The following is a 144,179-nucleotide window of genomic DNA, read 5'->3' as shown; positions in this document are numbered from 1 at the left end:
CCATGACAGCCCTCACCGCTTTAATGACCCCCATTTGCACGGGAGAAGACAGCTGGCTCGCTCGTAGAAGTAACAGCGCCGGCGACCCGGGCACCTCCGAAATCCGAGACGGCAATGGCAAGCCACGACGAAGCAAACACAACAGTCGTAATGATAATGAAAGATCACGCGACACAGCGGTCAACGCCGGATTTAACAATCCCAAACCCGGTCAACGGAAAAAGCCATTCAAGGCGAATCGAGACGGACCATCCAACCTAGACAGGATATTGGACCGACCCTGCCAGATTCACGGCCACCCCAATAAACTAGCTAATCATAGCAACAGAAGCTGTTGGGTCTTCAAGCAGGCCGGCAAGCTCAACGCCGAACACAAGGGGAGGAGGCCTCCAGGCGATAGGGACGATGGAGAGGATCGACCAATCCCGGAGCAGAAATAGCAGTTCGGCTTCCGCCGCCCACCGCACATACCTGCAGTATTTGTACCGCGCATACATCACTACGCACTCAAGATACCATGGGCATAGGCGGAAGCACAATACGGACAAGCCTGCAAGCATTCCCGTAACATTTTTTATCTACTTTCTTTTTTTCTTTCTTTTTTATCTTTTAAAAACAGTTGACTCAAAGGACAAACATCCAAAACCGACTCTATCGGAGTTCGAATTCGTACACTCACCTCAGGGGCTACTTCCGTCAAGGTTTCCCCCTCACCAAGGACAGGCGGCGCAGACGTGCGACAGGAGGTCCAAAATAACTTTTTGTAGACCGCACTCTTTATTTCGAGCCTGTAATATGCCTTTTTCCTCCGCCTTCGACCCCGGGCATGTCAAATAGTTGGGGTTGTGGTCTTTATATACATAAAGTAATCATTGGCATATCGCTCAGGTCCCAGTAAACATTATCCGAATTAATCATTCGTGTCTTTTCGCCAATGAATATGGCTCCTATGGTTGTTTCATAGATATACCTCGGCATAACCTGCCAGGGGCTTGGTATGGGAACAAATGAGTTGCCAACAAAGTCTGAACAGCTTTACAAGCGTACTTTGGCGTCGCGAGTTTGGCCTTATATGCATCAGCTCCGAATCATGTCTTGGTCAATGGTTGGGTTGCCCGGCTCCTGTGCTTGCTACCTTACGTTCCGCTCTATCGGCTAGGGTAGTAAAGGGAGAACTACTGCGATTGTGCTTCCGGCTCGTCTGGTCAAGCACCTCAGTAGAGAAAGCCGAAAACCGACTGTCATGATGCTGCGAGAGCTAGTCAACCACTCGATGACTTATCGGAATCTGTCGCGATTCCCTCCGTATTACACGAAGGGCCTTTTTTTCAGGTCATACATGTAACGCACAATATTGGAATAAGCCGTACACATACTAGGGGCTATATCGTAGTCCCCCCTATAAAACTCCTATGGCTAAGTGAAAGTGTTAACGCCCTATAGTCTGATTGCCTGGTTCGCCGCTTCAAAATAATGCTCCGGTGCATAACGGTCCTTGCCCTTGGGTGGACTCTTCGCCGCAACTTCGTTGGCCTTCATCTTCCCCTAGAATGTCTTGACTCTGGCAAAAAGGCCATCCGTGCACCCTCAAGGCACGCCGACCGATTCACTGCGTCGATACGTGGCACCGCATCAACGAGCCGCTGCACCAAGCCGAAGTAGCTATTCGGAACAGGCTCAGTCGGCCACAGCCGGATTATGACGTTCTTCATGGCAGCGCCGGATATCCTATGAAGCTCGGCCTATTGAGACATCTGTTCATTCAGCAACAGAGGGCGCTTTGACGCACCAAATTGTGACCAGAAAAGCTTCTTCGTTGCATACCCCTCTCGTGCTTGATAAAACTGCGCCGCATCAGAAGAACTCTTCGACAAGTCTAAAAACTCGCCTGGAGAACTCCACGCTTGGTTAAGCTGAGCATAGTTCGGATCGCCGAACTTAGTCTGCAGAAAATAGGGTTTACCGGCCGCAATCTCCCCAGCTTGCCGGACCTCCTCACGGGCTGCTCGGGATTCAGATCGCGCTTCTCTCGCCTCTCGTAAGGCCTTGTCAAGTTCAACCGTTTTGGCTTCATTTTCCTTCTGAAGAAGTTCACAGCGGCAAGCAACTTTTTTTAATTCGAGCGCCATCGTGGATATCTTCTCCTCGTCTTGGCGCCGAGCAGCTTGTTCGGCTGTTAACTCAGCCGATGCCTTTTCGGCAGCCGCATTACTGAACCGGGCCTGCTCCTTGACCCGGGCCAGCTCCGCCCGAAGAATTTCAATGGCGGCAGCACCATCTGCAGTCATGCATATTCCACTATATAGCTTTCAGCGCCATGCTTATACCACAAAAATGTATGTGAGGGGACTGCCCCGAATACATACCTTGCGACTCGTCAAGACGCATATTGATTAACACAATGTCATCCCCTGCCACATCAAGCTTCCGCTACAGCTCGGCAATATCCGTAGTCTGGGAAGTAGCCAGGGGAGAAGCAGCCTTTGTTCAAGTTAATCAGATTAGTCCTTGAATATTTCTTCTCAATCCTCCGTTCGCCTCCCATGGGAAGCCAACCCTAGTCTCAGGGGCTACTACCTATACACATGTGCATCGTTGCAAATAAAATATAATCGAAAACATTACATCACAAACCTCGAAGCCTTTTAGCAGGCTCATGAAGGTTTCATTCAATCCGCTTTTCGCGGACAGAATCTTCTCAACCACCGTACCCATCAAGGTACGCTGCTCCCCGAGACAGATGCTTGTCGCAGCATATCCCGCAATATATCCGGCGCCGCCGGGTCTCCGAAAACCGTTGTAGGAGCACGGCCATCCTTTGAAGGAACCCGTTCACCCGTCTCCAGAATCATCGTTGGCTTAAAACCGGACGGTCCGGGGCCTTCATTATTGGCCCCCGAATCCCGAACGATTGGGGGTCCACCTTTGGGTACTGCCTCCTTCACCCCCTGTACCGCTTGTTGCTCAAGAACAACCCTCCGAGATGACACTTCGGATTTGTCCGCCTCATTCGGCGAGGAGGTCGGGGGAGGCGTCTCGCTTTCCATCCTCTCGGGGAGGATATCTCCCGAAGAAGAGGATTGCCTAGAAAAACATTGTGCCGGACTGTAAAAATACACAGGCACATTACGTATCTCTTCGGTAACAAGAAAGAAGTGGGACGTTATCAAAGTATCCCGGATTCACTTACGGTTTGGTTGAGGGCTTGTCCTCATGATGGAGCCGTTCACCGGCATCGCCTTCCAATCCCGAGCCGCTCGATGGTGGCATCTTGCCTCTCTTAGGAGACCGCCCCTCCCAACTTTCGGAGGCGGCCCTTTTCCTCCTGAATGGAGGAGGGATACTGGCTTCTCTTTCGCCTTTGTCTTCGGGCGAGGAAATGTCGATTTCTCCAGACTCAGTATCTAATTTACCTCCGGAACGAAGGTCGCCCCAGGTCTTCTCACTCTCCACCTTGCCCTCCCCTGCCGGCGCCTGGTACGATGCCGGTGCCAGCATCCTTGTTAACACGGGGTTCGCCGAGTCTTCGGGAAGAGGGGCCGAACACCTGATCTGTTCCGCTTTCTTTATCCAGCCCTGGAAGAAGATGGTTTGCTCAGTGTCTTACCACAGAATATCTGATTATGAGGTGTTCGGCGGACGAGTACTTACCGGGGAGTCCGGATGGTTACAGTCTAGGCCAGTGTCTTCGGTGGTGTCTGGCCATTGTTTTCGTCTCCCGAAGAATAATTTCCACATCCCTTCGTGCGTAATGCCGAAGAAGTGCTGAAGAGTCCGTGGCCCTTCTGGGTTAAACTCCCACAGGCGGAGAGGCCGTCGCTGGCACCTCAGGGTCCGGCGGACTAGCATTACCTGAATAACATTGACAATATTGATATCCTTTTCAATGAGGCTTCGGATGCGACTTTGCAGAGTCCGCACCTCGTCAACTGATCCCCAGTCCAACCCCTTATTAATCCATGATGCAAGCTGAATTGGGGGGCTGGATCAAAACGCAAGCGCAGCTGCCCACTTGGAACCACGGGGCTCGGTGTTATAGAACCACTCCTGCTGCCATAAGTCAGAAGATTCTTTGAAAGAACCTTTTAGCCAGACAGCATTGGCAAGCTTGCTCACTAAGGCACCACCGCATTCCGCCTGCTCCCCCTCTATCATTTGAGGTTTCACATTGAAGGTCTTGAGCCACAAGACGAAGTGTGGAGGAGTTCGGAGGAAGGCTTCGCACGTGACTATAAACGCCGAGATGAGAAGAACAGAGTTCGGGGCGAAATCGTGAAAATCTAATCCGTAATAGAACATGAGCCCCCGGACGAAGGGATTGAGGGCGAACCCTAATCCTTGGAGGAAGTGGGAAACAAACATGACCCTCTCGCCGAATCTAGGGGTAGGGATAACCTGCCCCTCCGCGGGAAGCCGATGGAGGATTTGTGCGGTCAGATATGTTGCCGCTCGAAGCTTTGCGATATCCTCCTCTGTAACAGAAGAAGCCACCCATCGGCCTTGACGGCTGGATCCAGACATGACTGAGGCTTACAGAGGGTGAAACCTGGGTGTTGGAACTCGAGGTAGTAAGAGTCAAGGAAGAAGCAAGCGTGGAGAGGAAAGGCGGGTCTATGCCCCTTATAAAGGCCGAGAATATCGAACGCCTTCTCCCGGGCCTTAAAAATTGCTTATTCCCAAGGAGTTGTACCCTAAGGACGGTTGGGGTTACCCACATACGTATCGATAAAAGAATCCCTTAATAAGGGGACACGATCTCTGCTTGGATAAGATGTGTCAATGACAACCACGTTTTGGAACGTGGAATGGCAGAACAAAACGGTCCGAAATTATGACCGGGCAGGCGTGATGTCACGTGGTAAAAAGTTGTCAGCGGATTGGGCCCGTGGAATATTATATTCTCTCTGCGGATATGTGTGGTGTGTGTTACAGGTCCAGATACAATCATCACGTCCGAAGACTATTTTGGAGTTCGGAAGGAAGGGAACCCGCCTTGCAATGCCGAAGACAAATCTGCGCGCCGGACTCCTCGTCATTGAAGCCAGGTTCAGGGGCTACTGAGGGAGTCCTGGACTAAGGGGTCCTCGGATGTCCGGCCTGTTAATGGGCCGGACTGATGGGCTGTGAAGATACAAAGACCGAAGACCGCACCCATGTCCGGGTGGGACTCTCCTTGACGTGGAAGGCAAGCTTGGCGACCGAATATGTAGATCCTTTTCCTTTGTAACCGACCTTGTGTAACCCTAGATCCTCCTGGTGCCTATATAAACCGGAGGACTTAGTCTGGAGGGGGAGAGACTCATTACCATAGTCATACAGGCTAGACTTCTAGGGTTTAGCCATTATGATCTCGTGGTAGATCAACTCTTGTAATACTCATATTCATCAAGATCAATCAAGCAGGAAGTAGGGTATTACCTCCATAGAGAGGGCTCGAACCTGGGTAAACATTGTGTCCCCTATCTCCTGTTACCATCGACCTTAGACACACAGTTCGGGACCACCTACCCGAGATCCATTGGTTTTGACACCGACAACGAAGCCGCCAAGAAGAAGGCCTCGGCCGATGCCAAGGTTCCCGCCGCCACCGCGTTTGCCTAGCCAATAGGAGGGTATGACTCGTTCATCCCCTACCTGCTCATTCTTGTGCTGGTCGTATATATGTTGTTCATAGATGCTTTGGTTCTATGTACTGTACGTGCTCACATGCTTAGGTATCGGTATGAGATGCGTAGTGTATATTGGCATGCTTACTATTTACCTGTGGATTAGTCTAATTGGAAAAGTGCTAATATTTCCAACAATCGAAAAACCTTATTTTAGACACTTTTCAACTCATGGCTTCGCTGCTACTCTCAAACCGAAAAGTTTACCAGGACGCATTTTAAGCGTTGGCAGACAAGGACCACCTTGTGGCTCACAGCGATGAACGTGTTCTATATTGGTGGTGTGTCTCCCACTGTAACGATTGCTCCTGAACAGCAGAATGTGTTTAGGGAGGCAACCACCATCTTTGTGGGAGCCGTTCTTGGAGTGATCGGAGACAAGCTGGTAGACGCGTATATCCATATGCGCTTTGCCAAGAATTTGTGGAATGTGCTCGAAGCTAAGTTTGGCACAACCGATGCTGGAAGCGAGTTATATGCTATGGAGCAGTTCCATGATTACATGATGGTTGATAACCGTTCTGTATTGTACCAGGCTCATGAGATACAATACATCGCTAAGGAGCTGGAGCTCCTGAATTGTGAGTTACCGGACAAGTTTGTCGTGGGTTGCATTATTGCAAAACTCCCTCCTGGATGGAGGAACTTTGCTACTTCTCTCAAGCACTTGAGACGTGAATTCTCTGTTGAGGATGTGATTGGTCATCTAAGTGTTGAGCAGAAGTCGAGAGGAAATGACTCACACGTGAAAGGGGCAGAGGGTTTTTCTAGTGCCAATATGGTGCAGAAGAATTCCCACAAGTTCAAGAGAAAGAACTATGTCGAGTAGAATACTACCTTCAAGAACAAGGGTAAGAAGAAAGACAAAAAGATGGATGGCTTCTTTACTTGTGGTTCAGATAAACACTGGGCAAACAAGTGCCCAAACAAGTACAAGAAGCCAGGACGGGACTCCAAGTTTCTCAATGTCACTCTGAGCAACAATGATGGGGCATCTGGGTATGTAATATGTTTACCGTACTTTCAGTTTGTCAGTCCACCAATTGGTGGGTTGACACTAGGGCCAATATTCATGTGTGTGCTAATGTGTCTTTGTTTTCTTTTTACTAGGTCGCACGAGATTGTTTCGTCCTAATGGGGAATGACTCGCATGCTTCTGTTCATGGTGTTGGCATGGTAGATCTAAATTTACTTTGGGAAAGATCGTGCAAGTGAAGAATGTGCAACATGTCCCCGCCATCAAGAAGAATCTCATTAGTGGCTCCCTTCTATGTAATGAAGGGTTTAAGTTCGTATTTGAGTCCAATAAAATAGTCATATCTCGATAGAGACTGTTTGTTGGAAAATGATATGATTGTGGTGGTTTGTTCCACCTTTCCCTGGAGGATTGCTGTAATAAAGTCGCACTAGTACAGCGAGCTGCTAAACAAACAGTTTTTAACCCCTTTCCATGACGGCCTTCGGAACAGTCGCCAAGTGAGTGTGGGCGATAGGGGGATCCTTCCCACATGACCCAGAAACCGTCGGGGATATGCCCTCCTGGCACACACCCTCGGCAAAATGAGGTCGTGTGCGACCGGCGAGCGCTCAAATATGGAAATACGTACAGTACAGCTAAAAAATACAATTATACAGCGAAATTGTTTCCAGTCGCAAGTACATCCCACACAGTCAGTCCCCGCTAAACGTTTCCGTTCGTATGTACATCCCACATAGTCTCTCCAAGGAAAACGTTTCCGTTCACAGGTACATCACACACAATTTGTCCCGTACAATCGTTTGTGATAGTGTTGCCATTGCACACGATATTAATAATTTTATCGTTTGCGTTATTGAATGCATCACAAACGGTGCATGGAAGAAACTGTGTGGCAAAGGCCGTCCATCACACACAATTTTTATGTGGTAAACGTTTGCGCCAGGTGGCCCAACGCAAACAGTTTTCAAGAGGATGTCGTGTGTAATTGTTCATTAATCTATCACGGTATATTCCTAGAAACTATGTGTGTTACTGAATGCATCGCACACGGTGCTTTCTCAATAACCGTGCGCAATAGAAAAACCCAATTAGCAGGCAATATTAAGCACACAATATATTTTATTTTCATAATTGAAATACATCAGAGTACAACATCCTATAGCTTCAGCACTCAGCTACCCCATTACTCAACTACACCAGGACCAAGTTTCACATGCAACATCTATAACCTTTCAAAATTAGCATCATAGACGGTACATAGACAGATGTATCTCATCTGGAAAACTGCTGAAGCAGAAGGCGAATATTGAGCCTTCATTGATGTTGAAGGTCTTTGTAACTTTAGGCCAGTGCCTGTGGATGATTGACCGTCCATCCTTCGTCCTCTTCAGGGACACTTCAATATTGAACCGTGGGTGTTGTATGAATACCTTCCTCGCCTCCTGACCATACAGGTGGTTTGAGAGGTAATCATTAGTGAACTGCTTTGGAAAGGCCTGAAACAAGGATGTGCATAAATACCTTCTTTATATTGGAAATGGGGCAAAGGAATAAAAAAGGCAAGGTGTAATAGTTAGTACCATCCTGTAGTGAACTGATGCCTTCTTCATTGTGCAGACAAAGATCTTGTTGTTTTTTGTCGCTAATTTCTTTATCCTAACAATATTTCTGTTTTTCTTGACTTGATTAATATTCATGGACAACTCATTTCCCCATATGCAAAAAGGGTCGAACAGTGGGTCAAAACCTCTGACAGCAGGACCTACATGTGCAAGACCAAATTGTCAAAAACCTAAATATTAGAATGGTTCATGCAATTGCACAATAATGTGCTATTAGACAACGGACCATGCACGTGCTAACCTCGATTGTAAACCTCGGTGCTTCCCATTGTTTCCCTGCAACACATATAAGGTAGTTAGTCATCAGGTTAAGTAAGGGTTTGCATGCTATCAGTAAAATATGTTGATGAAAAATAAGCACATTGAAGATTCATCAGATTAATTCAAGCCACATGGAAAACCCATTTATCCAAACCAAGCATGATTAAGAACTAGGAAATATAGCAATTGTATATGTTTCTCATGTATTAAGTGCAGCCAAATTTGATTTATTCCTCACATGCACAACAATACAAAATTCTACCAACGACAATTGGACATCGCAGTGTAGAATTGAACCAAGCAGTTAGCTAAACACCACAACAAATGAACCAAACATTAACTGAGCACCACATTGCACAATATAGCATACTCCTAATAGAAGATCAGACAGTTAACCAAACCAAACATGCTTAACAACTTGGAAATATAGCAATTGTATTTGTTTCTCATGTATTTAGTACAGCCAAATTCGATTTATTTCTCACATGGTATACAATAACAGAATGCAGCCATAACAATTGAACATCGCATTGCAGAATTGAACCAAGCAGTAAACTAAACACCACAACAAATGAACCAAACTTTAACTAAGCACCACATTGCACAATATAACATACTCGTAATAGAAGATCAGACAGTTAACCAAACCAAGCATGCTTAACAACTTGGAAATATTGCACCCTGAAGAATTGAACATCACATTTGCAGACTTGAACCATGCAGTTAACTGAACACCACATTGCATGACATATAGAACATATACACTATAGCAGAAGATTGCATGGTAAAAGTAGAGAGCACAATTCACTAGAATCTGTTAAGGAAAGGCAATAGCTAGCAAACGATGGCCTCGAGAAAATGCCACGAACTGTCGTTTAAAGCAGCCAACCGCGTCACGGCGTCGGCGCGCGAGGTGTCAACGGTGGCCTCGACGGCGAGGTGCTCCTCCAAGATCTGGGGGTCGGCACGAATGGCATCCATCGCAACCTCATCCGCGTGTGCGACCGCGATTTGCTTCTCCGCTGCCAAATGCTCCTTGAGATCCTGGCTATACTGCGTGCACCATGGCTTAGGCCGGCGCTTATTTGGTGGAGGGGTCAGTGATTTGGGTGGACGGTGTCGCGCTCGCGCCGGCAGTCGGGGCATGTGGGATGTGGAAGGAGGAGGAGGATGGGGGTCGGATGTGGATTACCTGCCTGGATAGGCGAGGCGGAGCAGCGTGAAGGAGGGTTGCCGGCGAGGAGGCGGCGCTGCAAGCAAGGAGTGAAGGTTTCAACTTGGAAAGGAAGGCGGAAAGGGGGGAAATGTGGCTTTTGGTAAGGGGGAGGGGGCGGGGAGGTAGATATTTCCGCGGAAGCCGAAAATTTGGAATCGCTTCAGCCAAAAAACTGGCGCGCAAAGTGTCATCAAACACGGTCCCTTATTCAGAACCATGTACGATATGTGAACATCACAAACGATTCAGATAGCTTAACCCGTGTGCGAAGAGTTTGAACGTCAAAAATTTAGGTTCGAATTTCCATAGTTACAGTGGTCATCCACGTCATTGCATAATTTGGGTACATAAAGGAGACTACAGCACACCCACACTTCTTAAGCGAGCAAGTTTAGCAATTAAACAGAGCTAGCTTACCTAAACATTACTCTAACTAATTAAAGACCGGGGCTATTAATTAGACAAAACAAAGAGTACTACTACGGCTGGTGCTCGTCGATCTCCGCCGCCGCCTCCATGTGCAGCTCGCTCCCGACGGTCTCATGGGGAAGGGGCTCCATGGCATCAATCGCACCATACTCAGCAAGCATCTCGCCATCTGCGTCCACCATATCTTTGGAATAGGCCGCCACGAGCAGGGTGTGGGCGTCCGCGATCTAGGCTTTGGCGGGCTCCATCTTGGCAAGGTATGCCGCGCAGGAACGGATGGCTGCTCGAACTCTCTCGGCGATTGCCAACTCTTCGACCGTGGGTTGCCGACCGTTGTCGGAGAAGATTCATTTGATTTGTGCGGTGAGCGCCATGAGCTGGGCGTGGACGGCCTCGACATGGTGGTGGGCGGCCTCCATCAGGGCTAAGGCCGCCGCTGCGAAACGGACAGCTGATGTGTCGCTCTCGCCAGTTGCTATCCCCGATGCAGATGCTGCTGCCGCCGCCTGAGAAGCAACAGCGGCCGTTTGGGCTGCCTTGGCCGCCCGGACGTAGATTGCGGTCGCCCTCACGAAGCTTGCTAGCACGCGCCTGGCGGTTGCGGCCGCGCTCTCACCGAAGTGGGCCGCCGAAGTTGCCCTCACGACGCGGGTCCACGTCCCCATCTTTCACCGGCGACGATTGAACAGTGAAATGATATTTGGGGAGTGAGTTAGTGTGCTTGACACGCCGGCTGTGGACTGTAGCCGACACACCTTCTCGTGTAAGCCATAGGCGTACTATATGCCGACGGTGCTCCAAGATATTTTGTGCTGCATCTCACATGGTTGGTGATAATAAACTGTGTGCGATCTACTTGAATTTTTGTCTTGATTTGAATTACGTAATGGGGTCACAGCTGCAAAGGATGGTGTTTGAATTGCTAGAACTTTTATCTGCAGTGAACATGCAACTATAGGTGTGTCGTCAAAAAATGGAATTATTTAGGGTTTGTTTGGAAGTTTTTATACATTAACTTGGTTTTGTAGGCATTTCAGGCGCATAATTCAAATTTGAACTACATGCACATACTCCAGTGCATATAAATTAGTTAAAAATTCAAATCTTTGTCCTTGGGTGCATGCTTAGATCCCATGCAAGAAATGGGAATGAATATCAAACACCCTGCCACCGTCACTCGGCCGCAAACATTGAGATACCTGGTTTTAAATTCTAGTAAATCCAAAACTCGTCTGAAATTCATGAAACTTGGCATGTTCTCATGGAGCGGCATCAACATGCCGTGGTAAATTCTTTTGTCCCATTTGGGGCAGGTTTGGGTATATGCTTCTCACAAACCAGAGCTTCTCACAACAAGCGAGATGGTTTCGGTAGGGAACATGACACCTTTGGGGACGAAACAATATCCGTTGCCTCTTATTGCTTTCAAAAAATTTCGAGTGTCAACATAGAACAACAGGAGTGTTGTGTTCAATTTTGGAATTTTTCGAGGTTCGTTTGGACATTTTTATACATTAACTGGGTTTCCCAGGCATTTTATGTGCATGATTCAAATTTGAACTACATGCACATGCTGCGGTGCATATAAATTGGTTGAAAAATCAAATATGTGTCCTTGGTTGCATGCTTAGGTCCCATGCAAGAAATGGGAATCAATTTCAAACACCCTGCCACCGTCACTCGGCCGCAAACATTGAGATACCTGGTTTTTAAATTCTAGTAAATCCAAAACTCGTCTGAAATTCATGAAACTTGGCATGCTCTCATGGAGCGGCAGCAACATGCCGTGGTAAAACTTTTGTCCCATTTGGGGCAGGTTTGGGTATAAGCTTCTCACAAACCTTAGCTTCTCACAACAAGCGTGATGGTTTCGGTAGGAAACATGCCACCTTTGGGGGCGAAACAATATCCATTGCCTCTTATTGCTTTCAAATTGTTTTGAGTGTCAGCATAGAACAACAGGAGTGTTGTGTTCAATTTTAGAATTTTTCGGGGTTTGTTTGGACATTTTTTTACATTAACTGGGTTTCCCAGGCATTTTATGCGCATAATTCAAATTTGAACTACATGCACATGCTCCAATGCATATAAACTGGTTGAGAAATCAAATATGTGTCCTTGGTTGCATGCTTAGGTCCCATGCAAGAAATTGGAATGAATTTCAAACACCCTGCCCCCGTCACTCGGTCGCAAACATTGAGATACATGGCTTTTAAATTCTAGTAAATCCAGAACTCGTCTGAAATTTATGAGGCATGCTATCATGGAGCGGCATCAACATGCCGTGGTAAAAAATTTGTCCCATTTGGGGCAGGTTTGGGTATAACCTTCTCAAAATCCTTAGCTTCTCACAATAAGCATGATGGTTTCGGTAGGGAACGTGCCACCTTTGGGGACGGAACGATATCCGTTGCCTGTTATTGCTTTCAAATGTTTTCGAGTGTCAACATAGAACAACAGGAGTGTTGTGTTCAACTTTTGAATTTTTCGGGGTTCGTTTGGACATTTTTATACATTAACTGGGTTTCCCAGGCATTTTATGCACATAATTCAAATCTAAACTACATGCACATGCTCCAGTGCATATAAACTGGTTGAAAAATCAAATATGTGTCCATAGTTGCATGCTTAGGTCCCATGCAAGAAATGGGAATGAATTTCAAACACCCTGCCACCATCACTCGGCCGCAAACATTGAGATACATGGCTTTTAAATTCTAGTAAATCCAAAACTCGTCTAAAATTCACGAAACTTGGCATACTATCATGGAGCGGCCTCAACATGCCGTCGTAAATTTTTTGTCCCATTTGGGGCAGGTTTGGGTATAAGCTTCTCACAAACCTTAGCTTCTCACAACAAGAGTGATGGTTCCGGTAGGCAACGTGCCACCTTTGGGGACGAAACGATATCCGTTGCCTCTTATTGCTTTCAAAAAATTTCGAGTGTCAACATAGAACAACAGGAGTGTTGTGTTCAATTTTGGATTTTTGGGGTTCGTTTGGACATTTTTATACATTAACTGGGTTTCCCAGGCATTTTATGCGCATAATTCAAATTTGAGCTACATGCACATTCTCCAGTGCATATAAACTGGTTGAAAAATCAAATATATGTCCTTGGTTGCATGCTTAGGTCCCATGCAAGAAATGGGAATCAATTTCAAACACCCTGCCATCGTCACTCGACCGCAAACATTGAGATACATGTTTTTTAAATTCTAGCAAATCCAAAACTCGTCTGAAATTCATGAAACTTGGCATGCTATCATAGACCAGCATCAACATCCCGTGGTAAATTTTTTGTCCTGTTTGGGGCAGGTTTGAGTATAAGCTTCTCACAAACCTTAGCTTCTCACAACAAGCGTGATGGTTTCGGTAGGGAACGTGCCACCTTCTGGGATGAAATGATATCCGTTGCCTCTTATTGCTTTCAAATTTTTTCGAGTGTCAACATATAACAACAGGAGTGTTGTGTTCAATTTTGGATTTTTTTCAGGGTTCGTTTGGACATTTTTATACAGTAACTGGGTTTCCCAGGCATTTTATGCGCATAATTCAAATTTGAACTACATGCACATTCTCCAGTGCATATAAACTGGTTGAAAAATCAAATATGTGTCCTTGGTTGCATGCTTAGGTCCCATGCAAGAAATGGGAATGAATTTCAAACACCCTGCCACCGTCACTCGGCCGCAAACATTGAGATACATGGTTTTTAAATTCTAGTAAATCCAAAAACTCGTCTGAAATTCATGAAACTTGGCATGTTCTCATGGAGCGGCATCAACATGCCGTGGTAAATTCTTTTTCCCATTTGGGGCAGGTTTGGGTATATGCTTCTCACAAACCAGAGCTTCTCACAACAAGCGAGATGGTTTCGGTAGGGAACGTGACACCTTTGGGGACGAAACGATATCCGTTGCCTCTTATTGCTTTCAAATTTTTTTGAGTGTCAACATAGAACAACAGGAGTGTTGTGTTCAATTTTGGAATTTTTCGGGGTTCGTTTGGACATTTTTATACATTAACTGGGTTTCCCAGGCATTTCATGTGCATAATTCAAATCTGAACTACATGCACATGCTCCAGTGCATATAAAATGGTTGAAAAAACAAATTTGTGTCCTTCAGGGCATGCTTAGGTCCCATGCAAGAAATGGGAATCAATTTCAAACACCAGGGCACTGTTGATTGCCGGCAAAACGTTGAGATACTTTGTTTTTAAATTCTAGTAAATCCAGATCTCGTCTGAAATTCATCGCAAACGTTTTAGTTAGAACACCCTTATGCAAACCGACAGCTTCCCAGGAAGCCAAGGGAAAATGTGCCGAGCAGGATTTCTGCAGCTCTTGATCGCAAACGTTTTAGATAGAACACCTGTATGGAAAGTGAGAGCTATGGTCTTCCCCCTTAAGTCGAGGGAAAACCCGCAGCGCAGGGTTTGTGCATCCCTTGTGCAAATGGTTGTTTTGGATGACCCGTGTGCAACCACATACAAACAATTTGGTGAGATTTGCATCTGTCATATTGGGTATGTTTCCATTTGTCAAACTAGAAAGATTTACATTTGTTGATCTAGTAACGTTGCCATTTGTCAATCCTTGTAACACTGCGATTTGTCAAAATATGCAGCTAGAAATCACTAGCACTATCTAATATTTGCAACTAAAATTCAGTAATTAAGCATAGATTTCATTCATAGATTAAGCAGTCATTCTTAATTTATACAAACAGTTCAACTCGACAGCTGAACCGACCAAACTTCTCCCCAATTGTTGCCAACCACGTACTGAAATAGCTAGTTCAACTATATATACTAGCTAATTTTAAGTGCGTTGTACAGTTCGACCACACATCTATAGTCATAGGAACTGAAGAAAATAGCACCTAAATACTACTACTACCACAGAGGGGCTTTGTGCTACTTCCGGCAGCCTCTCCTCTGCCAAGCACGCTCAGTAAGAGGAAGAGGAGGAGGAGCCTACCGACGAGCTGGACAAATGCAATACGGTGTCTGCCGCTGCTGCACGTTCAGCGACGCTCGCCAGCTCGAACGCCCACTGCCGCTCCAAACGATCCCTCTCGAAGCGGCCCGACTGCTCGTAGATCTCCAGATTCCTCGCCTCTGCGTCGGCGTGTGCTGCAGCCACGGCTGCGATAAGGCTCTTTGCATGCTCGACGAGGCGCTCCTCCTCCTCCCGCAGGAACTCGATGTAGGGCGCAAGGTCGCTGATACACGTGCGGGCCTCCACCTCCGCCTCCCGCCTTCGGGACGCGACGCCGGAGCGGGTGATAATCCCGGCGGTCGACGGTGGGCTGGCGGCCCGGCAGCCGACGATGGGGTGGCGGCCACGACCACCACCTCCCGCCTTCGGGCCGCGGTGGCGGAGCGGGTGATGGCCACGGTGGCCGACAGTGGGGTGGCGGCCACGACGGCCACCTCCCTCCTTCGGGTCGCGGTGGCGGAGCGGGAGATGGCCCTGGCTTTCGATGGTGGTGTGGCGGCAACGGCGGCCGGCAACAGCTGCCGACGGGCAGCGGCGGCGGAGCGTGTCATGGGTGTTCCGCGCACACCCAACAGGGACACCACGCGCACTACACTACGCCGGGGACTGAGCCGCCGCCGCGGTGTAACCTCCTAGCTGGAGCTATCCTCTGATGACGGCGGAGTGGCTGAGTGACGACGAAGGACCGGTGCCATTGGCGATTGTAGGAGAAGCAGACGAGATAAGCTACAGGGAGGGAGGGGAAAATGCGACGCGGGACTCACCGGCCGTGAGGATTTTTATAGCAGGCCGCTAAGCATTGGGATTTTGGGGGATTTCACCGAGTCGAGCGGGAAGCTTGCGCGGGAACCTTCGAGGTTGCGCAGGAACGGGCTCACCGACGATTCATTGGTGCCACCGTTTGGCCAAAAGAACGCCCCCGCGCGCAGCGCAAGCTTGCGCTATAAGCCGTCTGCGGCAGTGGGGTGACAAGACATGCGAGAGGAGGACGAAAGGACACGTACACATACGATTAATAAAAAAACGTTTGCGATTTAATTACCTACTATACCCCCGTCCTGGTTTATAAGTAGGATTTAACTAATAAAATAAGAATGCATGTCGGCAAAGATTATATCGTTGGAGTCGTATTTGAACATAGTTTCCAGCTATACAATTTTTGTAACATGCATTAACACTTTTTTGGTTCAATTTAAGGTTATATACCAGCAAGCGTTTGCCCGCAACACACACGGTTTATTCCATCACAAACAGCTCGGATGGGTCATTTGTATGCCACGTATCGCACACGCAACTCTAATCTGATTCGTGCTTGATGTCTCCGACATCGCTCGCACAGTTCGTCTTATTTGCCACATATCACTGTGCCGGCCTCTGCTCGCGTCCCTCGACAAGCTCTGCTCGCCGTTAGGCGTCGCAGCGCGCTGTGCTCGCCGTTAGGCGCCGCGGCGCGCTCTGTCGCGTCCGTTGGCACGCTCTGCTCGCGTCCGTCGGCGCGCTCGGTTTGTGGACAGCTTTTCCTTACGCGTTCAACTCCTATATGCATATATATATATGGCTGCTCGCCGTTGAGGCGACCGCGGAGCGCTCTGCTCGCATCCCTCTGCTCACGCTCTGCCAGCGGTTGGGCGTGTGCACGATCACGTCGGGGGCCACATATGCATGTGATTGCGCTGCGCGTGTTGCCACGCGATGCAGTTACGTGCAGCACGATGGAGTTACGCGCTGCAAATTAGAACTGCCATCAGGGCCTGCCGATATTCCTGGCCGTCTGGCTTCCCCTTTAATTCCCGCGGCCATTATAACCTTAGTCTCTTCAACCTTTCGATTGCGCCCCACAACACAACAAGCACACCCACGACGACTCATAGAGAGGGGATGTCCAGCGGCTCTCCAATGGAGTTCGGCGAGCATAGAGTGGAGACCCACGCGAGGGAGACGGATCTTTCGGTGGTGTACACCATCGACCCGGCCGTGGTGGACGACTACATCAATAGCGTTGAGCAGTTGCTTGCTCGAGACAAGTACAAGGTGTTCGGCATCGACCTATAGTACACCGCCGGTTGTCTCGGCATAGATCAGAAGGTTGCCGTCACCCAGTTGTGCGTGCACCATCATGTCCTCATCTACCACTACTGCATGGCCACCGAGCCTTGCGACCGTTTCAACAGGTTTGTCAACAGCACCGACTACAAGTTCGCCACTGTGGAAACCATGGACGATGTAAAACCGCTCAGTGTTACAGGCTTGGTCTGCAAGAACCTTGTCGAAATCCATGACCACTACAGGGTCTGGGGCAGCACGAAGAAGGACTCCCTGGTCGAACTCGCCTCGGCCATCATCGACCCCTACTACGAAAAGATGAAGCAGGATGCCCAGAGAACAAGTCCCCTATCCTGGCACAGGGCCTAGATGCGGCAACTGGATGAACCTCACCTCAGGTTCGCGGCCAAGAGCGTGTACACATGCTACAAGATGCACAGGCGGATCATTGACATGAGGAAGTGCTTCGTTACCCAAATCGACGAGCCCGGATCGAGCCACAAGCAGAGCAAGCGTCACAAGAAGTAGATGATGATCAGATCATCGTTTATGCTACTTAATCATGCATGTAATATATAGTTTACTTTATTGGTGTGTGGAAATGTCATGTGTGTAGTAGCGACCTATGTAATTATGCATGTAATAGTTTACTTTGGTGTGTGCAAATGCCATGGTTGTAGTAGCCACCTATGTAAGTGGATGTTTAATTTGGTTATGCAAGCATGTTCTTATAAGTGTGTATGTATGTATGTATGTATGTATGTATGTATGTATGTATGTATGTATGTATGTATGTATGTATGTATGTATGTATGTATGTATGTATGTATATATATATATTGTTGTTCTGTATGCAATCCCATCGCACAACACACATGTCTTATTAGCAGCAATCGTCTGTGTTATTATCGGTCTTCACACACATTTCTGATTACAGACTTGTTTGCCGCGTATCACACACATCTTGTTAAGTTGAACCGTTTCTGTTCTCATGTCTCAACGCAAACAGTTCATCCGAGTGAACCGCATGCCGTATATCGCACATACCTTGATCTGGCTGACCGTTTCTTTTGTGTTGCCTAATCACAAACAGTTCATCCGAGTGAACTGTATGCTGTGTATCGCACACGCCTTCATCTGGCTGCCCATTTCTTTTGTTCCTCCTCATCGCAAACATTTAATTGAACTGAACCGTATGCCCTTCATCGCACACACAACTAAAACCTGAACCGTGTTTGATGCATCCGTCATCGCAAATGTTTTATACATTTCTCACAGTTTTCATACACCACCGTTTGCGATTATTGCATCGCACATAGTTTCTCGAAGGGTGTCTGATCGTAGTGTCACGTTAGCAGCATCCTGCAGTAGTGTCGTGCACCAAATTCATTCTAGTGTGAATGAATCTAAGGTTTGGCATTCACGTCTTCTTCACATTAATTTTGGTTGTATGACGCGGCTAGCCAAAATGGATTTAATCCCGAGTTTCACTTTAGCCAAAGGCTCTAAGTACCATGCGTGTGTGCAAGTAAAGCAACCTCGTGAGCCTCACAAGCCTGCGAAGGAGAGACACCTGGCACCACTAGAGCTCATACATTCAGATCTCTACAAGATAAATGGTGTGTTCACTAAAGATGGAAAGAAATACTTCATGACGCTAATTGATGATTCCACTAGATTCTGCTATGATGTGTATTTGTTAAAACCTATAAGGCAGAAGTTGAGAACCAACTTGAGAAGAAAATAAACGAGTCCAGTCTGATCATGGTGGAGAGTACTTTTCTAATGAGTTTGATTTATTCTGTGCAGAACATGGTATTATTCATGAGAGGACGCCTCCCTATTCACCCCAGTCAAACGGGGTTGCCGAACGAAAAAAACTGTACTCTAACAAATTTGGTCAACGCCATGTTAGATACATCGGGTTTATCGAAGGCATGGTGGGGGAAGACTGTATTGACATCATGTCATGTCCTGAATAAAGTTCCCCCGGAGGATAATGAGACTACTCCCTATGAGCAATGGGAAAAGAAAAGAACTACACTCTCTTACGTGTGCACTTGGGGCTGTTTGGCGAAAGTCATGCGTCGATCCCCAAAAAGCGTAAGCTTGATCCAAATACCATGGACTACATTAATTCGGGCTACTCTAAGAATAGCGTTGGCTATAGATTTCTAGTACTAAAATCTGAGGTACCTGACCAGAAGGTCGGTACAATTATAGAGTCAAAGGATGCTACATATTTTGAGGATATTTTCCCCATGAGAGACAAGTAAAGCACTTCTAGACTGGAATATGATGAGACTCCTGAACCTACCATTCCGATGGAATATTATGAACACAAAAGTGATGAAAGTTCTGATGGCGGCTTGAAGCTACGTCGGTATTTCCCCAAAGAGGAAGGGGTGATGAAGCACAAGAGCGGTAGGTATTTCCCTCAGTGATGAAACCAAGGTTATCGAACCAGTAGGAGAACCAAGCAACACAACATAAACAACACCTACACACAAATAACAAATACTCGCAACCCGACGTGTAAAAGGGGTTGTCAATCTCTTTTGGGTAACGGTGCCCTGAGATAGGCAAACAAACATGGGAGAGTAGTAAATATTGATAGATCGAACGCCAAATAAAATAAATTGTAGCAAGGTATTTTTGTATTTTTTGTTTAATAGATCTAAAAATAAAAGCAAAGGAAAAGTAGATCGCGAAGGCAAATATACTAAAGAAGAGACCCGGGGCCATAGGTTTCACTTGTGGCTTCTCTCGAGAAAAAGAGCAAATGGTCGGTAGACAAATTACTGTTGGGCAATTGATAGAACTTCAAATAATCATGATGATATCCAGGCAATGGTCATTATATAGGCATCACGTCCAAGATTAGTAGACCGACTCCTTCCTGCATCTATGACTATTACTCCACACATCGACCGCTATCCAGCATGCATCTAGTGTATTAAGTTCATGGAGAAACGGAGTAATGCAATAAGAATGATGACATGATGTAGACAAGATCTATTTATGTAGAAATAGACCCCATCGTTTTATCCTTAGTAGCAATGATACATACGTGTTGGTTCCCCTTCTATCACTGGGATCAAGCACCGTAAGATCGAACCCACTACAAAGCACCACTTCCCATTGCAAGATAAATAGATCGAGTTGGCCAAAAAAAACCCGAATATCAGAGAGAAATACGAGGCTATAAGCAATCATGCATATAAGAGATCAAAGAAGACTCAAATAACTTTGATGGATAAAAAAGATAGATCTGATCATAAACTCAAAGTTCATCCGATCCCAACAAACACACAGCAAAAAGAGTTACATCATATGGATCTCCAAGAGACCATTGTATTGATAATCAAAAGAGAGAGAGAGGAAGCCATCTAGCTACTAACTACGAACCCGTAGGTCTACAAAGAACTTCTCACGCATCATCGGAGAGGCACCAATGGAAGTTGTGAACCCCTCCGTGATGATGTCTAGATTGGATCTAGTGGTTCTGGACTCTGCGGCGGCTGGAATTGATTTTTGTCGACTCCCCTAGGGTTTCTGGAATATTGGGGTATTTATAGAGCAAAGAGGTGGTTCAGGGGGCACCCGAGGTGGGCACAACCCACCTGGGTGCGCCTGGGCCCCCAGGCGCGCCCTGGTGGGTTGTGCTCCCGTCGGAGCACCCCCCCCCCCAAGTGCTTCTCCGGCCCACTGGATGTCTTCTGGTCCAAAAAAATCTCCAAAAAGTTTTGCTGCGTTTGGACTCCGTTTGGTAGTGATTTCCTGCAATGTAAAAAAACATGCATAAAACAACAACTGGCACTTGGCACTATGTCAATAGGTTAGTACCAAAAATGATATAAAATGACTATAAAATGATTATAAAACATCCAAGATTGTGGAACAATCAAAAACTATAGATACGTTGGAGACGTATCAAGTTCCACAGAGGATGACGAGGAAGCTCCTGTCAGGAGCAAGAGACAGAGCACTGCAAAGTCTTTTGGTGATGATTTCCTCATGTACCTCATGGATGATGATACTCCCACACTGGTACGCGTCGGTCCTAAACAAACGGTTTTTAACCCTTTCACGACAGCATTTGGAACCGTCGCCAAGTGAGTGTGGGCGATAGGGGGGTCCTTCCCACACGACCCAGAAACCGTCGGGGATATGCCCTCCTGGCACACACGCTCGGCAAAATGAGGTCGTGTGCAACCGGCGAGCGCTCAAATATGGAAATACATACAGTAGAGCTAAAAAATACAATTATACAGGCGAAATTGTTTCCGGTCGCAGGTACATCCCACACAGTCAGTCCCCGCTAAACGTTTCCGTTCGTATGTACATCCCACACAGTCGCTCCAAGGACAACGTATCCGTTCACAGGTACATCACACACAATTTTTCCCGTTAAATCATTTGCGTTATTGAATGTATCACACACGGTCCATAGAAGAAACTGTGTGGCAAAGGTTGTCCATCACACACAGTTTTCATGTGGTAAACGTTTGCGCAAGGTGGCCTAACGCAAACAGTTTTCAAGAGAAAGTCGTGTGTGATTGTTCATTGATCCAAGACGGTTTATTCCTAGAAACTGTGTGCGTTGCCTGAGGTCATCACCCACGGTATTTTTTCAATAACCGTTTGCAATATCAAAACCCAATTAGCAGGCTAATTCGCCATTAACAAGCTAATTGCCCTATTATTAATAATCCATTTATTAATCTAATTGACATTCATATTAAGCACACAATATATTTCATTTCCATATTAAGGACGCAGAATTTCATAAATGAAATACATCAGAGTACAACATGATATAGCTTCAGCACTCAGCTACCCCATTACACAACTGCACCAGCACCAAGTTCCACATGCAACATGTAGAACCTTTCAAAATTAGCATCATAGACGGTATATAGATAGATGCATCTCATCTAGAAAACTGTTGAAGCGGAAGGCGATATTGAGCCTTCATTCATGTTGAAGGTCTTTGCAACTTTAGGCCAGTGCCTATGGATGATTGACCGTCCGTCCTTCGTCCTCTTCAGGAACACTTCAATATTGAACCGTGGGTGTTGTATGAAAACCATCCTCGTCTCCTGACCATAGAGGTGGTTTGAGAGGTAATCATCAGTGAACTGCTTTGGAAAGGCCTGAAAACAAGGATGTGCATAAATATCTTCTCTATATTGAAAATGGGGTAAAGGAATAAAAAAAGACAAGGTATAATAGTTAGTACCATCTTGTAGTGAACTGATGGCTTCTTCATTGTGCAGATAAAGATCTTGTTGTTTTTTGTCTCTAATTTCTTTATCCTAACAATCTTTCTGAGTTTCTTGATTTGATTGATATTCATGGACAACTCATTTCCCCATATGCAAAAAGGGTTGAACAGTGGGTCAAAACCTCTGACAGCAGGACCTACATGTGCAAGACCAAATTGTTAAAAACCAAAATATTAGAATGGTTCCTGCAATTGCACAATAATGTGCTATTAGACAACGGACCATGCACGTGCTAACCTCGATTGTAAACTTCAGTGTTTCCCATTGTTTCCCTGCAACACATATAAGGTAGGTAGTCATCAGGTTAAGTAAGGGTTCGCATGCTATCAGTAAAATATGTTGATGAAAAATAAGCACATTGCAGATTCATCAGATTAATTCGAGTCACACGGAAAACCCATTTATCCAAACGAAGCATGATTAAGAACTAAGAAATATAGCACTTGTATATGTTTCTCATGTATTAAGTGCAGCCAAATTCGATTTGTTCCTCACATGCACAACAATACAAAATTCTACCCACGACAATTGGACATCGCATTGCAGAATTGAACCAAGCAGTTAACTAAACACCACAACAAATGAACCAAACATTAACTGAGCACCACATTGCACAATATAACATACTCCTAATAGAAGATCAGACAGTTAACCAAACAGTTAACTACAGCCAATTGTAGCAATTGTATTTGTTTCTCATGTATTTACTACAGCCAAATTCAATTTATTCCTCACATGGTATAAAATAACAGAATGCACCCACAACTATTGAACATCGCATTGCAGAATTGAACCAAACAGTTAACTAAACACCACAACACAAATGAACCAAACGTTAACTGAGAACCACATTGCACAATGTATAACCAAACCAAGCATTCTTGTCAACTTGAAAATATAGCAATTGTATTCGTTTCTCATGTATTTTGTAAAGATAAATTCGATTTATTTCTCACATGGAAGACAATACAAAATTGCAGCCTGAAGAATTGAACATCACATTTGCAGAATTGAACCAAACAGTTAACTGAAGACGACAACTAATTAATAGAACAGTTAATAAGTGAGCACCACATTACACGACATATAGAACATATACACTAGAGCAACAGATTGCATGGTAAAATTAGATAGCACAATTCAATAGAATTTGTGAAGGAAAGGCAGGAGCAGCACACGCAACGGGTAAACCGAGCATGCTTAACCGGCGTAGCTAGGAAATGGCAACGTGCTCCTCCAAGATCTGGGGGTCGGCACGAATGGCAGCCATCGTGACCTCACCCGCGCGTGCAGCCGCGATTTGCTTCCCCGCTGCCAAATGCTCCTTCAGATCCTGGCTATACTACGTGCACCATGGCTTAGGGCGGCGCTTATTTGGTGGAGGGGTTGGTGATTTGGGTGGAAGGTGTCGCACTCGCGCCGGCGATCGGGGCATGTGGGATGTGGAAGGAGGAGGAGGATGGGGGTCGGGTGTGGATTACCTCCCTGGATAGACGAGGCCGAGCAGCATGAAGGAGGGTCGCCGACGAGGAGGCGGCGCTGCAAGCAAGGAATGAAGGTTTCAACTTGGAAAGGAAGGCGGAAAGAGGGGAAATGTGGCTTTTGGTAAGGGGGAGGGGCGGGAGGTAGATATTTCCGCGGAAGCCGAAAATTTGGAATCACTTCGGCCAAAAAACTGGCGCGCAAAGTGTCATCAGACACGGTCCCTTATTCAGAACTGTGTACGATACGTGGACATCACAAACAATTCAGATAGCTTAACCCGTGTGTGATGAGTTTGAAAGTCAAAAGTTTTGGTTCGAATTTCCATGGTTATAGTGGTCATCCACGTCATTGCATAATTTGGGTACACAAAGGAGACTACAGCACACCCACACTTCTTAATCAAGCAAGTTCAGCAATTAAACAGAGCTAGCTGACCTAAACATTACTCTCACAAATTAAAGAACGGCGCTCTTAATTAAACAAAACAAAGAGTACTACTACGGCTGGTGCTCGTCGATCTCCGCCGCCGCCTCCATGTCCAGCTCGCGCCCGACGGTCTCCTGGGGAAGGGGCTCCATGGCATCCATCGCACCATACTCGGCAAGCATCTCGCCATCCGCATCCTCCATCTCTTTGGAAAAGGCTGCCATGAGCTGGGCGTGGGCGAACGCGATCTTGGCTTGGACGGGCACCGTCGTCGCAAGGTATATGGCGGAGGAACGGGCGGCTGCTCGAATGCTCTCGGCGATTGCCAGCTCTTCGGCCGTGGGTTGCCGACCGTTGTCGGAGAAGCTTCGTTCGATTTGTGCGGTGACCGCCAGGAGCTGGGCGTGGGCGGCCTCCATCAGGGCTAAGGCCGCCGCTGCGGAACGGACAGCTGATGTGCCACTCTCGCCAGTTGCTATCCCCGAGGTAGATGTTGCTGCCGCCACCTGAGAAGCAACAGCGGCCGTTTGGGCTGCCTTTGCTGCCCGGTTGCAAATTGCGGCCGCGCTCATGCACGTTGTTAGCACGCGCATGGCGGCTGCGGCCGCGCTCTCGCCGGAGTGGGCCACCGAAGTTGCCCTCACGTTGCGGGTCCACGTGCCCATCTTTCACCGGCGACGATTGAACAGTGAAATGATATTTGGGGAGCGAGCTAGTGTGCTTGAGACGCCGGCTGTGGACTGTAGCCGACGCACCTTCTCGCGTAAGCCATAGGCGTACTATACACCGACGGTGCTCCAGGATATTTTGTGCTGCATCTCACATGGTTGGTGATAATAAATTGTGTGCGATCTACTTGATTTTTCATCTTGATTTGAATTACATAATGGGGTCACAGCGGCAATGGACGGTGTTTGAATTGCTAGACCATTTAACTGGAGTGAACATGCAACTATATCTGTGTCGTAAAAGAATTGGAATTATTCAGGGTTCGTTTGAATATTTCATACATTAAATTGGTTTTCTAGCCATGTCAGGTGCACAAATCAAAATTAAACTACATGCACATGCTCCGGTGCACCAACATGGGTTGTAAAATCATATATGTGTCCATGGGTTTATGCTTATCTCCCATACAAGAAATGGGGATGAAATTTGAACACCACGGCATCGTGGCTCTCCGGCAAACGTCGACGTACTTGCTTCTTGTAAATCCAAATTTCGTCTGAAATTCATGAAACTTGGCATGCTATCATGGAGCGGCATCAACATGCCGTGGTAAAAATTCTGTCCTATTTGGGGCAGGTTTGGGTATAAGCTTCTCATAAACCAGAGCTTCTCACAACAAGTGTGATGGTTTTGGTAGGGAATGTTTCACCTTTCTGGACGAAACGATATCCGTTGCCTCTTCTCGATTTCAAATATTTTCCTAGTGTCAACATAGAACAACAGGAGTGTTGTGTCAATTTTTGGAATTTTTTGGGGTTCGCTTAGACATTTTTATACATTAACTGAGTTTTCTATGCATTCATGTGCATAATTCAGATTTGAACTACAGGCACATGCTCTAATGCATATAAATTAGTTGAAAATTCAAATCCGCATCCTTGGTTGCCTGCTTAGGTTGCATGCAAGAAATGGGAATGAATGTCAAACACCCTGCCACCGTCACTCAGCCGCAAACATTGAGATACCTAGTTTTAAAATTCTAATAAATCCAAAACTCGTCTAAAATTCATGAAACTTGGCATGCCGTGGTAAATTTTTTGTCCCATTTGGGCAGGTTTGGGTATATGCTTCTCACAAACCAGAGCTTCTCACAACAAGCATGGTGGTTTCGGTAGGGAACGTCCCACCTTTGGGGACGAAACAATTTCCATTGCCTCTTATTGCTTCCAATTTTTTTCTCGTGTCAACATAGAACAACAGGAGTGTTGTGTCAATTTTTGTGATTTTTCGGGGTTCGTTTGGACATTTTTATGCATTAACTGAGTTTTGAATGCATTTATGTGCATAATTCAAATTTAAACTACATGCACATGCTCCAGTGCATATAAATTGGTTGAAAAATCAAAACTGTGTCCTTGGGTGCATGCTTAGGTCCCATGCAAGAAATGGGAATGAATTTCAAACACGAGGGCACTGTTGATTGCCAGCAAAACATTGAGATGCCTGGTTTTTAAATTCTAGTAAATCCAAAACTTGTCTAAAATTCATGAAACTTGGCATGCTATCATGGAGTGGCATCAACATGCCATGGTAAAAATTTTGTCCCATTTTGGGCAGGTTTGGGTATATGCTTCTCACAACATGCATGATGGTTTCGGTAGGGAACGTCCCACCTTTGGGGACGAAACGATATCCATTGCCTCTTATTGCTTCCAAAAAATTTGTCGTGTCAACATAGAACAACAGGAGTGTTGTGTCAATTTTTGTGATTTGTTTCAGGGTTTGTTTGGACATTTTTATGCATTAACTGAGTTTTCAATGCATTTATGTGCATAATTCAAATTTGAACTACATGCACATGCTCCAGTGCATATAAATTGGTTGAAAAATCAAAATTGTGTCCTTGGGTGCATGCTTAGGTCCCATGCAAGAAATGGAATGAATTTCATACACCAGGGCACTGTTGATTGCCGGCAAAACATTGAGATGCCTGGTTTTTAAATTCTAGTAAATCCAAAACTCATCTGAAATTCATGAAACTTGGCATGCTATCATGGAGCGGCATCAACATGCCGTGGTAAATTTTTTGTCCCATTTGGGGCAGGTTTAGGTATATGCTTCTCACAAACCAGAGCTTCTCACAGCAAGCATGATGGTTTCGGTAGGGAATGTCCCACCTTTGGGGATGAAACGATATCCATTGCCTCTTATTGCTTTCAAATTTTTTTTCTAGTGTCAACATAGAACAACAGGAGTGTTGTGTCAATTTTTGTGATTTTTCAGGGTTCGTTTGGTCATTTTTATGCATTAAGTGAGTTTTCAATGCATTTATGTGCATAATTCAAATTTGAACTACATGCAATGCTCCAGTGCATATAAATTGGTTTAAAATCAAATCTGTGTCCTTGGGTGCATGCTTAGGTCACATGCAAGAAATGGAAATGAATTTCAAACACCAGGGCACCGTTGATTGCCAGCAAAAAGTTGAGTACTTTATTTTTAAATTGTAGTAAATCCAAAACTCGTCTGAAATTCATGAAACTTGGCATTCTATCATGGAATGGCACCCGACATGCTGTGGTATTTTTCGTGTCCATTTTGAGAGAAGGCGCAGTCGAATAATGACAGCCAACAAAGGCATTTTGAAAAAATAGCTGCCACTTTAATATCTCAAATGTTTGTATAACTCAAACTGTGTGCGTTCTATTAACCATTCACGTGATGCCACGTGTCCTTGTTTTAATGGTTGTATGAGGTGCCGTGCGGACAGCTGCTTGACCTTGACTGAATGGGAGGCGTGCGAGCGCCGTCCGGTGCGCAGGCTGACCGAGAGGCATGCAAGTTGTCCCCGAATGCGCAGGCTCACCGGGAAGCATGCGAGCTATACGCTGCGCAGGCTCACTGGGAAGCGAGCCCTTTGACTTCCATGGCCGCCCGCCTTGCTCGCATCCTCTCCATTAATGGCGCCCAAGCCGTAGTTTAATTCGGTTTTTAAATATAAAACACTCATCGCAAACGTTTTAGTTAGAACACCCGTATGCAAACCGACAGCTTCCCCAGGAAGCCAAGAGAAATTGTGCCGAGCAGGATTTCTACAGCTCTTCATCGCAAACGTTTTAGATAGAACACCCGTATGCAAAGTGAGAGCAGTGCAGGATTTGTGCATCCCTTCAACGCAGACGGTTGTTTTGGATGACTCATGTGCAACCGCGTACAAACAATTTGGTAAGATTTGTCAATCCTTGTAACACTGCGATTTGTCAAAATATGAAGCTAAAAATCACTAGCATTATCTAATTTTTGCAACTAAAATTAAGTAATTAAGCATAGATTTCATTCATAGATTAAGCAGTCGTTCTTAATTTATACAAACAGTTCAACTCGACAGCTGAACCGACCAAACTTTTCCCCAATTGTTGTCAACCACGTACTGAAATAGCTAGTTCAACTATATATACTAGCTAATTTTAAGTACGTTGTACAGTTCCACCACATCTATAGTCAGATGAACTGAACAAAATAGCCTCTAAATACTACTACTACTACTACTACTACGGAGGGGCTTTGTACTAGTTCCGGCTGCCTCTCCTCTGCCGAGTGCACTCAGTAAGAGGCGGCGGAGGAGGCGCCTACTGAAGAGCCGGGCAACCGCAATACGGTGCCTGCCGCCGTTGCAGCTTCAGCGACGCTCACCTCGAACGCTCTCTGCCGCTCCAGACGACCCCTCTCGAAGCGGTGGTTCTCCTCGTAGATCTCCTGATTACTCGCCTCTGAGGTGGTGTGTGCCGCGGTTACAGCGGCGGTAAGGCTCTTTGCGTGCTCGACGAGGCGCTCCTCCTCCTCCCGCAGGAACTCGGTGTAGCGCGCAAGGTCACTGACGCACGTGCGGGCATCCACCTCTGCCTCCCGCCTTCGGGCAGCAGTGGCGGAGCGAGTGATGACCCCGGCGGTTGACGGTGGGCTGGCGGCCACGGCGGCCGACGACGGGGTGGCAGCCACGACCACCACCTCCCGCCTTCGGGCCGCGGTGGCGGAGCGGGTGAGGGCCATAGTGGCCGGCAGTGGGGTGGCGGCCACGACGGCCACCTCCCGACTTCGGGCCACGGCGGCGGAGCGGGCGATGGCCCAGGTTTTCAACGGTGGTGTGGCGGCAACGGCGGCCGACAACAGCTGCCGACGGGCAGCGGCGGCGAAGCGTGTGGTGGGTGTTCCGCGCACACCCAACAGGGACGCCACTCGCACTACACTATGCTGGGGACTGCGCCGCTGCCGCGGTGTAGCCTCCCAGTTGGTACTATCCTCTGATGATGGCAGAGTGGTTGAGCGACGATGACGGACCGGTGCCATTGGTGATTGTGGAAGAAGCAGACGAGATAAACTACAGGGAGGGAGGGGAAAATGCGACGCAGGACTCGCCGGCCGTGAGGGTTTTTATAGCAGGCCGCGGTAAGCATTGGGATTTTGGGGGATTTCACCGAGTCGGGTAGGAAGATTGCGCGGGAACCTGTGAGGTTGCGCGGGAACAGGCTCACCGACAATTCATTGGCGCCACCGTTTGGCCAAAAGAACGCCCCCGCGCGCTGCACAAGCTTGCACTATAAGCCGTTTGCGGCAGCGGGGCGACAAGACGTGCGAGAGGAGGACGAAAGGCCACGTACACATACGGATAATAAAAAAAGTTTGCGATTTAATTACCTACTATACCATCGTCCTGGTTTATAAGTATGATTTAACTAATAAAATACGAATGCATGTCGCCAAAGACTATATAGTAGGATTTGTATTTGAACATAGTTTCCAATTATATAATTTTTAAAACATGCATTAACATTTTGTTGGTTAAATTTGAGGGCAAAGTATGGAACAGAATATAAAGGAGACTATAGACTAGATGGAGGTGGTAGCACACGGCCGATCTCTACGCAGCGACGCAACTGTCGGCCGGCTTGTAGGCGACCATTTCCTACGTGTTCAACTGCTCTATGCGTGTGGTTGCTTGCGGTTCAGGCGGCCGCGGCGCGCTCCGCTCGCGTCCCACCGTGCGTGCTCTGCTCTCGCGTCCTTCCGGGTGCTCTGCCCTCGTCCTTCCACGCGCGCTGCCAGTTTGTGGCCGGCGCACGATCACGCACGTTCGTGTGCAAGCGGTTGCGCCGGGCGTGGCGCGATGATGCAGTTACCCGCTGCAAAAACTGCCTTGCAGACGCGCCGAGAATCCATGCTGCCCGGCCCCCTTTTATTCCTGCGGCCATTTACCTTCATTTCTCGTCTCACACGACACAATAAGCACACCCACGAGGACACATACAGAGAGGACATCCAGCGGTTCCAATGGGGCCCCCCAGTGGCTCCAATGGCGCTCCCAGCTGTTGGAAATATGCCCTAGAGGCAATAATAAAATGGTTATTATTATTATATTTCCTTGTTCATGATAATTGTCTATTGTTCATGCTATAATTGTGTTATCCGGAAATCGTAATACACGTGTGAACACATAGACCATAACATGTCCCTAGTGAGCCTCTAGTTGACTGGCTCGTTGATCAATAGATGGTTACGGTTTCCTGACCATGGACATTGGATGTCATTGATAACGGGATCACATCATTAGGAGAATGATGTGATGGACAAGACCCAATCCTAAGCATAGCACTAGATCGTGTAGTTCGTTTGCTAAAGCTTTTCTAATGTCAAGTATCATTTCCTTAGACCATGAGATCGTGCAACTCCCGGATACCGTAGGAATGCTTTGGGTGTAGCAAACGTCACAACGTAACTGGGTGGCTATAAATGTGCACTACAGGTATCTCCGAAAGTGTCTGTTGGGTTGGCACGGATCGAGACTGGGATTTGTCACTCCGTATGACAGAGAGGTATCTCTGGGCCCACTCGGTAATGCGTCATCATAATGAGCTCAATGTGACTAAGTAGTTAGTCACGGGATCATGCATTATGGAATGAGTAAAGTTACTTGCCGATAACGAGATTGAACGAGGTATTGGGATACCGACGATCGAATCTCGGGCAAGTAACGTACCGATTGACAAAGGGAATTGTATACGTGATTGCTTGAATCCTCGACATCGTGGTTCATCCGATGAGATCATCGTGGAACATGTGGGAGACAACATGGGTATCCAGATCCCGCTGTTGGTTATTGGCTAGTGAGCGGTTTCGGTCATGCCTGCATGATTCCCGAACCCGTAGGGTCTACACACTTAAGGTTCGATGACGCTAGGGTTATAAGGAAGATTTGTATGTGATTACCGAATGTCGTTCAGAGTCCGGATGAGATCCCGGACGTCACGAGGAGTTCCGGAATGGTCCGGAGGTGAAGATTTATATATGGGAAGTCATCATACGGTCACCGAAAATATTCGGGGGTATACCGGTATTGTACCGGGACCACCGGAGGGGTTCCGGGGGTCCACCGGGAGGGTCCACCTGCCCCGGAGGGCCTTATGGGCTGTAGGTGGAAGGGAACCAGCCCCTAAGTGGGCTGGGCGCCATCCCCCCTAGGGCCCATGCGCCTAGGGTTGGGGGGAACCCTAAAGGGGGTGCCCCCCTTGCTTGGGGGGCAAGCCCCCTCCCCCTTGGCCGCCCCCCCCCCTCTAGATCTCATCTAGAGGGGCCGGCCCCCTTCCCCCTTCTCCCTATAAATAGAGGGGTGGAGGGAGGGCAGCAGCACCACATCCAAGGCGCAGCCCCTCCCTTCCCCAACACCTCTCCTCCTCCGCGTGAGCTTGGCGAAGCCCTGCCGGAGAACTGCCACTCCATCACCACCACGCCGTCGTGCTGCTGTTGGAGCCCTCTTCCTCAACCTCTCCCTCCTCCTTGCTGGATCAAGGTGCGGGAGACGTCACCGGGCTGCACGTGTGTTGAACGCGAAGGTGCCGTTGTTCGGCGCTAGGATCGGAATCTACCGTGATCTGAATCGCTACGAGTACGACTCCCTCATCCGCGTTCTTGCAACGCTTCCGACTCACGATCTTCAAAGGTATGAAGATGCACTCCCCTCTCATTGCTAGTAAACTCCATAGATTGATCTTGGTGATGCGTAGAATTTTTTTTAATTTCTGCAACGATCCCCAACAGTGGAATCATGAGCTAGGTCTATGCGTAGTTTCTATGCACGAGTAGAACACAAGTTGTTGTGGGCGTCGATTTTGTCAATTTACTTGCCGTTACTAGTCTTATCTTGATTCGGCGGCATCGTGGGATGAAGCGGCCCGGACCGACCTTACATGTACGCTTACGTGAGACAGGTTCCACCGACTGACATGCACTAGTTGCATAAGGTGGCTAGCAGGTGTCTGTCTCTCCCACTTTAGTCGGATCGGATTCGATGAAAAGGGTAAATAGAAATTGGCATATCACGTTGTGGTTTTGGCGTAGGTAAGAAACGTTCTTGCTAGAAACCTATAGCAGCCACGTAAAAAATTTGTAACAACAATTAGAGGACGTCTAACTTGTTTTTGCAGCATGTGTCATGTGATGTGATATGGCCAGAAGAATGTGATGAATGATATATATGATGTATGAGATTGATCATGTTCTTGTAATAGGAATCACGACTTGCATGTCGATGAGTATGACAACCGGCAGGAGCCATAGGAGTTGTCTTAATTTATTTATGACCTGCGTGTCAACTGAAACGTCATGTAATTACTTTACTTTATTGCTAACCGTTAGCCATAGTAGTAGAAGTAATAGTTGGCGAGACAACTTCATGAAGACACGATGATGGAGATCATGGTGTCATGCCGGTGACGATGATGATCATGGCGCCCCGAAGATGGAGATCAAAAGGAGCAAAAATGATATTGGCCGTATCATGTCACTATTTGATTGCATGTGATGTTTATCATGTTTTACATCTTATTTGCTTAGAACGACGGTAGCCTAAATAAGATGATCTCTCACTAAAATTTCAAGAATAGTGTTCCCCCTAACTGTGCACCGTTGCTAAAGTCCGTTGTTCCGAAGCACCACGTGATGATCGGGTGTGATAGGTCCTAACGTTCGCATACAACGGGTGTAAGCCAGATTTACACACGCAATACACTTAGGTTGACTTGACGAGCCTAGCATGTACAGACATGGCCTCGGAACACGAAAGACCGAAAGGTCGAACATGAGTCGTATAGAAGATACGATCAACATGAAGATGTTCACCGATGATGACTAGTCCGTCTCACGTGATGATCGGACACGGCCTAGTTGACTCGGATCATGTATCACTTAGATGACTAGAGGGATGTCTGTCTGAGTGGGAGTTCATTAATAATTTGATTAGATGAACTTAATTATCATGAACTTAGTCTAAAAATCTTTACAATATGTCTTGTAGATCAAATGGCCCACGCTAATGTCAACCTCAACTTCAACGCGTTCCTAGAGAAAACCAAGCTGAAAGACGATGGTAGCAACTATACGGACTGGGTTCGGAACTTGAGGATCATCTTCATAGCTGCCAAGAAAGCATATGTCCTTGAAGCACCGCTAGGTGAAGCACCCGTCCCAGCAAACCAAGACGTTATGAACGCCTGGCAAACACGTGTTGATGATTACTCCCTGGTTCAGTGCGGCATGCTTTACAGCTTAGAACCGGGGCTCCAAAAGCGTTTCGAGTAGCACGGAGCATATGAGATGTTCCAAGAGCTGAAAATGGTTTACCAAGCTCATGCCCGGGTCGAGAGATATGAAGTCTCCGACAAGTTCTACAGTTGTAAGATGGAGGAGAATAGTTCTGTCAGCGAGCACATACTCAAAATGTCTGGGTTGCACAACTGCTTATCTCAGCTGGGAGTTAATCTCCCGGATGGTGCGGTCGTTGACAGAATCCTTCAGTCGCTTCCACCTAGCTACAAGAGCTTTGTGATGAACTTCAATATGCAGGGGATGGAGAAAACCATTCCTGAGGTATATTCGATGCTGAAATCAGCGGAGGTGGAGATCAAAAAGGAAAATCAAGTGTTGATGGTGAATAAGACCACTAAGTTCAAGAAAGGCAAGGGTAAGAAGAACTTCAAGAAAGACGGCAAGGGAGTTTCCGCGCCCGATAAGCAACTGCCGGGAAGAAGACAAAGAATGGACCCAAGCCTGAGACTGAGTGCTTTTATTGCAAGGGAAACGGTCACTGGAAGCGGAACTGCCCCAAGTACTTAGCGGATAAGAAGGCCGGCAATACCAAAGGTATATGTGATATACATGTTATTGATGTGTACCTAACCAGCGCTCGTAGTAGCTCCTGGGTATTTGATGCCGGTGCGGTTGCTCATATTTGTAACTCAAAGCAGGAGCTGTGGAATAAGCGGAGACTGGCGAAGGACGAGGTGATGATGCGCGTCGGGAATGGTTCCAAGGTCGATGTGATCGCCGTCGGCACGCTACCTCTACATTTACCTACGGGATTAGTTTTAAACCTCAATAATTGTTATTTAGTGCCAGCTTTGAGCATGAACATTGTATTTGGATCTCGTTTGATGCGAGATGGCTACTCATTTAAATCCGAGAATAATGGTTGTTCTATTTATATGAGAGATATGTTTTATGGTCATGCCCCGCTGGTCAATGGTTTATTCTTAATGAATCTCGAACGTGATGTTACACATATTCATAGTGTGAATGCCAAGAAATGTAAGGTTGATAATGATAGTCCCACATACTTGTGGCACTGCCGACTTGGTCACATTGGTGTCAAACGCATGAAGAAACTCCATGCAGATGGACTTTTGGAGTCTCTTGATTATGAATCATTTGACACATGCGAAACATGCCTCATGGGCAAAATGACCAAGACTCCGTTCTCCGGAACAATGGAGCGAGCAACCAACTTATTGGAAATCATACATACTGATGTGTGCGGTCCAATGAGCGTTGAGGCTCGCGGTGGCTATCGTTATGTTCTCACCCTCACTGATGACTTGAGTAGATATGGGTATGTCTACTTAATGAAACACAAGTCTGAGACCTTTGAAAAGTTCAAGGAATTTCAGAGTGAGGTTGAGAATCAACGTGACAGGAAAATAAAGTTCTTACGATCAGATCGTGCAGGGGAATATTTGAGTCACGAATTTGGCACACACTTAAGGAAATGTGGAATTGTTTCACAACTCACACCGCCTGGAACACCTCGGCGTAATGGTGTGTCCGAACGTCGTAATCGCACTCTATTGGATATGGTGCGATCTATGATGTCTCTTACCGATCTACCGCTATCATTTTGGGGTTATGCTTTAGAGACTGCCGCATTCACTTTAAATAGGGCTCCGTCGAAATCCGTTGAGATGACACCATATGAATTATGGTTTGGAAAGAAACCTAAGCTGTCGTTTCTTAAAGTTTGGGGATGCGATGCTTATGTCAAGAAACTTCAACCTGAAAAGCTCGAACCCAAGTCGAAAAAATGTGTCTTCATAGGATACCATAAGGAAACCATTGGGTATACCTTCTACCTCAGATCCGAAGGCGAGATCTTCGTTGCCAAGAACGGGTCCTTTCTGGAGAAAGAGTTTCTCTCGAAAGAAGTAAGTGGGAGGAAAGTGGAACTTGATGAGATGACCCCTCTCGAACCAGAAAGTAGCGCAGCACAAGAAAATGTTTCTGTGGTGCCTGCACCGACTAGAGAGGAAGTTAATGATGACGATCATGATCAAGTTACCACTGAACTTCGTAGGTCCACAAGGACACGTTCTGCACCAGAGTGGTACGGCAACCCTGTCATGGAAATCATGTTGTTGGACAACAGTGAACCTTCGAACTATGAAGAAGCAATGGCGGGCCCAGATTCCAACAAATGGCTTGAAGCCATGCAATCCGAGATAGGATCCATGTATGAAAACAAAGTATGGACTTTGACAGACTTGCCCGATGATCGGCGAGCGATAGAAAATAAATGGATCTTTAAGAAGAAGACGGACGCGGATGGAAATGTTACCATCTATAAAGCTCGACTTGTCGCTAAGGGTTATCGACAAGTTCAAGGAGTTGGCAATGATGAGACCTTCTCACCCATAGCGAAGCTGAAGTCCGTCCGAATCATGTTAGCAATTGCCGCATTCTACGATTATGAAATATGGCAAATGGACGTCAAAACGGCATTCCTTAACGGCTTCCTTAAGGAAGAATTGTATATGATGCAGCCGGAAGGTTTTGTCGATCCTAAGAATGCTGACAAGGTATGCAAGCTCCAGCGCTCAATCTATGGGCTGGTGCAGGCATCTCGGAGTTGGAACATTCGCTTTGATGAGATGATCAAAGCGTTTGGGTTTACACAGACTTATGGATAAGCCTGTGTTTACAAGAAAGTGAGTGGGAGCTCCATAGCATTTCCCATATTATATGTTGATGACATACTATTGATGGGAAATGATATAGAATTCTTGGAAAGCATAAAGGCCTACTTGAATAAGTGTTTTTCAACGAAGGACCTTGGAGAAGCTGCTTACATATTAGGCATCAAGATCTATAGAGATAGATCGAGACGCCTCATAGGTCTTTCACAAAGCACATACCTTGACAAGATATTGAAGAAGTTCAATATGGATCAGTCCAAGAAGGGGTTCTTGCCTGTATTTCAAGGTGTGAGATTGAGCACGGCTCAATGCCCGACCACGGCAGAAGATAGAGAAAAGATGAGTGTCATCCCCTATGCCTCGGCCATAGGGTCTATTATGTATGCCATGCTGTGTACCAGACCTGATGTAAACCTTGTCGTAAGTTTGGTAGGAAGGTACCAAAGTAATCCCGGCATGGAACACTGGACAGCGGTCAAGAACATCCTGAAGTACCTAAAAAGGACTAAGGATATGTTTCTCGTTTATGGAGGTGACGAAGAGCTCGTCGTAAAGAGTTACGTCGATGCTAGCTTCGACACGGATCTGGATGACTCTAAGTCACAAACCGGATACGTGTATATTTTGAATGGTGGGGCAGTCAGCTGGTGCAGTTGCAAGCAAAGCGTCGTGGCGGGATCTACATGTGAAGCGGGGTACATGGCAGCCTCGGAGGCAGCACATGAAGCAATCTGGATGAAGGAGTTCATTGCCGACCTAGGAGTTATTCCCAATGCATCGGGGCCGATGACTCTCTTCTGAGACAACACTGGAGCTATTGCCCTTGCCAAGGAGCCTAGGTTTCACAAGAAGACCAGGCACATCAAGCGTCGCTTCAACTCCATTCGTGAAAATGTTCAAAATGGAGACATGGATATTTGTAAAGTGCATACGGATTTGAATGTCGCAGATCCATTGACTAAACCTCTTCCACGGGCGAAACATGATCAACACCAGAACTCTATGGGTGTACGATTCATCACAATGTAACTAGATTATTGACTCTAGTTACCGGGCTGCATGTGTGTTGAACGCGGAGGTGTCGTTGTTCGGCGCTAGGATCGGCATCTACCGCGATCTGTCGCTACAAGTACGACTCCCTCATCCGCGTTCTTGCAACGCTTCCGACTCGCGATCTTCAAAGGTATGAAGATGCACTCCCCTCTCGTTGCTAGTAAACTCCATTGATTGATCTTGGTGATGCGTAGAAAAAAAATTAATTTCTGCAACGATCCCCAACACCAGCGGCCACGACAGCGGCGGGTGATAACCCACAAGTATAGGGGATCGCAACAGGCTTCGAGGGTAGAGTATTCAACCCAAATTTATTGATTCGACACAAGGGGAGCCAAAGAATATTCTCAAGTATTAGCAATTGAGTTGTCAATTCAACCACACCTGGATAACTTAATATCTGCAGCAAAGTATTTAGTAGCAAAGTAATATGGAAGTAACGGTAACGGTAGCAAAAAGTAATTTCTGGGTTTTGTAGTGATTATAACAGTGGCAACGGAAAAGTAAATAAGCAAAGAACAATATGTGAAAAGCTCGTAGGCATTGGATCAGTGATGGAGAATTATGCCAGATGCGGCTCATCATGTAACAATCATAACATAGGGTGACACAGAACTAGCTCCAATTCATCAATGTAATGTAGGCATGTATTCCGAATATAGTCATACGTGCTTATGGAAAAGAACTTTCATGACATCTTTTGTCCTACCCTCCCGTGGCAGCGGGGTCCTAATGGAAACTAAGGGATATTAAGGCCTCCTTTTAATAGAGTACCAGACCAAAGCATTAACACATAGTGAATACATGAACTCCTCAAACTATGGTCATCACCGGGAGTGGTCCCGATTATTGTCACTTCGGGGTTGCCGGATCATAACACATAGTAGGTGACTATAGACTTGCAAGATAGGATCAAGAACTCACATATATTCATGGAAACATAATAGGTTCAGATCTGAAATCATGGCACTCGGGCCCTAGTGACAAGCATTAAGCATAGCAAAGTCATAGCAACATCAATCTCAGAACATAGTGGATACTAGGGATCAAACCCTAACAAATCTAACTCGATTACATGATAAATCTCATCCAACCCATCACCGTCCAGCAAGCCTACGATGGAATTACTCACGCACGGCGGTGAGAATCATGAAATTGGTGATGGAGGATGGTTGATGATGACGATGGCGATGGATTCCCCTCTCCAAAGCCCCGAACGGACTCTAGATCAGCCCTCCCGAGAGAGTTTAGGGCTTGGCGGCGGCTCCGTATCGTAAAACGCGATGAATCTTTCTCCCTGATTTTTTCCTCCCCGAACACGAATATATGGAGTTGGAGTTGAGGTCGGTGGAGCTCCAGGGGGCCCACGAGGCAGGGGCACGCCCAGGGGAGGCAGGCACGCCCCCCACCCTCGTGGAAAGGGTGTGGGCCCCTTGGCCTTGATTCTTTTGCCAATATTTTTTATATTTTCCAAAAATAATCTCCGTGAAGTTTCAGGTCATTCCGAGAACTTTTGTTTCTGCACATAAATAACACCATGGCAATTCTGCTGAAAACAGCGTCAGTCCGGGTTAGTTCCATTCAAATCATACAAGTTAGAGTCCAAAACAAGGGCAAAAGTGTTTGGAAAAGTAGATACGATGGAGACGTATCAACTCCCCCAAGCTTAAACCTTTGCTTGTCCTCAAGCAATTCAGTTGATAAACTGAAAGTGATAAAGAAAAACTTTTACAAACTCTGTTTGCTCTTTTTGTTGTAAATATGTAAAGCCAGCATTCTAGTTTTCAGCAAAGATTATGACTAACCATATTCACAATAACATTTAGGTCTCATTTTTACTCATATCAATGGCATAATCAACTAGCGAGCAATAATGATAAATCTCGGATGACAACACTTTCTCAAAACAATCATGATATGATATAACAAGATGGTATCTCGATAGCCCTTTCTGAGACCACAAAACATAAATGCAGAGCACCTTTAAAGATCAAGGACTGATTAAACATTGTAATTCATGGTAAAAGAGATCCAGTCATAGTCATACCCAATATAAATTAACAGTAATGAATGCAAATGACAGCGGTGCTCTCCAGCTGGTGCTTTTTAATAAGAGGGTGATGACTCAACATAAAAGTAAATAGATAGGCCCTTCGCAGAGGGAAGCAGGGATTTGTAGAGGTGCCAGAGCTCGGTTTTGAAATAGAGATAAATAATATTTTGAGCGGCATACTTTCATTGTCAACATAACAACCAAGAGATGGCGATATCTTCCATGCTTCGCACATTATAGGCGGTTCCCAAACAGAATGGTAAAGTTTATACTCCCCCTCCACCAACAAGCATCAATCCATGGCTTGCTCGAAACAACGAGTGCCTCCAACTAACAACAGTCCCGGGGGAGTTTTGTTCGCAATTATTTTGATTTGATTTGCATAAAGCATGGGACTGGGCATCCCAGTGACCAGCCATTTTCTCGTGAGTGAGGAGCGGAGTCCACTCCTCTTGAGAATAACCCGCCTAGCATGGAAGATACAGATAGCCCTAGTTGATACATGAGTTATTCGAGCATACAAAACAGAATTTCATTTGAAGGTTTAGAGTTTGGCACATACAAATTTACTTGGAACGGCAGGTAGATACCGCATATAGGAAGGTATGGTGGACTCATATGGCATAACTTTGGGGTTTAAGGGATTAGATAAACAAGCAGTATTCCCGCTTAGTACAAGTGAAGGCTAGCAAAAGACTGGGAAGCGACCAACTAGAGAGCGACAACAGTCATGAACATGCATTAAAATTAATAAACATTGAGTGCAAGCATGAGTAGGATATAATCCACCATGAACATAAATATCGTGGAGGCTATGTTGATTTTGTTTCAACTACATGTGTGAACATGTGCCAAGTCAAGTCACTCGAATCATTCAAAGGAGGATACCACCCTATCATACCACATCACAACCATTTTAATAGCATATTGGCACGCAAGGTAAACCATTATAAACTCCTAGCTAATTAAGCATGGCATAAGCAACTATGATCTCTAATTGTCATTGCAAACATGTTTATTCATAATAGGCTGAATCAGGAACGATGAACTAATCATATTTACAAAAACAAGAGAGGTCGAGTTCATACCAGCTTCTCTCATCTCAGTCAGTCCATCATATATCGTCATAATTGCCTTTCACTTGCACGACCGAACGATGTGAATAATAATAATAGTGCACGTGCATTGGACTAAGCTGGAATCTGCGAGCATTCAATAAACAGGAGAAGACAAGGTAATATGGGCTCTTGGTTAAATCAAGAATAATGCATATAAGAGCCACTTGAACAATTTCATCATGGTCTTCTCCTATCGACCCCCAAAGAAAAGAAAATAAATAAAACTATTTACACGGGAAAGCTCCCAACAAGCAAAAGAAGAACGGGAAATCTTTTTGGGTTTTCTTTTTTAATTATTACTACTACAGCAAGAAAAGTAAACTAGCTAAAAGCTATAACTAATTTTTTTGTTTTCTTAAGGTTTAACAAACACACAAGAAGAAAGCATAAAAAGAAAATAAACTAGCATGGATAGTACAGTGAAAGAGTATGAGCACCGACAACTAGCATGAGTGTGTGAACATAAATGTATGTCGGTGAGAAATACGTACTCCCCCGAGCTTACGCTTTTGGCCTAAGTTGGTCTATTGCCATGGCTGGGCTGGCAGATATCCATAGTTGTAGCTGGGGTCGTACTGAGATGAAGAAGCCTCTGATTGCCACTGGTTGGCAATCATCTCCGGATCCCACTGGTAATTAGACTGTCGTGGAGGATCAAACTGTGGTTCCGGCTCTGGCTCTGTAGCTGATGTAGGGTTCCGGTAGGCGTGGATGGCCGCCAGCGGAACGAGATACTTGCATGTAGACAAATCAAACAAGGAAGGAGCAGGCAAGATAATAGTCTCAGGGTGATTTTTATCAAATAACAGTTTGTATTTAAGCGCCCTTTCCCTATTCTTAACAATAAAATCATGTGCTACCATACTCTTATAATCTAAATAAACAGTAGGCAGCAATTTTTCTTCTTTCTCATAGTGCCTAATAGGTATGTTATAGTATGCAGCGAGGCGCGAGGCGAAGATGCCTCCCAAGATGGGGTCGTTAGTACGGTTAAGATTTAACCGCTTTGCAACAATGGCGCCCATACTAAATGTGTCATCACGAAACAAGGCATGGAACAAAATAATAATATCAGGGACACTCAGGTTTCCACAGTTTCCGCGACCAATTAAGCATCTACTAGCAAATATAGCAAAGTAACGTAAAACAGGAAAATGTATGCTAGTGATTCGTGTGTCGGAAACCTTCCTCGTTTCCCCTACAGCAATTGTATCAATAAACCCCTCCACATCGTTACTATGTGGTTCCTCAATGATACCCGGAAAAGGTAACTTGCAAACCCCACAGAATTCATGAAGGGTCATCTCCTTATACTCATCATATAAATAAAAATCCACCGTAGGTGGTGACCTCCTAGAATGGAAATGAAAATTTTGCACAAAGGTATTGGTGAGTAATAGATACTGTTCGCGTTGGTTGCGGAGGAAGTCGGTGAGGCCTGCACTCTCAGCCAACTCATAAGAATCATCATAAATCCCGGCTGCTCTCAAGAAATCATCGCAAGGCCATTCACACGGTCGAACCTCCGCGGTGCGAGGCAGATTATACTTGGGCATCTCCGCTTATTCACTTTGCTTATCCTTCGAGCTTCGGCTCGAAGAGCCCCTCAAAAATCTCTTCATCATTTTTTGAAAATTTCTGAAATTTTTAGTAACTTCAAATAAAAGTGAACCAAGCTCAACAAAATTGATAGCAACTACTCCTACAAGTGCCTAGAGCCTATATCATGCATTAGAACTACTTGGAGCCATATAAATTTGACATGCAAGCTCAAGAACATGGTCACCTAGGCAGCAAAAAATTGCAATGAATAAAGCACTAGAACAAAAACTAATTGGACCAATGGAGGAGTCACATACCAAGGAACAATCCCCCAAAGCAGTTTTGTGAGAGGTGCTTTGAGCAAGGAGTTCAAAAATCGCAGCAAAATGAGCTAGAACTCGTGCTTGAGCTGGTTGGTGATTTTTTTGGGAGGAAGAAGAAGTGTGTGGGTGCAGGAATAAGTGGAGGGGAGCCACTGTGGGCCCACGAGGTAGGGGGCGTGCCCAGGGGGTGGGCGCGCCCTGGACCCTCGTGCCCAGGTGCTTGCTCCCCCTGCTGTGTTCTCAGTGCCAAATATTCTCAAATATTCCAGAAAAAATCATATTTAAATTTCAGGGCATTTGGAGAACTTTTGTTTTCGGGGTATTTTTATATTGCACGGATAATTCAGGAAACAGACAGAAAAATACTATTTTTACTTTATTTCAACTAAATAACAGAAAGTAGAGAGAGGGTACAGAAGGTTGTGCTTTCTAACTTCATCCATCTCATGCTCATCAAAAGGAATCTACTAACAAGGTTGATCAGGTCTTGTTAACAAACTCATTCCGAATCGCATGAAACCGGAGAAATTCCGAATAACACTAAGTTACCTCAACGGGGATATGCACATCCCCAATAATAAGAATATCATATCTCTTTTTGACAGTAGGAAGAGGAAATTCAAAACCTCCAAAAATAATCGATGGAATTTTTCCAATAGAATTGATACTGTGGACTTGAGGTTGTTTCCTCGGAAAGTGTACCGTATGCTCATTACCATTAACATGAAAAGTGACATTGCCTTTGTTGCAATCAATAACAGCCCCTGCAGTATTCAAAAAGGGTCTTCCAAGAATAATAGACATACTATCGTCCTCGGGAATATCAAGAATAACAAAGTCCGTTAAAATAGTAACATTTGCAACCACAACAGGCACATCCTCACAAATACCGACAGGTATAGCAGTTGATTTATCATCCATTTGCAAAGATATTTCAGTAGGTGTCAACTTATTCAAATCAAGTCTACGATATAAAGAGAGAGGCATAACACTAACACCGGCTCCAAGATCACATAAAGCAGTTCTAACATAATTTCTCTTAATGGAGCATGGTATAGTTGGTACTCTTGGGTCTCCTAGTTTCTTAGGTATTCCGCCCTTGAAAGTATAATTAGCAAGCATGGTGGAAATTTCAGCTTCCGGTATCTTTCTTTTATTTGTAACAATATCTTTCATATACTTAGCATAAGGATTCATTTTGAGCATATCAGTTAATCGCATACGCAAAAAGATAGGTCTAATCATTTCAGCAAAGCGCTCAAAATCCTCATCATCCTTTTTCTTAGATGGTTTGGGAGGAAAAGGCATGGGTTTCTGAACCCATGGCTCCCTTTCTTTACCGTGCTTCCTAGCAACAAAGTATCTCTTATCATAATGTTGATTCTTTGATTGTGGGTTATCAAGATCAACAGCAGGTTCAATTTCTACATCATTATCGTTGCTAGGTTGAGCATCAACATGAACATCATCATTAACATTATCACTAGGTTCATGTTCATTTCCAGATTATGTTTCAGCATCAGAAATAGAAATATCATTGGGATTCTCAGTGTGTCAACAATAGGTTCACTAGAAGCATGCAAAGTCCTATCGTTTTTCTTTTTCTTCTTTTTAGAAGGACTAGGTGCATCTATATTATTTCTCTGGGAATCTTGCTCAACTCTCTTAGGATGGCCTTCAGGATACAAAGGTTCCTGAGTCATTTTACCAGTTCTAGTAGCCACTCTAACAGCATAGTAATTATTCTTACTATTCAATTCATTGAGAAGATCATTGAGCTTTAAGTACTTGTTCTACTTGAGTGGTAACCATAGAAGCATGTTTACTAATGAGTTTAAGTTCACCTTTAACTCTAGACATATAATCACCCAAGTGTTCAATCATATAAGCATTTTTTTTAATTGTCTACCAAAATAAGCATTAAAATCTTCTTGCTTAACCATAAAGTTATCAAACTCATCCAAACAATGGCTAGCAAACTTAGTAGGGGCGATTTCAGCTTTATCATATCTATAGAGAGAATTTACCTTTACTACCTATGTCGGGTTATCAAGACCATGAGTTTCTTCAATAGGTAATGTATTAAGATCATATATTTCTTCAACAGGCGGTAAATTAAGACCATGTATTTCTTCGATAGGAGGTAAATTCTTAACATCTTCAGCTTTAATACCCTTTTCTTTCATAGATTTCTTTGCCTCTTGCATATCTTCAGGACTGAGAAATAGAACACCCCTTTTCTTCGGAGTTGACTTAGGAGTTGGTTCAGGAAGTGTCCAATTATTTTCATTGGTCAACATATTATTCAATAGAATTTCTGCTTCATCTGGTGTTCTTTCCCTGAAAACAGAACCAGCACAACTATCCAGGTGGTCTCTGGAAGCATCGGTTAGTCCATTATAAAAGATATCAAGTATTTCACTTTTCTTGAGAGGATGACCAGGCAAAGCATTAAGTAATTGGAGAAGCCTCCCCCAAGCTTGTGGGAGACTCTCTTCTTCAATTTGCACAAAATTATATATTTCCCTTAAAGCAGCTTGTTTCTTATGAGCAGGGAAATATTTAGCAGAGAAGTAATAAATCATATCCTGGGGACTACGCACACAACCAGGATCAAGAGAGTTGAACCATATCTTAGCATCACCCTTTAATGAGAACGGAAATATCTTAAGGATATAATAGTAATGAGAATCATTAGTGAACAGGGTGGCTATATCATTTAATTTAGTAAGATGTGCCACAACAGTTTCAGATCCAACAACCATAAAAAGGATCAGATTCAACCAAAGTAATTATATCAGGATCAATAGAGAATTCATAATCCTTATCAGTAACAAAGATAGGTGAAGTAGCATAAGCAGGATCAAATTTCATTCTAGCATTCAGAGTTTTTTGTTTCAGCTTAGCTAATAATTTCTTAAGATCACTTCTATCATTGTAAGCAAGAAAGTCTCTAGCAGTTTCTTCATCCATAACATAGCCCTCAGGCACAACAGGCAATTCATATTTAGGGGGAGAGTCTTCATCCTCACTTTCATCAATATTATCAGTTTCAATAATTTCATTCTCTCTAGCCCTAGCAAGTTGTTCATCAAGAAATTCACCAAGTGGCACAGTAGTATCAAGCATAGAAGTAGTTTCATCATAAGTATCATGCATAGCAGAAGTGGCATCATCAATAACATGTGACATATCAGAATTAATAGCAGAAGCAGGTTTAGGTGTCGCAAGTTTACTCAAAACAGAAGGTCAATCAAGTGCAGAGCTAGATGGCAGTTCCTTACCTTCCCTCATAGTTGAGGGATAAATTTTTGTTTTCACATCTTTCAAGTTCTTCATAGTGACCAGCAGATATAAATCCCAAGTGACTCAAAGAATAGAGCTATGCTCCCCGGCAACGGCGCCAGAAAATAGTCTTGATAACCCACAAATATAGGGGATCGCAACAGTTTTCGAGGGTCGAGTATTCAACCCAAATTTATTGATTCGACACAAGGGGAGCCAAAGAATATTCTCAAGTATTAGCAATTGAGTTGTCAATTCAACTACACCTGGATAACTTAATATCTGCAGCAAAGTATTTAGTAGCAAAGTAATATGGAAGTAACGGTAACGGTAGCAAAAAGTAATATTTTTGGGTTTTGTAGTGATTGTAATAGTAGTAGCGGAAAAGTAAATAAGCAAAGAACAATATGTGAAAAGCTCGTAGGCATTGGATTGGTGATGGAGAATTATGCCGGATGCGGTTCATCATGTAACAATCATAACATAGGGTGACACAGAACTAGCTCCAATTCATCAATGTAATGTAGGCATGTATTCCGAATATAGTCATACGTGCTTATCGAAAAGAACTTGCATGACATCTTTTGTCCTACCCTCCCGTGGCAGCGGGGTCCTAATGGAAACTAAGGGATATTAAGGCCTCCTTTTAATACAGTACCAGACCAAAGCATTAACACATAGTGAATACATGAACTCCTCAAACTATGGTCATCACCAGGAGTGGTCCCGATTATTGTCACTTCGGGGTTGCCGGATCATAACACATAGTAGGTGACTATACACTTGCAAGATAGGATCAAGAACTCACATATATTCATGAAAACATAATAGGTTCAGATCTGAAATCATGGCACTCGGGCCCTAGTGACAAGCATTACGCATAGCAAAGTCATACCAACATCAATCTCAGAACATAGTGGATACTAGGGATCAAACCCTAACAAATCTAACTCGATTACATGATAAATCTCATCCAACCCATCACCGTCCAGCAAGCCTACGATGGACTTACTCACGCACGGTGGTGAGAATCATGAAATTGGTGATGGAGGATGGTTGATGATGACGATGGCGACGGATTCCCTTCTCCGGAGCCCCGAACGGACTGCAGATCAGGCCTCCCGAGAGAGTTTAGGACTTGGCGGCGGCTCCGTATCGTAAAACGCGATGAATCTTTCCCCCTGATTTTTTCCTCCCCGAACACGAATATATGGAGTTGGAGTTGAGGTCGGTAGAGCTCCAGGGGGCCCACGAGGCAGGGGGGCGCGCCCCCCACCCTCGTGGAAAGGGTGTGGGCCCCCTGGCCTTGATTCTTTTGCCAATATTTTTTATATTTTCCAAAAATAATCTCCGTGAAGTTTCAAGTCATTCCGAGAACTTTTGTTTCTGCACATAAATAACACCATGGCAATTCTGCTGAAAACAGCGTCAGTCTGGGTTAGTTCCATTCAAATCATGCAAGTTAGAGTCCAAAACAAGGGCAAAAGTGTTTGGAAAAGTAGATACGACGGAGACGTATCAGCGGGCAGTTCACCACGCATCACCTAGTGGACACCCACGTGAGGGGGAAGGCCCTCTCGGTGGTGTACACGAACGATCCGGTCTCGGTGGAGAGCTCCATCCAAACTATGGAGCAGTTCCTTGCCGAGGACAAGTACCGAGTGGTCGGGTTGCCGTCGCCCAGTTGTGCGTGTGACATGCGTCCTCGTCTACCACTACCACCTTGCCACAAGGCCTTGCGAGCGTTTCTCCAGGTTTATCAAAAGCTCCAACTACAATTTCGCTACGGTGGACACCACCAACGATCTAAAGTCGCTCAAGGTTTTGGACTTGAAATGCCTGAATCTTGTCAACATCCAGCACCACTACAAGGTCTGGGGCAGCGACAAAAACAAACTGAACTCCCTGGTTGACCTCGCCTCGATCATCATCGAACCTACTACGCGAAGATGAAGGAAGAGAGCAATAAGGACAAGAACGCCTGGCATAGTGTGTGGCATGAGAGACTGGATGAACAACATGTCAAGTACGCGGCCATGGACGTGTACACAAGCTACGAGATGTACAGGCGGATCGTTGACATGAGGAACTGTCTTCTTCCTGACCCAGACGAGGGATCGAGCCACATAGCAGTGGCGGGAGCGTCACAAGAAGTAGATGACTAGACGATCGTTTCTCCTATTTTAGAATGCATGCAATTGTTTATTGAGGTGTGTGCGAATGATCTGTATGGTCACTTATGTAATTGGATGTTTATTTCTATATATATATATATACATGTTATTCTACTGTAGACAGAGCAATTCACATGGCTTATTAGCAACAATCGTCTGTGTTATTATTGGTCTTCGCACATATTTTTTATTACGGACCTGTTTGCCGCATATCGCACACATCTTGTTCAGTTGAACCGTTTCCATTGTGTTGCCTAATCACACACAGTTCATCCAGTGAACCGTATGCTGTATATCGCACACGCCTTCATCTGGCTGCCCGTTTATTTTATTCCCCCTCATCCCAAACCATTAATTAAGCTAAACCGTATGCCCTGCATCGCACACGCAACTAAATTCTGAACCGTGTTTGATGCATCCGTCATCGCAAACGTTTTGCACCTTTTTTGACGGGTTTTTACACCACCGTTTGCGATTATGGCATCGCACACAGTTTCGTCGAAGGGTCTCTGATCGTAGTGTCGCGTTTGGACCATCCTACAGTAGTGCCAGTTCCATTTCAGAAGCTTATGCATCTCCGGATGCTGACTACTGGAAGGATGCGGCCCGTAGTGAGATGGATTCCATATTGGCTAATGGGACATGGGAGATCACTGATCGTCCTTATGGTTGCCAACCATTGGGATGTAAGTGGGTGTTCAAGAGGAAGCTTAGGCCCGATGGTACTGTTGAGAAGTACAAGGCTAGGCTTGTGGCCAATGGTTATACCCAAAAATAAGAAGATGATTTCTTCGATACTTACTCACTTGTGGCTAGACTGCAGCCTTTCGAGTGTTACTCGCGCTGGCTGCCTCGCATGGTCTTCTCGTTCATCAGATGGACGTTAAGACCACTTTCCTTAAAAGGAGAGCTAGACGAGGAAATTTACATGCAACAGCCAGATGGCTTTGTAGTAAATGGTTAGGAAAGAAAGGTGTGCAAGCTAGTGAAATCTTTGTATGGCCTGAAACAAGCGCCTAAGCAATGGCATGAGAAGTTTAATAGAACTTTCACATCCGCTGGCTTTGTTGTTAACGAAGCTGACAAATGTGTATACTATCGCTATGGTGGGGCCGAAGGAGTTATACTCTGTTTGTATGTCGATGACATACTGATATTTGGGACCCACCTCAAATTCATTGAGGATGTCAAGTCTTTTCTATCTCATAACTTTGAGATGAAAGACCTGGGCGTGGCTGATGTTATCTTGAACATCAAGCTACTGAGAAATATTGAGGGTGGAATTACACTTTTGCAATCCCACTATGTTGAGAAGATTTTGAGCCATTTTGGATATTCGGACTGCAAACCTTCTAGAACACCATATGATCCTAGCGTGCGGATTCGAAAGTTCAAAGGCACGACTATAGATCAATTGAGATATTCTCAAGTGGTTGGTTCACTCATGTACCTAGATTGTGCTACTCGTCCTGACATCTCATTTGCTATGTGCAAACTGAGCCGGTTTGTTTCCAATCTGGGAGATGTGCATTGGCATTCCGTTGAACGAGTCATGCATTATTTGCAAAGGCACTATGAACTATGGAATTCACTATTCTGGATACCCGACAGTACTTGAGGGGTATAGGGATTCGAATTGTATATCTGATGCTGATGAGATGAAAGCCACAAGTGGATATGTATTCACACTTGGTGGTGCTGCTGTTTCCTAAAAGTCTTGCAAGCAGGCGATCTTAACGAGATCGACTGTGGAAGCAGAACTCGCAGCATTAGGCACATCATGCGTCGAAGCGGAATGGCTTCGAGAGCTTTTGATGGATTTGCCAGTGGTTGATAAACCAGTCCCGGCTGTCCTCATGAATTGTGACAATCAAATTGTGATTGCCAAGGCTAAGAGTTCAAAGGACAACATGAAATCCACAAAGCACATAAGAAGAAGATTAAAATCTGTCAGAAAATCAAGAAACTCCAGAATGATAGCATTGGATTACATCCAAACAACTAAGAATCTGGCAGACCCTTTTACGAAAGGGCTATCATAGATTGTGATAGAAAATGCAACGAGGGAGATGGGTATGAGAGCCACGTAAGTTTCCATGGGGGTAACCCAACATATGTGTTCGGAGATCCCGTGAATTAGGACCTGGGAAAACAATCAAGCGGTCTACTGATGAGAGTATCCTTAATTAACCCACTCCGTTGGAGATGCAATAATACTCTCATATTTTGTAAGGCAGGCTGAGTTTTGTCTTAATGTGTTCCAAAGCTTATGTAAGCAAGATGCTAATCTACAGAGCATTCTTTGGAGGAACACACCTATGTGAGCCCGACTGCAGGTCATAGTCTATGAGATTGGGTAATCTCTAGGAAGCTCGTGAGAAGGTAAGGAGTATGACTAATAAGCCCCACCCGTGGGGTTTAGCCTTCGGCAGTCACGTATCAGCAGACAATAGGCGAAACTTCTGCACACCAAACTGACAATTCAAGGCATAGTCCATTGTTTAATTGTGAAGAAGTCTAATCTTGTTGCTCTAGGTGGAAGTTCAACTTAACAGTCTCCACTGAAAATTCTAATATGTCAAACAGTGTTTGGAACAGTTGACAAATTTATGTGCCTCGAGATCTGGTGGGGGATTGTTTGATTATGGATGGGCTTAGGCCCACATAAGACAATAATCCCTGGTTAATCTCTATGGCCCATTTAGGTGCACGACAAGTGGTGGGAAGTTTAGTACCGCAAGAAAAGTGAGACCTCTTTATAAGGGCTACTCTATCACATGCCATTGGAAGCTTGGGAATAGGAGTTGTACACGCACGCTCCTCCTCGTCCTCCGCCCGCCTCACCTTGCCACGCCTTGCTTCGCCTCGATGGTTAATTAATTGTGGATTAATTAATGAGTCGCTTACGAAAGTGCCACTATCCGAGATGTTGGACCATGGGTTGTTCGCGGACTCGATCTTGGGCCTGAGCCCAGGCCCATCTACATGACGGCCTATATAAGGAGGCGCGGGCCAGTGGAGTGAATCCTAACTCAGTTCACTCACTCTCTCTTGCACAACCCTAGCCGTCATCTACTGTTCCTCTCTCTGTGCTGCTTCCGATGATCCCATCCCGACGACCGCGTGCACGGTTGGTTGGGAGAGCAGGTGTCTCCGGAACTCTGTCGTTCAAGATCCTGCCCGAGAGAACGGAAATAAGGTTTTGGGGGAGCGTCTCGATGCGACTGCTCCCGATCCGTCCCCATCTCCGTTCGCCTCTGCTTCCAGTACTTCCCCTACATCGACCCCATGGCTGACGACGAAGCCGCCAAGAAGAAAGCCTTGGCCGATGCCGAGGCTGCCGCTGCCGCTGCCACATTGGCCTGGCCAACCGGAGAGTATGACTCGTTCATGCCCTACTTGCTCGTTCATGTGCTGGTCGTATATATGATGTTCATAGATGTTTCCGTCCTATGTACTGTATGTGCTCACATGTTTAGGTATCGATATGAGATGTATACAATATTTGTCATGCTTACTATTTACTCGTGGATTAGTCTAATCAGAAAAGTTGGATGGCATGAAGGAAGTTGGGTATAAGATGGAGGCAAGGACGTAGGGTAGAAGGCATCTTTGCGCTTGGGGCAATGACACAACTAGTGAAGTTATACCAAGGCACGTCAATTGCTGGTTGAAAACTATTTCCAAACCCCCTCTTTGTCCCTCGTGAGTCGTTGAGAATTTCTAACAGGGCTCCCTCGCTTAGGAGAGAGTAAAGCCCTACATTTCATAATCAAATTTTGTAATCTACTACTCCGTTCTATAATGCAAGACGTTTTTGCAAGCTAAGTTAGCTTGCAAAAACATCTTACATTATGGGACGGAGGGAGTACATGCAAAACAATAGTGTGAATTTCTTTTACCTTACGAATTTCTACAACTTATGATTGGTGTTTGTTCATGTCACACATGTCAGGCTGCTTGGACCTGATAAAATAGGCTTTGTTTATAAAGGATTATCTCTTTCCTTAGAGAACCCAAACCTACAGGTTAAAGCCATGATTTCATTCCTTCATCACTCAATATGTAAACCTTCAACATTCAAATTCTTGGCCTAAACTTAGATGGCAGTGAACTCGGTTAAAACCTGCCACATAGGTTTCCATATCTTTTTAGCAGTTTGCATTTTTCTAAAATCAACCTTTCAATAAAAGATACCAAAAGAAAGCTTGAATCTTTTAGCTGCCGCAAACATCTGCCTCACGGCCAGGCTTGCTTGATGATGTATATGATCGTGAGCACGGCCAACACAAATAGATCAGACTGAAAACAGTCCATGAGGTGACACGTAGGCTGTAGCTTTTTTTTGAGCGGTGGCTGTAGCTAACAATTGTGTCAACATACTTATCAGATGTCCCTAACTTCTTTTTAAAAAAAGGTTGATACCCCGACCTCTGCATCAGTGCGATGCACACTATTCGTATTAATTATTAAGTGCAGTACAAAACAAATGTACCATGATTGAACCATTACAAGATGTCAAATTCGCCCCAAGAACTATTGTTCCGGAACGTCTTCAAGAAGAGATAAACGTCCCTGCATCATCATCACGTTTGATGTAGACGACGTAGACACGAATTTCATCATGTTTGCGAGACAAGCCAATGAAGACCAGCACAACACGTAGACAATGCCTTTCTTAAAAAGAAGAAGTAGACAACACCTTCAACAAAAATGACACAAGTACGTCACTGCCGAGCCTAACCGATAAAGAACAAAATAAGAGTTTCGCCCCCGTCATGAAGTTGTGTTTCAATCAAAAATGCCCCCGACTAATTAATCATTCACACGGAGTTGGAACTTAGCAGCGAGTCCATAATTAATGGAGATAGACATATAGTGCCACCAAACAGTACTCAATGACTAACTCGGAGTCACGTATATATAGACATATCACTTGTGTAAGCATCAACGCACATGATCATATTAGTATATACATTTTGCAGGCTGCTGCATATGCCAACACATATTATTAACTAACCACCACTTGCTCAGCAAACTAATTAACTAACCTGACATTCAATTCGTGAGTAATTTCTGAAGCTACGAGCTAAATTTTGTTCCCATCTGCCTCCGCATAGCAACGGATCAGCCACTCGGAATCTACACCGATGCTCGCTCATCATATATATATAGACCAGCTTCGGCTACTCGATCGATCATCTATTGTTCATCTCCAGAGTGACTCCAGTTCCAGGAGAGAAGACATATCGGTCGAGTTCGAGTAGCTAGGAGAGACGGTAGAAATGGGTGCGTGGGCATGGTGGCCGGGTCTCCTGTTCGGCGCCGTCCCACTGCTCTGCCTCGCCGCCTGGCACTTCACCGACGCATGGCACTGCGCCGCCTTCGCTCTCAAATACCGCGGCCGTGGCAGCAAGGGCAGCCGGCAGCGCCTCCCGCCGGGACACATGGGCCTCCCCTTCCTCGGCGAGACGCTCTCGCTGCTCTGGTACTTCAAGCTGGTCCGCCGCCCGGACGACTTCATCGGCGCCAAGAAGAGCGCGTACGGCGACGGGGTGGGACTGTACAGGACGCACCTGTTCGGCTCCCCCAGCATCATCGCCTGCTCCCCGGCCGCCAACAAGTTCGTGCTCCAGTCTGCCGACAGCTTCGGCATCCGGTGGCCGGTGCCGGAGCTCGTCGGCATAACGTCCGTGGGGAACGTGGAGGGCGCCAGCCATGCCAGGCTACGCGGGTTCATCCTCGCCGCTATCAACAAGCCCAGTTCGCTCCGCACCATCGCCACCGTTGTGCAGCCGCGCATCATGGCGGCGCTGCAAACGTGGGCAGATAAGGGTACCATTGTCGCCGCCACTGAGATCAAAAAGGTACTCCCGTCACAGAGTACTTAGAACAAGTATAATAAAGTACAATCAGCTGGCAATAAGGATTAAACAATTACATATGTGTTTAGATGAGAGAAAAGAGGAGAGAGAAAGAAAGCAGCATGTAGATTAACAGTTGGCTGCAACATGGATTCCAAGAAACATCAGTGTATGGTGGGTCATGCATTAATAAAGTAGTACTATTTAGCAATTAGATATTATACATGTTGACTATTAGCTTGACTATATGTGATATGACAACTTCATATCAACGGTTGTTGACTATACTATTAACCATGCTCTTAACTGGTAAATCAAGGACAACCTGCCTGAATTTTTTAAGTCACTTCAGCCACGGAATCTTTAAGTCAGTTCCACAAAGTTCAGTCTTTTTTTTCATTTGCTTTTTAGTAGGAGTATTTTTTATTGTTTTTATTGGTTGCAATTGCACTTTTTTGTACAAGTGCAACTTATTCCGAGTGTATTTCGTCCTTCAGTTCATTTTGGCTTGGTTTGCATTGGCTGAACTGTATTGTGATGTGTCTAGTTTATAATAGTGTTATAAAAAAATTACCCCCTCCGTCCAGAAATAATTGTCGGAGAAATGAATGTATTTAGATGTATTTTGGTTCTAGATACATCTCTTTTTATCTATTCCATGACAAGTAATTCCGGACGGAGGGAGTAGTACTAATAGAAAGATAAAAACTATTTTGGCAAACAGTATTACTGCCTCCTTTCCGATTTATGACGCTTACGCGTATCTCTAGGTTAAAAAATAGACCAGCGTAATAGAAGTTGTATAACACAAAAATATATTATTAGAAACTTCAAATCATTTGCTTGTGTAATTTTTAGGCTATACAACTCATATTATGTTGGTCAAATTATAGATCTAGAGATACGCGCAAGCCTTATAAACCGGAATGGAGGTAGTACCATGATCCACCACAATAATGTTAAACCTAACCACAATTAATCAATGTAGGTGACGTTTGCTAACATCTGCAAGATGTTCGTGAGCATGGAACCCTCGCCTATGACAGACAAGATCGACCAATGGTTTGGCGGATTGCTTGATGGCCTGAAGGCATTCCCATTAGATTTACCGGGGACGACATCTCGCGCCGGTCGAAAGGTATTTTGTTATCTCCCTTTTTACGAGTTTTTGAGGTGTATATCTCCCAGTCCAACAACAGAAAGAATTTGTTTCTAAATTAAAGATCATTGTTGTTCATTCTTTATCCAATGAAGGCTGGCTACTTCATATTTTCAAAATTGTGTGTAATTACTATGAGAGCGATACATGAGCATTTCTGCAACTAAAGTTCCGCACGATCTTTGTGCTTTTTTCCCCTTTTATGTGCATGCTCTCATTCCTATAAGAAATATCAAATCTGATTTCGTAACCATATCGCTATTATAGAGAAATCGAGAATAATTGTAGAGGAATTTTATGGCATGCAGTGTCGTCGAAAGTTGAATGCGGTCTTCCGGGAGGTGTTGGAGGCAAGGAAGAAGGTGGACACGGGGTGTGATGATTTGATGAGTGGACTAATGCAGATGGAGGATGAGCAGGGGAAGAAGCTGAGCGACAACGAGGTGGTGGATAACATCGTCTCCCTCGTTATCGCCGGCTATGAGTCCACTACCACTGCCATCATATGGGCTACTTACCACCTTGCAAAATCCCCCATTGTCCTTGCCAAGCTTCGAGAGGAGAATGTAGAAATGAACAAAAGCAAAAGTGGTTCGACATTGGCGAGTTTGATGATCACCTACGACGACATCCCAAAGATGAAGTACACGACGAAGGTGGTCGAGGAGACAATCCGAATGGCCAACATCTCCACAATGGTCTTTCGCGTGGCGAACATGGATGTGGAGTACCACGGCTACACCATACCGAAGGGGTGGCCGGTGCTGGTGTGGTTGAGGTCATTGCACACCGACCCCAATTACTACCAGGACCCCCTTACCTTCAATCCCGACAGATGGGAGGTAAGTTTACAAGCTAGTTCACGTTTCTTGGAACTCAAGTTTATCATCATGCACACTTTCCACCAACTATTGGTGTGCTTCACCTTCTTTCCTTACCTGAGCTCACTTAACCACCAAAAATACTGCTCACTAGGAACCAGCAAAGCCAGGAACATACCAGGTGTTCGGAGGTGGCAGCAGGATCTGCCCAGGCAACATGCTTGCCAGGATGCAGATCACCATCATCCTACATCATCTCTCCATCGGCTATGAGTGAGTAGACACTGGGTTTTTTTTTCAACTAAAGGAATTACGTAGCTATAAGTTAGTGTACAATGATTGATTCTGTTTGTGTTAACTTGTTTATTGATTCTTTTTGTGTTAATTTGTTTCAGATGGGAGTTGCTCAATCCTGATGTAGAAATCAATTACCTTCCACACCCAAGGCCAGCGGATGGTACATCCATGGCCTTCCGTAGACTTAGCACCTAATATCACGATCATTCTAGTCTACCTTAGTGCATCCGTGCATGTTAATTTTGGCAATAATGTATGACCATATCAGATCTGCACCTAGCTTGTCTCTTCAAATGCGACGTTGTTGTTTGACTTTCTCATGTCTGCATTATCTATTTTCTTCTTAAAGAAATTCCTGCTTATATTAGATTTTTTTTGGAAAGGATGGTATTCGGTTTTTTCCAAATTCATGCATGCGGATATTCACTGGCCTATGCATCTATCGATGCACTCAACCATCTTCGGTAAGTACCAATCCATATCAACGTTTGGGGGTACAATATTAGGATCATGAGGAGAAATGACAACCATAATCTATAGTAAGCACACTATGGAAAAAGTTATGTGTTTCATAGTTGGAAGCACATCATTCCTGCCCACAGATGTTGCCGCGATGAGTCTCTAAGCTATATGTTGAAGTGCCGTGATGTATTCACAAGAGTTGGCATGGTTTTTTTTTTTTTTTTTTGCGGGTGAAGAGTTGGCATGTTGAATGCTCAGAATTACTCCCAGGCGGGCAGATGCTATGTACACTGGCTGCAGATATAAATAAGAAGCAAGTGCGAATACCTCGAAGAAAGTCATGGTCTAGACCATACCGGATCCACAATTCCATGAGAACCTCCTTTCACATGTACTCCCTCCGTTCCTAAATATAAGTCTTTTTGAAGATTGTAATATGAACTACATACGAAGTAAAATGACTGAATCTACACTCTAAAGTACGTTTATATTCATCCGTATATAGTTCATATTCAAATCTATAAAAAGATTTATATTTAGGAACGGAGGGAGTAATACTGACTGACTACTCGCTCTCTCCTTACCTCGACATCACTGATTTTGGTATCTTTTGGTGATAAATGTGAACCATTTGTGCAGGGTGGGCAAAGTATTATTTTATGCGCATACTCCTACTACTATGGATTAGACCCGGGTGCTATCCAGTCCTGCATTTCAGTGAAGCTTCAGTTGGGTTCAGTTTTTTTTTTTTTTTTTGAAAAGGAGGATAACCCCCGACCGCTGCATCAGGACGATGCATGCAGCCATATATTATTAATAGAGCAAAATCCAGCATCCGAACACCATCACCCAGAAAAAAAACGCAAAAAACAAACCCCGAGGCCATATACCTCGCGACAGTTGGGTTCAGTTTAATTACCACCCTGGTTAAATCTTATTTTCAGATAGATATTCATAATTTACTTGGGGTTTCATCGGATTTTCATGTCTTTGCAGTTGGGTTTCACTTACATTTTCAAAGGGTTAACGAGGTTCATTTGTGCTTTCATTAATTTATCTTTCATGAGATTAACTAATCTTGGTTTTAAATTCCATTTGGCCGTGGGAGCCGTCGGTTGGGGCTTGTGGTGGTTTATTGATGAGCGTTAGGAAAGACTTGTTTGAGGTGGATTATTCTTGTAATAGTAAATACTTCCTTTGTCCCACAATATAAGACGCTTTTGCAAGCTAGATTCGCTCAAAAAATGTCTTATATTATGAGACGGAGGGAGTATATAACTAGAATGATTATTGTGGACAAGAATACTAGGTTTAAAGTGGAATCTGGTCAATGTTTATGGTGTTGCTCGTGTACAAGATAAGACAGTGTTTCTAGTCAATTTTTATGCTGGTTTACTTGAGAAGATTTACCTGCTCTAGTACATAAAGTTGTTTCAATTATTATAGAGGTGTTGGCAACTTAGATAACTGCCAAGAGAGGAGTAGAAAGCTTTGGAGATGTTTGAAATGGTAAAATTTAAATATCAAAGGCGATATAGAAGAAATAGAAATGCTATTACTGACCAGCTGGAGTTGATTGATAAAGTCAATAATACTTGTGAGTTATCAACCTCTTATTGTGCTTTAAGAATCTCCTTACAACAACAATTGAGTAAGATCTTTAGATAAGAGGATATTAAATGGTATCAGTGATCAAGAGAAAGATAGAGAGAATAAAGGGGGTGACATAAATGTACTCCCTCCGTTCCATAATGTAGTGCATATTGATTTTTTGAAAAGTCAAAGCTCATAAAGTTTGACCAAGTTTGTAGAGAAAAATATTTACATCTAGAATGCCAAACATATGTCCTTAGATTTATCAAATGATGTAGTTCCATATTTTATATATTTAGTATTGTTGAAATAAATAGTTTTCTCTATAAACTTGCTCAAAATTTGCAAACTCTGACTTTTCAAAAAAATTATACGCACTGCATTATGGAACAGAGGGAGTAGATACTTCATGACTAAAGCCTATGGTAGAAATAGCAAAATAAGATTTTTAGACTTGTTCAAGATGAGAGTCTAAATCAAGGTGACAAAAATCATCTTGATTATGCGAAAATTCCTTTCTGATCCAGAGCTCAGAGCCATCCAAGCCATCGAAACTTGTCGAGATCGATGCACTCATTCATATTTATCCATAGCTCATGCATATTTGCACGGAAAATTCAGCCCCTTTCTTCCATAGTTCTAATTGCACTTACACTTACTCTGATGTCGGCCTCAGGAAAATCCCCCTCCGCCACTCAAAATTCTGCACCACGGATCCCTGGGTGTACCGCCATGGCGCACGAAGAATTCGAGTTTCCAACTCCGGTCACTCCCCCACCACTGCATCACAACCACCAACGCGGCCGGATATGGCCGCTCCAGGTTGTCGGCTGTCAACGCCCTCAAAGGGAACCTGTTCATAGATCCACCATTATAGGCACAAAATAACCGCATCATAGATCCATCCTCCGCCGTCGCTCTCCTCGGTCGTTCCTACCCCACTACGAAGAACATGAAAGCGGCCTCTTGTCTAATACCAAATAGACCCACACACGCTATCGACATGGTTCCACTCCTTGCAGCTCGTCATATTCTGAACCACGGCTCCCATGCGAACATACGTCATGTTCTAACATTTTGTTCCACGACCACTTGCACAACCATTTTCAGAGCCAACCGCCCATAACCTATGCCAAAAGGAGCAATCGAGCGATACTCTAAAACGACTACCTGTTTGGATACTTTAACTCAGTTAGAGATTAGAGTTAGATTCTAACCCTGAACTAACACTGAACTAACTCTAACTAAAGAGGTGTTTGGATGGAAGGGTTAGATGGAGCGCGGATACGGCGAGACGCCTTCACGGGCGGTGCGAGAGGGAGGGCGGAAGAGGACGAGAAGCTTCGAGGAAGTGAGGAGGGATCTGCTGCGCGGAGAGCGAGAGAAAAAAAGTGTTTTTAGTGGTCCCGAAAAGAACTAACCCAAATAAGCACCTCTTGGATGGGTTAGTTTTTTTGATGGGTTAGATGCATCTAACCCAAACTAACCCTCCCGTTTAGATCTTTTTGGGTTAGTTGAATCCAAACTAACCCAAACTAACTCTAACCCATGGATTCAAACAGGGCCTATGTGTCCTTACCGTAAAGCACGGTGCAATATCACATTCCAGCAGCACCTCACATTTGCACAACCCTTACCAGGCGCTTTTCCAAGATCCCAAAACCAAAAACAACGGACTTGATTTCGAGTCCATCTGAGCTCAGACCACCAAGTTCTGTAAAGAACTCCTTGGTCCAAGTTAATTCACTCCCCATTTCTTTACCTATTACCTTGCCAAATGTGCTTTCTTGTTACGATAGAAGTAAGCTATCACAACACTTTTCTTTGGATGAAATTAAACTTGCGGTCCTGATGGTCTGCCTAAGAGTATTATCGGTTTTCTTGGGAATCGGTTTTCCGAGTTTTCTTTAATTCCTAAGGGCCAAGGTGTTCTCGAGATCTCTCAATGCTGGCAACCTTCCGCTCGTCATCCCCAAGTGTCAGGAGGTTTTCATCCTAGCGCCACCACTGTAACCGCCCCTTCTGCAGATAGCCGACCATCTGGTTTGAGGAGAAACAATTTGGATGCCATCAACCGTTGCCGAGCAAAGATCACGCACGCATGAGAGCGGCGTTGCAATGGCCGAGCACCAGGCAGCTCGTTATCCCCTTCGTGGGAATGGGCTTTGCGATTGACTCCTGTCAGGCCTTTTCGATGTATACCGGCCTATATACAGGTATGTGAATAGTGTGACCGTACGTTGTTGCTCAGACTCTACTCGCCCAGATTTAATACGACCTGAATTTAACGCCAAAAATTATGAATTTTATATTCGTCTTCACGTCCGGCCATGAGTAATGCTGTGACCTGTACCGCCAGTGCATTTTCCTTCGTTTTATTGCAAAATTCTCGAATTAGTGTGGAATTAGCTGCTGCATTTCGAGCAAACAAACTAACGCACATGACTCTTTTTGAAATGGATGAAACTGTTGTTCATCAGATATGACAGGTGCATCTCAAGTTTCCAATGTGCTAATTATCAAAATTAGAGTAGGCCCCATTAGAGATGTACTTCTTTAGCGACTTAACAAGTCTTATATTAGTTTACAGAGGAAGTAAATGGTAAGAATAATTTTCATTCCGATTCCGCATCGATTTCTAAGGATATGGTATGCACTTGCACAAATCCTCTGGATATGGATATGGATAAGGATTTTTATCAATTGGATATCCGACAGATATGGTAGCGGATATGTCGGTAAAATTCGATGGATGTGAAAAAACTCTCCTTAATCCATCGTCTCAACAGCGTTTCCAACTATTACACGCAAACACACGCTCGTCGTCGTGTGTGTAGTTTTGCAAAGAAAAAAGGTTGCCCCATCAAATCGATTGTGCCTAACGTTGGCCCACCAGCTGTAGCCCAAATCGCTTCGTCCAGGTTCCATGCATGTGCCTCCCACATGGGGCCTATCAGGAAAATACTGTGATATATGGCCTTTCATGTGGTGGTGGAAAATGCAACACGACTGAGGACACACAACCCTATGCTGGTCCGGCAGGTGGATTCAGAGCTGCTGCAGACCGGCCTCTGCAGCGCTTTTCCGATGCACGCACGCTCTATCTACAATTCAATCGAGTGCAGGTTTATAAGGACCCCAGGGACGATGAACAAAAATGTGTGGTGATAAAACCTTGGATGCTAACAAAAGGTACCAGCTCAAAATGGCAAGGGACCGGCGCAAAATGGCTGGGGCCTTTTTTTAGTCCGTTTTTTAAACGCTTAGCTTTGTGCATAGTTTTTTTTTTTTTTGAGGCAAAGCTTTGTGCATAGATTGGCACATCAACCAGATTATTACCTTTTTTTTTTGAGAAATAACCAAACTATTACCTACAGTCAGCAAGTTTTACCAAGTCTGCACAGTAAACAGAGGGCACAGTAAGATTTACTAAATTTCTTTTGTCATAGTTGTTTTTTTAATTCCTCATTCCTCATGAAGATGGCGGAAATTCGCAGCACGAGGGCACAGTAAATTCAGTCGTTGAAACTTATGACTTTTTTTTCTGACACTTACGATTTTCTCGCTCGCTCTTACCAAGTTTCATACATAAATTTTGAAGACATTTTCTATGTCATTTGTAGGCACACAAATCGTGTTTTGATCGGTCGCCCGTACTAAGTTTTAAGAGTTGAAACTTAACATTTATTTAAAAAAATTGTCAAAACGTATTTAAAATGGATCTTATTTGAAAGCCCTCGTCACGAGAAGCACGAATATGAAAACATAAATTAATTTGACTGTTCATTCGAAAGATATAAAGGTTTGAAAATCGAAAGCCAAAAAATAAAAAGCATGCGGGGGGAATCGGTGCCCCCATGGTTGCGTGCCCCAAATCCGCTCGCATGAAGATGGGGCAAATGACTCAATCAACAAGACATTGTTTAGTTTTTTGCAGGTAGCATATACTCCATCTGTAAACTAATATAAGAGCGTTTAGATCACTACTTTAGTATTCTAAACGCTCTTATATTAGTTTACGGAGGGAGTATTCCGTAAATGGTTATGTTTAAGTCTAAAATTTCATATGCATGTACATGCACATCAGAAGTCAGAATTTGTGTCACTTTGCTTGTGTTAATTGCATTTCAACATGTATGCATGTAGTCATGTAGATCTAGGTGGTTCTGTAGGACGGCAGGTAACATTTGTAAACAGCATACACATACGAGGCATTCCGTTTGTTGAAGAGAGAGCCAATATATCAGTTCAGTTGATTGCTTCAAATAACCATATCCAACTGACTAGTCTGCTCCATTGATGAACTTGTCCTAGCTGAATAACAATACAGGTTGCCTCGTTTCGTTCTTTTCTGAGACTTCATCTCACAGTTGACGGTTTACATACTAATTTTTTGCCCCCCCCCCCCCGGCTCCCGTGTGGTCCCCAGCGGGCGACCCGGGGGCAACTAGGGTTTCCCCCCGCCGCCGCCACCCCTTCCTACATCCCCTTCCCTCGCCGCCACCTGAGGGACGCCTGGCAAGCCCCGGCGGCTGCCGATGAAGGTGGCGGCGAGGCCTCTCGTCGCTTCATTCCTGCGCGAAGGACCCTGGACACCGGGGCAGCGGCCCCGGACGGCGAGGCGGCGCAGCCTCTGCGACAGGCGGCGTGCGCGAGATGTGACGGCCGGAGTCGTCGGCTGCTCGGGCGGCGCGGATCCGGCGGGTGGTGGTCGTGGCGCGGTCTCTCCGCTCCAGATCTGAAGGTCGAGCTCCTCCTCCTCCTCTGCTCACTCCTCCCCTCCGGCTGTGTCCGATCTGCAGCTTTTGCTGCCAGTTCCGGTGCTGGCGGGGTGCCGGTGGCATATCTCGAGTCCGGGGGAAACCCTTGGTCTGATCTCCGACCACGGCGGTGAGGGCGCGTGCGCGCATCGCCTTTCTTCCTTTGAGGCACCGCGGAGGTCTCCCGTATCCATCCCCGTCCCAGATCCCGGGCGAAAGCCCAAAACTCGTCTCGGGTTGGGCGGTGGCGGCGTCCTGCACGTCGTTCCCTCCTTGGAGGCGCCGCCTTGGGTTTGTCTGGTTCTACGGGTGAGTGGTGCCGAGATAGGAGAGTGCTCGTCGGCTGCGAGTCCAAGTAGAGGCTTCCCAAGCTTTGACCTTGGGTCCTTGCATCTTGTTTCTTCGACAATCCTCCCAGTGGTTTTCCTTCTGCTCTCGGTGACCCCGGGCAGGTGCCAGTGCAGCCAGTGGTGTGCCTTCGACGTGGTGAGGACGGTGTGATATGCCTGCTCTGGGTTTCGACCGGCACCTGCTCTTGCTCTCGGGTGAGCGCCCAACGACCCGACGGTGCGGCGCCTTCGAGCCTAAGCGAGAGGATTGGGGTCCTCTTCGGCGTTGGAAGACAGGTTTCGTGATCCCAACCACATGAATCGGCTGCGCGCAGTTCTTGCAGGCCTTTGGCTGATTCTTGACGCTACTCTGCTCCCTGCCTCTTGGTGCCGATGTGCTACGGGCTTCGACATTACTTGCAGATCTCTCATGTGTATATCAATGTGTGCAGTAGTGTGCGTTGCGTTGTAAACTGCTCTGTCAGCTCCCTTGTATCTTTCGGTCGCTCTTGCTTGGTGGCCTTGTGTAATCCTGGCCGGTTGATGGCTTTGTTAATTCAAAGTCGGGCTCCCCTTGAGCCTTCGTTCTAAAAAAAAATCCAAGCATGTATGAAGAATAGCCGGAAAACTAGTGAAAATTAGCTCGTTGGGAGTGCTAGATAGTTTGATCCGATTTGACGAGCACCATTCCAATCTCTTCGCAAGACTGATATGAAGGCTTCTGTGTTACCTTGTTTACTCTTCTTGTTGGTTTGGGTTACAAATCATTTATATGAAGGCTTCTGTGTTACCTTCCCAGTGGATTCTCCTAAGACTGTGTTCCGTTGAGAGGGATTGGAAGGGGGTTTGGCAGGGATTGAAGTAGATTTAATCCCCACAAGTCAAAACCTCTCCAAATCCCCTCCAATCCCCTTGTGGAGGGGTGTAACCGAACAAGGCCTAAATGGAGATCCGAGAGCTCACCTGGAAAGAGAGTGCTATGAGATTTGGAACACATTGCCAGGAGCCCCCCTAGTGCTTCTTAGGCCAGATCTTGGCTGAATGCATGCTCTTACAGCGGTGGCATTTGTCTTGACGGAGATGCTTTTGATTCTGGTTTGCTCTATCGGCACCATGACAATGAATGAGATCTAGATAACGCTAGCTTCGCGCTCAGGCTTGACTCCAAAAAGAATGCGGACGCTGGTGAGAAGGTGGCCATTCTACCGTGTCCTTAGTTATGTGTGTTTGAGCCTGTGGTGATGTTAAGATAGTGTCTTGAATCTTGTTGTTATAGGTGCTTTTGTTGCTTGTATTACTTCGTAAGACTTGGTTGTTCAAGCTAAACAACTATCACCACCGGCCCCCTGAGCGGTAGTGTATAGAGGGCTTTATTTATTTATTTTAAGAATCGCGTATAGAATTTGTTTTTTTTTCATGAGAATCGTGTATAGAATTTGTGGAAGGGCTGAAAGAGCAACAAACATAGTGGGCCGTCGAGCTGAGGGCCAAATCGCTGAACAAACAACCTATCGCACGTGCCGACTCGATCGCCCATAATCCTGGGGACTCGCAATTGATGAACCGCCAATGCGGCGTATTCGTTTTCAACAGAAACAAACCGACTCGTTCGATCGATCGCCCATGCCACGGCGGCGCACAAACCTAGGTTGATCCATAAATTACTCCTGCCACGACCATCCATCGCCCCATCTACTCGCTCTCACGCCATGGCCGCCGCCGACCGTCTCTCCGCCCTGGCCGACGATCTCCTGCAGCACATCCTGTCCTTCGCGCCGGCCAAGGAGGCCGCGGCCAGCGCCGCGCTCTCGCGCCGGTGGCGCCCGCTGTGGCGCCGCACCAGCGCCCTCAACCTCGACAGCAGGGCCTACCGCCACTCCGACGACTTCTTCCGCCACGGGGAGGCCGCCCTCGGCAGCCGCCTTCGGACGCCGCCCAGGAGGCTCACGCTCTTCCTGGTGGAACGCGCCTACCTCGTCGGCGACACCTGGGGTTACTTGATGGACGAGGACGCGGAGCCGGCGTACGACGCCAGGATCCCCGGCCTCCTTGCTGACCCCGCCGCGGCCGCGCTCGAGGAGCTCCGCATCGCCGCCGAGCATTCCTACCCCTTCATGTACGTCCCGCCACTGTCCTCCCTGCCGTGCGCCGCCACCACACTCCGGGTGCTGGAGCTCCACCACTGCGACCTCCAGCCGCCGGCGCCGTCTACGGAGCCGTCCACGTGCCTCGCTTTCCCGTGCCTCACGGATCTGTCGCTGCGCGGCTGCACTTACCTGCAGGGGTATCTCCAGGCCGTGGTCGACGCCGCGCCGGCGCTAACCATGCTTGCGCTGGTGGACGTCACTAATAAGCCGCCAAAGCTGGCCGGTTCCGGCAAGAGGGATCGCTACGAGGAATCCAAGTCTTTCAACCTGCCCCTGCACCTCCGGTCCCCGACGGTCACCACCTTGGTGCTCGAGACCAATGACTCCCGGGAGGATGAGCTCGAGGAGTCCCGCAACATCGGCATACAGCTTGACATGCCAAGCCTGCGCTCCTTCCGCTACAAGGGGTTCCCCGTCAAGCTCTGGCTCCCACCGCCGGTGCCGGGGCTGGCACGAGTCAACCTCGACACCTGTCTCCGCGAGAGAAGCTTCTATAAGTGCGAGCCCGTGGCTGCCATGCTGGCGAGCTTCTCCAGCACTAGGGCCCTCAAGCTGCACCTCGTCGCCATCGAGGCGATCATCTCCGACCCCGATGAGGACTCTAGCAACCAAAACCCCGGCGAGGCCACCATCCTCCCGACCTTCCCAAACCTCAAGCTCCTCGAGATACACGGGCTCTTCAAGTATCGGAACAACAACACGGCGCTGGCACTGGCCACGCTTCTCCGCGCCTGCCCGGCGTTGTCGGAGCTCCGGCTCAGGCTAAACATGGCGTCAGACTACCACTACAATCGCAAGACCGAGGAACGAGAAGCCGGAGGCCCCTTCGCCCTTTCGGTGGAAAGGTTCAAGAGACTCGGGTCAATGTGCGCCGAACACCGTGATGACGTGGATCTCGGCGCGGTCTCGAACCTCGCGGACCCTTTCACCAACAGCTGCACGTTTGGCTGCCTGAGGACGAGCCTGCGGAAGGTGACGCTGCAGTTTAAGTCCAAGGAGGTCAACTGTTTTCAGGTGCAGTTGGCCAAGTTCCTTGTGGAGAACGCCATGGTGCTTGAGGAGATGCACGTCGAGGATGGGGACCAGTTCTGGCCGGACCACCTCTGGGACAAGCTAACGAGATGGAGGGCCGACGTGTTCCGGAGGAGGAACCTGCCGGACACGGCCGCCGGCTTTAGAGTCTACCAGCTAGCTAATCATGTGGAAGATCCTAGGGTACGTTATTGATACTAGTAAAAGGCACGTGCAATGCACGTGTAGAATCCACGGAATGCAAATTGATATTACCTCTATCTCAAATTAATTGTCTTAAATTTGTGTAGATACGGAGGGAGTATAAAATTAAGTGTGATTATTTTTGTGCTCTCCGTTTCTTGGTGATTACTCTTTCTTCGTTATATGTCTATTCAAAGAAATCGTCTGCAACATCATAGCAATTTTCACTTCCAAAGTTCCAATGATCATGGACTACATCTTAACACTGTACTTCACAAACGATTCAAGAGCCTTCAACTTCCATTCAGCATTGAAAGGCAAGCGTGTGGTGATCAAAAGCTCCTGCGAATAGAGGATCTGGAATCAAGGTTCCAACTGCATTGAAAAATGGGTCTGTCTATGACACATCTAGATGTGCCATAATTATTGCACATCTAAGTGACTCAATCAAACTAGAAATAAAAAGAAAAAAGACAAAAGAAAATGCTTACCCGAATCTTAGCGTAAAATCAATGACATAGAACTTAGACGTGCAATATAGTACTTAGAGCACATCTAGATGTGCTTTAGCAAAACTGTTGAAAAATCACATGATTATTTTTTGCACTTGATCTCACATGATTGTATTATAAGAATGATCTTTTGATGTCGTACAATTGACATCATATTGTATCGCATCAGTCAGATGCAAAAATATCTTTCACTTTTGATGAAGACACTTAATCAACCATTGAAAGATTTGTATTATCTATTAAAGGACTTTGTGCTTCCATCTGAATGAATCTTGTTGGATCCACTTCACCATACTTCCTTATTTTACTGTTATTGATATACCATCTTAAACATAAGAGATTACAGATTAGCATCGCCCTGTTGGATGTGTCTGTCAGGAACGGCTATAAGTACGGCACAAGTGATTATATATCATGGTCACAAATATATGATAGCAAAAAAAGCTATGTCTAGCAGATAGGCACAAGACGTAGTTGTACTCTTCTTCTACTTCCTTTTTGTCAAAGGGCAATCTTGAACTATTATTGTTGGGCGAACTTGTTCACTCATTGTCTAGCACCTAGATAAGAAAAAAAAATTGTGCAGTCATGTATAACGTTTAGTCACTATGTACCTCAGTTTACAGTCAGCCATCATTTTCTGTTTGTCATAAGCAGGTGATGTTATATGAACACGCCCTCCATTTAATCTAAGGGAGCCTAAATAGATGAAACGTAATTATGATGTAAACAAGACATATATGAGCTCCTAAATGGGAAGAAAATGTTATACGACCAGGCTGTGGCGGAGCCAGGAATTATAGATCGGGGGGGCCAAATGACTCAAAATTTTGATAACAGAGGCCAAATTATAGTAATACATGTATTTTTTCCTAAATTATACATTGTTCATCTTAAAATTAGGACTAAAACAGGGATGTCAGGGGGCCACGGCCCCTGCTGGTCCCCCTGTCTCTGCCACTGCGACCAGGTCACATGCTTCCGAACAAATGGCCCTATCCATCGTACGATAGGTGGAAGCATGAAACTTCAAGCGACCAGCGTATCCGGTGGTTCATCGTTACCTTTAATTCCTTTCCAAAAGAAATCGTGCCCCTTCCAAATTGTATTGCCGCCGGTGCTCACAAGTGGATGACCCTCACATGCCTGGTACTGCGAAGAGCAGGAGCCCGCAGAGTAGCTACTCCGACGAGCCGGCGTCGCGAGCACTACATGTAGCCCTCGCTGACCGGTGCGCTCCCCGCCGACAACATCCGCCAGCCATATTTACTTGGAGATCCACGTTTCCACGTGTCGTACAATGGATAAGGGTCGTTCGTTCGGAAGCATGCCACTCGGTCGTATACGATTTTCTTCCTCCTAAATGTCCTCAGATAAAATAACATAAACATAAGACCATGATCATTTCAAAATGCTGAAATCATTTGTGTAACTTCATTATTATTATTTTTGCGGGGTTTTGTGTATAACTAAATGCTAATACATTCATCCCAACAAATTCAATAGGTTATGTTTATGCCTCAAAGAACTGTAATAGGTTTTGGTTTGACAAATACTTGCTACCTCTTGAGCACTGCGTTGGTTTTCCCTTGAAGAGGAAAGGGTGATGCAGCAAAGTAGTGTAAGTATTTCCCTCAGTTTTGAGAACCGAGGTATCAATCCAGTAGGAGGCTACACGCAAATCCCTCGTACCTACACAAACAAATAAGAACCTTGCAACCAACGCGATAAAGGGTTGTCAATCCCTTCACGGCCACTTGCAAAAGTGAGATCTGATAGAGATAATAAGATAAATATTTTTCGTATTTTTGTTGTATAGATTGAAAAGTAAAGATTGAAAAATAAACGGCGACAGAAATAACTAGTTGACGGGAGATTAATATGATGAAAAATTGACCCGGGGGCCATAGGTTTCACTAGTGGCTTCTCTCAAGATAGCATAAGTATTACGGTGGGTGAACAAATTACTGTCGAGCAATTGATAGAAAAGTGCATAGTAAAATGAGAATATCTAGGCATGATCATGTATATAGGCATCACGTCCGCGACAAGTAGACCGAAACGATTCTGCATCTACTACTATTACTCCACACATCGACCGCTATCCAGCATGCATCTAGAGTATTAAGTTCATAAGAACAGAGTAACGCATTAGGCAAGATGACATGATGTAGAGGGATAAACTCAAGCAATATGACATAAACCCCATCTTTTTATCCTCGATGGCAACAATACAATATGTGACGTTTCCCCTTCTGTCACTGGGATCGAGCACCGCATGATTGAACCGAAAGCTAAGCACTTCTCCCATTGCAAGAAAGATCAATCTAGTAGGCCAAACCAAACTGATAATTCGAAGAGACTTGCAAAGATAACCAATCATACATAAAAGAATTCAGGGAAGATTCATATATTGTTCATAGATAATCTTGATCATAAACCCACAATTCATCGGATCTCAACAAACACACCGCAAAAAGAGTTGCATCGAATAGATCTCCAAGAAGATCGAGGAGAACTTTGTATTGAGATACAAAGAGAGAGAAGAAGCCATCTAGCTAATAACTATGGACCCGAAGGTCTGAGGTAAACTACTCACACATCATCGGAGAGGCTATGGTGTTGATGTAGAAGCCCTCCATGATCGATGCCCCCTCCGGCGGAGCGCCGGAAAAGGCCCCAAGATGGGATCTCACGGGTACAGAAGGTTGTGGCGGTGGAAATAGGGTTTCGTGGTGCTCCTGGATGTTTTCGGGGTATATGGATATATATATATAGGAGGAAGAAGTAGGTCGGTGGAGCTGCGAGGGGCCCACGAGGGTGGGGGCGCGCCTCCCTGCCTCGTGGCCTCCCCGCTTCTTTCTTGACGTCCACTCCAAGTTCCCTGGATCACGTTTGTTCCAAAAATAACTCTCCCGAAGGTTTCATTCCGTTTGGATTCCGTTTGATATTCCTTTTCTGCGAAACACTGAAATAGGCAAAAAACAGCAATTTGGACTGGGCCTCCGGTTAGTAGGTTAGTCCCAAAAATAATATAAAAGTGTATAATAAAGCCCATTAAACATCCAAAACAGATAATATAATAGCATGGAACGATAAAAAATTATAGATACGTTGGAGACGTATCAAGCATCCCCAAGCTTAATTCCTGCTCGTCCTCGAGTAGGTAAATGATAAAAACAGAATTTTTGATGTGGAATGCTACCTAGCATATTCTTCAATGTAATTTTCTTTATTGAGGCATGAATGTTCAGATCCGAAAGATTCAAGATAAAAGTTTAATATTGACATAAAAATAATAATACTTCAAGCATACTAACTAAGCAATTATGTCTTCTCAAAATAACATGGCCAAAGTAAGTTCATCCCTACAAAATCATATAGTTTGGTCATGCTCCATCTTCGTCACACAAAATATTCAAATCATGCACAACCCCGGTTCCAGCCAAGCAATTGTTTCATACTTAAGAATTTTCAAACTTTTTCAACTTTCACGCAATATATGAGCGTGAGCCATGGACATAGCACTATGGGTGGAATAGAATATGATGATGGGGATTGTGTGAGAAGACAAAAAAAAGGAGAAAGTCTCACATTGACGCGGCTAATCAACGGGCTAGGGAGATGCCTATCAATTGATGTCAATGCAAGGAGTAGGGAGTGCCATGCAACGGATGCACTAGAGCTATAAATGTATGAAAGCTCAACAAAAGAAACTAAGTGGGTGTGCATCCAACTTGCTTGTTCATGAAGACCTAGGGCATTTGAGGAAGCCCATTGTTGGAATATACAAGCCAAGTTCTATAATGAAAAACTCCCACAAGTATATGAAAGTGACAAAACAAGAGACTCTCTAGCATAAAGATCATGGTGCTACTTTGAAGCACAAGTATGGAAAAAAGGATAGTAGCATTGTCCCTTTTTATTTCTTTTTTCTTTTTTTTGGGCCTCTCTTTTTTTCTCTTTTTTTCTTTTTTTTGGGACAATGCTCTATGAATGATGATCATCACACTTCTATTTATTTACAACTCAATACTAGAACAAAATATGACTCTATATGAATGCCTCCGGCGGTGTACCGGGATGGGCAATGAATCAAGAGTGACATGTATGAATAATATGCATGGTGGCTTTGCCACAAATACGATGTCAACTACATGATCATGCAAGGCAATATGACAATGATGAAACATGTCATAATAAACGGAACGGTGGAAAGTTACATGGCAATATATCTCGGAATGGCTATGGAAATGCCATGATAGGTAGGTAGGTGGCTGTTTTGAGGAAGATATAAGGAGGTTTATGTGTGATAGAGCGTATCATATCACGGGGTTTGGATGCACCGGAGAAGTTTGCACCAACTCTCAAGGTGAGAAAGGGCAATGCACGGTACCGAAGAGGCTAGCAATGATGGAAGGGTAAGAGTGCGTATAATCCATGGACTCAACATTAGTCATAAAGAACTCACATACTTATTGCAAAAATCTACAAGTCATCAAAACCAAGCACTACACGCATGCTCCGAGGGGAAGGGTTGGTAGGAGTTAACCATCGCGCGATCCCGACCTCCACACAAAGGATGACACTCAAAAAACACTTCATGTTTCAAATTTATTACACAATGGTTACCATACGTGCATGCTACGGGACTTGCAAACTTCAACACAAGTATTTCTCAATTTCACAATTACTCAACTAGCACAACTTTAATATCACTATCTCCATATCTCAAAACAATCATCAAGTATCAAACTTCTCATAGTATTCAATGCACTTTATATGAAAGTTTTTATTATATCCATCTTGGATGCCTATTATATTAGGACTAAGATTTTAGCCAAAGAAAATTACCAAGCTGCTCTAAAGGACTCTCAAAATAATATAATTGAAGCATGAGAGATCAATAATTTCTATAAAATAAAACCACCACCGTGTTCTAAAAAGATATAAGTGAAGCACTAGAGCAAAATTATCTAGCTCAAAAGATATAAGTGAAGCGCATAGAGTATTCTAATAAATTCCGATTCATGTGTGTCTCTCCCAAAAGGTGTGTACAGCAAGGATGATTGTGGTAAACTAAAAATCAAAGACTCAAATCATACAAGACGCTCCAAGCAAAACACATATCATGTGGTGAATAAAAATATAGCATCAAGTAAAGTTACCGATGGACGAAGACAAAAGAGGGGATGCCTTCCGGGGCATCCCCAAGCTTAGGCTTTTGGTTGTCCTTGGATTTTACCTTGGGTTGCCTTGGGCATCCCCAAGCTTAGGCTCTTGCCACTCCTTGTTCCATAATCCATCAAATCTTTACCCAAAAACTTGAAAACTTCACAACACAAAACTCAACAGAAAATCTCATGAGCTCCGTTAGCGAAATAAAACAAACCACCACTTTAAGGTACTGTAATGAACTCATTCTTTATTTATATTGGTGTTAAACCTACTGTATTCCAACTTCTCTATGGTTCATAACCTCCGATCCTAGCCATAGATTCATCAAAATAAGCAAACAACAGACGAAAAACAGAATCTGTCAAAAACAGAACAGTCTGTAGTAATCTATATCTAACGCAAACTTCTGTAACTCAGAAAAATCTACCAAAATAGGACGACCTAGATAATTCTTTTATTGATCTACTGCAATTGGAATCAGTATTTTATCACGTTCGGGTGATTTTTAACAATTGTTTTCGTGAGCAGAAAGTTCCTGATTGTTTCAGCAAGATCAAATAATTACTATCCAAGATGATCCTATAGGTTTTACTTGGCACAAACACTAATTAAAACATAAAACCACATCTAACCAGGGGCTAGATCAAATATTTATTACTAAACAGACATAAAAAGCAAGAAAATAAAATAAAATTGGGTTGCCTCCCAACAAGCGCTATCGTTTAACGCCCCTAGCTAGGCATAAAGGTAAGGATAGATCTAAGTATCATCATCTTTAGTATGCAATTCATAGGTGGATCTCATAATAGATTCATAAGGTAATTTAGTTTTCTTTCTAAGAAAGTGTTCCATGCCTTTCCTTAACGGAAATTGGAATCTATATTCCCTTCTTTCATATCAATAATTGCACCAATCGTTCTAAGGAAAGGTCTACCAAGGATAATAGGACATGAAGGATTGCAATCTATATCAAGAACAATGAAATCTACGGGCACATAATTCCTATTTGCAACAATAAGAACATCATTAATTCTTCTCATAGGTTTCTTAATGGTGGAATTTGCAAGGTGCAAGTTTAAAGAACAATCATCAAATTCACGGAAACCTAACACATCACACAAAGTTTTCGGAATCGTGGAAACACTAGCATCCAAATCACACAAAGCATAACATTCATGATCTTTAATTTTAATTTTTATAGTAGGTTCCCACGCATCATAAAGTTTTCTAGGAATAGAAACTTCTAATTCACGCTTTTCTCCATAGGATTGCATTAAAGCATCAACGATATGTTTGGTAAAAGCCTTATTTTGACTATAAGCATGTGGAGAATTTAGCACGAATTGTAACAAGGAAATACAATCTATTAAAGAACAATTATCATAATTAAATTTCTTGAAATCCAAAATAGTGGGTTCATTGCTATGTAAAGTTTTGACCTCGTCAATCCCACTTTTACAAATTTTTGCATCAAGATCTAAAAACTCCGAATCATTGGGACGCCTTTTAACTAAAGTTGACTCATCTCCAGTCCCATCATTATCAAGATTCATATGGCAAAACAAAGATTTAATAGGAGAAACATCAATCACTTTTAGATCTTCATCCTTATTATCATGAAAATTAGAAGAACACGCTTTTACAAAGCAATCTTTTTTAGCACGCATTCTAGCGGTTCTTTCTTTGCACTCATCAATGGAAATTCTCATGGCTTTGAGAGACTCATTGATATCATGCTTAGATGGAATAGATCTAAGTTTCAAAGAATCAACATCATGAGAAATTCTATCCACGCTCCTAGCCAACTCATCAACCTTAAGCAATTTTTCTTCAAGCAAAGCATTAAAATTCTTTTGTGAATTCATAAACTCCTTAACACTAGTCTCAAAATCAGAGGGCAACTTATTAAAATTTCCATAAGAGTTGTGGTAGGAATTACCATAATTATTAGAGGAATTACTAGGAAACAACCTAGGATTAAAGTTTCCTCTATACGCGTTGTTACCAAAATTGTTCCTACCAACAAAATTCACATCCATAGAATCATTATTATTCTCAATCAAAGTAGGCAAAGGCATATCATTAGTATCAGAAGAAACACTCTTATTAGCAAACAATTTCATAAATTCATCCATCTTTCCACTCAAAACATTAATCTCTTTTATCGCATGAACCTTTTTACTAGTAGATCTTTCGGTGTGCCATTGAGAATAATTAACCATAATATTATCTAGGAGTTTAGTAGCTTCTTCTAAAGTGATTTCCATAAAAGTGCCTCCCGCGGCCGGATCTAAAAGATTTCTAGAAGCAAAATTCAATCCAGCATAAAAAAATTGTATAATCATCCATAAATTCAAACCATGTGTAGGGCAATTACGTATCATTAATTTCATTCTCTCCCAAGCTTGTGTAACATGTTCATGATCAAGTTGCTTAAAATTCATAATATCGTTTCTAAGAGAGATGATCTTAGCGGGAGAAAAATACTTAGAGATAAAAGCATCTTTGCACTTATTCCATGAATCAATACTATTTTTAGGCAAAGACGAAAACCAAGTTTTAGCCCGATCTCTAAGCGAAAAAGGAAATAGCTTCAATTTAACAATATCATTGTCCACATCTTTCTTCTTTTGCATATCACACAAATCAACAAAGCTGTTTAGATGGGTAGCGGCATCTTCACTAGGAAGGCCGGCGAATTGATCTTTCATGACAAGATTCAACAAGGCAACATTAATTTCACAAGATTCAGCATCGGTAATAGGAGCAATCGGAGTGCTAAGAAAATCATTGTTGTTGGTATTGGAAAAGTCACACAATTTAGTATATCTTGAGCCATCGTGACGAACGATCCAACACACAAGCACACACAAGAAGAAAGCGAAAGAAAAAAAGAACGGAAAAAGAGGGCGAATAAAACGGCAAGGATGAAGTGGGGGAGAGGAAAACGAGAGGTAAATGGCAAATAATGTAATGCGAGGGATGAGAGTTTGTGATGGGTACTTGGTATGTCTTGACTTGTGCGTAGACTCCCCGGCAACGGCGCCAGAAATCCTTCTTGGTACCTCTTGAGCACTGCGTTGGTTTTCTCTTGAAGAGGAAAGGGTGATGCAGCAAAGTAGCGTAAGTATTTCCCTCAGTTTTGAGAATCAAGGTATCAATCCAGTAGGAGGCTACACGCAAATCCCTCATACCTACACAAACAAATAAGAACCTTGCAAACAACGCGATAAAGGGGTTGTCAATTCCTTCACGGCCACTTGCAAAAGTGAGATCTGATAGAGATAATAAGATAAATATTTTTCGTATTTTTGTTGTATAGATTGAAAAGTAAAGATTGCAAAATAAACGGCGACAGAAATAGCTAGTTGACAGGAGATTAATATGATGGAAAATTGACCCGGGGGCCATAGGTTTTACTAGTGGCTTCTCTCAAGATAGCATAAGTATTACGGTGGGTGAACAAATTACTGTCGAGCAATTGATAGAAAAGTGCATAGTAAAATGAGAATATCTAGGCATGATCATGTATATAGGCATCACGTCCGCGACAAGTAGACCGAAACGATTCTGCATCTACTACTATTACTCCACACATCGACCGCTATCCAGCATGCATCTAGAGTATTAAGTTCATAAGAAGAGAGTAACGCATTAGGCAAGATGACATGATGTAGAGGGATAAACTCAAGCAATATGCACTACAACAGGACCCCTCCTATAGCAATGCTTTTTTCCGTATCTAAGAGTCCATATATGCGTTGCTAGTGCCTTTACCAACGGTTTTGGATGCGTAGCCTTATCCAATGTTGCTAGCTCGTAACACAACACTTATATAGCCATTGGTAAAAGGAACGTTGCAAAAGTGCAACACATAAAACCGACTATTACTACACTTTTATACGTTGGTGCTGAATGTACAAGAATCCAAATCTCATTGCTTGGTAACAAAGAGTTTCCAACACTTCATGTCTTGGTACATATATAATGTGAATATTATTATGATTATATATATTGCCATCAATTAAATTAATGCTCCAAACATAGGAAAAAATAAGAGAAAATACTCAGGAGGGGAAGAAATCATATATTGGATAAAACTTTTGTATTACAGTAGTGGATATTACATGAGGAACATCATCCAAATATGCTGCATAATCTAAATATTTTCTTCACAGCGAAGCGAAACTTTAACTGAAAGAATCCATCAACATCCCTACAACTAAACTAAAACGTAACTGAGGAACATCATCTAGCAACATCAACAATGTCCCTAGTACTTAACAAAACCAAAAGCATCCATCATCATCATCATCATGAACTGGAACTTCATCATCATTGCAGTATACTTGCCACGCACCCATATAATCATCCATATATCTTTTGAATCTACAAAAAAAATAACAAATTGAATTGTTAATACACAATGCATTGACATGATGCAAGTAGTGATGAGGCAAGGTATTAGACGCATACAAAGGTTGAAAGCATACAAACACTAAAAATACTAAGTCGTGTTATCTCTATGTAGCAGCAAAGTCTCTAGAGAATGCCCACTTAGATGTCTTGTTGTTTAGCCTATTAGCTTGAACAAAATAGTTTTAAAAGGAGGTTTGATAGTGGGAGATACACTTGTGTAAATGAGAAAAGTATGGCACCTCCGCCCAGATGTTGGAAGTTACGCGACATTTATCATAATTTGCAAAATAAATATGTATCTATAAACCTTTATTATTTAAACTTTCGAGTGGCTATTTTCTAAAGGTGTTGATTACATTAGCAGTATTTTCTTGAACCATCAATTGCAAATGTCACAATATTTTATCCAGGGTGTAGATTTTCTACAGTGATATATTTACCAAGAAGATATCTGCAAGAAAATCTATTATAAATCTCCAAGCATGGATATCTTAATGGCCATAAAATCTTAATTAATAAATTGTTGAGCTAATCAAAGGAATGAATATTTAAATCACTTATTGTGAAATATATATTGCACTAATACGAAATCAAGCTCAAACTAAATTCTACTCCCTCCGTCCCATCATTTAAGACGTTTTTTGACACTAGAGTAGTGTCCAAAAACGTCTTACATTAATTATGGGAAGGAGGGAGTAGAATATATGTTAGCAGGAAACCTTAAAGTACCTACCGTTTCGTTGAAAGGTATCAAATTCCGTTAGTAATTATGCTGAACTGTCCACCTTCACATTATACACTACATGTAGCAATACAGAAAGGATTAGTAACTGCAGTAGTATTAGTTTACTCAAGGAAGGGCTTCTCCATTATATCGTCACAACAAACAATGAAAAACATAGGGAGGGAGCCTAGCAAGCTGACACTCAGATTCTTTTTATCTTTTGATGGAATGCCTTTTTCAATTAACGTTGTATCTATGATTTCAGGTTGATGCTGATGTGTGCAAATTTCAGGTTAGGCTCATACATTACCAACCAACATTAGAAAGGAAGGAGTCATGCATTGCATTAAATTACAGGGGGGGAAAGAAAGCAAATGACCTTAGAATGTGGTGATGCAAACCATGTTCCAGCAATACACAAAGAAATGCCGACATATGCATCTCCTCAAGCCATGGTACATCATGGCGCTTCTCTGTTTTGGAGCTCATTAGGAACCGGCCAACAGATCTATGCGCAATGTGAGGCATGAATTGAATTTCAACAGAACAATTACTTGTGTATTTGAGAAAACAAATTAGTTTCAAAGCTCAGGAAATTATTTGCAATCAAATCAGGGATATCCATCAAAAAAGTACCATAGAATTGATCAGTATATTACTTGGTAGCATTAGTTAGATCCATCCGCACCTTACTGCCAGCATGCTTGTGAACATCATGTGCGTTTTATGCCTCCAGGACCGCATCCAAGCGACCAAGCCTCATAGCGCTGCATCAACCTGCACTTCTCAAATTAATTCATATATACAATTAGTTGTAGGAAGTGGAGACAGGGCAACGTGCGTCGATGCATCATGAGGATAGAGGCAGCCAAAGCGTTAGGCAATCAAAATCCACCAAAACAGACCTGTAGGCTGCACTTTCTCACTAGAGCCTACATCTCAAATTGCAGGAGCACAACATAAAAATTCTCAAAACGGAAACCAACTGCCTTCTTGCTCATTGGATACCTGCAATAAGTCTGCCCTACTTCATCGAATCTATGGTGGTAGCACTAGGGGTTAATCTTGCAGTTCAATCGAAGCATCAATTAACACTGTAGCAGCACAACAAGATCAAATTGACCACAAGCAGCAGGCACTTGGGCCCAAACAGTGGAAAATCCTAACACCACCAGAACAAAAATGGCTCCTGATGTGCCACCAAACAGAGCAGAGAGGAGTGGAACGACTCACCTGGCTCCATGTCTGCTTCATCCCGAGCAGCAGCAAGGTTGTCCACTGGCCGTTCCTCCCTCCACATCTACATGAGAAGAGAAGATGTTATAGACAGGGGGAGAGAGATGACGAAGCCAGGGGAGGGGTGCACTCACCGGACGAGAGGAGGAGGACATGGCAACCGGTGCCGTCGCCTATGCCCGAAACCCTAGCCATGGGGGGTGGGGGTCGCGGGTGGGCTTTGGTGGCTTCGAGCGTCGGATCTAGCCGGATGGGAGGGCGCCCCGGTGCGAGGAGAGCTCGGGTTGTGCTTCGCGGTGGCGGGATTCGCCGAGCGTCGCCTGAATCAGCCGTCGCCGGTGGCGCAGCGAGGAGCAGCGTGAAGAGAGAGATGGGAGGCGAGAGGGATGGGCGGGTAGGAGATGCTACGGCTACTGCAGCCTCCGGAGCTGCGAGGTGGGTGGAGAGGAGGGGGAGGGCCGGCGGCGAGGTGGGTCGGAGAAGGAAGAGGAGGTGGTGGGTGGCGGTGAGGTGGGAGGGATAAAGGACGAGGTGGGAGAGATAAGGGGAATCGGCAAGATCTGTTTCTCATCCCTCTGTCCTTTCTGTTTTCTTTTCATATATGTACAGGGATAGGGCCGTGAGGTGCAGCTCTACAACGTATTATGCTGCACGGCTTATATGTGTATCTACTATAAATTTTGTAACGTATAGTCAAATTGTTGTAGAATTTGTGTTGCTTTATATAGGGTATCCTTGTAGTGATTACATAAACCCATCTTTTTATCCTCGATGGCAACAATACAATACGTGACGTTTCCCCTTCTGTCACTGGGATCGAGCACCGCATGATTGAACCCAAAACTAAGCACTTCTCCTATTGCAAGAAAGATCAATCTAGTAGGCCAAACCAAACTGATAATTCGAAGAGACTTGCAAAGATAACGAATCATACATAAAAGAATTCAGAGGAGATTCAAATATTGTTCATAGATAATCTTGATCATAAACCCACAATTCATCGGATCTCGACAAACACACTGCAAGAAGAGTTACATCGAATAGATCTCCAAAAAGATCGAGGAGAACTTTGTATTGAGATCCAAAGAGAGAGAAGAAGCCATCTAGCTAATAACTATGGACCCGAAGGTCTGAGGTAAACTACTCACACATCATCGGAGAGGCTATGGTGTTGATGTAGAAGCCCTCCGTGATCGATGCCCCCTCCGGCGGAGCGCCGGAAAAGGCCCCAAGATGGGATCTCACGGGTACAGAAGGTTGTGGCGGTGGAAATAGGGTTTCGTGGTGCTCCTGGATGTTTTCGGGGTATATGGATATATATAGGAGGAAGAAGTAGGTCGGTGAAGCTGCGAGGGGCCCACGAGGGTGGGGGCGCGCCCGGGGGGCAGGCGCGCCTCCCTGCCTCGTGGCCTCCCCGCTTCTTTCTTGACGTCCACTCCAAGTTTCCTGGATCACGTTTGTGCCAAAAATAACTCTTCCGAAGGTTTCATTCCGTTTGATATTCCTTTTCTGCGAAACACTGAAATAGGTAAAAAACAGCAATTTGGACTGGGCCTCCAGTTAGTAGGTTAGTCCCAAAAATAATATAAAAGTGTATAATAAAGCTCATTAAACATCCAAAACAGATAATATAATAGCATGGAACAATAAAAAATTATAGATACATTGAAGACATATCAATACTCAAACGGCTAGTGCACAAGAATAAAAAAACAATGCCTACAAATCACAACCAGTGTCGAATCTTAAGTTGATGCTTTGATTTGTTGAGGCTTGATTCCCATTAGTAAGAAGCATCTCCTATGGCGCAATCCGATGCAGAACATAAGCGAGACCAAGACAGCGAATGACTTCACTTGGACCTCACCCCGTGAAACAAGAGACCATGAAGCCAGTCAGCACGGCGCGTACGCGTAGTCTGGACATGTCAAATGAATGGATCATCGTAGGAAGGCTGGCTCGAAATTTTTGGGATAAAGATGCAGGAGCAGGGTTCTCCAGCGAGACGACCTCCACAACCTACGTGAGAGGGCGACAACGGTTTCAGGGAGAGATTCTAGGATGAAAAATGTATGCTAGTTTCCAGGGTGAGGGCCGAGGAGGAGCACAGGGATGCTTGGGTTCGCCGCCATGGCACATGCGGAAGGAGGGGTGAGCGGGCGGATGCACGCTGGGAGCGGACTCGGCGGAGGATGACGTCGACGTGAGGCCATGAGCAGAAAAGGTGGTGGCATAATGACAACAAATGGACTTACAGAAGGAGGTCAACCGAGAAGAATCGAGAAGGAACCCGACTGTATTTTGAACAACATGAGCCATCGGATACACGCAAATCAACACCAAATTTTTGTTGGATTCTCTTGTATCTAACCACCTTGGATTTGTGGCATCGAGGGCTGATATTGCTTGGAGTTGACGTTGTGGTGAGAATACTGTAGATGATGATGGTAAATTCCATGTTAAAAAACTGTTGTACTATAATAGTAGAGATAGAGACTAAATGAGAAGATGGCACACCCTCGTAGGCTAGGTGGGCCGGGTCGATGATTGAGGCATGTTTATCTCCATATCCAGCTTTTTTTAGAGTTTTCTTACCTGTGTTTTTGTAGAGGATGGTCAACATGAGTCGTATATTGTTTTGTTATTAACTCTGGGTGGTGATGTGGTATGAGTACAATGGACACGTGAGATTTATCGGGGTGTTCGCATGCCTTGACCACATCAGGGCCATCAAACATACAACAAATAGGCTACGCGTCTCGACGATCGCAAACAACACCATGTCCATCTTTGCCCCCATGTGCGGGGCCCAAAAGGCTGCGAGCACACGGGTGGTCCACCACATAAATCGACCAAGAAAAAATTAACGCAAACCCACCGGCCCATCGCATCCTGTTGCGGCTGCTCCCCAGTCTATCCAGTGCCAGGTAGCATCCAGGGATTATCGGTTGTAATTCTCATGATTAAACACATCCGGAGATTCTTAGAGCAATGGCTTTTACGGAGGCTTCTTCTCTTTCATAATCTTTATTTGAGAAACATTCTTCCTCCGAATCAGAGTCAGTTTCTTGTCTGTCTCTGTCCTCGGCTTGTAGCAGTTCGAGCAGTTCTTTGATGATGTGAGCTGGACTGTGGCAGCGCGCTGGTGGCCTTGTCCCCAGCGCACCCCAAATTTGAAGTAAAGCCCTCTCGCTCGGCGATAGTTGTGGAGCGCAGCCACGCGGTCTTCACCTCGACCAGGTTCAGGGCGTCGTTCCACAACTCTAGCCGGCTTCCTGTTTCGGATTTTGCCACGTAGACGACTTGAATGTTTTTTCCTCGGCGCGCTTTGATTCAGACCGTTTCATAATTCGACGTCTTTGCCCTTGGATGCCTGGTACTAGGCCTGATTCATGTTGGCCCCACGTGTTTGTATGCTACACAATTATATTCATTCAGTTTGGAGCAATCTAATTTCATTAGGATCCTTTTTTTTACAGTATTGAAAATTCAAATTACAATGTAGCTCATATGACTGTGCCACATCAGCAGGAGCAATTCATGAAGGTCCGGATGGTGATAAAGGGGGGAAAAGGTAGGCCCGGCTTGGCCCGGTTGGTTTATCCGTGACAGTTTTCGTGACAGTACCTCCGCGTCCGTCATTAAGGGGCTACCATTTTTGGGCCCAAACACATCTTGCTCGTCGGTGACGGTTTCCATGACGGATTTCCAGAACGTCACCAGGAATCCGTCATAGATTAACAGGTTTCTTGTAGGCGCTGCGTCCATTGCCCAGCGGTCTTCTGTTGCAGCTGGTGGAGCTGGTAACAGAGCGCGCGGTGGCGCTGCTGGCACGACAATTGCTGCCCTCGGTCACACAGGAGGTCGTGGCAGCACTTGATCTTATCGTCGGTACTCCCGTCGTGGCATCGCCTCCACTAGTTCTTCCTGCAATGTAGCCAAGGAAAACACATAGTCCAAGGTTTGGGGATGGTGTAAAGCAACACCAGCACATATTTCAGCCCGTATACCATCATGGAGTTGAGTTGTAAAATAAGTTGGATGAAATCCCGAATTATGAGCAAGGATTTGGTGCATCAATTCCTCAAACTGCCCCCTGTACTCAGCTATGGACCCTATCTGTTTTAACATGTTAAACCGACGAAGATGCCCTAATACTGATCACGACTAAAATTTTCAAAGATTTGCAGAGATCCTCCCAAGTGAAGGACCTACTGTCCGACTCATGCAGTTGGAGCCAGCGCGCTGCGGTGCCTGTGAATTGCAGGGTTGCCACTCTAACCCAGAGATCCTTTCGAATGCCATAGACTCGGAAGTATTTTTCGCATATGGTTTTCCAGAATCGTTGGTTCTCGCCATCAAACTGGGAAAAAAAATTCAATTTCGGCAGTGCCCAGTGTGCCTGATGTGAGGACGTGTGTGCTGTGTGCCATGCGGTGATTCCCAGCCAACGATGCGATCTAACTTACCCCAAGATGCACAATTTTCACGCGAAGAGAGAGACACACCCTTGACTGGAGGCGGCTGTAGGGTGGTAACTAGACCACCACATGAGCCAAACCCCAAGAGTTGCAGACTTCGCCGTGGCCACTTGGCCCGTGGTACCCTAGGCCAGCCGTCGGAGAAGGCGGCGTCGGATCCACCAACGCGTCCTCCGCTGCATTGCCCGGAGTCGCAAGAGCAGGCTGAATCGCGATCCGCGCCACTTGAGAGTGGAGTTCGTCGAGCTCGCGTTGCAGGCACGAGACCGTGGGTCGCCAGAGTTCCAGGGACACTTGCATCCCATCCAACTTCGCATCGTTGGCTGCCTGCCCCTCATTGACCGACCGGATCAGATCAACGATCTACGCCTCCATCACCGCCGCCTGCTTCGCCTGCTTAGTTTGATAGCGTGGTTTGGGTAGTTGTTTCCAGGTCGACTGGACCTCTGATACCACTTTTAATAGCCCTAATCTAGGGTAGAGAGGAGAGGGGTTGTTGGCAAAGGCGACCGGGGAGAGGAAAGAGGAGGAGGAGGCCCGTAGGAGAAGAACAACTTCTCTATTCAGTTCAGATATTTCATTCTCAATGCCCACACGACACAGCCATGGGAGAAGTACAGCTTGGCGTAGCCAGGCACACACCCACCGCTACTCTCCCTCTTAGATCCCGCTTGGCAGGGTCTTGAGCTTCAGCTCGCCCCTGGATCTCACTGTCTCGTAGGGCCGGTCCATTGATGACCACTGGCGGCTGTGGGGCCGCCATGTCAGTCGTGACAGCAGCTAACACAAGTTTGTTGCATTAGCATATTTATCATAGATGCTCCTAACTAATTAATCGTTCATGCAGAGTTGGAACTTAGCAGCGAGTGTTCTATATATATAATGGATATAGACAGATAGTGACACCAAACGCTACTAAATGACTAAACCAAGTCACGTATACACACATCACTTGTGTAAGCATCAACGCACGTAATCATATTAGTATATGCATTTTGTACACTGCTGCATATGCCAACTTATATTATTATTAACTGACAACTTCTAACCACCCATGCAATTCGCGAGTAGCTACGAGCTAAATTTTGTTCCCATCTGCCTCCGCACAGCAACGGATCAGCCACTCGGAATCTACACCGACACTCGTTCATCATATATATAGACCGGCTTCCGCTACTGGATGGATCATCTATCGTTCATCTCGAGTGACTCCAGTTCCAGGTGAGAAGACAGATCGATCGAGTTCGAGTAGCCATAGGAGAGACGGTAGCAATGGGTGGAACTGTGGGTGGCTGGGCATGGTGGCTGGGCCTCCTGTTCGGCGCCGTCCCACTGCTCTGCCTCGCCGCCTGGCACTTCACCGACGCATGGCACTGCGCAGCCTTCGCTCTCAAATACCGCGGCCGTGGCAGCAATGGCAGCCGGCGGCGCCTCCCGCCGGGACACATGGGCATCCCCTTCCTCGGCGAGACGCTCTCGCTGCTCTGGTACTTCAAGCTGGCCCGTCGCCCGGACGACTTCATCGGCGCCAAGAAGAGCGCGTACGGCGGCGGGGCGGGGCTGTACAGGACGCACCTATTCGGCGCCCCCAGCATCATTGCCTGCTCGCCGGCCGCCAACAGGTTCGTGCTCCAGTCCGCCGACACCTTCGGTGCCCGGTGGCCGGTGCCGGAGCTCGTCGGTATCAGGGCCGTGGGGAACGTGGAGGGCGCCAGCCACGCCAGGCTCCGCGGGTTCATCCTCGCCGCTATCAACAAGCCGAGCTCGCTCGGGACCATCGCGACAGTTGTGCAGCCGCGCATCATGGCGGCGCTGCGAGAGTGGGCGGATAAGGGTACCATTGTCGCGGCCACGGAGATCAGAAAGGTGCCCTTAATTCTAAATATTCATTCTGCACTTGGTGAATGGTAAATTCACACAAATACTAAAAGATTCAAAAATTATTCAATAATTTCTTTCATGGAAGAAGATGTTTCAGTGTGTGAGGTTCGTGTCAATTGTCAGCTCGTTTGGACATCTAAATAGCTCTCGGCAAAAAAAAAAAGATCCGAATAGTATATGAATAAAAAACTGTTTCACATACTCTAAATTTGTCTTTTTACCCAAGAGCTACTTAAATGTGTCAACCGGTGGAAATTGACAAGGACCTCATGCATTGAAACATCTTCCATGCAATTGATAAAATGATGTCTCTTTGTGAAAAGACATATTAAAAGAAAAATGAAAGAAACACAATAATTGTTGAATTGCCATGTTAAATTTGTTTGTTTGTAACTTCTCTAATATGCCACCATTGAAATTTTGTTAACTGTGCCACAAAACAAATGTACCAAAATTAAACATTTTAAATTTTGTATGCACTTCAACAACATTTGAACTTTGTAAGCTTATGCTTAAAATACAAATTTTATATTAAAAATCATAATAAACTCGCAGAATTATCTTATAATACCTGCATCGTTATGTTGGCCTTAAACTTGTTGCACTCTATTTTGGGGTGCAGTAATTGGAACTGGCCATCCGATTAAATTTTCATTGGTGGGACGCAAATAGTGACTGAAACTTTAAATTATTTATTTATGTGTACTCTAAACACTCATTCAATTTATTTTGGCTTGGTTTACCTTGGCTAAACTGTGTTGTGAACTTGTGTTGTATTTAGTTTATATATGTTGTAGGAGTAGAAAATTAGTAATATTAATCAATGGATGCAGGTGACATTTGCTAACATTTGTAAGATGTTCATAAGCATGGAGCCATCCCCTATGACCGACAAGATCGACCAATGGTTTGGCGGCTTGGTTAATGGCGTGAGGGCATTCCCGTTAAATTTCCCAGGGACTACATCTCATGGCGGTCGAAAGGTATTTTTGTTTGCTCCTTTTTACCACTTTTGGAAGTGTATATTTCTTATTCATCCAAAAAAAGAATGTGCATTTGTAAATGGAAGATCCTCATTGTTCATTGTTTATCCCCTGGAGGCTGGGTAATTCATATTTTCTAAATTGTGTGTAACGTTAGTATGAGAAATGTGCACTCCGTGAGCATTTCTGCAACTAAAGTTCCACACGATCTTGTGTGCAATTTTTGGCCCTTAATGTGCAGTTTGCTCTCGTTCCACTTAGCAAATAAGAAATCCAGTTTCATAATCATATTAGTGTTACAGATAAACTAACAAAATAATTATGGAAAAAATTAATGGCATGCAGTGCCGTCAGAAGTTGAACGCATTCTTCCGGGAGGTGCTGGAGGCAAGGAAGAACGTGGACAACTGTGATGATTTGATGAGTGGGCTGATGCATATTGAGGACGAGCAGGGGAAGAAGCTGAGCGACGAGGAGGTGGTGGATAACATCGTCTCCCTCGTCATGGCAGGCTATGAGTCCACTGCCAGTGCCATCATGTGGGCTACCTATCACCTCGCAAAATCCCCCTCCGCCCTTGCCAAGCTTCGAGACGAGAATATAGCATTGGTCAAAAGCAAAGGTGGTTCGACGTTGGCGAGTTTGACAATCACCCGTGACGACATCCCCAAGATGAAGTACACAACAAAAGTGGTCGAGGAGACAATCCGGATGGCCAACATTTCATCGATGGTCTATCGTGTGGCGAACAAGGACGTGGAGTACCATGGCTACACCATACCGAAGGGGTGGCCGGTGGTCGTGTGGTTGAGGTCATTGCATACCGACCCGAATTACTACCAGGATCCCCTTACCTTCAATCCTGACAGATGGGATGTAAGTATACTAGCTAGTTTATGTCTAGTGCAATTCAAGTTTATCATCTTGGACGCCTTTCCCCATAACTATCAGCTTGCTTCATTTTTTTCGTTACCTGAGCTCACTTAATCACCAAAGCTACTGCTCGACAGGAACCGGCAAAGACAGGAACATACCAGGTGTTCGGAGGCGGCTACAGGATCTGCCCAGGCAACATGCTTGCCAGGCTGCAGGTGACCATCATGCTGCATCATCTCTCCATCGGCTACGAGTGAGTAGAGCACTAGATGTTTTTTTAGCTGAAGTAATTATGCAGCTATAAGTTGGGGTACAAAGATTGATTGGTTTGTGTTAATTTGTTTCAGATGGGAGTTGCTCAATCCCGACGCAAAGATAAATTATCTTCCACAGCCAAGGCCAATGGATGGTGCATCCATGGCTTTCCGTAAGCTTAGCAGCTGATCGTTCGATCAATCACATTCCAGTCTACCTTAGTGCATCTTTTTGTTGAAGGATCGGATTTATTATAAAGATTCACCGGAAATACAAAGCACCTTACCATAATAAAAATTACATTGAGAGTCATGGACCACCGAACGACCATTGTTGCCGTCAGGACGAGTCGCCGACACGCTGCTGTTGCCGCTCCCATATCAAAGCCGGCTAGACCTTGTCGATGATAGAGGAAAGTCTGCATATGTTTGTGTTAATTTTGGCAATAATGTATGATAATATCATATCTACAGCTTGCTTGTGTTTTCCAATGCGAAGATGTTGTTCAACTTGCTCCGGTTATGCATTACTATCTATGTTCCCATTTTAGGGGAAAATCTTGCTTATATAAGACTTTCTTTCGGAAAGTCCGGTGGCCTATACATCTATAGATGTGCTATAAGTTATCTTTAATTGCAAAGTACCAATCCCTGGCAATGTTTGGGTACAATAGCAGGATCATGGGGAGAAAGGGCGGCCCTAATCTAAAGTAAGAGCATCTATAGCCGGACTTCTCAAATTGACCGGGCGGACGCAGGACTAACAAGAGATAAAAGCAAAAAAGTTGACCCAACAGGACCCAGAGTCTCCTTAAATGCCCGGGCTGTCTGGCACTCGTTATATTCATCTCATATATGAGATATGAGGACTACTCAAACGTGTCCGGTCAATTGTCCTGCGCCCACCACATAGAATTAAACCCACTACGGAGCATCTTTTTCTTTATTTATTTTTTCTTTTCTTTCTCTCTTCTTCTCCATCAATCATATGTATGTAACCGGACATAAAAGAAAAAAATGAAGAACATGGCTGCTTGAACAGACAAATAGGAAGTCAAAACGGACATGCTCGGATGCTGACTGGGCGCGTCCTAAAACATTTGAGAGACCAGATTTGCTCAGTCTGGCTGTAGATGCCCTAAGCACACTATGGCAGCCTGCTACATGCCAATTACCCGCCACTGAAGCGGCATCAGCTTTGTCTCCAATGGCAGCGTGTCTCCGGGCGCAAATTCAGGCTGACAAGCTGGGATCTATAGTGATTCCGTACTGGTTCACCTCCCCTAGATTTAACACCGTAGTGATATAGTAAAGTATGATAATCCACTCAGTTACCTCATCAATTGATGCCTCATCGTGATTTTAGTACATGTTTTCTACTTGCAAACCAACTAATTAGCATGTGACTTCATGATATACAAATTGATACGGCAAATCGCTCTTTCCAAACCAACTCCCGAGTCTAGATGATCTCTTTATCATGAACGTCAAGTCGTGCTCGTGGATCTGAGCGAACGTCAATATTAGGAATCAATTTTGAGAAGAGGAAGAGTTAGCAGAGATTAACCCACCGGCGGAGAACGGGCCTGCTGTATGGGTTAGAATCCACAGGGAAAATGGAGTACTACTTTGTTACAAACAGACCAGTCTATGTACTTGTTACGAAGCAACATGGTATGTCATCAACTAGATCAGGATCGCGCCTTGGCGCGAGGGTACCGGTCCCAACATTTGATCAGACAGGTAATGTTAAGTTAATATGAATTCAGGCTTAGTATACGCATTCATACAACATAACAATATAGTGAAGAAGAAACATTCAGTTGTGATAGGAGCGAGACACAAGGGTGATCATCGGCATGAGACTAAGACAGAATCAATTTCAATGCGTTTGTTAACAGAGGGTATTAAAGCGATTGCTCAGAATGGATTAGACTAATAGAGTAAATTTACATTAAAAAACAGGGCAAGACAACATATATACCAAAAGTATGACAAACATGACACATTTTGTCATTACAAAAATATGTCTAAAGTAGTGATCCAATAATCCAGCCCCTGGTATTTATCAGGGGAGTATGTAAACCAATACAGATAATATAAGTGCAGTACAAAGTAAGATGGATCAGGATTACAGCAAGTCATTTATATAGAAATGAATGCATCCCACAAGTTGAAATACCATTATTAATAATTAGAGTAAGTTGGTTACATTACAGGACAGGACAGCCGAACATCACAAAATACTAAAAGCAAGGCGTTTATACAAAGGCTGGTGACAGTTAGATAGCAGTCTTGATAAGTACACAGAGTGAGAACCAATGGTGGAGCTCATCATGGCGAGTGATACCGCTGGAAGCATATGATTGCCAATTCCAACCACTCAGGTATCGCTTCATCGAGAATCTCATCGGAGTCCATGACGACTATAACCATCGCTTGTCCAGAGAAGGGGTTGCGTGGAGCAGATGGATCAAACTTGATAGCAACAAAAGGGAAAGAATCACGGGCGATAAGTTTCGCTTGAGGCACCAACCTTTGGATATTTTCAACCGAGAGCAGTCTCGCACAAAGGTATTCCTCTGGCATCACTGCTGAATGCTCGACCTTGGGTGGCCTGAAGTGCACTTATCCTATCCAAAAAATCATTGGGCCTTCTTTGTGTGGCCTGGGTGGCCTGAAATTAATCACAGAAGGAATAAACCAGTTTGATCGTTCTGTAGCATGGCATGGTATATATTGGAATGACACGGAAGATCTTCGAACAGTATATGCAACACTTACACACATGCATCTTGAATCCTGTTCATCCGTAAAGGATACCATGTTGGATCTGTCATCTTCATCGTATTGAAACTGATGAAAGCATGCCACAAGAATTAGGTAGAGAAATTAAGGGAATCACAAAGTAAACTTGGGTCAGTGTCATCTAAACATGGGCATAATGTGATCTCGTTACAGAATATAACAGCACAGATTTACTAATTATGACATTGGCTAATTCAACAATCCATTGGAAGTTGTTTCAGGCAGAACCACTCTAATCCATCAGAGTACCTATTTTTTAGGTTCCAACAAAGTTCGTAGGGTTACCTAACAGTAATACCATACCGAAATCGCTTGAAAATTAAGAGAGGGAGAAGGAGAGGGGAGGCAAGATATCAGCAATTAGGCCGTTTTCAGAGAGGAAGGGACCCCGTGGATGGGTCCTTGCGGTCGCCGGCCAAGTTCACGCTGTCGCTGCAGTTCACCTCCAGGCCGTCGCCTAAAAGGGGAGGGGATTAGGTGGAGGATGCCTGAGAAGGAAAAGGAGAAGAGGACGATGCAAGGCGCGGGAAGGGGGTTCTCACCTCGCCTCGACGACTTCGTCGGTCGCTGTTGAGGCGTCTTATGGTTCAGCCTGGCGGCTACGGCGACGGTTCGTCCTGCTACTGCCGGTGACCAATGGTGGACGGAGTGCGTGTTTCTCACCGTCTCCAGCGGTGTCGTGGCCAGGAGGTCGTCGTAGATCACCCCCCCTGCGTGCACCGAGAGGGTGCGCCTGGATCTGCCGGTCAGCAGCGGCACCGATGAGCGCACCTTGACCCGCCACTCCCCCTGCGCGCACTCCTCCTGTAGCGACATGAGTGGCGGCAACTGCATCCAACTTGTCTATTTTTTAAAATAAGAAAGCAGAAGGTCATCTGTAAGGAGAGAACACCATATCACCAAAAATCAAATGCTTAAGCTTGAAAAGGCATGCTTACATCCACTATTTAAAACTGATCCTACCAAGAAGAAACATTTAAACAAAGTATAGCAAGCACTGACAAAAATATAGGAGCAGCTATTTCAAATAAATCCGAGTGCTAAAAACTCCATTAAAGAAGTGAAAATCTGGTTAGATACATTATATCTTAGTACAAGTATAGATAATTTGATATCTGATATAAAAGATGCTTTAGTTAACTAAGCTCGAAGGACCGAGACTGTAGTCAGATGATTCCTTACTTGAAGGCTACTGCTGTGAAGGCACCTGCCATGGCAAACCATATAGAAATACCAGGTTTTTGGCAAACACCGACACACACGAGTGATTTGTCTTGGTCTAGAGCTTTGTATCTAGGCTCCCTCTCCCTCTCTCCCTCCCTCTCCCTCCCTCTCCCTCTCTCTCTCTCTCTCTCTCTCTCCTCTTCAAACCCTAGACGGCGCATGTAATTTAAGTGAATACTATCACCAAATGGTAGATATGAAATTTGTAGTTCCCTGCCAAATAAAGAGCTGCAATGGCAGAGATCAAATGGATAACCACATAACTGGTGAGGAGAGCAACGGATCGAATGTCGGCAATGGCATGACAACATTAGTAAGGGAAACCTAAAAATTCCTTAGGATTATTAGAGAAACAACACAAACTGCATCTGTTTACTTCTTCATCCGTAGGCAGTATAGAAGCAGTAATACAGTTAACCAAGTCACATGGTAGCTAGATGACTGTAAGAGAAGCAGCAGCGAAGAGAATGTCATGTAGCTAAATAGAGGAAATACTGAAGAATAATGAGGAAGACACAATATCTAAATAAAGTGGTCGGCATTTTGAAGTATAAGTATATTCAGAGACATATAAATCGACCAGAACCTTGACTTCCAGTCTACAACACACAAAATTCAGAACAACTAAATTGCAGTTCTACTTGCGCAGGGAGACAGAGTGCAGTTAGAATCACATAAAGAGCTCACCTCAGAGACCATCAGTGCCTTACACAAAGTCATGCCACATCCAACACCATCATGTCGTGAAAGGAGAAACCAAGATAATAAGGTCCATTTCGGAAGTTACTCAATCCACCACTCAAGTCCATTATATTTATTTTATGAGTGACGTACCAAAAGGCTCACAAATATGGTGGCAATCTGTATAAAAATATACAAGCCATCAGTAGAAGTAGTTGGCAGTAAACTATAAGCATTATTCTCGGCTAGTATGACTAAAAGCATGATTTATCAATATAAAACAAAAATACATTTGCCGTATATATACAAACAATAATCATGAGGCCGTAGTGATGGCTTACTCCAAAAGAGGGGACACATAGAAACCAAATCAAAAGCTCCACATTTATAATTAATCCAAATGAAAATTATAGTACATGCATGATAACCATGGCAGAAGGGGAAAATCATAAACAAAACTAATTAGTTACTCTGGTAAAATGGTAAAACAACATCGCGTGGAAAGCAGAACTGGTGATAGAGCATTTGTTCTATGGTAGGAACCCCCCAACAACTAAAGGATGATTTGCATGACGTCTGTAGATTGAGAAATTGGTAGGATCGTTTGCATGAACTCCCTCCTTGGTTCAGTGCTAGCTGTATCAGGAACGCTGGTAACACGATAATGCATGTGTTCAAAAGATCAATTTCGACAGCCCAATCGTATACGATTTGGGCATCCCAACTCGCAGCAACCAGTTTGCACAGAAAAAGAGAGGATTAATTAACCGAGGGGAGGGGAGGGGAGGAGAGGGAACCTTGATGCGGCGCTGGCTGTGGTGCACGAGGTGGAGCTCCTAGCCATCGACGCCGCAGGCCCCCATGCCGAGCGCGTACAGCGCCACGTTCCTGCACGGAGCAAGGAGACGGCGTGACAGATGGGATCAACCGGGAGAGCCGTTCCGTCGAGCTAAGGCCCGCACCTCTCGTCGTAGGCGAAGGAGACCTGCGCGGATCAGCAGAGAAGAGTAGGACGCCGGCTCGGAGGAAGCGGGATGCGCGAATGGGCTGGTAAGTTAGTTACCTCGGGGAACTTGTAGGCGAGCGCGACGTCGGGGTCGACGGACACGGCTCGAACTTGTCGCCGTCCAAGCGGGAGTCGAGGAGCGCCGGGATGGGGCGTCGTTGGGGACGGCGGCGTCCGTGGCTCCATGCGCATCCGCATGCCACCCATGACGCTGCCGCGCTGCTCGGCCGCATCCCTAACATCCCCGACCTAGCCGCCGTCAGCGCAGCCGGCGGCGGCGCCGCGGGCGTCCTGGACGAGGAAGAGCGAGTCGGCGAGGGCCGCGCGTAGGGGAAGGGCTTGGCGAGGAGGTGGCGCACGCGGGAGAAGATCTTGGCCGGGCAGCGCGCGGTGATGCGCCTCCTCGTCGTGTCCGCGGCCTGCGCTGGCGGCGGCGGCGGCTGTGGTAGAGAAGGGGAGAGGGGCGCGGCGGGGAGAATGGGCTAGGGTTTTCACCCAATCGGGGGCCCTCCTCACTCCTATGCCAAATGCAACCACCCACACGACGCCACGCACGGTCACACACGCGAATTCCCGCAAATGCCCTCGGCGGGGTGGCGAAATAACTGGCGGTGGCATGATACTCCCTCCGGTCCTTTTTATTCTGCACATTGAATTTGCCGAAAGTCAAACTTTGATAAGTTTGACCAAATTTATATTAGAAATTATTAGCATCTATAATATCTAATAAATATAATATGAAAATATATCCCAAGATGAATCTAATGATATTGGTGTTGTTATGTGAATGTCTATAATTTTTTATATAAACTTGGTCAAAATTGGATGAGATTGACTTCGAACAAACCTAATATGCAGAGTAAAAAGGACCGGAGGGAGTATTTTGACAGCAAAGCACGTACACCTAGGGCTGGGCATATAACCCGAAAACCGATGTCCCGAACCGAACTAACCGGCACCGAAGCCGAATACACCGAAACCGAGTACTACCTCCGTCTAGGTGAATAAGTCATTCGCGTAGTTCTAGGTCGACAATTTAACTATCTTAGTATGTATTATATGTGATAAAAAATATATATTTAGAAACTACATCCGTTTAGAAATCTAGTGATATACTTTTCATGACATATAACACATATTTAATTTCTCAAACCGATGACCTAGAACTACACGAATGACTTATTCACCGAGACGGAGGTAGTACTTCGGTGGTACATTCGGTTTGCATATGTTAAAAACCGAACTAAGTTCGGTGAGTTCGGGTTTATCCCTCGGGTACCCGAGCAGACCCGAAACAGAGTAAACGCAGAGGTCAGGACCTGCGCGCCTGTTGCTAGCTACTCAAGTGCTCTACTCCGAACACTGAACATGGACTCTATTTTCTATTCGCTACTATTTGCCAAGTGCACGAGCCCAACAGCCGCATCAGGAAGAGACAAACCTGACCCAGTGAACCGCCGCAGATATAAATTTTTTGTAAAAAAGAGAAGTATATCGTGGAGTACTACCTTTGCTTAAATTTGTTGCTACTGTGGAGTAGCACGAGCCCCACGGCCGCATGGAGTACTTTATCTACTACCTTCTTCTAGGTGAATAAGTCATTCGCGTAGTTCTAGGTCGACAATTTAACTATCTTAATATGTATTATATGTGATAAAAATATATATTTAGAAACTACATCCATTTAGAAATCTAGTGATATACTTTTCATGACATATAACACATATTTAATTTTTCAAATCGATGACCTAGAACTACACGAATGACTTATTCACCGAGACGGGGGTAGTAGTGAGCCACCACAGCTAATTGTACAGGGTAATAAAGTTTCTCGGAAGAATCAATAAGACGGAGTAGCAAAAGGAGACTAGCCTTTAGTAGCAGGCAGAGCTACACACACTGTACATTCAGAATAAAGTAGCGACTGCTGCTCCTAGTATGGGTAAAAGGTAGCGATCTGGACTACATCTCGGTGCTGTTCGGTGGAACCGACCACCGAACCGAAATTTCGACACACAGAATCTTCGGTTAGCTAATTTTCCATTGACCGATCGGTCTGTATTTTGACGAAACCGAATTCTTAAATAGACCGAGAAACCGACCCGAACGGTTCGGTGGAACCGAATGCCCAGCCCTACGTACACCGGATGCATCTCTAGGCACAGCCGCTGACAAACACAGCCCGCACGCGAGCGACCCCACATGTCAGCGAGGCCCGGTCGAACAAACGGAGTAAGCGGCAGCGCGTGGAGTCAGTTGGAGGCAATAACTATTCATTGCTACAGCGTCGTTTTTTTATCCGGCGGCCAAATCGTCCAGAGGCTCGATCGACGGTTAGATTCGCATCAGTAAAACGAGATGGACGGCCCGAATTGCCTGAGCTCTGAGGAGGCGCGGGAGTGACTGCATCCCTTATTTCTCGATTGGTTTTTTGTTCTCCAAAAACCAAACCAATTGGTTATGGGCATGCGTTTTTAGTGTACGGCAGCAAGAGTAATAGATGATTTGATTCGATCTGATTCTACTAGCCGCCGTAGTCCGCAGTTTGACATAACAAGTATATATCTGATATTTGTGAGATTCTCAAAGCGGCTCGTGTGTAAAATAATGAGTGGTGGCTAAAGTTTAGTCACACCCCATAGTTGAGTAGGTGTGAGACCTTTTTATATAATGAGTTCTGTCCACCACTCTAAGGCCTCATTCGGTTTGGAGAAAACCAAAACGTAGAATTTAGAATAGTACAGGAAGTTGATAGAATGACACTTGCCAACTTAAAAAATTGGCTTGCCTCGGTTCTACGCACAAAATGAGCTTTGAGTGTATGTATAGATTCCTTCAAAAACTTAAGATACCATTAAAATTTGACCAGTTTTATAGAGAAAAATATCATTATTCACAGTATAAAATTAATATTATTAGATACGTCGTGAATTTAATTTTCATATCGTATAATGTTACTATTGTAGATGTTTATAATTTTCATATAAATATGGTCAAACTCTAAGTGGTATCTTAAGGAGAGGATTAGGAGACTACACACGCACTCGCTCGTTTGGCCTGGCCGCACTCGGAATCCCGTCCATTGCCTTGCAGGGGCGCAGTGGAGATGACTCTTTGCAAATTGAAAATTGATGTGGCATGATGCTGAGGTGGACAGTATGCATATTAAGAAAATTGATAGTAATGGAGATCAATATTTTAAGATGAGATGAAGTGGCTTAAAAATTTACACAACAAATGGGTGAACGAAAATAAGCGCACGTCAGCCCGCAGTTGTCCTTGATACGTGCACGAATTTATCGCATGTTTGATCACACCGGTGTGTAGTTTGTTTTTCAGGTTTTTTTTTTTAGACAAACTCGCAAAGCTTTATTATTGACCCGTCACGCTTATAGGGACGAAAGAAAGTTCTTCCGGGTGGCCTAACCAAATATGGCGACCGGTCCCCAGAGTTAAAGCATGCTTTGCTAGTTTGTGTGCCTCGACATTTGAGATTCTAAACTCATGTCTAAATAAATAGGAAATAAAACTGCTAGAATGCTCCTTAATCTCCTGCACCACTGCTCCATAAGCCGAAGATGTTCCTCGCTGGATAGCTTCAACTGCTGACTTGCAGTCAGAGGCGACTTGAATTTTTTGGATATATAGATCGTCTGCAAGGGCTAGAGACTCTCGATTGGCAAGGCTTTCCAATATCTCTGGCTGGTTAATGTTTCTGAACACAACGGCGGATGCACCCAAAAACAGTCTGGCGGCATCTCTGCAGATCGCTCCCACGGCGCCAAAACCTCCCACTCTAGGCACTGCTGCATCCACAATAAGCTTGGAATACCCCTCCCGTGGTGGTAGCCAGGTCGTCGGCTTCGGCTGTGATTCGGCCCGTCCTCTGCTGGGCGCTTTGAAGATAAGTTGTAGGTCACACAGGTAGCTTTTGATATAGTGGGCCGTCCAGCTCATGGCCAAATCGCTGAACAAACAAGCACCGATAGTCCATCCTGGATCCAGAACGAACCGACTCAATCGCCCACGACCGTGCACATACCTAGATCCATAAATCACTCCTGCCACGACCATCCATCCAGCCATCTACACGCACCATGGCCGCCGCCGACCGCCTCTCCGCCCTCTCCGACGAACTCCTGCAGCACATCCTGGCCTTCGCGTCGGCCAAGGAGGCCGCGGCCAGCGCCGCCCTCTCGCGCCGGTGGCGCCCGCTGTGGCGCCGCGCGAGCGCCCTCAACCTCGACAGCAGGCCCTACTCGCGCCAGCACTCCCACGACGACCGCTTCGACGAGTTCTTCCGCGACGGGAAGGCCGCCCTCCGCGGCCGCCTTGGGACGCCGCCCAAGAGGCTCACGCTCCTCCTGATGGAAGACGCCTACCTCGTCGGCGACAGCTGGCACTACTACATGGACGACGACGCGGAGCTGGAGTACGACGCCCGGGTCGCCGGCCTCCTCGCCGACCCCGCCGTGGCCGCGCTCAAGGAGCTCCGCATCGCCTGCGACCGTTGCTACAGCTTCATGTATGTCCCGCCGCTGGCCTCCCTGCCGTGCGCCGCCACCACTCTCCGGGTGCTGGAGATCCACAACTGCAACCTCGAGCCGCCGTCGACGGAGCCATCCGCGCGCCTCGCTTTCCCGTGCCTCGCGGATCTGTCGCTGCGCAGCTGCACTTACCTGCAGGGCTATCTCCAGACCGTGGTCGATGCGGCGCCGGCGCTGAACAGGCTTGCGCTGGTGGACGTCACCAATAAGCCGCCGAAGCCGGCCGGTTCCGGCAAGAGAGATCGCTACGAGGAATTCAAGTCTTTCAACCTCTGCCTCCGCTCCCCGACGGTCACCACCTTGGTGCTTGAGACCAATAATGACTCCCGGGACGAGCTGGACGACTCCCGCAACATCGGCATACAGCTCGACATGCCAACACTTTGCTCCTTCCGCTACAAGGGGTTCCCCGTCAAGTTCTCGCTGATATCGCCGGCGCCGGGGCTGGCACGAGTCGACCTCGACACCTGTCGCCGCGAGAGAAGCTTCTATAAGTGTGAGCCCGCAGCTCCCATGCTCGCGAACTTCTCCAGCACGAGGGCACTTAAGCTGCACCTCATCACCATCGAGGAGATCATCCTCGACCCCAATTACGAATCTGGCGACTATAATGGTGTCCAAAACCCTGGCGAGGCCACCATCCTGCCGACCTTCCCGAACCTCAAGCTCCTCGAGATAGACGGGACGTTCAAATATCAGAATAGCAACACGGCGCTGGCATTGGCCACGCTGCTCCGCGCCTGCCCGACCATGTCTGAGCTCCGGCTCAGGCTACACATGGCGTACGACTGCCACTACGATCGCAAGACAGAGGAACGAGAAGCCGGAGGTCCGTTCGCCCAGTCGGTGGAAAGGTTCAAGATGCTCGCGTCCATGTGCACCGAACACCGCGACGACGTGGAGCTCGCCACGGTCTCGGACCTCCCAGGCCCCTTCGCCAACAGTTGCACGTCGTTTGGCTGCCTGAGGACGAGCCTGCGAAAGGTGACCCTGCAGTTCAAGTCAAAGGAGCTCAACTGCTTCCCGGTGCAGCTGGCCAAGTTCCTCGTGGAGAACGCCATGGTGCTCGAGGAGATGCACGTTGAGGATGGAGACCAGTTTTGGCCAGACCACCTCTGGGACAAGCTAGCGAGATGGAGGGCAGACGCATTCCGGAGGAGGAACCTGCCGGAGACGGCCGCCGGCTTTCGAGTTTACCAGCAAGCTAATCATGTGGAAGATCTTATGGTACATTATTGAAGGCACGTGCCATGCACGTATAGAATCCACGGAATGCAAATTGATATGAAAGTATGATTGTTTCTTATTTATTTTTCCTCTCCTTTTCTTGGTGAGTATTGTTTCTTGGTTACATATCCATTCAAAGAAATCGTGTGCAACATCATAGCAATTTTTCACCTCTGAGGTTTGAGTGACCATGGACTGCTTCTTGACACTATTTCACAAGCGATTCAAAAGCGTTCAACTTCTATTCAGCATTGAAACTTTGAAAGGCAAGCACATGGCGATCAAAAGCTCCTCCGAAGAGGGGATGTAGAATTTAGAACCCAACTGCATTGAAAAATCACATGATTATTCTTCTACTTGATCTCACATGATCGTATTATATGAATGATCTTTTGATGTCGTACAATTGACATCATATTGTATCGCATCGGTCAGATGCAAAAATATCTTTCACTTTTGATGAAGACACTTAATCAACCATTGAAAGATTTGTAATATCTTTGAAAGGACTTTGTGCTTCCATCTGAATGTATCTTGTTGGATCCACTTCACCATACTAACTTATTTTACTGTTATTGATATACCTTCTTAAACATAAGAGATTGCAGATTAGCATCGCCTGCTGGATGCGTCTGTTAGAAGCTGCTATTAGTACGGCACAAGTCGAGCACATAGATATGAAAATATGATTATATATATCATGGTCACAAATATATGATAGCAAAAAAAGCTATGTCTCACAAAATCCCACCTGTGACATTCTGCCAGCCTCCTTTCCTCCTCCTCAAGAGAAGTCTTCTTCCTCCTCCCAAAGGCGCCGCCGCCGATCCGCCCCACCTCCGATGGCCTTTGGGCCATCACTAGTAGAAAAAGAGGCTTCCATACGCCCCCATTAGTCCCCAAAATAATCGAACCGCGACCAAAGGGGCCTTTAGTCGCGGTTCGGGAGGAGACCCACGACCAACTATCTGGGCCCAGCGCGCTCGGTCGACAGCTGGCGGACGGGAGGGGCTTTAGTCCCAGTTGGCCTGGCCAACCGGGACTAAAGGTCCTCAGGCTGGCCCGAAGGCCTTTAGTCGCGGTTGGCCAGACCAACCGCGACTAAAGGAGACTAAAGGTTAGTCCTTTAGTCGCGGTTGGCCAGACCAACCGGGACTAAAGGGCCCATCAAACTCTACCACCCCCCCCCTCGGACCGCCTTTTCAGTTTTAGAAAAACCAAAAGAAAATGATGGAAATGTCAAAAAAATAAAATAAAATAAGTTTCTCATGTGATATGTGGTCTAGTTGTTGGGAAAATTAACAAATATGAATTTCGACTTTATTTGCAAAATCTCTCTGGAATTTCTTAAAATGGGCATAACTTTTGCATACGAACTCGGATGAAAAAGTTTTTTATATGAAAAATCATCTACTCGAAAAGTTACATCCGAATTTAACTAGGGGAACTCCGTTAAACATTTTCAAAATCCTCAAAAACCTAACAGAAAAAAAGATACGGGGCTTTTAAGATCTGGAGAGGCAAAAAAATTCAAAAAATTTCAAATTGTGGTCAAACTGTGGTCAAACAATGGTCAAACTAATTATTCTAGAATATTAGTGTTACTAAATAATTATTTCAGTTTTTTTTTAATTTTGGTCAAATCTGGTCAAACAGTGGTCAAACAATGGTCAAACTAATTATTCCAGAAATATTAGTGTTACTAAATAATTATTGTTTTTTAAAACAATAGTTTCAAACTCAAACAGTGAAATGTGTCACTTCATGCTCAAGCTAAATTCCTGAGGGTTAATAGAATTGACATCCTACTATTGTCAGGAAAACAACAAGTGCAGACTTGGAAACGAGGGAGAATAAAACCCGGAAGTTAAGCGTGCTCAGGCTGGAGTAGTGAGAGGATGGGTGACCGTCCGGGAAGTTAGATGATTTGGAATGATGAGGGGTGATTAGAGATTAGAGGTTAAATTGAGCAGTGATGAGGGGTGGTGATTAGAGATTAGAGGTTAAAATAATTCAGAAATTTGAAAATAAAAAAAAATTAAAAAATTCGCAAAAAAACCAGGTTTAGGGGGGCTAAAACCCTAAACCTGCGGAGGAGGCTTTTAGTCCTTTAGTCGCGGTTCGTAAGAGGCGCGACTAAAGGGGGGTCTTTAGTCGCGCATATTTAGTCCCGGTTGCACAGCCGGGACTAAAGGCCCATTTTCTATCAGTGCATGGAGGTGCGGAGGATCTCGGGCCACCGCTGGCGGGAGGGACCCCGTTCTCGTTTTTGTTAGATTACACGACCTTGTTGGGGTTGTGTGGCGGTGGCGATGTCTCTTAGTAGGAATAATGTCTCCCACGTCCGATCCCCGTCTCGATGATGCGAATAGCGTCGTCGAAGGATGTGTCAAGAGGTGTCTCCGTCGAATCTCGCGGTATTTGGTCGGTGCTGGTCTTCGGTAGACTAGTTTGTGTTCGTCTTCTTTCATGTTATTACATGTTTTATCTTTTCGGTCTACAACTCTCTTCATCGGCGATGGTTGCTGGTCTGGTGTGTTGGTCCTTTGGGGCCTTAGCACGACGACTTTTTGACTGTCTACTACAACAAGGTTTGTCCGGCTCCGATGAGGGAGTGACGATGACGGCTGCGCGCCTTCGGCTCACTCCAGTGCTTGTAGTCGTCATTGTAATTTTATTACCTCTTGTGTTCTCTGTACTGCCATGATTGATAAATAGATTAAAAATTTCTCTCGCAAAAAAAAAGCTATGCCTAGCAGATAGGCAGGAGATGTAAGTTCTACTCTTCTTCTACTTCCTTTTTTTGTCAAAGGGCAATCTTGAACTATTAATGTTGGGCGAACTTGTTCACTCATTGTCTAGCACCTAGATAAGAAAAAATTTGTGCAGTCCTGTATAGCGTTTAGTCACTATGTACTAGTACGGTAGTACCTCATTTTACAGTCAGCCATCATTTTCTGCTTGTCATGAGCACGTATGATGTTATATGAATACATCCTCGATTTTCTAAAGGGAGCCTAAATATATGGAATGTAATTATGATGTAAATAAGACATGTATAAGAGCATCTCCAACCGTCCCCCCAAGACGCCCCCCACGACCGCTTTTTGGGCGCCGGCAGTAAAATATCCTCCCACTCGCGCCCCCAAAGCCTCACTTTTCGTTGGATTTGGACAAAATTGACGCCGGCAGTCCCAGCCCAAACCCAGCCCCCGGGGAGCAGCTGGGTGTGCCGGCGATTCCTTTTTCAACGCACAGGCCCACTGCCAGCCCCTCTCTCCCCCCTCTCCTTTCCTTTCTCTATTTTCTCTCTCCTTTCACCACCTACCCGCAGCGCGCATGGCCGGGGCGGGGCTCCGCTCGCGCCGCCTCCCCCATAGCTCCGGCGGCCCGAAGCCTGCGGGGTCCGGCCGCCTCGCCCACGACTCGCGCCGGCCCCACGCGCCGGCCCCACGCGCCGCTGCGCCCCCGGCCGACTCCGCCTCGCCTAGCCGCCTCGCGGGCTCCCTCATCCGGCCGCCTGCGGCGCTGCGCCCGGTCTCCCGCGCCACCCCGCCGGCCTCTCGAGCTCCCTACTGGGTGGTCGTGCCTCCAGCCGCCCCCCCCCCCCCCCCCCCCCCGCGCCCTTCCGCTGGCCTCCCGAGCCCCTGCCAGGTCGCCGCGCCTTCGGCCGCCTCCCGACGTGCCTGCCGGCTTCGCACGTGCCTTGCTGCCGGGTCGCCGTCCGGCCTCCTCCGCTCTGCCTCGCCTCGAGCTTGCCATCGGCCTTGCTCCGCCCGGCCAGCTCCGCCCCCCTCCCCCTCCTTCTCCTCCTCCTCTCTGTCCTCGTCGGTGGCGGTCACGGAGGGTGCGCGTGCCCACGGGCGCGAGCGGCAGGGCGCGGGCACGGGCGCGAGCAGCAGGGCGCGGGCACGGCCAGGCCACGGGCGCAAGCAGCAAGGCGCGGGTGGCGAGCAGCGGCGGCCGGCGGAGGCGAGGACGCGCTGCTGGAAGGACGGGGCGGCGCGGTGGGGGCAGCAGCGGCCTCGTTTGGGGGTGGACATGGCCGGGAAAATTGTCATTCCCGAGCCAAAATCTTCGCCGGCAGCCCCCCAGGCGGCGAAAAAAATGCCTCCTGGGGGGCTCAACGGCTGAAGATGCTCTAAGCTCCTAAATGGGAAGAAAATCTTATATGACCAGGCCGCATGCTTCCGAACGAACCACCCTATCCATCGTACGACAGGTGGAAGCATGAATCTTCAAGCGACCAGCATATCTGGTGATTCATCATTACCATTAATTCCTTTCCAAAGAAATCAATCCCCTTCCATATTGTACTGCCCAGCGCGCTGCCGGTGCTGGCTTAGTCGTCTCTGCTGCTCCATCATGTTGACCATGTCCAACGAGCTCGCGGGTGGATGACCCTCATACACGAGGCGCAGGAACCAGCGGAGTAGCTACGATGATGAGTCGGCGGCGAGAGCACAGGGAGCCCTCGCTGACCAGTGCGCTCCCCGCCGGCAACATCCGTCCGCCTAGCCTGGACGAGCTCAGATCCGGCAGTGCCTGCGAGAAGCAATTTAATTAACGCCGCCAATCCGTTTCTCACCAACTCCACAAGGTCGCCGGCGAACTTCTCGACGTCGCCAGGACAGCCTGCGCGGGTGATTTGCACCGGAACAAGGAGCACAGGAAGAGCCGGTACGACGAGGCGCTGCAACACATGGGATCGGTAAAGGACTATTACCTCCGTCCTGGTTTATTTGCCCCCTTAATATTTTGTGCCAAACTTTAACAATAGATTTAACTAAGAAAATAATAATGCATGTCACCAAAAACTATATCTTTGGATTCACATTTGAACATAGTTTTCAATGATATTATTTTTTGTTACATGCATTAACATTTTGTTAGTTCAATCTAATGTCAAAATTTAGCATAAAATGCCAAGGCGGCCAATAAATCAGGACGGAGGTAGTAATAGGGAAGAAGAAGCGGGATGCTTGCTTGGAGATTCACGTTTCCACGTGTTGTATGATGGATAGAGCCGTTCGTACGGAAGCATAAATGTCTGAAAATAAAATAACATAAACATAAGACCATGATCATTTGGAGACTTTCAGGATGCTTCCGACCGAACGACCCTATCCATCTGTCGTAGACAATTTATGATCATCGTCTCCTAAATGTCTTCAAATAAAATAACATAAACATAAGATCATTTATGATCATGATCATTTTAGCATGCTTCCGAACGAACTACCCTATCCCTCTACTGGGTCGTATAAGATTTTTTTTCCTCCTAAATGTTTCCAAATAAAATAACATAAACATAAGACCATGATCATTTCAAAATGCTGAAATTATTTGCGTGTAACTTCATTTTTTTAATTTTTGTGGGGTTTTGTGTATAACTAAATGCTAATACATTCATCCCAACAAATTCAATAGATTATATTTATGCCTCAGAGAACCGTAACAGATTTTGGTTTGACAAATACTCAAACAGCTGGTGCGCAAGATAATAACAAACAATACCAACAAATCACAACCATTGTCGAATCTTAAGTTGATGCTTTGATGTGTTGAGGCTTGATTCCCATTAGTAAGAAGCATTTCCTATGGACCAACCGGATGCAGAACATAAGTGAAATCAAGACGGTGAATGACTTCACTTGGACCTCACCCCCGTGACACAAGAGACCGTAAAGCCAGTCAGCGTGCCACATATGCGTACTCCGGACATGTCAGATGAATGGATCATCGTAGAAAGGTTGGCTCAAAATTTTGGGGATAAAGATGCATGAGCAGGGTTCTCCAGCAAGACGACCTCCACAACCTATGTGAGAGGATGACAACGGTTTCAGGGATAGGTTCTGGGATGAAAATGTACGCTAGTTTGTAGGGTGAGGGCTGAGGAGGAGCACGGGGATGCTTGGGTTGAGTTCGCTGTCATGGCACATGCGGAAGGAGGGGTGAGCCGGCGGATGCATGCTGGGAGCGGACTCGGCGTGAGGCCATGGGCAGAAAAGGTGGTGGCACAATGACAACAAATGGTCTTACAGAAGGATGTCAACCGAGAAGAATCGAGAAGGAAAGGAACCCAACTGTATTCTGAACAACACGAGCCATTAGATAGACACAAATCAACGGCTAATTTGCGTTGGGTTCTCTGGTAACTAACCCCCTTGGATTTGGGGCATCAAGGGCTGATATTGCTTGGAGTTGACGTTGTGTGGTGGGAATACTGTAGACGGTGATGGTAAATTCCATGTTAAAAAAACTGTTGTACTGTAATACTCCCTCCGTTTCTAAATATATGTATTTTTAGAGATTTCAATACAGACTACATATTTAAAAATCTCGAAAAAGGCTTATATTTAGAAACAAAGGGAGTAGTAAACATAGAGACTAATTGTTTTAGTCTAAACACACTTTATTGGTTAATCATAGGCCAAATACATTATGATGATGGTAAAGACAGAGACTAAGTGAGATGGCACGTGCGTAGTTCATAGGCTAAGGTGGGCCGGGTCGATGATTGAGGCATATGCATGTTTATCTCCGCACCCTACTTTTTTAGAGTTCTTTTACCTGTGTTTTTTTAGAGGATGGTCAACATGAGTCGTAATATATTGCTTTGTTATTAACTATGGATGGTGATGTGGTATGCGTACAATGGACGCGTGAGGTTTATCGGGTATTCACATGCTGCATCTTGTACTGACTTGCCTTGACCATATCAGGGCTAAAAAATAGACAACTTTTTTTTAGAGAAACAAAAAGACAACAACAAGGTTATGCGTCTCGACGACCACAAACAACACAATGTCCATCTTTGCCCCTATGTGCGGGGCCACAAGGCTATGAGCACATGAGGCGGTCCTCCACATAAATTGACCAAGAAAAAATTAATGCAAACCCACCGGCCCTTCACAACCTGATGCGGCTGCTCCTCGGGCTATCCAGCGCTAGGTAGCACCCAGGGAGCATCATCGGCTATAACTCTCATGAATCAATCCCATCCGGAGATACTTAAAGCAATGGCTTTTAGGGAGGCTTCTTCTCTCGCCTCAAATCTTTATTTGAGAAACATTCAAGTGACGACGGACTGCCTGGTTACGGTGCAGCATATGCGGGGCATATATATTGGTATTAGCTCAGTGATCATAGATGACATCAAGGAGGAGATGAAGGAGTTTGATAATGTCTTTTTATGAGTATGAGAAGAGAGATATGAACTAGGAGGCACATGACTTGGCTAAAGCTTCGGTAACTCCCGATGTGGGGCGCCTACTTAACCCACCTGATTTCCTTTGTATGGAACACTCTCTGTTGTGATTGAATAAAAAAGAGTTACACTCCTAAAAAAAGCACTAGTAGAAAAATGGGCTTTCGTTCGGGCCTGGCCAGCCCATTAGTCCCGGTTCTTATACGAACCGGGATCAATGGGTGCATTCGTCCCGGTTCGTGAGTCCAGGTGGCCGGCCGGGGCCTCGTGGGCTTTGGTCCCGGTTCGTCTGGAACCGTTTGTCCCGGTTCTAGGCACGAACCGGGACCAATGGGCCTCGCTCCTGGCCCGCAACCATTGGTCCCGGTTCCAGCCACGAACCGGGACAATGAGTTGCATATATATATAGTCCATCGCCGGCGAGCAGAGCACTCCACACTGCTTTGTTTTTTGCTGGCCGGCGAGGGGAGGGCATTTGGGTGCTCTAGCTCACCTCCTATGCACATGAGGTGTTCGATGAAATGTCCGAGCCACACTAGTTAATATTTCTTCTCTCGAAACTCGACCTCCGAGCTCCATTTTCTCCGAGATTTTTCTAGGTTTAGCGGTCTGTCACGTCCCGTCCCCGTCTTCACCGCCGTCGATCGCCCGCGCCGATCTCGTCGCCGGCACCACCGTGGTGAGCCTCTTGTTCTTATCTTCTTTCTGAAAGAAAAAAAATTCTTACTTCAGATAGATACTTGTCTAATTTTCTTACTTTTATTATTCCTTGTTATTATATAGTGCGATGGTTCTGATATCCGCCCCCGTCGGCCCTCGTCATGTCTATGATTCGGATGTGGTATATATTATCTTTTTATAACTATTTGGTTCATTTATTGTTTATGACAATTATGCCGACCAACGTGACATAGATTTTATTTATGTAGGAGGTGGTTGAACCTGAAATTCCAACCGACCCTATTGTCGAGAGGTTAAATTTAGTTGAAGAAAAAAACAATTACTTGAAGGAAAAAATTAAAAAAATTGAGGAGGAGAAGATGATATTGGAGTTGCATGTTGCGGATGTATCAGGGTCTTATAGCTGAAAAAAATCAGTAAATGCACGAAAAATATCAAATAAAGTCAGAAAGGGTTGAAAATCATAAACAACTTTTTTGTTACAAACTTTAATAGCAAAATAATTGTCATAAAATAAAATAAATAAGTAATTAGAAACAAAATAATATAAACTATAATAAAATATATAAGTAGAAACAAAATAAAATAAAATAAAATAAACTTTAATAACATAAATGAAATTTATGAAACTAAAATTATCAAAGTATTTTCTGTTCAAAACATTATAAGAAACCTCTACTAAAATTATATAAAATTCATGCAACTAAAATTATCAAAATATTTTCTGTTCAAAATCATTAAAAGCAAATAGAATTTTCATAAAGAACTTTTTTTGTCAGAAACTTTAATAGCAAAAAGAATTATCATAAAATAAAATAAATAAGTAATTAGAAACAAAATAAAATAAAATAAAATAAATAAGTATTTTGTTGTAAGTAGAAACAAAACAAAAAAGCAAAAAAGAAAACAAAAAAACTGGGAAAAAATAAAAAAAATTGCCACCTACTGAGCCACCACAGCCTGAATACGACTAGAAACCCATCAATGGGCCAGGATTCAGGCCCGCAGAAGGCCCAGTAGGCCCATCTGGCGTAGCAGTGACAATTAGGCCCGTAAGTCTGCAATGGAGAGGAGCTCGAGAGGGGTGCGGCAGTGGGGCTTATAAACCACTGCGTGCCCCTCTCAACTAGCGAGGTGGGACTAAACTCCCACCACCACGCCGCTGTGCGTGGCCTTTGGTCCCGGTTGGTGGCACCAACCGGGACTAAAGGTGGGCATTGGTACCGGTTCGTGCCACCAACCGGAACCAATTCCCCCCTTTAGTACCGGTTGGTGCCACCAACCGGGACCAAAGGCCGCCGCTTCCCGCCCTTTGGGCTGCTGAAAAGAGACCTTTGGTCCCGGTTGGTGACACCAACCGGGACTAAAGAGGGGCATTGGTCCCGGTTGCTGCCATGAACCGATACCAATGCTCTCCGTATATAAGTAGGACTTGTAATTTTTCCAGTTTCATCGACCATTTGCCCCCCGACGACGCTGAACTCATCGACGCCGCCAGGCTGCCCGTGCTCGCCGTCGCCGCCCCGCGCCCTTGCTGCCCGTGCTCGCCGACGCCGCCAGGTTGCCAGTGCTCACCGTCGCTGCCCCGCCGCCCACTCCTCGTCGCCGCCGCCCCGCGCCGTTGCCCTGCCCCGACGCGCCGCCCCGGCCCGTGTCCCTGCCCCGACGCGCCGCCCCGACCCACGCGCCCCTGCCCCGACGCTGCCCCACGCCCCCGGCCTGCCCCGACCACACGCCGCCGCCACGTTCGGTCCGGCCGCCGACCTTCCTCTCTGTTTTTCATATATATGATATTTTTTTCAGATTATGTGCATATGTGTGATTATATGTATGTGTGTATATATGATTATATGTCCTTTTTTCAGATTTTTTGTTGATATATATATGATGATTTGTTTTTTGCATTTTTATGAAAATGTATATATATATGTATGTTCTCTGTGTATATATGTTCATATATGCAAAAGTTAGATTTTTAGAAAAGTTTTATCTATATATGTTCTCTGATTTAGTACATTTTAGGTTAGTTTCGTTTTTAGAAAAGTTTTATATATTTAGGAAGAAGGAAGAGAAGGAAGAAGCAAGAAAAAGAAAAAGTTTTATATATGCAAAAGTTACATTTTTAGAAAAGTTTTATATATCTAGCTAGGAAAGGAAGAAGAAGAAGAAGAAAAAGAATGTGAGGAAAAAGGAAAATAAGAAGAGGAAGAAAGGAGAAGAAGAGGAGAAATAAATAGTCTATTTTTTCTTCTTCTCCTCTTTTTTTTCTTCTCTTTTTTCTTCGATCTTCTCCTCTATTCCTTTCTTCTTCTCCTTTTTTTTATTTCTTCTTCGTCTTCTTATTTTTTATCGGGTATGTCGTTGTCGATATACCCCCTCCCAATAACTTCAACACGCGGGGGGGGGGGGGGGGGGAGGGTCGATATACCCCCTCCCCGATAACATTATTTTTCCATGTATGTATGTCGTCGTTGTCAATATAACCACCTCCCGGATAACTTCAACATGAGGGGCGGTCGATATATATACCCCCTCTCGACCGTGATAACTTATACCACGGGAGTACCTCCCCCCCCCCCCCCGGGGCCCTCTCGCTTGACCAAAACTCTCGAGGACACCCAAACCCTAGAAAAAAAATGATGTCGGTCTCCTACCCCCTCCCGCCGCGCCCCTACCCGATCGACAAACTCTCTTGAGGCCACCCAAATTTACCAAGTTAAAAGAGCATTGTCGTCGAGGCCACCCCGAACCCCTTGAAGCGTTGTTGAGGCCACCCCAAACCCTTGAAGCGTTGCCGTGTTGTAAATATTTGAATAATAATTGCCATGTTGTAAATATTTGCAGAAACTATGGATCCGCACCCCCGAGACGAAGCAAAAGAAGCGGTGTTGGGGGAGATAATCGCACATGGAAGTGATGCCGTTCTGCCGTTTCTCAACGACACATGCACCGATGGTCTGGAAAGACAGGATGAAGAAGCAGGCTACGACGATGATCAAACAATGGAGGAGGAAGGACACCGTGATGACGGCTCCGGTGACCGAATGGAGGGGGAAGGACACCGTGATGACGGCTCCGGTGACCGAACGGAGTCCGGCCAGGTATATATATTAATTAATTAAGCATGTGCTGACTATATAGCTAATTGATGCATTAATTGTTTTTGGTATGTACACATATTAACTCTCTTCTTTTTCTTCTTTTCTAGCCCTCCGGATCGAGCAACACTTCGGTAACGAAACGAGGCCCGAAGAGAAAGTTGCGCACGGATGAAAGGTACACGATCATCGAACTTGATCGCGCTGGCCAACCGATTGAACCCCTCCGGACCAAGCAAAAATTTAATGCTCAGTGCGGGGTTCTAGTTAGGGACATGATCCCGATCAGCACCGAGCAATGGTTGAAGCCTAAGGACATAGACTCTCAGGTGTCTTATGTCAGCGATAGGCAGAAAGCTGATCTTTGGACCGCGCTGCAGGAAAATTTCACCTTCCCGCCAGAGGAAGATCCGGAGAATCCAGTTAAAAAGCCAATGATCAAGGCTTATGCTCTTAGGAAGATGGCTGAGCTATTCAGGAGGTGGAAGAATGAGCTGAAATCATCGTTTGTCGACCAAGACAAGACTCCAGAATTCATCGGCCGATTTGAGAAGATCAAAGATCAGTGGCCTGCATTTGTCACCAAAAAGAAATCTGAGAGAGCGGTGAAGATGTCAGCGACAAACAAGAAGAATGCTGCAAAGAAGAAGCATCACCATCGCACGGGGTCAGGTGGCTACCTGAAAGCCCGGCCGTTGTGGGACAAGGCTGAGAATGACCTCATTGATAAAGGGATCGAACCAGAGACGCGACGCTGGCCAGACCGTTGCAGGACTTGGTTCTTCGGGGTTGGGGGAAAATTGGACCCTGTAACAGGGAAGTGCGTTTGGACCAACGAGCAGCTGAACACACCCATCGAGAAGCTTCAGGAGTATATCGAAAAAGCGCAGCAAGGGACCTTCGTTCCGGACAGAGAGAACGACGAGCTCACAGAGGCCCTCGGGAATCCTGAGCACCCCGGACGGACACGAGGCACGCCAGGCTCCCTTTCGTGGAAGGCTGGATTTCCCGACGCAGGCGGTTACAAACGCCGGGAGAGGAAGAAGAAAAAGGAGTTGACCCAACTACATGCGCTGCACGCAAGGGTACAAGCGCTAGAGGAACGAGACGCAGTTCGCAGCACGCGACCTGCCGAAGCTACACCCGAAGCTACCCCGCCATCTCAACGGAGAAGCAGCGTGGCTTCCACGGAGCTGCTTCAGGAGCCTGTCTTCACGGGTCCCGCTAGCTACCCCGTAGATGCTATCACGGAGTCTCAGCATTGCCACCTTATGACGCAGTGGATGGAATTGAAAGTCAAGGCGGCCGTAGGCTCTGTTGCACCTCCTGAACCTGGCGCAACTTTTCACTGCCGGCCGATTCCAGAAGGATATGCTAGGGTGATGGTGGATGAAATCACAGAAGGATTTGAGGACCTCCAGCTTGACCACCCTACGGGTGACGGGGAGACTCGGCTGGGTTCTTGTCTGAAGACTCCATGCCTATGGCGGAAGGAGCTCATCAACCTTCCGAACTGGACGCCTCCGCCTCCTCCTCCTCCGGCGAGTCAGGGCACTCCGCCTCCTCCTCCGGCGAGTGACGATCAGGGCACTCAGCCTCCTTCTCCGGCGCGTGGCGGCACTCCGCCTCCTTCTCTGCCTGCGCCGGCGCGCCCGAGCAGCCACCAGCCTCCTCCTTCTCCGCCTCGCCAGCAAGGGCGGAAGAGACCCGCCGCTGCCCCGGCTGCTCCGGCGCGTCGTAGTCCTTCTCCTCCGCCTCGTAAGCAAGCACGAAAGAAGACAGCCGCAGCCGCTCCGTCTGCTCCAGCGTCTAGCAGTACAGCCAGAGGCGGGAGGCAATACAGATACGGTCCACCTCTCAAGCCTCTAGAGAAGTTACCGTACGAGATGACCGTGGAAGAAAACAAGAAGATCATGCAAAAAGAAGTGAAGGACTTCTTTGAAGGGGCGAAAGCAGAGAGACATCCACCTCCGGAGGAGAAGGTAGATCCGGTGAAAGCAAAGCGCACTATCGATGCCCTGAGAAAACCACCAAAGTCTTCGTCGAAAACCAACTATGAGCGCGTTACTGAAAAGGCATATCTCGAAGCGGAGCGGTCGGGAAGTACTGTCAGTGATCAAAGGTTAAAAGAACGACGAGCAGCTGGGAAAAAAATTGCCCAGCTCGGCGAACAAGCGACCAATCGTGCCCCCCGCTCAATGTGTCTAGCGACATCGTCGCTAATGCTCCGGGGATGGTGCCCGGTTATAGAAATCTTGGAGATTACCTGCCCGATGATGTACATTATGATTTCTTGGAGGTGGACGAACACAGATACGAGTACGGGAAGCCTCTCGTCAAAGATAAAAAATCTCTAACAACGATGATGCGAAGATTCCATGATTGGTACATGAAAACCTGCAAAGAGTCTGGGGGACGAATACTTTGTATCTGAGAGTTAAAGAGGAGCACGACCTCGTTGGAATTGATCTGTTGCATGTTCCATTTGAGGAGGTCTTCCAGTTCTTCAATCAAAAGGCCCTCGATAAATTAACGGTCACTTGCTACTGTCTGTAAGTACTACTTCTCTCATTAAGTCTCTATATATAGCTCAGCTTTTTCATTGCATGTATTTATAATTATCCTCACTATATTATGCAGATTGAAGATCGTCGAGTGCAGAAAAGCAAAAATGTATGATATTGGGTTCATCAACACAATCTCATAGATGAATTTTAGATTAAAAAGAGCGCCAATGATGTCGAGGCCAACTTGCTCAAATCATTGCTAATAAATCAAAACAAAGATTTAATACTCTTTCCTTACAACTTCAAGTGAGTGTTACTGTCGTGTGCATATTCGGTTTCCCTTATTACTCGAGCGAGGTTATAGTAATGTAATTGATGAGTTATGCATGCGTGCGCAGCTTCCACTATATTCTCCTGGAGATTAAGCTTGAGCGGGGACTAGTAACCGTCTTAGACTCGAGACGAAAAGATCCCGGGACCTATGCGGACATGACTAAAATTCTCAACAAGTAAGTTCAATCAATCATTATCGCACCATATCTGCAACTTTTTGTTCATTTCCTGATATCTCAAGTAATAATTAGTTTTTTTGTCTTGCAGGGTTTGAAAACAGTTCACCGCAGAAGCTCCGGGACTGCCGAAGGAGCTGCGATATACATACCCGAAAGTAAGTACTACTAGCTAGCTAGTTGCGCGCATCTCCCGTTGATACTAGCTACTTTCATCAATGCCATTTATAATGCTTCATTATCAGTTTGATTGACCTCTATTTCTCGCAAAGTGCTTGTGGCAGGAACAAGGGAATGATTACTATGGATACTACGTGTGCGAGTTCATCTACAACGCGACTTGCAAAGATAAGCGGGGCTACTTTAAAAGACAATATGAAGTGCGTAAGCAATAATATTCACAATTTTATTTTGTTACACCATCATTTCTGTTGAGTTTCATTCATATATATGTATTAACCCCCTTCTTCAAATTAGACGTGGCAGATGCGGAATGAACTCCTATCACAAGATTGCATGAAAGCAATTCAAGAGGAATTGGCGGGATTCTTTCTTGACCACGTCATCAATAAAGCCGGAGAATACCATGTGGAAGTTGAGTTCAAATGCTAGGGGATTGTAAGAGATCTTACATATTGTATATGTATGTAGCCAGTAGCGTCGGATAGATAATATGAAAACTTGTTGTTCGACCAATCTCTCGGAGGAGGAGAGGTCGATCACTTCTCTCGGTATGCATGACGAACTTCTGTACTTAATGGTTTCCTTTATTTTCTTACTAGCTAGCGTGTCGAGGGCCTCTCTATACGTATAGTACGTAGCGTCGACCAAGCATGGAGATAAGAGAGGACACTTCTCTCTATTAATTAATTAGCTACCTAACACAATATATGAAACACCTTAATTAACCATACAAAACCCCCAAATCCACCCCCTTTCAGAAAAAAAAACAAAAACCCTAGCCCCTGAACAGCTGACGCGTGGATGCCTATTGGTTCCGGTTGGTGCCACCAACCGGGACTAAAGGGCCTCCTTCCTGGGCTCGCAGCACGGGCCACGTGGAGGCCCATCTGTCCCGGTTAGTATAAGAACCGGGACTAAAGGCCTAGGCATTAGTAACGACCCTTTAGTCCCGGTTCCCCAACCGGGACAGATGGGCCTTATGAACCGAAACAAATGGCCTTTTTTCTACTAGTGAAGGTGTAGCATGCAGTAAAAAAATACAAACACTCAGTCATGTAATTTCCAATTCTTTGACTTTTGCGACATATAGTGGCTATATCGCACGCGTTTAAATGTATGCGCTAGCCCGGTGTGGAGTGTTGTAGCCATTTTTATATTTTTTTAATCTAGTTTTCTTTTGGTCTACAAGGTTTCGTTCGCTTTTTCTTTTTTGTGTGTTTGTTTTATGCTTTTCCACCGGGTTTCTTCCAGTTTTAGCGATTTATTTCTTCCTTCTATCTTTATTGTTTTTCCTTTTCCATTTCCATTATCCTTTTCTTTTTTTCTTTTTCAATGCATGAATTTTTTCAGTTTGAATATTTTTAAAACCATGATTTTTTTCAAATCAATGAACATTTTTTAAAGGCGTGATTTTTTTTTAAATTTTGTAGTTTTAAAACAATTCGTGAATATTTTCGAAATTAAGGGGAAAATATAAAGCTCATGGAATTTTAAATTCATGGTCATCTTTTTTTAATTCATGAATATTAAAAAAATGAATTGAAAACGAATTAAAATGTGAATATTTTTAAAACTATGATTTTTTCGAAATCAATGCATATTTAAAAAATTCATGATGATATTGAAATTCATAATTTATTCTATAAAAAAACTGGTTATTTTTGTAAGAACGGAAGCTGCTGATTTTTACTTAGGAGCGAATAATGTTGAGTACCCCAGCGACATGGCGCGTGCGCTAGCTAGGCTGCCCCACCATGGATTTTACCCTCTAATCAAATGGCATTTATCAAGAAAACAAAATCAAATCAAACGCCAAATAAGGAGGTAGACCCACACGCCAGCTGTCGTGAAACGGCTGATAGACGAAGTGCTGGCCTTGCCAGCCACACATGAACCTGGAGGAGATTATACGGTCACAAGCAAGATGAAGTGGTAAGGACTGTGGGTGTTAAAAAAAATGTCCAAGAACCGCTCCAGCACGCGAAGAATAGTCTCATCAGGGGCGATGGACAACATATGCGCCATTGTCCGTTGTTTGCACGGATTAACCAATTATTGCCTTGAGATAGTTGCACTTTTTCTATAATACATATTAGATCACACTTGTAATAGAAAAATCAAAATGACGATTTATTTCCACCAAGTGGATCATTTTAAATTATTTCTTTACACATATTTAGAAGTATGTTATTTCTTGGGAGACGCTAGGCGTTAGTCAGGCAGAGGGCACACTCAAGAGATTTTTTTTTTAAGACAAACTCACAAAGCCTTTATTAACCCGTCACGATGTTTATAGAGACGAAAGAAAGGTTCCCAGGATGACCTAACCAAACATGACGGCCATCCCCGAGAGAAAGTACATGCTTTGCTAGTTTGTGAGCTTCAAAATTTGAGCTCCTAAATTCATGAACTATGTTACATAAATGAAAGTCCGAAGACCGCTCTAGAATTTCTTTGATGACTGCTCCATAAGATGCAGAAGGGGCACACTCAAGAGATGCTAACCATCGGTCTGGCTGAGTATGTGTTCGATGGGCCACCTCCCTAGGCCCACGTTCACCATTTCTTTTACTTTTTTATTTAGGTCCCACGTTCAGCAAGTTGTGAGCAGAGCACGTTCACTCATGGGCTGAAATTCTTCCTACGCAGTGGAAAAGGTGCGAGCAGAGAAGCGGCCCACGTTTGCTAGCTTAGTCCCGTGAGCTACATCGGTTTGTTGCTGGTCGTCACAATTAGTCCCACCTCGGCTACAGAGTGGGGTGGACGGGATGGAGCTGGGTATAAAGACGGGGCCGTGGGCGAACGGGAGAAGGTATCTTTGCGCTTGGGGCAATGACGCAGCTAGTGAGGTAATACCGAGGCGCGTCAATTGCTGGTTGAAAACTATTTCCAAACCCCCTCTTTGGCCCTCATGGGTCACTGAGAATTTCTGAAAGGGCCCCCTCTCCTTGGAGAGGGCAAGGCCCTACAAATTCAATATCAAAATTTGAAATCTTGACTTGAAACCAAACTTTGCTTGATTTTACTTTTTTCTTCAAGGGTTTTGCTCTACCTTAGTTTTTGCTTCGATCAGATAAAGTAGTTCAGTCAGGGCATGGATTTTAGGGCCTTTAATCATGTGCATATTAAACATTTTTTATTAGTGAAATCAAATGCCTAAAAGTCCATGCCTGACTTATAAACCAAATGCTAACCAAGGCTTTCAACTGAAGGCCTCTGGCTTAAAATTGAATTCAAATTTTCTACTGTTTTTTTTTTCAGAAGTTTGCAAGTCAGACTATGTTCTTTGGTAGTGGTACTTAGCAATGTGGCATGTGATAGAACAAGATAGTTTGTCATTGTTACAGCATAAAGCTTCAAGTACATAGGCTATGAGGAATTCTTGTGTTTTCAGTCCTGTAGGTTTCCACAGATCATGACATTTATCTTCTACTCTTTTTCCATCATATTCCTAAGTTTGTAAAATCCTTTTAACTAAAGAAGCCCTAAAAATGACAAGAATAAGGACCCTGGTTAATACAAAAGATTCCTTACCTTACCTTTCATTGTCAACCATCGTGGAACCTGAACCCATGCAACAAAAGGCAAACAGAACTACTCCCTCCGTTCCAAAATAGATGACTCAACTTTGTACTAACTTTAGTACAAAGTTAGTATAAAGTTGGGTCATCTATTTTGGAACGGAGGGAGTATATATATAACCAGGATGGGATGGAAAAGATTTACATCATGCATGCATGGAGGGGTGACTAGCGAGCATGGTGAGCCATGGTTCCTAGCAAAAGGAACATGCACAAAATGGCTGGGGGATTTGATCGGTTGAGGTGCAAAAATGGCACTTCAAATGCACAAACAAGTTATATTGTTGACCAATGGACCTAGACACGCTAAAAACCTACAGTCAGTCAATCAGCTAGTTGTAAGAAGAGCACGCTGCCAGGATGCAACATCATACTTCTGGCCTGAACACTGTGTTTATGAACTCCTTCAGGTTGTTGCAGGGCAAGATCTGGATATCGAGATCGAGAGGTTTGAGCAGCTTCTCTGAAGTCTTGGGGACGACGCATTTCCTGTAGCCCAACTTCGCGATAGCCATCACCCGCTTATCCATTCTTGGCACCTTAAAGAGCAAAAATGAAAGAAACATTACCACACATTGCAGTTAGAACAGGCTAACATAAGCAACAAAAAAGCCTACAAAATAAAGTTGGATAAGCAAATGCACATTTCCTTGCGACATATTATTTCTCTGTCATTTCAGTCAAGATTGGAGTATATAGTGCAAACTGAAAGAACAGATTGATAGGGGACTGTTGCCTCATAGGGTCTACTTCCAATAGTAATGCATGCCAAGTATGTTCCGTAATAAAGCTAATGCATGTTATTATTTTCTACATCCATTACACATTTCCACATCATTCTTCCAAAAGTCTAGTTCCTTGTTTATGCATGACCACTTGACACGCCTAGCAACACTAGTATCAGATGGGTGGTCAAGTCCACTAGCATTTATTCACGATGTATCTAGGAAATACATCTTAAAAGACATCTAGCAAAAATAATGTCCAAAATGATGACGGTCAGATTGTTTTATTGTGCATTGTGGACAGAGGCATAGCCCAGCTGGCATGGGCGGGCTCCTGTCCACCCGCGTTTGAGCCTCCGTGCTCGCAATGGCGGGTTGTCACACGCTCTGCTTAATTAAGACCGAGGAGGTTCTTCCCCCTGTGGCGTCACTTTTTAACTGTGCACTTACATTTTACAAACCAATATCCATTTAAATAAATTTATGGTAAATTGCCTGACCCAAAAGATTTATTGCACTTTTGCCATGTATGAAATCCATAAACGAAAAGTACATAATCAGGTATAGCAAAAGGTTAGCCATTCTAACATGCATTTGCATAATTAGGAAAAGCATATAAGCCAATAAATGGCTAACAGGTACTCCCTCTGTCTCATAATATAAGATGTATTACATCCAATGTACTCACATATTAGATATAATAACATCTTATATTACGGGACGGAGGGAGTACTTGATAGCGTTGCAAATTCTTCCAGGGCAACATATCGTATCACGATATTATTTAATTTTTTTTTTTGCTAATTAAGTTGTTTTCTGGGTCAGGGCACTGTAGTTGTTGGAAAACATGATTAGTAGGGCCATACATCTCTCTCTCATGAACGTGTCAAATAGCTCCATGGCTCTGCAAAATTTACTGGTGGTAGTAAAATTTATTGGCTTCAGTTGAATGATCGGAGGTACAATTCCTAAGCACTGTTATAGGCTTCCTATTTCCCAATTAACATATTCCTTATCTTCCGAAGGCACATTTTCCTCGTCAAACACAAGCTCTTTCCTTTAAGCCGCAAAAGTACCAACTAAGAATATTCACAGCCAACAATGGTCACACAAAGCAGAAAAACATATAAACTTACAGTTCTAAGTTCACCACCAAGGCCAATCTCTCCAATAAATGCAATATCATTTGGGATAGGAAACTCCAAGAAACTGAAAACAAGAAGGAAAAAGGTTACTTCATTAAACAGATACAAAGAAATATAGACAAAAAAGACCCCCCCCCCCCCCCCCAAGCTTTGTCATACTTAGGTCTCTCCTTTGGTTTAGAGTAATTTCATAGGAATTCTATAGGATAGGATTCTTATAGGAATTTTTTTTCTTTAGAGTCCTTTGGTTCATAGGAATGGATTCCTATTCCTACATAGGATTTGTTCCTATCCTCCACATTTCATAGGAAAATAAACATGAGCCTAGACTCGATGAAAAAATTCCTATGATGTGAACCAAATGACATCTCTTTTATTATTCCTACTCATAGGATTTGAGATACATATCATCTCATTTCCTATAAGTTTTCTATTCCTATGATAATGACCCTAAAACAAGGTCCAGTACTTATACTAACTGAAATTGTATTAAGTAGTTAAGATCTCCCAAACAGAAGCCTCAAAAGGAATCACCTGCTGCAAATCGAAGCTGCTATGGCCAGATCTCCTGCAGTCTCCGACAGCTCGAACCCACTGACCACATTCAGATAAATAACCTGCATCGCAAACAGGAAATAGTACCAGAATCAGAATCTGGGAACAAAGCTGGAAACAGAACATCTAATAGATTTGATTTATAGTCAAGATTGACCCAAATCCTGGCACACTAGAGAAAGTGTCAATAAAACTTGCTACAGATAGGCCACTGCCATCCAAATCATAATTTAGAGCACACCAGCTGACCAGCATTTGTGTCAATTCCCCTGCCAGAGCACATATGTGGGTTGGTGGAATGTTGGTGCAAATTAGCTCATTTAAGTCTTTTGAAGGCCAACCAAGCAACTAACTAGCCTACACGTGACACCAGCTTACTGATTGTGTCTCTAAATTAACAAGGAAACCTTGCATGCAACTAGAAAGAGCTAGACAAATAGAGGATTCAGGAACTGAGCTTACATTATCCTGAAGTTTTAGACCTGCCTGCTTCATAAGAACCTGTAGGGTTGAGAAAAGAGGTTAGTTGGCATTATTTGTTTTATTTCTGCAGCTCTATCACAAAAATACTGGGTTAGCGGAGCTAGAATAAGCTTGCAACACTATCCATCTGCCTTACCAAATCTGGGAATACTGCCGATCCAGCTGGATCTTATATGTATATTTACTTTAGACATACACTATAGGGCAGAATGCTTTATAGGATGGAAGTATTATGGAAACTACTAAGGGCTTACTGATATTATCATCTCAACCCTTTTTGACTTTGTGCCAACGACTTTTCCTTGACCAAGAGAACCAGGAACAGACAGTGCCTGAAAAACAACACAAAGACTCATAATTCTTGAACTGCAATCTAAAATGTGCAAAAGAAAGGTGAAAGTTTATTAGAAGCAGCGCTGAAGAAAGTCTTGAGGAAATTAATTTTACATTCCATGGTCTCGACTCAGCTGCAATATTCAGAGTACCCAGATGGTTCAAATGGTCCTCACAAGGTCCAACATAGAGTGAAGTGACAAAAACGTTATAAACAAAACTTTTGTAGGGAGTATGTGGCCTATTTAACAGATTGATGCAAGCTTCATGCAACTAGCAAGCTTATGAGCAAAGCTGCAGTACCACGTGCCCAATTCAAAAGACTGATACAAGTTCCAAAACAGCGAGTCTAGTTGATAACACAATTATTTCGTAAGTTTCCTTGCTGTTATTACATCCTATACCAAAAAACCTTAACAGCAAACGACAAGTTCCATTTTGACAAAATTAAGCTCAACACAATATTACACTATGAGAACAAAACAAACAATATGAATTGTTGGAAGGAACATAAATCACAGCTCAAGAATTATATCATATCTAGTACCTGAACTTCAATAGCGAAGGTTCTGGATCCATCCAAAACAACAGCTACAGCAAGCCCAGCCAGTATCTCAGAATCAGAGTCATGCTCAGTTAAGAACATCTCACTGGGATTCAGAACAGCTTGCAGACCGTGTTCTGACATTTCAAATACACCAAGCTGGCCAAAAAAAAAAGGCTGATGTGCGGTGCAGTAGAATCCAGTTTGTTGCAAGAATCTTTACTAACTAGTAACTAGACGACACCCCACGTGTTGCCGCGGGAATTGGTTGCAATAAATTTCCATAAGATTTGATTGTATGAACATGAATATTCCAATTAGCAATCTATTGCATATGTTTGATCACATCATATGTGCACTCAGTTACCGGTAGAGTTAAAAAAAACATACGTGTGGGAGAAGAAAACCGAGTATGAAGGACACATGCATGCATGCACTTAATTTCTGAAGCTTATTCAGGTGATGAGGTGGCATAGTTTTTTTTTTTTGAGAGAGAATGAGGTGGCATAGTTGCATGTGCTTTAAAATAGTTAGTGGGGGCTAGCTATTTAGACATAAAAGATCCCAGTTAGATGCTGTTATGGCTTGAACAAAGATGCTGCTAACCAACTATTTCCCTTTAACTAACCATACATCCAAAATTGAGAAGTGCTTTCAAAAGGCATAGAAGTAACAATAGTAGATTTTACTGTCGTCATAAAAAAGTAAAGTCAATTTCATTAGACAGGTCCGTGAATACTATCTTCTAGGATTTGCTGAATAAACATGTTGCATCCACTCAGAATCAGGAAGGGACCATTTTGCTTATCTTCCACGATCTTATTTTTATCTAGAGCAACACCTTTTTGGCTAATCATGCAGATGAAATATTACTAGCCGTCAGAACTAGAATATCACATCGGAAGATAATAGGCAACACAGAAAGCAATACCTTAAGAATAACAGGACAGATAAATCCGACATAGATGCTTTCTATACAATACAATAAGATAAGAAATGCATTGCATTCGACAAGTATGTGTGTGGGTGGGTGGGGAGGGGGGGTAATACCATATACCTCGTCTGTTGAACCGAAACGATTCTTCGCTGACCGTAACAGTCGATGAGATAAGCATCTCTCTCCCTGAAAGAAGAGCAGTAAGCTTGTTAGGCTTGCACTGTATAATACATGAACTTGCATAAAAAGAGTAAAGTTGCACGGTTTTTAGAAATTTACACATTTTACAGCTTATTAGTGATAAACAATAGTACTCCCTCTGATCCATATTAGTTGTCGCTCAAACGGATGTATCTTGGTGTATTTCAGTTTTAGATACATCCGTTTGAGCTACAACAAATATGGATCGGAGGGAGTATTACATTTCTCAAAAGGCTGGATGACCTGGAACATTGTATGGAGGCAATGACAAAAATGAAGATTGATGCTTTTGTTAGCGAAATATGCAGCAAATGGAAGATGATCCGAAGAATAGGCGAGACACCATTTAATGTGGAAACCCTTTCACGATCGTGCAAAGGGGGGAAACAATATGTGAGGATATTAAAGTAGGATGTTACAATGAGTCTCTTCCTATATTGTCTACTTGTTGACCTCACACCGTCTACGGCAGGCAAATGTATAGGGGACAAAAAAGAACTTCATGTACAAGCACACCTCCTAGTGCAAAAGGAAACAAATTCGGATCACAGCTCAATGCATTTAGTGTTACGGTGGTGCACATATCAATAATTACAAGGTCTCAGCCAATATCTTCTACTTGGGAATCAGTTCCTGCATCAGTGAAGAAAATTCACTATGATGCAATTCCATTGATTTTACTCACCACTGCATAGGACCCCTATCTCATTTCAACACCCATATAGAAGACTCAAGATTCTAGAACAAGTTGTGTTTCAACGATAACGAGAACACAAGGTGGTTTTTTTGATTTGCCATGCTACGTCAACTGCGCAACTCTGAAAAAAGGGAGGAAAACTCTTGTTGGTATGTGATTAATTTCTTTCAGCCAATTCATGATTGTTTGAATTTTCTTTAAAGAAAAAATCATCAGTTATCACCTGGGTGTTAATAATGTGGACAAAGGAAATTTTTGGTAGACAATTACTGCTCTTAGTGACTTTTTAACAGGAATTGTGAGCTTAAAGATCCTTTATAATAATACAATTATATTTAAGACATTCCCCAGCATGTAACCCCAAAAAAAGACACATTCCCAGGCAGAACAAAAAAACTGATGCATACAAATGTATAATCTATAAAGTTATATGAAAATTCTAAAACAATTTCTCAATATTACCAAGCAAAAACATGTATGAGAAATCAGTATTTACCAACCTCCATATACAAAACAACATCTACTATGTGCTCTAGAACACGAGGGCCAGCAATATCACCAGTTTTTGTGACGTGTCCAATCTAGAGGAAGAGAAAGAGAGAAAACATAATCAAGGAAACATAATCGCCCATTTTTGCAGGACATGGAATAAAAATATATCGCAGTGTGTAACTCACCAGGAAAACAGGGATATTTGTCATTTTAGCAAAACTTAACAAGGCAGATGTGCATTCCTTGACCTATGCTCCACACGGAAAATAGGAGATCTTTTCAGCAAGCGAAGATATGAATATGAGAATTTGTAAGAATTATACATCACATTCAGTACCACAATTTATGTAAATAATATTTGGTTTGCAATCTGTAACCTAGTTCACAAAAATAATTTGTTACTAGATTCAATACCAAAATTCAGAAAATGGGTCAAGTTCTCCAGGATCAGCTACCATGATATGTACTCATGAAGTTGGTTGAGCTGAATTGGACATTTGGAGAGTCAACAAGATAGGAAAAACTACTATAAATGCCACCCTCCATGAACTCAAAATTTAGTAAGAAAATAATCTTAAATGTACTGGTTGAAACACCTGCACTTGATTCCCAGCACTTCCAGCAAATGCTGATAGATAAACTGTCTGAATTGAATCAACAACAAGAGCTTTTGGAGATAGTGGCTGGATTTTGTCCAAGATATCCTGTTGAACAAGTGAGAGACATCAATAGTTCATCAATTATGAATCCGTCTCCTAAGATTCTCCCAAGAGGCCAAGATAAAAATTATTTGATTTTCAGCTGGTAAAAAATCTCAAATCACAAGATATGAAATATGAAATGTCTTATTCTAGCATGTTCGTATTTCCTTAAAACAAAGGTCAATGAACATAAGAAAATGAGTACATAAATGATGCCAGATAAATAATATTACCTCAATATCTGTACTAGAGTATAGATACAAATCTTTAGACTTGATACTCATCCGGTCAGCCCTATTTGCAATTTGCTCAATGCTCTGCGGATAAAGTCACAATTTTTTTTATCAAAAAATGTTCAGGATATTAGCTAATCATAAGAGTGTCATATGGATCAATCCATAGAGTTTTTGTCAACAATAACACAAAACAGTTGGAAGGTGCAGATGATGGAGATTCGAGATTGGACAAGGCTATAACCGACCTCCTCACCGGACACATACACAACAGGAGAAGACCCATGGTCCTCGGAACCTTCAGATACAATAGAAGCAAGCTACATAGAAAAAATGTTGTCAGATTCCAAAGTTAAATAATTAGGTGCAGAAATCCCAAACTCTAATACCCAAAATGTAAGAGTAATTACATTAATTTTAAAATTCATAAGTATAAGTAGATAATCGCATGCAGGGAATTAATGGGTTGAAAACAAAGGAAAAGGCATGCCAATTTAACAATTAATAGCCAGATGTGTATCTTTACCTGTAGCATCAATGTACTTTTGCCAACACCTGGATCCCCACCTACTAAAACCAAGGAGCCTGCAAAACCACATGTATGATGGCCAACAATGAAAAACAGTAGGTAATGCATTGATGCAATGAAACACAGAAAGCTTCATGCAACACATGAGGTGCAGTTTTTCCCGGACATGGTCAATGATTCAATGCGATACAAAAATGAAACGACACGAGATCGGAAGCAAATGTAGTGGGCTCAAGCTCACACAAAAACCGTATGGAACTTTTACATTGCTTGGGTTTCACAACAATCTTTCATTAGTTGCAATCTGGCGATCTACAACCAAAAATCACATGGAACTAAAAGATAAGAGGGGAAGCTACAAGATCCTTCTGGTAATAAATTACCAACCCCTAGTGCTTATATTCAATTCAGACCATGACGAAAACCACAAGTTGGAACAACTAAAGCCAGCATCTGATCCATGGAAAAAGATAGGTCATAGCATTAGCTACAAACTGAGTTGAAACATAAAGTTTCATTGTTTTCCCAAGATTTAAATATAATTGTAGTGGTAGGCTGGTAGCCGTCGTTTGCAAACACACATGAACCATTAATTTGCATTCTCGTATGAATGAAAATGTGCAGGAGCAGAGGTACCTGATTCTGGACTCAAAAAGATGGGGAGGAGATTCAGTTGAGGAGTTGTGGGCTTGTGGCTGAAATGTATAGGGAGTGGTAGAGGTAGGAAAGGGGAGGCTGCGACTGATTTGGAGGACCCATGGGGATGTGCCAATGTGGCACATCATGTATGCAGACAGCGTCCAGGTTAGAGGCTTAGAGCAAGCAGGGGCAAGAATAGGTTGTGTCTATCAGTAACTACTGAATATTCATGTCCAACATGTTATCTGAAACTTAAAACTTATTTCAGGAATCAGGATACAAACTGAGTAAGAAGTACGGAACAACAAGAATCTAGAACAAGTGCAGAATATGTAGGCAGAAGATGCGATGCGAGTTCCAAGCGAAATCAAGCAATATTGCAAGATAAAAAACAGTCTCGAAATGGAAAGAAAGAAAAAGTTGAGCTAAGAGCTTATGAGCACGTGGCAGTGCTCGATAGTCTATTTTCACTATGTGTCACAGACAGCTCACTCTGAAGCCAATTTCGAGAGTCAAAATAACATCTATTGAAAAGCGTCATCTGACTAACACCGTATTTGGTGAGACATGGGTATCCTAAGCAATCTAAAAGTTGTGGTAGAACTGCATGATGGATGTCAGTATGTTTGGAGTGATACGATCCTTGACTGATCCTACACCAAGTTTGCTTTCAACCAGTACCAAAGAGGTTGGAGTGATGTTTTACCAGGAACGACGCCACCTCCAAGCACCCGAGAAATTTCATTTCCAAAGGTCCCTGGCCTGTTAAGTAAACAAACACAATCATACACATCATGAGCTAACAACGGGGGAATATGCAATTGCATTTCACGAAAAGTGCCATCCTAAAGCCGATTAACATGTATGCTCAGGGCATTCAACAATTTGGACATGTCAACATAATTTATCCACACGGCAGTTCGGAGAATTAAAAACAAGGAAGCCAGCATTCCTCCAAATTCAGACTGAGGGTCAGGAACCTTACAGCGGTATGCGCCAGCCCGCCTGGTCAAACCCCTTGGTGACTTCCCGGAGCTTCTTGGGCACCATCTCCTTGCTCTTCTGCCGAATCCACGAGCGGCCGGCGTGGTGCGACCCCTCGGCGTCGGCGTCGGCGTCGGCGGAGTCGGCCCCCGGGAAGAACTTGGTGAGGGTCCCCACGGCCTGGCAGCCGCGGCAGGTGCCCCACCACTGCGAGAAGCCGTCCCCGCAGTTGCTGCAGACGTACGAGACCCTCGGCGCCTTGCCGCCCTTCCCCGCCGCCCTCCTCGCGGTGGCCACATCCGCCCACCTGGGCTCGCGCTTCCCGCCGCTCGGCCTCGCCTTCGGCTTCACCTCCACCACCTCCTCCTCCTCCTCCTCCTCCTCCTCTCGGTCGGAGCTAGAAGTGGGAGGGGGAGGGTGCGTCTGCATGACGATGCGGCCGGCGACGGGGTCGAAGACGCCCCAGGAGGAGTCGGGGTCGGAGTCGGCGGGGGCTTCGGGGTTGGAGGCGGCGGCGGCGAAGGCCGAGGAGAGCGGCTCCGGCGGGGCGAGGGGGTCGCGGGCGGGGTTGGGCGAGGAGGAGAGGGGGCGGAGGCGGGGGAGGAGCGGGGGGCTTGGGAGCTGGCGGAGGCGGGGGAAAGGGGCGCGGCGGGAGAGGCGCAGGAGCGCGCGGAGGGAGGCGGGGGACGGGAGCATCGCGGCGGTGGTGCGGAGCATGGAAGGGGAAGGTTTTCGCAGGGTTTTGAGGGGGTTTGGGGGCGGAAACACGGCGCGCCGGCGGGGAAAGTGGAGGAGGGGAGCGGCGGGCGTATGGAAAGAAAATTCAGAAAGGGAAACACTATTGTTCATTCCCCATTTATTTCATTTTGATATATTTTCTTGACGCAAACTGCATTTTTCTACTTCCATATAATTACTTAGGGCATCTCCAACGCCGACCCTCAAAACGCCTGCAACCGTCTGATCGTGCAGTTTAGACGTGTTTTGCCATGCGGTCCTGCATCGATTCGCTCGGAGGTCCAGATGGACTTTTTCCCTCAAACCGGAGACAAGCTGATGGCTTTGCGGGCTCCCGCGCAGTTGTTACGCCCGCGTCAGACTAATCTAGCCCACCAAAAAAAAACCTCTCTCGCCCGTCCGTGTTCCCGCCCGACTTTGGTCAGCGTCTCATTCGTGCCGGCCCAGAGTGGAGGTGGCCTATCACTGGAGCCAGCATTGAAGCGGCACACCGGCCGAGAGCGTCATCGCGTCGCTTCCCGGTGCACGCCTCGTCTCTCTGCATTCATACGGCATCAGTCTGTCTGCCTTCCTCCATTAAGCGTGTTTGATTGCCGAGGAACCTACTCCGGCGCCACCCATTCGTCCGTCTGCGGCCCACCATTAAGTCCTCGCCGCATGGCCTGCCCTCCGCCCGTATTTAACCCCCATAGGCCAGCAGAGTGCCACATCCATCCACCCTCCTCCGCTCTCCATCCTCGAGCTTCAAAGCCTTGTGGGATGACCTCTCGTCTGGACAGAAGGAGGAGATCGCCGCCATTGCGGCCGACTGGCAGGGCGCCAGACGGACGAGCTCAACAGAGGCCGGCATTGCGGACACACCAATGGTAGAGGTGGTTGACGACGAGCCGGCACCACCATCCGTGCCGGCTAGTGTCAGCATCACCATGGGAGAGGCTTGTGCTTACTACATGGACATGGTGGTGGAGGAGTGAGAGGCCGCGTTGCGACAGGTGCAGGATCGACCAGGCCTACAACCTCTGCCTCCTCGATGAGCACGTGCGCGCGGAGGAGTTACTCGAGTCACCGCTCCGCTCGCAACATCCGCCGCGAGCGCTGGCGCTACACCACCAGTATAAGGCGGATTTAGAGGCCGCCTACAGGAGATGGACGAGCGCAACAGATGAGGTGTTTGGCAAGAATGAGGACAAAGACGAGGTCGCCAGCTTGGCCGCTCCCCGGTGCCATCACCATGAAGCCGACACTCCGCGAGCGCCGCTGACAACGAGGAAGAGTAGCACATGGGAGGTCGTCAGCGCTTATATCCCGTGAAGGTCATGGCTACTCCCCTTCCGTTGAAGCCAAGCTTGGTGGCCTCAATATCGTCGGTCTATTAGCCGCTTGCCGGCGACATGGAGGCGGATAGCTTCACTTCTAGCACTCATAACTGCGGGGGAGGCGGGGCTTCATTTGTTGGGGCTCATGGGCAGCCGGATATGGGGAGCGGGCGCCGGCGGCAATTGTAGGCTAGGTTGGAGTACGATCTTGTTAAAAAATGTCTAAACGTAATGAATTTGCTTCAGTTTAGATGAAAAGCATCCGGTTTTATGTAAAAATTATACAAGAATGAATGAATATTGTCCGATGTGTTCAAACATGCATCAAATTTGTTCATTTTCGCTAAATTCTTCCAAAATGTAACCGGACCCGGCCAATCTTATTTCGCGCGTAGGTCGTTGTCTAACTGCACCCTTATTCCGGGCCCCTTTTTTTGTTTTCCATTCGGCTTTTTCTTATTTCTTTTTTCCTTTTATTTTTTATTTTTGTTTTTGTTTTCCTTTTCTAATTATTTTTTATTTTTATTTTCCATTTTCATTTTCATTTTTTGAGAACATCTTCTAAACTCGTTAACATTTTGAAATCATGACCTTTTTTTAATTCATGAAAATTGTTTGAAAATAATGCACATTTTTAAATTCATGAACATTTTTTACAAATTGTGAACTTTTTTTAAATAATCACCAATTTTATAATTCATGAACATGTTTTGAAATTGCCTATATTTTTTGGAACTCGTGTACATTTTTTTGAACCCGTGAATAATCTTCATAATTTAGGATCAATTTTTTAAATTCAGGATCATATTTTGACGATTATATTTTGAGTTCATGTATATTTATTGAATTGGCAGACATTTTTAGAATTTCCTGTAGAATTTTTGAAATTTCTGATTTTTTTCAATGTTGTCAACATTTTCTAGAAATTCATGAACATTTTTTGAATATATGATCATTTTTTTGGCATTTAACATTTCCAGAATATATTTCAAATCATGTATATTTTTTGAATTCATGAATATTTATTAAATATTCCGATTTTTTTAAAATCCTGAATTAGGAAAGAATGAAACAGAAAAAGGAAAAAAGAAAAACCAATGGTCTTCCCGCCCGGCACATCGGCAACCCGGACATACAAACGCGCGGGGGAGGGGGGTTGCCCATATCACTGGTTCGCGTCGTGTAGGTCAGCGATATGGTACGAACCCTCGCCAAAGGGGAGACATAGATGGGCCGGCCCAGGAGCGCCGAAGACCACAGCCTTCTTTATCTGTTCTTTTTTACATTTTCGGTTTCGTTTTTTGCTTTATTTTTTTCTTTTATTTATACTTTAAAATATTCCAAATATACATATATATTACAAAAAAACTCTAGAAAAATATTTGCAAAAATATTGACCTAGCATTTGAAAAATGTTGAATGCGTCTAGAGAAAATGTTTATCACATATACGAAAAGGTATTAAAAATGTGTATAATTTTTTTATCATGTATTTAAAAAATGCTAATAAGGCATTTAAAATTGTTCTGAACATATACTTGAAAAATGTTTACAAGGATTTGAAAATTGTTAAATGTGTATAGAAAAAAATGTTGACCATGTATTAAAAAAAGATAAAAAAATTATCTTGAATATAGAAATGTTAATCAAGCATGTGTAAAAATGTTGATCAGGTATTTGAAAAAGTTAAATGTGTATAGAAAAAAAGTTAACCATGTATTAAAAATGATGACATTTTTCGATCATGTGTATTTAAAACTCTTGGTCAGGTATTTGAAAAATAAATTCACATAGAAAAACGTTGACCATGTATTAGAAAAATGCATTTTTTTCATAATGTATATAAAAATATTAATCATGCATTTGAAAATGTTGAACAAGTATTTTAGAAATATTAATCAAACATTCAGAAAATATCAAATGTGTATAGAAAAAATGTTCAACATGGATTATTATTTTTAAAATTTTGCATATAGAAAATATTAGTAAAGCATTTTAAAATTAAATTAAATGTGCATAGCAAATTATTAATCGTGTATTTGAAAAATGTTGATCAATCTTTTGAAAATGGTAAAAATGTGTATAGTACAAATGTTGACCATGTATTAAAAAAATGTTAAACTTGTATTGAAACATGTTAAATGTGTATTAGCAAAATGGTTTTGACATAGACAAAAAAATTAGAATGAAAAAAAGAGAAACAATGAAAACCAAAAAATGAAATCCGGAGATTTAAAAAAATAAAAGAAAAATAAAAATGGAAAATAAAACCAAAGAAACAAATGTAGAAAAAATAAAAACTTTAGAAGAAAAAGAAAAGAAAAAAATAAAACGAAAAAAGGATTTGAAAATCGCAGAAGCAAATCAGAAAGAATGAAAAAATGGAGAAGAAAAAAGAAAAGAAAACATAAAAAGAAAGAAACTTGAAGAAAGCCGAACAACACAGAAGAAAATGAGAAAACAAGAAGAAAAAATATATAATATAAAATAATAATAATTAAATATGACCAAGAAACAAAAAAATAAAGAAAAACTGAATGAAAACAGAGAATAAATGTAAAAAGAGAAAACAACTCGAAAAAATCCAGACAAAACAAAGAAACAGCACAAAACCTGGCTTGTTTTGTCTTAACGATACCTGCACTAGTACTCTAACACGAATCCGTGGCAAACCGAGTGGCTAGTCGCTCTCTCGCTCAACCAGGAGACCAGGGTTTGAATGCCATGGTCGCTCCTTTTTCTCTTCTCTCTTTTTCCTTTCTGCACGATTGGGCCGGCCCAAGTTCTGTAAATGCCTTGAGTGAGAGAACCCTAGGTCTTGCTGAATGCGAGATATTGCGGTCGCGGGTCCCGAACGGGGGTTCCAGGAAGGGTAAAGATGTTCTGATCAGCTAGCTCAAGCAGGAATGCTAGGATTAAACTTAATCTGGCTTGCGTTTGTTGCATTCCTGCTCGAGATATAGCTGCCGTCATTGGGCTGGGTCCGCACAACGTGTATTTTTTGGACTGAGGCCACTAAAGACTAGCTTGGGCCGAAGCGCGGGACTTATTTCTCGATCGCAGCGAGACGCAAGTAAGGTCTCTCCTCTGGCGTGGACCTGCTGGGCGGGAACTGTATCATAGCTGTGTCGTGAGTTTTATACTTCTCTTGTTCTTTGCTGGGGTTTCACTATTTTTCATCGGGTTTTTTTATTTTTCTCTGTGTTTTTTGGTATTATTTTATCTTCTAATTTTTCATTTTTTATTTTTTAACACATTTCTATTTTTTCATACACATTATACATTTTTTTATAGATCACAACATTTTTTATACATATTTAACATTTTTCAATTAGATGATTTATATTTTGTAAAATATATGTTTTGATGTCTAGTTTTTCATACACATTGTACGCTTTCCGTATACGTTTAAAACATCTTTTTAATATTTTTGAAATACAAGATTAATATTTTTAAACATTTCTTGAATATATGTTAATTTGTTTCAAACGTTGAATGTAATGAATTTTTTTTGAATGGTATGGATTTTTTTTGTTTAATTACATAAAGATTATTTTACATTGTTTAACTTTTTAAAACTTTCCAACACATTTTTTTAACTTGGAACATTTTCTGAAAGTTGCATACATTTTTATGGTGGTACAAATATTTTCTAAAGGTTGAGAAAACATTTCTTTAAACTGCATGCACATTTTTTTAATATATGATCAACATTGTGAAAAAATAAAAAAAATTAATTTTCCGTAATATATGTATTTAATATTTAAAATATAACCAAACGTAAAATAGAAAAAGAAAATGTGCGCGACATCAGCGTGACGATTCCACGTGGCCATTGGGCCGACCCACTACCGGCTCCCTATAGTGAAGGAAATATGCCCTAGAGGCCATAATAAAGTTATTATTTATTTCCTTATTTCACGATAAATGTTTATTATTCATGCTAAAATTGTATTAACCGGAAACTTTGTACATGTGTGAATACATAGACAAACAGAGTGTCCCTAGTATGCCTCTACTTGACTAGCTCGTTAATCAAAGATGATTAAGTTTCCTAGCCATAGACATGTGTTGTCATTTGATGAACGAGATCACATCATTATGGAATGATGTGATGGACAAGACCCATTCGTTAGCTTAGCATTATGATCGTTTTAGTTTCATTGCTATTGCTTTCTTCATGACTTATACATGTTCCTCTGACTATGAGATTATGCAACTCCCGAATACCGGAGGAACACCTTGTGTGCTATCAAACGTCACAACGTAACTGGGTGATTATAAACATGCTCTACAGGTGTCTCCGAAGGTGTTTGTTGGGTTGGCATAGATCAAGATTAGCATTTGTCACTCCGTGTATCGGAGAGGTATCTCTGGGCCCTCCCGATAATGCGCATCACTATAAGGCTTGCAAGCAATGTGACTAATGAGTTAGTTGCGGGATGATGCATAACGGAACGAGTAAAGAGACTTGCCGGTAACGAGATTGAACTAGGTATGATGATACCGACGATCGAATCTCAGGCAAGTAACATACCGATGAGAAAGGGAACAACGTATGTTGTTATGCGGTTTGACCGATAAAGATCTTCGTAGAATATGTAGGAGCCAATATGAGCATCCAGGTTCCGCTATTGGTTATTGACCAGAGATGTGTCTCGGTCATGTCTACATAGTTCTCGAACCCATAGGGTCCGCACGCTTAACGTTCGATGACGATTTGTACTATGAGTTATGTGATTTGATGTACCGAAGGATGTTCGGAGTCCCAGATGAGATCACAGACATGACGAGGAGTCTCGAAATGGTCGAGAGGTAAAGATTCATATATTGGAAGGTTGCATTCGGACATCGGAATGGTTCCGAGTGATTCGGGCATTTTTCTGGAGTACCGGGAGGTTACCGGAACCCCCCGGGGAAAGATATGGGCCTTATGGGCCATAGGAGGGAGGCTAACCAGCCCACAAGGGGCTGGTGCGCCCCCCACAAGGGAGGAGGCCGAACTGGACTTGGGAAGGGGGCGCCACCCCCCTTAACTTCTCCTACTTCCTCTCCTTCCCCTTTTCCCCCTCCGGTAGAAGGGAAAAAGGGTGGGGCCGAATCCTACTAGGACTGGAGTCCTAGTAGGACTCCCCTCTCCCTGGCGCGCCCCTTGTTGCCCGGCCTCCTCCTCCCCTCCTTTATATACGGGGGCAGGGGGCACCCCAAAGGCACGACAGACAATCTCTTAGCCGTGTGCGGTGCCCCCCTCCATAGTTTTCCACCTCGGTCATATCGTCGTAGTGCTTAGGCGAAGCCCTGCGCCGGTAACTTCATCATCACCGTCACCACGCCGTCGTGCTGACGGAACTCTCCCTTGGCCTCAGCTGGATCTAGAGTTCGAGGGACGTCACCGAGCTAAACGTGTGCAGATCGAGGAGGTGCCGTGCGTTCGGTACTTGATCGGTTGGATCGCGAAGACGTTCGACTACATCAACCGTGTTACTTAACGCTTCCGCTTTCGGTCTACGAGGGTACGTGGACACACTCTCCCCGCTGGTTGCTATGCTTCTCCTAGATAGATCTTGCGTGATCGTAGGATTTTTTTTTGAAATTACTGCGTTTCCCAACATATAGGTGAGCCGAGGTACCATCTCGCATGAAGTGAGGCATAGCCGCGCCCGGGCTAAAGCGCCGGTAGGCTTTGAAACAAAGCAGAAACTCGCTTATGGTAAATTTAGTATGCTAGATGTATTGGCGGATCTAGGTATATAAACCCATAAGTTCCAGTGGGGCTTTTCTAAAAAAAGGTATATAAACCCTATTAGTATGCATCATGAAAAAATAGTTTACATATTTTTTCCTTGATGTAAGTCTAGGGTTTTCCCTCCTCTCAGCAGTATCGCCACCATGAGTTTTCTTCTTGTCCATGACGATCATTTGGATCTTGTCTCATGTGATAGGCTTAAGGTTGGGGTGGCATGTCCCGTTGTGGGCTAGGGTTTGCATGGCGACTCGATGGTGTTGGACGGGGCGAGTTCCAGTGCAACAAACGGGGGTTCCAGGATGGGTAAAGATGTTCTGATCAGCTAGCTCGAGCAGGAATGGTAAGGTTAAACTTAATTTGGCTTGCGTTAATTTAGTCAATTATGATGTGAGATATAATTCTAAGGTGACAGGTGGTTTCCATCCAACTAGGGGATTTTGCCATCCCTTGTCACTTCCTTGCTATGTGCAGAAGGCTTGCTTAGTTTGTTAATGCATGAAGAACAGAAGAAGAAGTTGTTGGCTTTGAAGGTATCAAGGTTTGCAGAAATGCACAATCGGTACTCCCTCCTGATGGGAATATAAGTCGGGCACGGGATTTTAGGTCATCAATTTAACTAACAAAACATGTATAATATGCGACAACACACACACACACATATAGAAATTTCATTTGACAATGTATCTATAGATATAGTTATTATGGCATAAAAATAATGTTTCACTAGTGAAATCAAAAACTTCAAAATCCGTGCCCGACTTATATTCTTGTTCGGAAGGAGTACCTCATTTACGTTTCGTTGACGTTTTATTGATCACTACAAAGGCTGATAAGATTAATACTTGCTCGCAACAAGTTATAGACACAATAAATTCTGGTCAACTTGCGAATGTGGCAAAATCAAGCATATTTTTCATTCCTAACACGAATGTTCTCATAAGGCCAGAGATTTGTGAGGAGATACGTATTGTTAATGAAAATGATGAACTGGTTTGAGTGGTGCATCAAGGAAAACCGAATGAACGTCAAATTCTCGAATTTGTTAGGATATTAAAGTGTTGGGTCATTCTTTTCTCCTCTCCCTCCCTCACTTAGGAGAGCGGTGAGCCCGATCGACCGTACTTCCCTCGAGTCTGAGGGCCACCTCTCCCTCCATCTGCCGCTCGATGAAGGGAGGGGGACACCGGGGCTTTGTTCGAGTGATGGTAGGGTTAGGAATAAATTTAGGGTTGTCTCCGTTCGGCGGTGGCGATGTGATGGTGTCATTGTCGGCTTGCAATAAGGTCCACCTGCCCCACCCTCGTTCCGGTGATCCTTCTTCGTATCCCCGGGAGGTGTGTGAAAGATGACGTGTCCGCAGATTTGGTTCTTTGGGTCTGGCGTTTTGTTATGCAGGTTTGTCTAGATCGCGGTGTCCCGCGGAGAACAATTGCACGGAGTATAGCCCATGTGGTGCACGCATCAGCTAATAATTAAAGTCGACGCGATCACCAGGCCGGCTAGTATGACTCCTCAACGCACGTCGCTTGCAGAATCTCTTAACCAACTGATTAAGATTTTTCTAGCGAACGTATTAGCACTATGTGTAGGTTGTACAACGTGGGTCGATCGTTGATATACCTATAACTATCGTTGTTTTACGTGAATTCATGTAACTATATGTTTAAAAAAGTACATGCATCCATTACTTCAGCACAAATACTGAAATACATCAACCCATACCCATTTTATACGTATCATAAGCACCACTAACATTCGACTGAATCATTTTCTTGATCCTGTAGGTAGAGGCCTTTGCTTCTTGGCCCATCCACGGTTGGTTGGACGCTTAGAATACAGAGCAATGCGAGTCATGCGTGTTTATTATAGACTTTTACGTACTACTCGCTAGCATCTCCTGAGGTTACGCTCAAAGTGGAAGCGTGGAAGCGTTCGTTTTAAATGTGTATATACACACACCATGACCCGCTCGGTATACGTACAGTTACATACTTGGGGCAACAATGGCGGAGGTGCCTCCATGGACGCATGCAGAGAATCGAGAGTTCCTTCGCATTCTCCGGGAGGCCAGGCTACGGTACATATTCTTCGTTGTTTACGATTTTATGTGCTTGCATGGTTGCATTTGCAAGTACAAAGTTGTATTAAACTTGAGGCACTTATTTTGAGACGTAGGGAGTAGTACATACAATATATGCTAGTGTGCACTCCACATAATGCATGCAGATTAATGAACACGGAGCTGTGTTCGTGTCGTAGGTCGGGATGCGGAGGAGCTCCGGCGAAGGTGGAGGTCCAGTTCGACGGTGTCAGTGTCCACGCCGGCGTGCGTGCACTGCCGGGCGTCGGCGCTGCCAAGGTGCTAACGGTTACGCCTTCTAAGTTTTTTAACGCTCAAAATGCAACTTTACCCGCATAAATCCTCTTAGGGGAGATCCGTTGCTTACTGCTCACGGAAACATCCGGCTTATGGTCAAGTCGTCCGCCTATCTTTCTGAGCTCATTGGTTTTCCGATCGCATAAAAAGTCATGAGATAAAAAGAAACAAATTATTTAAGTACATAGGAGCTCTATGGTGGACCACCAGCAGAAAGATCGAATGGCTTAATGCATCCTGCGCCTACTGGACCTGACTTCGTAGGATACTCTGATAGACTAGTCGAATGGCAATGGTGTAGTGGTTGTATTTGCTTGCCGATTCCTATTCCTATATGTACATGTCAAGTTGGCTCGTAACCCAACCACCGAAGTGCTAAAATTCATAATTATATACACCATATATGTGTTCTGTTATTCATCTATAGCTATACAGTGTGACGTGGATTTGATAGAAATTATTCATTGCCATCATTGCATGGCAACGAATGTATCACATATTCCACAACATACACCCAGACCCAGTCACATGAGCTTGACCAGAATCTAGAAGAGAACAACAAGCATACCAAATTGAAGAACAGAAACAACACCGCCAAAAAAGTACAACTTACGAAGCTCATTGTCAGTGAAAAAGGGCCATAGAAAACACAAAAGTATGTACAATAATGTTCTGCGGATTTTATCAAATAGCTAGCCGGGTGCGCTTGCAGCTATATATGTTCACAAATGTATTTTCCTATTGCTGGTTTGTATGGTGCTCACCAGTTAATGACAATATCCTCTTGTATCCTCATTGAAAAGTCTATGTATGGGCGAAAATCTCTTTCTTGTGTAGGAAATTCTAGAATCTGCTTACCTTTGTGCCACACAGAGGACAGGAATCAAAATTCTCAACACGTCGAGTGGGACAATAAGATCATCAAGGTAAAGCTACATAATTATTTTTCCATGGCATATGTTATGTTACAAATAAGTTTCATCATGGCTAGAAGGATTAAGCATAGTGCACTCATCCTCATTGAGCCGTGGACAACCTTTTGCGTTATCGAGGAGGCGATGTCCTGAGGTCCTATTGAATATCTATGAAGGGAAGTACATTATTTTATTATACCTGAAGCTTTCCTTTCTATTTATATTTAGGATGACTCTTGTTGTGGGAGCACCTGGATCAGGAAAAACAACCTTTTTAAGAGCACTGGCTGGAAAATTAGACCCCTCTTTGAAGGTATCATGCTAAAAATAGTACATAATATATTATGCTATATTACATCTGTTGCAAATGGTTTGCAAGCAAGGTCTTAAATAATATCATGTTTTAATGTCATTTTGGCAGTTCCAAGGGAAAGTAATGTACAATGGAGAATCAATTTCCTCTACACCTCACTACATGCGTGCTTATGTTAGCCAGTATGATCTTCACCATGCCGAGATGACAGTGAGAGAGACACTTAATTTCTCTTCCAACATGATGGGTTCCAGCAACGACTTTGGTGTGCCCCTTGTGTTTCTTCTATTTCTTACGCTAAATTAGGCAAAAACAAATAATCTCTTGATTTAATTGACACCATCAGGCAATAGCCATGTTTCAATAATAAATAATATCAAATTCCATGCGAAATACACACAAATTCATTACTCCTATTTGATATGCCCATTAATTTAGAGATGCTACAAGATGAAGTGCGAAGGACTGCTCCAGTGGATGAGGAGCTATTTTCTAAGGTATCACTCACTTTTATGACTAAAATATTTGTGAAGTTGTCATCATTTTATTGAATAACATACAAGGTGTCTTTTGCATAGGCAACCAAGTTTGGAGGAAGCAACCTGAAAACAAACTATATTATGAAGGTATATTTATTTCATCTTATGATATTCAGAATTATATTATTTAACAATAACTTAAAATTATACTACACATAGATTCTTGGATTGTCGAACTGTGCTGACACCATAATAGGGGATGAGCTTCGAAGAGGGATTTCTGGGGGGCAAAAGAAGAGAACCACATTAGGCAAGTCTTACTTTTTTTAAATACACACATGATCTTCTGTTCCACTCTGATAAACTATTTGCTTTTATGCTTTAACTTCCATACCACTCTATGCAATTGAGTAACTTCAGTCTAGAGGATCTTCTGTCTGAACAATATGGCAATATTATTCTTGTCCTCGGAGATTGTGATCCTAGAAGATTTATTTCTACTAATGAAATATAATATAGTTGTTTGCAATCAATTGCACAACACACTAAAAAGTAAGCGATATTTAGCATATTAGGTGCTTGTTGCCAACACGACATGAAGAATTGCATACCCTACCTATGTTGTGGGAGAACATGGCCAAAATATTGCAAAGTGAATAATATAATTAAAGGTACATTTAACTCTATTATGTTGATGAAGGAAAGAACACTGCAGAGATAAAATTTACATGTCTACAATCGTTGGAAAAATTATATTGTGCCACATGGTTTGTACTATGCCTGGTCATGGGCAGCCCGACCTGAAATTTCGAGGGGGTGTGCACGGGCTTGAGCTATGATTTCTGCCAAAACCGGCCCCAAAATACCAAAAGTTGTGATTTTTTTAAATAGGCACATTAGCTCATGTTTATTCCAAAAAAATGGTTTGAGTGCCTTTTACAATGCAAACGGATGTTTTTGGGCCACATGATTACCATGGTAGGCTTTGCAAAAATCTGGTCCTGGGTATGCTCGGGTTAAGTAGGTCGCATGTACGTATTGTAATTCATTATATATATATATATATATATATATATATATATATGTATCTCACTAGCAATCTTTCTAATTACCTTCCTTTTAATGATCCAGGAGAGATGCTAGTTGGTCGTGCAAGGTGCTTCTTTATGGATGACATATCAACAGGCCTGGATAGCTCTACCACATTTGAGATTATGACATTTCTTGGACAAATGGCACATCTCATGGATCTTACAATGGTTATCTCCTTGTTACAACCATCTCCAGAGATATTAGAATTGTTTGATGACATAATCCTTCTCTGTGAGGGTGATATTGTTTACCATGGCGCTCGACAAAATGTTATTGACTTTTTCAACAACATTGGCTTTACCTGCCCTAGCAGGAAGAATGTAGCGGACTTCCTTCAAGAGGTAAATCATGATACATTTCATAACTGGTTATAAATCATATTCGCTACAAGTACTTGCCTTGCATGAGCTTCAAATGATAGGAAAGCTATATCGGAATTGTATTGTAGACCATTATTTCACTAGGTAGAGATAACACATAGTACAAATATCTTGCCATTTCTAATTATATAGCCATAAGGTCATCAATAGAAAATAATTATCCTATGGGTAGAGACGCGTATGGATTAAGCATTGTTATGTGATTAAAATAACCAAACATCGCATGAAAAAATGAAGCGAAGATAATTTAGTTGACATGGTGTTCCATTGAAAGAAACATACAAAAAGATGAAACAATATTAGGAAGAGCACTAGGTTGTTTCTTTAGCATAGGGAAACAACATTTATTAAGTTGAACTGCATGCCAATGTTTTTATTTACCGAATTCTAATGCACAAGAAGTCTTGTCCGCTTGTTCACACAAGGTGATTGGAATCAATAGTAAAGCACTTTATAGTTTAATGTATTTTTTAGAGTAAGCACGAGATAAATTTCTCCAACTACTCAACATGATAAACAATGTACTATTTGCATTGGATAGGTTACCTTAAAAAAGTATCAAAAGCAGTACTGGAGCGGTGATGTGAGCGAATATCAAAATCATACCATTGAAAATTTCGTAAATTGCTTCAAAGCATATGACCTTCCTCAATCTCTGGAAGATAAGCAGTGCAAGAATTACGACATCGAACAGGGCAAGGACAAATTTCAAGCATATAACAATCCAGGAATATCAAAGTGGAATGTTTTCAGAGCTTGCCTCTCAAGGGAAGTACTCCTATTTAAAAGAAATTGTCCGGTTCATATGTTCAAGGCTATACAAATCATTTTTCTAGCTTTTGTCATTGCAACACTTTTCCTTCGGACAGAAACGAGCCCAGATACAGTTTTTGACGGAGTAAAGTACTTGGGTGCTCTCTTTATGGGTATAGCTGTTATAAACTTCAATAGCATGATCGAACTTGCAATGACCACAAAGAGACTCCCGATATTCTATAAACAAAGGGAGTCATTAGCATTACCAGGATGGGCTGTTGTTTGCTCAGTTTTCCTTATCAGTCTACCTATATCACTAATGGAGTCAAGTCTTTGGACCTTCCCAACCTACTATGCAATTGGCTATGCACCTTCTCCCATTAGGTATATACAAAAATTTCAACATCATTCATCATCATTCAGATGCTATCCAATAAGGAAATAACTATTCACTAACAGAGGCCTTCAATTTTGTGGCAGGTTATTTCAGCAATTACTAGTGTTTTTTGCGATGCATCAAATGTCATTGGGTCTATATCGCTTTTTAGCAACCATAGGAAGAACACCAATAGTATCAAATATACTAGGAACGCAAGCTCTAGTTGCAATCTTCATACTTGGAGGCTTCATCATATCAAAAGGTTAGATTATCTACCATTGAATAGCGCAACAATGTAATAACATTCTCATCATTTCAAGGCCAGAGATGGAATTTACCTATTTTCCATTCAAAACGCAGATGACCTCCAACCATGGTTAAGCTGGGGTTATTGGGCTTCCCCATTCACCTACGCCCTCAATGCTCTAGCTTTGAACGAATATCTTGACAAAAGATGGGCTAAGGTAAGAAGGAACGATCTACTAGAAGCATATAACACTACAACATAAACAATTCTTGTATGTCATGAGACGCAATATCTTTGTGTTCCATTGTCTACTATTTTTCTAAATCATGTCTTATTACAGGAGTTCCATTTTGAAAATGCTAAGACTATTGGAGAAGCTATTCTGAAGGTCAGGGGTTTGCTCGGTGAATGGCAATGGTATTGGATTTGTGTAGTAGTTTTATTTGGATTTGCACTGATCTTCAACATCCTGAGCATATTGGCATTAGAGTTCCTAAACTGTAAGTACATTGAACAAAGTTACATCTTATGCTTCACAGAGAAAAAACAAGGATAAATATCTCATCAAACAATTTGCAGCTCCATACAAGCACCAAGGTAATATCAAGTCACAAGGGAGACAATCTTTAGAGTACGACGATCAAGTAATAGTTGGTGGGAAGGCTTCAACTGATCAAGCTAGCATCCCATTCCAACCGCTGTGTTTCGTATTTAAAAAAATCAACTATTTTGTTGACATGCCTAAAGTAATCCCTCCCTTGTATGTCAATTTTATGTTAGGTATGACAACTTATTTTGCTCTCTTTTTATCTTAGATATGCCAATTTTATGACAGGAGATGAAAAAATATGGAGCAACCGAAACAAGGCTTCAGCTGTTACGGGATGTTAGTGGCTCATTCAGACCAGGAGTCCTAACAGCGTTGATGGGGATCACTGGTGCTGGGAAAACAACATTACTTGATGTTTTGGCAGGAAGAAAAACTGGAGGTTACATCGAAGGTACTATTAACATAGGCGGCTACCAAAAACAACAAGATGCATGCTCAAGGATTACTGGTTATTGTGAGCAAACCGACATACACTCTCCTCACTTGACAGTCTATGAGTCACTTCTATTCTCTGCATACCTTCGCCTACCTTCATATGTGAAACCTTATCAACGAGATGTAAGATATTTATTACTTTTATTATTACAAAAAAACTAGCACCATGATTTGCAAACATGTTCTCACAGTTTCATGTTTTAAACTTTGCTAGATGTTTGTGGAAGAAATTATGGAACTAGTAGAGCTAAACAGCTTGAGGAATGCAATGGTGGGCATTCCTGGGGTGACAGGTCTATCAGCTGAGCAACGAAAAAGACTTACAATAGCGGTGGAGCTTGTGGCAAGCCCTTCTATTATGTTCATGGATGAGCCAACAACTGGTTTAGATGCTCGTGCTGCAGCAATTGTCTTGCATACAGTACGAAAGTTGGTGGACACTGGGCGCACTATTGTTTGCACAATTCATCAACCGAACATTTATTTATTCGAATCTTTTGACGAGGTATGTTAGTTATTGTGCACATGTCTAGTGCTACCAGAAAGAATGACAACCACACCCAATATATGAGTAGGGATGTCTCTTTTACAGGGGCTCATTTGACAAAACATTTCTTAAAATTAAGCTAATCATTTATTCCATGCAAAAATTTATTTAGTATAATGATTGATTTTTTCTCACTAATCACAGCTGCTACTTATGAAACAAGGAGGTCAACTCATTTATAGCGGTTCTCTAGGCTCACTATCTAGAAATTTGACAAAATATTTTGAGGTGAGATAGGTTGACACAAACTTATCATTCATAAGATAGAGAGAAAAACTAAATGGCCTCTTTTTAGGTTATTCCTGGTGTTCCTAGAATCAAGGATGGTCAAAATCCAGCTTCATGGGTGTTAGACATTAGCTCACATGTCATGGAGTGTACAATTGGAGTGGACTACGTACAAATTTACCAGAACTCCAACTTATATAAGTAAGCTATTACATGCATGCCTATAAATTTGCTGTTTAAATATTGTATTTGTCATCTGGAAATTTTGAAGGCAAATGATCACATTGTATTTCTCTGGCTTGTGTATGTATCCACAGGGAGAACATGGCTTTGGTTGATGAGCTGAGCAAACCAAATACAAACCAGGAAGATCTACAATTCACATCCAAATATTGGCGAGACACTAAAACTCAATGCATGACATGTATATGGAAACAATATTGCTCTTACAGAAAAAACTCGGAGCTAAATATATTTCGCTTTCTAAATACATTTGCAATCTCAATCATGTTTGGCGTTGTGTTCTGGCAAATTGGGTCAACAATGTAAGTACGCATGCATGGTCACTAGTTGTGTCAAATCTAAAATGAAAAGTTCACCAGACATAGAATATTTACCAGCTATCTTCTTCACAACAGTAAGGTGGAGCAAGATGTGTTCAACATACTGGGAATTGGATATGGATCAGCCCTATTTCTCGGTTTCATGAACTGCAATAGTTTACAACCAGTCGTGGCGATGGAGAGAGTTGTTTTCTATAGAGAAAAAGCTTCTGGCATGTACTCCTCAATGGCGTTTGTAATTGGTCAGGTGAGTCAATTGATTAAACACCTTCCATCACTTGGGAATGCAACTAACACACATAATGGATCTTCTTGCACAGGTAGCAGCTGAAATTCCTTACATTGTTATTCAACCACTCATTTTCTCAGCAATTGTGTACCCAATGGTAGGGTTCCAGATGACATTTGAAAAATTCATATGGTTTGTCATGTACATGATACTAAGCTTCATGGACTACACACTCTACGGGATGATGGCTGTTGCACTGACACCCAGTCCTGAGATAGCTGCTGGGCTATCCTTCCTCATCTTCATGATATGGAATTTCTTCTCAGGCTTCATAATTACACGGAAGGTAATTGATTCCTTCAATTCTTTCTCTCTTAGAAATTTTGATAGAAGAATGGTTGTTAGCGTATATGACGCATTGCCACTCACTTTTACAGGCGATGCCCATGTGGTGGAGGTGGATGTACTGGGCCGATCCAGCAGCATGGACCCTATATGGGCTTGTGTCTTCACAGCTCGGCGACCACACGGAACTAATCCGTGTGTTGGGCCAGCCAGACCAACCAGTGATGAAGTTTTTGGAGGAGTACTTAGGCCTTGAAAATGGCTACTTTCCCCTGGTTACAGCTCTTCACTTCGTGCTAAGCATGTTCTTCTGTTTTATCTTTTGTGTTGGCATCAAGTATATCAAGTTTCAGAAAAGATAAACATTTTAAAATTTGTGGATCATTATGGGGCATCATTAAAAGTGTATGTACTCTATACAGATGGTACATGATTTTTAAGATCTATAGAAATTTTAATTGGGTGATATGTTTGTGTATTCTGCTTGTAGCTAATATTTGTAGATTAAATGATTGGAGTGGACATGTGAATCAAACTGAAAGGATTATTTGAAGAACTACAGAAATGGTTGGAGATAACTTGGGTCTCGGAGAAATGTCTAGAAGATAAAATAAAACATCATACCAAAGTAGGAAGAACAGTGGAGCACCTCCCTGGTATAAATGAGGGAAATTGGAATTTCTAGACATAGTATCAACGATAGCAAATATGGAGTGATAAAAGCGTGAATGAAAGTCAATCAAACATGCATGTATTTAGAAAAATAATAACAGAAAATAGGCTTCCTAGAAAAAGAGAACTTTTAAGATACCAACAGATCGATATGAGGCATTCATCGAGCTGATCCAAGGAACCTGAACAATCGATACTACTCCCACACGTGAGTGCTAGTATTTTTTTGGTC

At 44.3% G+C, this 144,179-nt stretch overlaps 4 protein-coding genes, 1 long non-coding RNA gene and 3 pseudogenes across 21 annotated transcripts; 5 read left to right on the top strand and 3 right to left on the bottom strand.

Annotated features, from left to right (window-relative positions):
• The first annotated feature begins 51,539 nt into the window (after positions 1-51,539).
• On the top strand, positions 51,540-51,673 carry LOC120970055 (U4 spliceosomal RNA; annotated as a pseudogene).
• Positions 51,674-53,171: 1,498 nt separating this feature from the next.
• LOC109750511 (ent-kaurenoic acid oxidase 1-like) lies at positions 53,172-56,328 on the top strand. Its single transcript, XM_020309471.3, has 5 exons — positions 53,172-53,798; positions 54,784-54,933; positions 55,263-55,796; positions 55,930-56,048; positions 56,171-56,328. The coding sequence occupies exons 1-5, from the start codon at positions 53,217-53,219 to the stop codon at positions 56,265-56,267; spliced, it is 1,482 nt and encodes a 493-aa protein (XP_020165060.1). The 5' UTR covers positions 53,172-53,216; the 3' UTR covers positions 56,268-56,328.
• Positions 56,329-76,335: 20,007 nt separating this feature from the next.
• LOC109750503 (uncharacterized) lies at positions 76,336-79,224 on the bottom strand. 11 transcript variants are annotated; one of them, XR_012188553.1, is made up of 6 exons: positions 78,782-79,224; positions 78,317-78,711; positions 78,071-78,188; positions 77,791-77,919; positions 77,421-77,486; positions 76,336-76,657 (listed from the first exon to the last, which is right to left on the bottom strand). It is a non-coding gene; the product is annotated as an uncharacterized lncRNA (long non-coding RNA). The 11 variants fall into 11 exon arrangements; XR_012188551.1 differs by having other exon boundaries at positions 78,100-78,188; XR_012188557.1 differs by having other exon boundaries at positions 78,100-78,193; positions 78,645-78,711; positions 78,782-79,222.
• Positions 79,225-84,344: 5,120 nt separating this feature from the next.
• Positions 84,345-87,508, top strand: LOC109750493 (ent-kaurenoic acid oxidase 1-like). The gene is made up of 5 exons (XM_020309456.2): positions 84,345-84,994; positions 85,843-85,992; positions 86,338-86,868; positions 87,003-87,121; positions 87,216-87,508. Exons 1-5 carry the CDS (start codon positions 84,401-84,403, stop codon positions 87,310-87,312), a joined length of 1,491 nt encoding a protein of 496 aa, XP_020165045.1. The 5' UTR covers positions 84,345-84,400; the 3' UTR covers positions 87,313-87,508.
• A 1,745-nt stretch (positions 87,509-89,253) lies between these two features.
• On the bottom strand, positions 89,254-93,416 carry LOC109750505 (uncharacterized). 6 transcript variants are annotated; one of them, XM_073502780.1, is made up of 8 exons: positions 92,899-93,366; positions 92,798-92,820; positions 92,633-92,723; positions 91,842-92,015; positions 90,473-90,773; positions 89,907-90,387; positions 89,659-89,799; positions 89,254-89,548 (listed from the first exon to the last, which is right to left on the bottom strand). In XM_073502780.1, the coding sequence occupies exons 1-3, from the start codon at positions 93,046-93,048 to the stop codon at positions 92,672-92,674; spliced, it is 225 nt and encodes a 74-aa protein (XP_073358881.1). In that variant the 5' UTR covers positions 93,049-93,366; the 3' UTR covers positions 89,254-89,548; positions 89,659-89,799; positions 89,907-90,387; positions 90,473-90,773; positions 91,842-92,015; positions 92,633-92,671. The 6 variants fall into 6 exon arrangements, with proteins under 6 accessions (XP_073358881.1, XP_073358878.1, XP_073358880.1 ...); XM_073502777.1 differs by having other exon boundaries at positions 92,633-92,820; positions 92,899-93,416; XM_073502779.1 differs by having other exon boundaries at positions 89,254-89,799; positions 92,899-93,355.
• Positions 93,417-115,617: 22,201 nt separating this feature from the next.
• Positions 115,618-115,768, top strand: LOC120970051 (U4 spliceosomal RNA; annotated as a pseudogene).
• A 729-nt stretch (positions 115,769-116,497) lies between these two features.
• On the bottom strand, positions 116,498-126,337 carry LOC109750510 (uncharacterized). Of its 2 annotated transcripts, XM_073503157.1 has the most exons (15): positions 125,584-126,337; positions 125,305-125,360; positions 123,957-124,015; positions 123,679-123,750; positions 123,431-123,514; positions 123,093-123,200; positions 122,682-122,744; positions 122,505-122,585; positions 121,227-121,292; positions 120,173-120,328; positions 119,547-119,624; positions 119,272-119,310; positions 118,789-118,871; positions 118,246-118,318; positions 116,498-116,923 (listed from the first exon to the last, which is right to left on the bottom strand). In XM_073503157.1, the coding sequence occupies exons 1-15, from the start codon at positions 126,297-126,299 to the stop codon at positions 116,753-116,755; spliced, it is 1,905 nt and encodes a 634-aa protein (XP_073359258.1). In that variant the 5' UTR covers positions 126,300-126,337; the 3' UTR covers positions 116,498-116,752. The 2 variants fall into 2 exon arrangements, with proteins under 2 accessions (XP_073359258.1, XP_073359259.1); XM_073503158.1 differs by lacking the exon at positions 120,173-120,328.
• A 2,950-nt stretch (positions 126,338-129,287) lies between these two features.
• On the top strand, positions 129,288-143,853 carry LOC109750501 (ABC transporter G family member 45-like; annotated as a pseudogene).
• Positions 143,854-144,179: the final 326 nt, after the last annotated feature.

This window comes from Aegilops tauschii, chromosome 7 (assembly GCF_002575655.3).
Source record: "Aegilops tauschii subsp. strangulata cultivar AL8/78 chromosome 7, Aet v6.0, whole genome shotgun sequence".
Lineage (NCBI taxonomy): Eukaryota > Viridiplantae > Streptophyta > Magnoliopsida > Poales > Poaceae > Aegilops > Aegilops tauschii.
Note: the sequence above shows the minus strand (reverse complement) of the source record. Positions and strands in the feature narration are given on the sequence as shown.

Bases quoted from the DNA above. Each gene is read 5' to 3' on its own strand.
- LOC109750511 (XM_020309471.3), top strand. From the start codon at position 53,217: ATGGGTGCGTGGGCATGGTGGCCGGGTCTCCTGTTCGGCGCCGTCCCA. The intron at 55,797-55,929 runs GTAAGTTTACAA...ACTGCTCACTAG, and splicing joins TCAATCCCGACAGATGGGAG to GAACCAGCAAAGCCAGGAAC. The intron at 56,049-56,170 runs GTGAGTAGACAC...AATTTGTTTCAG, and splicing joins CATCTCTCCATCGGCTATGA to ATGGGAGTTGCTCAATCCTG.
- LOC109750493 (XM_020309456.2), top strand. From the start codon at position 84,401: ATGGGTGGAACTGTGGGTGGCTGGGCATGGTGGCTGGGCCTCCTGTTC. The intron at 84,995-85,842 runs GTGCCCTTAATT...CAATGGATGCAG, and splicing joins CGGCCACGGAGATCAGAAAG to GTGACATTTGCTAACATTTG. The intron at 86,869-87,002 runs GTAAGTATACTA...ACTGCTCGACAG, and splicing joins TCAATCCTGACAGATGGGAT to GAACCGGCAAAGACAGGAAC.
- LOC109750505 (XM_073502776.1), bottom strand. From the start codon at position 91,874: ATGACTTTGTGTAAGGCACTGATGGTCTCTGAG. The intron at 90,774-91,841 runs GTGAGCTCTTTA...TTTAAAAAATAG, and splicing joins AGGCACTGATGGTCTCTGAG to ACAAGTTGGATGCAGTTGCC. The intron at 90,388-90,472 runs GTGAGAACCCCC...CTCCCCTTTTAG, and splicing joins GACGAAGTCGTCGAGGCGAG to GCGACGGCCTGGAGGTGAAC.
- LOC109750510 (XM_073503157.1), bottom strand. From the start codon at position 126,299: ATGCTCCGCACCACCGCCGCGATGCTCCCGTCCCCCGCCTCCCTCCGC. The intron at 125,361-125,583 runs GTAAGGTTCCTG...TTTACTTAACAG, and splicing joins GCGGGCTGGCGCATACCGCT to GCCAGGGACCTTTGGAAATG. The intron at 123,751-123,956 runs GTAAAGATACAC...TTTTCTATGTAG, and splicing joins AAAGTACATTGATGCTACAG to CTTGCTTCTATTGTATCTGA.